The sequence below is a fragment of the Mytilus californianus genome, unplaced genomic scaffold (genome assembly GCF_021869535.1).
Source record: "Mytilus californianus isolate M0D057914Y unplaced genomic scaffold, xbMytCali1.0.p SCAF_6, whole genome shotgun sequence".
Taxonomy (NCBI): domain Eukaryota; kingdom Metazoa; phylum Mollusca; class Bivalvia; order Mytilida; family Mytilidae; genus Mytilus; species Mytilus californianus.
The window spans coordinates 90542644-90686822 of NW_026262712.1; the positions used below are offsets into that span (position 1 = coordinate 90542644).

The following is a 144179-nucleotide window of genomic DNA, read 5'->3' on the forward strand; positions in this document are numbered from 1 at the left end:
ATTATATAGTGTTGCCATCTTTTAACTTATGAAATCTTATGATAGAACGTATATTTTCTTCTGAAGAAAGGGAGACGTGAGGTAACCTTCAGAAGAATAAGCACCAAAAGCAATATATTCTCCAGAGAGTAAACATAAAATATCCCAAGGAATAGATTACCTTACCCTGGTATCTATGATGAGTTTATATATATATAAGAAGATGTGGAATGAGTGTCAATGAGACAACTCTCCATCCACGTCACTATGTATAAAAAGTAAACAATTATAGGTGAAAGTACGGCCTTCAACACGGAGCCTTGGCTCACACCGAACAGCAAGCTATATAGGGCCCCAAAATGACTAGTGTAAAACAATTCAAACAGGAAAACCAACGGTCTAATCTATATAAAAATCGAGAAACGAGAAACACTTATGAACCGCACCAACAAACGACAACCACTGAACAACAGGCTCCTGACTTAGGACAGGTGCATACAAATGCAGCAGGTTTCAACGTGTTAACAGGAGCCAACCTTCACCCTAACCTGAAACAGTAGTGTAACATTACAACATAAAAAGACACACTATAAAATAGCAATTGAAATGGCTTAACTCGATCGATCAAAAAGACATATAAACAAAAACAAGTAAACATACAATGAACGAATAAGTTTGATCTATGACAAAATATAGATACAATATCAATAAAAAAGATGTAGGAACAATGTCAAAAAGACAACTCTAACCTGGGACAATATGGCGATAAATAAAATAACGTGCACAGGTAAATTTAAATATATACTTATTTTTCAACGATATCATATTTATATATACATATTTTTCAACGTTGGAATGCTTCAATCCACATTGAAAGTTTTCCATTTATATATTCTACCACTGTTCCGGGTGACATATGATATGTCCCGCCTTAAATGGGCATTAGCTACGAGATATATAAAAAAAATAAAATATGTTTTGTTTTCGTTCAATCATTAATGAAAGTGAAATAAATAGTGAACTAATTATTCGATTTTAGCAGCCAGCTTGGTTCAATTTAGTCAAAATAAATAAGAAACATCACTGATGAATTATTCTCTTGCAAGTGAATAATTCGGCTTCATTGAATCCGTATTCATATGACCTTCAATTTAACTCATTAGCTGGAGATGGCTTATGCATTTATATATTCAACTATTAAAAGGAAAAGAATGTCAACTTTGAAAGTGAAAAAAGGATGAACCATTTGGTTGACTGATCCGACCCACAAAAAAATCATTCTTTTTCAGGTAAAAAAGATGATAAACATACTTTTGACCTACAATATCAAATTAAACAGACCTAGAAAAATCCAATTGCACGTGGTCGCTATCTATTTATATTTATGTTTATATTAGGTTATATGACCGTCGGCAGTCTTCGGACGTTACCTCGTTGGTCAATTAGATGACATCTAGACAAAAATACACACGAAATTCGGATTCATATTATCGAATCCATGCATTGTTGATTGTTTATTTTAGACTTTTTGTAATTTGGAAACACGTTTTAGTATGTTATAAATCAAATATGAGAATTTGAGTCAAATCGGTTAATATAAATTTGAAAGCTAATGCCCCTTTAAGACAACTGTTTTTTGTTTTTTTTTAATTTGACGAGAGCTTCAAATATATACAAAAGATTTCTCAACTTCTGTGAGACGTCGTCAGAGTGCATGGACGTACTTCTCCCTATAGCAAAACCAGAGAGTTGCATGCAATTTGATGTTATGATTGAAATTTGTGAACCAGTGAAGGACTGAGAGAAACAAATTTAACAAACCACAAGTTTTCATAATATAATAAAAAAAATGTTAAATATATCAACTTTACCGAACGAAAGAAAGAACTTAAAGTCATATGAAACGATTAATGTTACTGAAATTATTGAACCAATGCGTGCATATATACTAAACTAAGACCTTTATGTACGTTTTTTATATTTATTACGAATCTATAACGTATTATCGACAATGATATTTCGTTAGTGATTGTGATCGCAAGCTTATTAACTTTCGAGTTTGTTGCCGAAGTTTACCGGATCATGCCATTGAGAAACAATCAACACCGAGCACGTAGAGCCCCTGACAAATAAGTGAATGATAGAGCCGTGATATTTATTTTTAAATTTTCCATGCGTTCCCATTTTGGTAACTAAACTTTTCCTTAACAGTTGTTAAATGGTTTGTTTTATTAAATTTGTTCTTTAAGAATCAGTTACTACTATTTTCCTTCCAGGGCACGTTTGTTTACATTCTTTCATCACGGTTTTCCCCTGGCACTTGCGCTGTGTGGTGGCCGAAGTTCTAACGAGAGGTCTCGTAGTTAAGGTCACTGCATACAGGAAAATATCGGTGAATTAGTGTACGGGGAGACAATAATTCAATAGCAGTACATTTATGAAGATTTTAATAATATGAAGAATTTTCTTTTTCAAGAAAGTTCACCTACACTTGTTTTATACTAAAACGTAGCCATTCAAGTATATAAAACATATTCAACTTTTTTTTTAAATTTGAAGTTTCATATGACTTTAATGGTAAACATTTTAATTGAAATGCATTTCTAAAAATAAACTTATGGTCTATCTTCGTTTTATTATTTAGTTCTTTGGTGCTTTACTGATTAAGCATCTGTCACGAATGTAAATATATGAATATAGCATAAACTTTGAAACTATGACATATGTCCTTATTGCATAAATTCATAAGCCTTTTTTTTTTTTTTATCTTGGACAGAATTATGCATATGTAACACATACATAATGGTATGAATGTGGTTAACAGAATAGAGAATAATGGTCAATATAAATAATGAATAGAGAAAATGAGCAAAAGATTTGTATCTAGTGCACCGAAGCAATAGGAAAATGATTAAAAAGATGTTGGCGAACAATTAAATTCATACATGAAAGAGAACTAACGCACATTGATATAAGGATGTGTGCCAATTTGTTTTTATTAGAATATGAATTTTTAGAAGAAGATTATCAAGCAGAACAACACTTCATACTTCTTGCTATTAATTTTATCCATTTTCTATAGGAGGTATACATCTGAACTACTATTAAATATGTCTAAATTTAAACAAACGTTTATTATAAAGCTATGAGTGCGTTGGATAAAAACTGCATTTGTATACATGTATATGGAAAAATAATTAATAAATTGATCACGTTAAAAAAAGTGGCATATAGGTTACCTTTGTCAGCCTGTCTCTACGTCCCGTTTTGTATAAATTTTTAAAATCAGGTTTTCATATACTATACTTGGTATGTCTGTTATTTATTTTCACATCTTGCTAAGTCGGTTTATTTTTCGCCTCGCAACCATTTATTTTCGACATCTTTTTCTAAATACTGCATTGCCCTGTAATATGGAGAACAGATTATTTTTTTCTTTTGAAGTGGGTCCAGTTATTTAAATTCATCTTTTGCCAGGACCAGTTAATTAATTTTCAAAATCCCCCACCTCCCCCGCAGAATACCCTAAACATGCTGACCACTTTTACCGTCTGTAGATTTTTGATAAGCCTGACAGTTTTTGAGATTTCCCAAAAACACTTGATTGACCCCTCTGTTCTATTTTTAGTGAAAACGGCCAGGTTTGTGGTCAGATCAAAATTCGACACTACAGTTCTCTGCAAGGAACAATCACACAAAGTTTGGTTTCAATCTGCAATATAGTTTCAGACGGGAAGATTATTGAAAATATTTGCATGAAAACTTAAATAGCAAAAAACACGACTAAAGGACAATAACTCCAACATCGATTTACGAATCGTCATGAAAATTTGTCCATGGATAGATCTCATCATGCTAAACAGTGTTTTATCAGGTCTCGACTAATACTGTTCCTAAGCAAATTTATTGGAAGATATCTAAGTCGCATAAATATTCGGTTTCAATTTCCAGACTTATTGAAGACTGATTTGATAACATTTCTGATAGTAGTATTCATGTACTACATGACTTCACGTGTTGACGCTTTAACGTTGTGGGTAAAGCTGTTTTGTCTATGTTACCCATCTCAGAGTAACTATGGACAAGTGTGATATAAGAAGGAGGTTTGACTCGTTATAAAACCGGGATTTACCCGCCATTTCTAATTCAAAATGCCTGTACCCAGTCAGGAGTATGATGATTGTCCCCGATTGTAAATTGTTTTATATTCATGAGTTAACGTACTCTTATAGATCTATCTCCTTTTTTGTGCCATTTCCCTCTTTTGTCGTTTTGGTAGCACACTTATTATCCAATTTAGGCCGCTTCCGAATAGTTGTGCTCTGTATCGAAGTGTCTAATTTTACAAGTTTGGATTTCCAATATTTTCGGACTTCAAGCACTACCAAAGAGAATCTATAATTCGAAATATGCATATACATGATATGTAACACATCAAAATGGGTATATGTAACACAATTGTGTTCCATACGATAATCATCAGGAAGTAACTACATACAGCAAAACCGAGACGATTACATGTAACCTTTAGACACTTAATAACAATCTGTACGAATATTATTGACATATACCCTGCAGCCACTAAATGACCATGTCTACTGTGAAATAACATGTATCCGTCAGGGGTTAATTGCATAGTTTGACAATTAACCACAGACTAGTATTACTCCACAACCAGACTACTACGTAACCGGCCTACAGCTATGGACCGTTTGTATGGACCACTAGACTATATAAGATCTCTCATTTTGGACTTCAGGACACCATTCGATCACACCAGAATTCGTCAGATCTCGGCCAGTGTCTCAGTGAAAAACATTTATTTGAACTTTTAATCGCTCTTTGAATACTTGTAAATTAAGCAATAAATTCTAATTGACAAGTATTAGTTAACTTAATTGACTTCGCAACATAAGTCAAATTGGTGCCGTTCAGACCAAGGATCAACCAGGACTTCTAACCACTATACGATAGAAAGGAACCACGTAAGTTGCAATTACCATAGCTTTCATTCTTTTTTAATGGATAACCAAGATACTTCTATGTCAGCACAAAAAGTAGAATTAGCTTTCAATGGTGTCGCGAACGAACTTCATGGGTTAAGGGAAGTAGTTACTATTCAAGGCGATGTAGCCGCCGAACTAAAAGGGTTAAAATCAGCCATTTGTTCTCAAAACGTAGTTCAAGGAATAAAGCCTTTTGAAGGTAATACGAAAGATTTTAAAGCCTGGATTAAGTCAATTGAAAAATATGCTTTACTTTTTAATGATAGGGATCGAATTAAGGAAATAGCTTTTCAAACATGTAAAGGGGCTTGTTCAGATTACATACAAAGGTATTTAAGAGACCATCGGGATACCACTTGGGAACAATTAAAAAAAGAATTAACTTCAAGGTTTGGAGAAATTACGGACCCTCAACATGCGTCAACTCTTTTGAGACAATTAAAACAAAAAGGGGACGAGTCTGTTCAAATTTATGCAGAAAATTTATTGAATTTGGCAAATGAGGCATATTCAGATTTAGATGGAAATAATGAAGCTATAGAAAGGGAACTCGTAGGCATTTTTATAGATGGTTTGGCTCATTCTTATTTAAAAATGAAATTAATGAGAGAAAACCCAGCTACTTTTTCTTTGGCAGTTAAAAGTGCAATGACTGAACAAAATTTGAGAAAAAGATTTACTTTAAGAACGGAAAGGGCAGACGAACCAAGGTATAAAACAATAAGACCAATGACATTAACTAGACCACGACGGACTGAACCTTTGAACTCTCATGAACCAATGGAAATTGATCATTATCGTGATGCAAAACGTTGTTATTCTTGTGGTAAAGTAGGTCATGTATCACGTGATTGTCGTTCTGGGGGAAATTTGAGACCAATTAATGCCGTAGAAATGCAAACATATCACGGAAATTCGGGTAGAAACAGGGAAATTAATTGTTATTCGTGTGGTAAGGTAGGGCATATAGCACGAGATTGTCGTTCTAGGGGAACATATAGACAAGTAAATGCAGTTGAAACGCAACAATATCAAGGGAATTCGGGAAGAAATAATGAGATAATTTGTTATCAGTGTAATCAACGGGGACATATTAGGCCAAATTGCCCAAATAGAAAACCTAGGACTGTTAACATGGTAGAAAACTGGGGTGTATATCAGGAAAACTAAAGCGCTCTTGTCACGTTGAAGCCGGTGATAAGAGTAAAATTGAAAAGAAATTACCTACTTATTCTATAAATGTTGCAGGAGCTCCAAATTCAACTTTAATCAAAATTCAAAATCAAAGATATAGAGCTCTCGTAGATTCAGGCGCTAGTGTTTCTTTGATACACAAAAGAATTTTTGAAACTTTGAGGGATAAACCAAAATTACTAAAGAAAACGGCTAACTTACAGTCCGTAAATGGGGGGTCTTTACATGTAGAAGGTTGTGCAAACCTTACATTTAAAATAGGTAGTACAAAAGTTACTCAATTATTTTATGTTGTTAGAGACATGAACAGAAATGTTATTTTAGGAAAAGATTGGTTAGTACAAAATGGAGTTAGGTTATATTTTGATTTAGGATGTTTAAGAATTCAAAAAAATTATGTTCCATTAGAAGAAGATATTAATGTGGCTTCAATTGTAAGATTAACCGTAAATGCCGTATTAAAACCACAAACAATTAATGTTTGTCCCGTAGGCCTTAAGAACAATCCAAGTTTTGGAAGTACTAAATTGTTAGAAATCTCACCTGTAGCTTCAGGGTATGTTAGTACAGAACCAGGCTTAATGATAAGTAATACGGTGGTTAATTTTAATAAAAATAGGAAGTTTCCTTTGATGATTGTAAATAACACAAACAAATCAATTAGGTTAAGAAGAGGTTGTGTAGTAGGTAAGGCTTCTCATTTAGAAGAAATAAATTTAGTCAATGTTAATCAATCACAAGGAACTTCGGAACTCAAAAAGTTAGATGAGTCTGAAATAAGTGTACCACAAGAATTTAAAAAGGATATACTTAGAATGATAAGGGATAATGAAGATATTTTTGCAACTTCAGACAAAGATTTGGGGTGCACTGATACAGTGCAAATGACTATTGATACCGGGGATCATCCACCTATCAGATTAAAACCCTATAGGGCCCCTCTCAATCAGAGAAAAATAATAGATAAGGCTATTGAGGAATTATTAGAGGCTAATATTATTAGGAAATCTAGGTCGGCTTGGGCTGCGCCTATTATTATCGTTTCTAAAAAGGATAAAACATCAAGGATGTGCGTGGACTATCGCAGCCTGAACGCAGCCAGTAAAATTTATTCCTTTCCGTTGCCCCTGATTGATGACTTGCTTGCTTCAGTAGGTAAAGCCAAAGTAATGACATCACTTGATTTAAAGTCAGGATATTATCAGGTAAAGGTCAAAGAGTCGGATAAGGAAAAGACTGCTTTTGTATGTCACAAGGGATTATTTGAGTTCAATGTATTGCCATTTGGTCTCGCCTCAGGGCCCAGTTTATTTAGTGAATTAGTTACAGAGGTACTACAAGGGTTAGAACATTTTTCAACTGCTTACATAGATGACATTTTGATATTTTCCGAAACAGTGGAAGAACATTTAGGCCACATACAACAAGTTTTTGATAGATTAAGACAACACAAACTAAAATTAAAATTGAAAAAATGTAATTTTTTGCAAGATGAAACTAATTACTTAGGCTTTATAATAAGTAAAGATGGACTAAAACCAGATCCTGAAAAGGTTAAGGCCATTCAAGGCATGAAAGCTCCCTCGAATGTCAGGGAAGTTAGAGGATTAATAGGTTGTTTGAGTTATTATCGCAGATTTGTACCTTCATTTTCAAAAATTGCGGAGCCTATAGTTGCCTTAACTAGGAAAAACAAGGTTTTTGATTGGACCAACACTTGTCAAGTTGCTTTTGAAAAATTAAGGGGTGAATTAGTGAAAGTTCCCTTATTGGCATATCCAGATTTGAATAAACCATATGTGCTTTACACGGACGCTAGTGATAATTGTGTAGGTGCTTGTTTAACGCAATTACAAGCCAGCCCAATAGAGGATGAAAATGAAGTTGAAAGACCAATTTACTTCCTATCTCATAAATTGAGTGATACGCAAACACGTTGGTCAACCATTGAAAAAGAAGCCTTTGCGATTCATTATGCCTTACAAAAATTGAATCATTATTTGTATAATGCTGAATTTGTGATAAAAACAGATCACAAACCTTTGAAATACATTCTGGAATCACCAATGCAAAATAAGAAAATTCAACTGTGGGCATTGAACATAACGGGTTATAACTGTACTATTCAGTATATTCCAGGGCCCCAAAACGTGTGTGCCGATTTTATGTCTAGATTACCTTCAGATGAAAAACGAAACGAAAATCCAGATCCGTATCCGGATATTATTGACAATACTTACGAAATTAATGTGATTAATTCAAATAGATTTCATTTTTCTGATTATGCAAATAATGATAAATTAGTTGAAGATATTCCAGAAAAAGAAAATTTTCAGTTTGAAGAATTTGATATGTCAATCGAACAAATGAAAGACAAAACATTACGTGAGTTAAAGGAACAACTTGTAAGCGATAAGGTACCCGAGGCAGTGCAAAACAAGTACATCATAATAGATGACATACTTTATTACATTTCAAATGTAGATAATGATCCTATTATAAGGTTGTACATACCTTCTCATATAAAACAAGCAGTTGTAGAACAATATCATGATAAGAATGGGCACATGGGCATTGACAAAACATTTGATTCCATTCGTCAAAAATATTTTTGGCCAAACATGTTTAAGGAATTGTATAATTATGTCACTACTTGTGTACCTTGTCAATCACGCAATTTACAAAAGGTTAGAGCGCCAATTCAGGAAACAAAAATTCCGCCTTATCCTTTTTGTCATGTAGGGGTAGATTTGAGTGGACCGTATCCAACTACCATGTCAGGTAACAGGTACATTATAGGATTTATCGATTTATACTCAGGGTGGCCAGAAGCTTTTAGTGTCGCAACAAAAAGCACTGACAATGTTGCACATCTTTTGATTGAAGAAATTACTTCAAGGCATTCTGGGATTCAAATTCTAACAAGTGATAACGGAGGGGAAAACTGTTCTAAGGCTATGGAGGAAGTTTGTAAGGAACTTAATATAAAGCATATTAAAACTTCATTCTATCACCCTCAGGGTAATGCTAAAATAGAAAGATTTCATAGAACATTACATGATGTTTTGTCAAAATTAATAGAAGATCATTCCACAACTTGGGATTTATACTTGAACCAAGCTTTAGCAGCAATTAGATTCAATATCAATGAGTCCACCCAACTTTCACCTTTTTATGCATTATATAACAGGGATCCAGTTTTACCTTTAGATAACATTTTACAGCCTAGGAGAAAATACAATGGGGAAGAATATCATAAAATTGCCTTGCAACAACAACATAAATCATTTATGTTGGTTCATAAAACCATGAAAAAATCTAAGCAGAAACAAGCTAAGTACGCAAACAAACATAGCAAAGATATAAGGTTTGAGGTAGGAAACCCAGTTTTTTATAAAAATCATAGAAGGGCAAGCAAACTTTCAAAAAAATGGACTCCGTACTATAGGATTATAGAACAAACTTCACCTGTTAGTTTTATTTTAAAAAATCAGTTAGATGGGACAACCACAAAGGCTCATGCTGAACAAATTCGTTTGGCTAAGTTAGATTGGGAAATTCCTAACAACAATCAAGGTAGGACATTACGTAAAGCTGCATATGTAGTTCCCATTGAGTCACAATCAGAAGACTCCTCTGATGATGAAAGCATAGATTCAGACACTCCGTTAAATCAAATTGCAAAAAGATATAAAAAAGAAAGGGAAAATTCTGATGAAGAAGATGATATACCATTAATGGAGTTATCTAAAAAATTAAGGGGGAAGAAAATTTTCTCAGAACAAAATAATGTCAATAATAGTGAAATAGAAAGTGATGATCAAATCATAAAAGAAGAAGTAGAAAATTCGTCTACTAATTCTGAAGTTTCTGACATTGATGATAAAATGTCCAGCAGTCACTCTTCGCCTGTTGAATCTGAAATTTCCGACATGGAAGATGACATGTCTGTAAACCGGGTTAAAATAAAAAATAATCGGAAACCAACTGATAATGGGGCTAACGAAACAAAATTGGTAACCAAGGAACATGTACAAAATTTAGTAAGGGCTTTAATAGGTATTATGTAGGTATCAATTGGCTTTATAGGTCGTAAAAAGGATGCAAATCATTTAAAAATTTCTAAAACTTATAAACTATGTAATAAAACTAGTATTTATTCTCATTTTACAGAATGGCAGACAATGAAGAAAGCTTTGCCCAGCTAGAATCCCTCTATTTGTGGAAACTATTACCTGATAATTTATGGTGGGACATATATGTACAATTTAAGATCAATTATTTCCGGGAAATACTAGATAGAAAGAGAAGGGAACCTCTATTTAAGGAATTCCACGCTATACAGAAGCTTATTAACCTGTCGGATCCAATTATAATTGACAATTATTGTGGTTTACCCACAAAATTCGCAGAAATAATTGGACGCCGGAAACAATTTGCCGAAATACATAACTTATCCTATCAGGAGCATCTTAGGAAGTGGACGGTGGAGAACTTCAAAGCCATTGGATGGTTAAAACGATCCAATCGCTTTGGGGTTTACCACCAAGAAGTGATTCTAAACAAGGCAAGGAAAATGCACCGGATACGCATTTTCGATCTGATAATTAAATTTGAGACTGTGAAGGAAAACAACCAAACATTTTATTCAGGACTATCATATGAATTCCAAAATTGATAAAGGCCAGATAAATAAAATATATTATGATAATTTATATATGTATCATTATTTTTAGGGAGAACCAGTGATGAAGTGGTGGTGGTTCTCACTTGTTCTTTTTGGCTTAACCAGCCAATTCATTGTCAAGGAAAATGTCATGTTTCAAAAAATTAAGGAAATATCAACCACAAGGTCAAATTGGCTCATTACTTTTGTCGTAGACTTGGATCCTTTTGAATTATTTCTTAATAAAATAGAACAAGACTTGGGCAAGGCTTTTCTCGCTACACAAAAAGTTCACACAATTTCTATGTTTTACACCCCAGAAAAAAAACACATTTTGGCTACTATCTTAAGTCTACAAAGGGAGGTTGAAGGATTAAATCGGACTAAAGATTATTTACAATCACAATTCAATGATTACCAATCTTTATATTACGACGAAACGGCAAAGTTTAAAACTAAACGTAGCTTATTTCCTATTATAGGCAAGGCATTAAGTTTTTTATTTGGTACTGTATCAGACAGCGACCTGTCAAAAATTCGAAGAAATATCAAAACTTTGGCACAAAATCAAGATGCAATTCGTCATATTGTTCAAGATGGGTTAACTATCTTAAACACTACACAAACACATGTTTCTGAAAATAGACACAAGGTTAATGAGTTGATTGAAAGTGTTCAAGATCTTGGAAATAGACTTCAAACTTTTGCTACGGATTTAGAAAAACAAATTGAAGTTATGGGAAGTTATTTACAAGCTTATTTGCATATGGACATGATAATAGGTGAAATAAAGGACCTTATGAATATAGCCGGGGATTATTTAAACCATTTGCAATTACAACTAAACATGTTGTCCTTAGGACACATGTCACCCAGTCTTATATCACCCGGTAATTTACGAGTATTATTGACTGACATAAAACGACGACTACCGGCGACATTAAAGATACCTGGTGACGAAGTTAAAGATATTTGGAATTTTTATAAATTTTTGACCTGTAGTACAGTTTTGGACGAAAACAAAATAATCATTATCATTACGTTACCATTACTAGATATAAGAGACACTTATGAAATTTATAAGATTCACAACTTGCCTGTTCCTACTACGATAACTGATAAACAATCTGACTCGAGCAATATGGTTGCTCAGTATGAATTAGAAGCAGAAGTTATTGCTGCAAACCAAGAAAAAACTAAATATATGCTGCTAAATACCAATGAAATTGACAAGTGTTCCAATCCTTTAGTTAATTTTTGTGAAATTAAAAGTCCAGTTTATCCAGTTAATTTAAGTAAATTATGTATCATAGCCTTATTTGCCAATAAAGAAAATTGGAAAACAAGATGTACAGTGAAAGTACGACCAAACACAATTTTGCCTATGGCAACTTATTTGACCGATAGTATGTGGGCAGTTACAACCATTAATGAATTTAGAATCACTATTAGATGTGATGACAATACAAACATGTTGACGGATCAGATAATTAATCCTCCTACCACTATAATTAATTTAAAGCGAACTTGTACCGCTACGAGTGATCATTTGACCTTATTACCTACTTATCAAATGGAAAGTACATTTTTAACAGAAAAAACGTTCGAAAGATTCTTAAATACCTTTCAAGTACTGAATACAAGTTTATGGGAACCCTTTCATGCTGCTTTGCCAAATTTTACAAAGCTTGAACTACCAAGAGAACTAAAGGCGATTAAACAAATTCCTATGAACGCTTTGATTGAAAAACTTAGAAATTTAAGGGGAATTGAAAACGATTTTGAATTTCCAAATTGGGGATTAGGTTTATCCCTGGGTTTGGGTGCGATATTCATTGGAATAGCTATATTTTTGTACTGTAAGTTTTTTAGAAACAAATCTTGGTTAGCCAAAAAGAAAGGTGTGAGTTCGGGTTCTAATGCCACGAACGATGGGTACCAAATGGTGACAACGCAAATGGTTGGGACAGAAGTACCTGATTCCAGAGAGAAGATTCCCTCTGCACCATTACTCAAAGACGATGCAAGACCGAAGACCGATGCTACCAGTCTCTTGAGAAAGATGTACCCAGAGCTAGATACGTCGACTACTTCGTAAAAGGACTGGATTGTAAACCATACAACGTAGACGACCGAATCCACTAGCAGAAGACGAACCGTGTAAATAATTTTAAAAGTGACCCTATGAACTGTGTAAATAGAATTGTATAAACATTTGCGTTCCTACCCAGTATTGAGGAACAACTTACTATGATGGTGATGGAAATAAAACATGAACTATGTATACCGAAATATGGAACTTATGATTCGAATGAACTATGTGTAAATATATCCAGCTATTAGACTTGATGAATGTGATGAACTTATTATATCATGATATTGGACTCGTAGAACTTTATAAACTTTAGATATGTGGTGATGGTTACCGGAAACCTTACAATAAACTATTAGAATAACCTACAGGAAGAAAAATACCGTATTTTATTGAACTTTCGTTCTATTTTGGAGGGAAGGCATTATGTAACACAATTGTGTTCCATACGATAATCATCAGGAAGTAACTACATACAGCAAAACCGAGACGATTACATGTAACCTTTAGACACTTAATAACAATCTGTACGAATATTATTGACATATACCCTGCAGCCACTAAATGACCATGTCTACTGTGAAATAACATGTATCCGTCAGGGGTTAATTGCATAGTTTGACAATTAACCACAGACTAGTATTACTCCACAACCAGACTACTACGTAACCGGCCTACAGCTATGGACCGTTTGTATGGACCACTAGACTATATAAGATCTCTCATTTTGGACTTCAGGACACAATTCGATCACACCAGAATTCGTCAGATCTCGGCCAGTGTCTCAGTGAAAAAACATTTATTTGAACTTTTAATCGCTCTTTGAATACTTGTAAATTAAGCAATAAATTCTAATTGACAAGTATTAGTTAACTTAATTGACTTCGCAACATATACCTTGTTTCATATAACTACTATTATGTCGATTTAACTGGCACATCGTTGGACTTTTATTCCCCGAGGAAACCACTAGCACGGTAGCTTGTACAAAACTGTACATGATAGACATTAATAAAAAATTTACGTAAATCGACAGATTAAAATTCCAAATTTGATCTGTGGACCTTAACCCAAAACTAAATAAAAGTCAGTCATGTTTATATCACCAAATAGCATCCCTCTATGAAGTGGCTGCATGATAAATAGACCTTAACCGAAAACTTAACCATTATGAAACACTACATCCCTCACCAATTTAATTGGTCTCGGGGATAACTAAGGAGCATCTCCCTCAAAGTGACCTAGCTAATTTGTACGGATGTTAGTTACTACCCCCGATGTATCCACTAACCAAATATCATCCCTCTATGACTTGTAGTTGCTGAGATATGGACCTTTTCCGAAAACTTAACAATTGTCATTCATGCGGAAAATATAGGTCACAGTTACATAATTTTGGTATGGATGTTGGTTACTACATACGATGTATCCACTGAACAAGTCCATCTCTATGCCTTGTAGTTGCTGAGTTATGAACCTTAACCGAAAACTACACCATGACGTACGTACGTACGAACGAACGGACGAAACACTATATGCCCTGCTCGGCTGCGTTGGGCTCGGGAATAACTAAGGTGCATCTCCCTTTTGCAAAATTTTGTCTTCAACTGAATTTGACTTTTCAGTTAATTATACCACTTTATAATAACTGTGAAGCTAGTCCTCGACATCATCCTGCAGTGAAGCTATTCTGCAATAATTCTCTCCTTCAATAATAAAAGTGCGTTTAAAAAGCCCTAAAGTATTATATATAATTGTGAACCTCTTATACCAATAAGCTTTCGAATGGCGTATAAGGTATCTCTGTAATTAGTGGATGAAGGGTCGCAGCAGTCCATTCCATTATACAAAATAGACTATATTCTTAATTTTCACGCGTATTTTGGTATTAAGGTCCTCCGTAACTCCTCTAGGATCGGTATTGTGGCACATATTATCTATATACCTTTTGTTCCCCTATACTATGATCAATAAGCTTTCGAATGGCGTATCAGGTATCTCGGTAAATTATTGAATGAAGGGTCGCAGTTGAGTCCATCCCATTTTTCAAAATAGGCTATTTCTTAATTTTTACGCATATTTTGGCTTTTAGGTCCTCCGTAATCGACAGTGTGGCACATATTGACAAGTTATATCTGTTATCAGCGGATGAAGGGTCCTTCAAAAATAAAAAAAATCCAATGTATAGTTTTTTTTCAATTTTCATACATGTTTTGGTATTCAGGTCCTCCATAACATAAACATTATTTTTTTAAGACTCTGAAACTTGTATTAATGGTCATAATTATATGCTACAATAATCGAGAAAACATAAATTGCCATCACTTGCCGGACAACAGTTTATGGTTCCCGTCTATGTGCCATAATGAATTTGGAGCTCAGTGGAACCAGAGATATATGATATTATATGTCTCTGGTGGAACCCTTTGTGTTCGCCGTTTAATGTTTCGTCTGCCTTTTGATCTCATTCCACAACCAAATGGGTCAACTGCGTTACATGCTTGTCGGACTCTTCTCCTTTGAACGGATATCTCTTGATCTAGCTTTGAGTCTCCATAAACTGAGTTTGATCCTATGTTTCTGTTGGCGTCTCAGTATATTATCTTTACTTTATCATTCAGGTCCTCATCTTATATACTGGTGTACTTCCCCTCACGTAATTTGATGTTAGAAGATCTACAAAACCACAGTTATCGACAAATACTATAGACATGATAATAACAAAAGTTAATGTCAGGAGTCAAGTTTAAATCAACAGTCTTTAGCCACAGGCACTTGTCTCAGAAAAAAATGTCCTATATACATTAATATAACATTAAGGTATATAGGGGAAAAAAATTCCGAGACAAGTGCCTGTGTCTTTAGCAACCAATATTTATAAGTGGAAAAGTGATAAGCCCAGTGGCGGATCCAGAACTTTTTGTAAGGGGGGCCCGCTGACTGACCTAAGGGGGGGCCGCTCCAGTCACGCTTCAGTGATTCCCTATATAATCAACCAAATTTTTCCCACGAAAGTGGGGGCCCGGGCCCCCATGCCCATCCCCCCCACCCCTGGATCCACCTATGTAAGCAACCCTGGTTTTATCAATATCATTTTTGGCCTCATCCCTTATTGATTATACTAACCCTCTATGGATCCATAGAGGGTCAGGTGTAAACCATATAATTTATATTATGCCGCTTGGGTCCGCTTGTATGAAACATATGCCGGTTTCTTTTATCTGGAACATAATGATATTGTTACTATAATAGTCCCAGCTTTTATATTGTATTGTATCGCTGTTTGAAAGCTCTACAGAGCTGATGATATCTGTCTCCATTTGTACCGACTTTAAATAAAATTTCCGTATGCATATACGAAGGGGTGGAGTCGACAGGACCCTGATTCCACCTACTCTCCCTATCAAAGATTTTGAACTTTGGCGCTAATAACTTTTGAAGAGTTGTCTTTCCCATTTGTTTACAGATGGCGTAGTGTTCGGTTTTGTACGTCAATGGCTGTTTATCATAGAAGCGATGTCTTCGAAGAATCATGTGTCGAAAAAAACTATGCAAACACGAAACATATGTATTCTTATATGAAAAAAGGTAAGCACATAATTTAAATGATAGTTTTTTTCATTTGTGCATGTATTTGAATGTTGCAAAAATCACTCAAATGACATTTATTTAATATTGATTGCTGAAGTCAAGATATCGATCGCCAGAAAATTTATGTTTTGCTGAATATTTCACTATTTGCATCAGTCTTTTTGGGCTGAAATGGAAAGTTAGATTATTTTTTATGAAGCAGGGAGATTTTTAATCGTTCCTTCAAGGTTAGTATGTTTCATTCATTATTGAAAATGTGGATAAGATAAGCCGGTGTTGGATAATTTTACAGTGTACATTAATAATTATTTCTTCGGCTTTAAAATTGAATACTATCGCACTTGTATTCAGGTCGAAAAGGAAGCATACTATATATATATATATTTACTATATAAAAAAAGTTGTGATATAAGCATGTTCCAAAACAGAACGGTGCAAGTTAAACTAATGAAATCTTGAACAGTCTTACTCTTTGCCTTTGGACATCTGGGACTACTTCATGTATATAATATACATGTAGTCCCAGTGGACATGGTGTAAGGTTGATCCATGTAATGTCTCTGGTGAACTGTTCTGATCCCGAGACTGTCTTGCATCCCCTTAGGACAATATGTTTCAGAGTCGAATTGCTGTTGGAAAGAATGTGTGTATATATGTTGAATATACATGTACAGGTATTTAGAAGTCAAATATACTTTCGGTTTTCTCAGTGTTTTTCCTTTTAAAAGGTAAACAATTGAAATTAGAATTTGCTTATTTACTGTGCCAATGACAGCTATCAAAACATTACATTTGATTGAAAAGTACCAATTCGAGGATTGTTTGTCAATTGTATCCCAGAAAGTTGAAGCCAGTCAAGCTTGACATACTATTCTATAGATATAAGAAGATGTGGTTTGAGTGCTAATGAGACAACTCTCCATCCAAGTCAAAATTTATAAACATGATAAAAGTAAACCAATATAGGTCAAAGTACGGTCTTCAACACAGAGCCTTGGCTCACACCAAACAGCAAGCTATAATTCTATGTCCTGATGAAAAGATTTGCTGTTTGCAAATATCCTCAATCCTGTAAAAATTATTTTAAAACAATTTGAACCTTTTAATACATTTCTGTTGGAGAGAATAATTTTGTTATCACTTAAATGTAAAAGCTTTTAATCAAATCAATATATATGCTCTAGATATTACACTGAATTAATTGGAAAGAAACACTATATTCTTTCTATTTCATAATCTTCCTCCTGTGAATAGGAGCACCTGAGCACATTAGCTATAATTGATTTCTAATTACATGTATGCTGGGGTTATGACATTCATTAATAAAAAGAAGTAAACTAGTGTGAATAAAACAATAAAATGGCATTGCTTTAGAAAGATATTTATTTAATTAATGATAAATATTTATATACTTAGGCCAAAAAAAAATATATGTCTGTTTAAGGTTACATGCTTAAAAAAAATAGGCTAGGTAGGTCGGTATTTCCATTTTATTTTATTTTTTGTGACATAATTTTGTGTCATGCCGTTTCGTCTTGTTGTGGTCCGAGTTGTTCATGGGCAGAGTTTACCTGAATTTTTAATGATTGGATTATTTCCCTTTCTTATTGGTTGGAAAAAAATGGCGGCAAAGTAGTTATTTCATCACACGAGTCGTGAATTTCATTAAAACAGCTATCGTATTCACGATTGTGAACATTGGGATGTATCAGACAATTAATTTATATTATCGGCAACACTTACTTCACTTTTGACGCGAGTTCAGTTTATTTTTCACTTTACGACGGAAATAAAATGACTTAGGATCGGCGCTCAAAAATAGGGATGGTCGGGTAACCGTAAACAGACATATATTTTTTTTGGCCTTAACAAATACAAAAGTGATTATTTTTAGGAAACTGGGTGGTATATGTATACATGTATGTTATAGTATATAAAAAAAATCCCAACACTAAAATTGGACCAAAAAAGTTCATACGCGTTATGACCTGACATTTTTTTCTTCAATGCAGGTCATGACATTGCATTTTCAGTTTCAGAGGTTGACAGGTATGAAACCAATCTCGAGTACATAAAATTACATACATGTAAAATCAGTATGCTATTGCAACAATAATGACTTACCACATATTAATACTGCAGACACTTTGATAAAATTAACACATTGATTTACATGTTATTGAGCACACTAATAAATGTATTGGAATATCAATTTAGTGTTGTTTATAATAAATATTATATATATAATACATGTACATGTTCATGTTAAAATCAAATGTTCATTTTTTTTTTTTTTTACATGTTATATAAATAGCATAACCTTGATAACTTGGAATATTAATTCATGTAATTATTTATATTAAAAAAAAAGATTTTGCCCCCTCTGACCACAGGTTTCATGTTTGCATGTACATTATGACCTGTAAATAAGTTAAACTCATCATACATTGTAGATACCTATTTCGTCTACAAAAGACTTATCAGTGACACTCGATACAAACAAATTAAAAGGTTAAAAAAAAGTATTAAGTTGGAAAGCATTGAGGACTCAAAATTCAGAAAGTAACTGACACTACATGTACATTGAATATTTCATATGAATTATTAATTGATATTCTGATTTGATTGCAGCCGTAATGTATACATGTACATGTATATGTAACACTATTCAATATTTTCAGATGAACACTTTATTCACTGAGAAGGTATACGTAAAGTTGACAGTTTTGAAAGAGATGATATTAGGTAAAGGGTAATAACAATCAAGGCCAGTTTGACGTCACCATGTCAGATACAGCTTCTACACCACAAAGACTATTTTGTCCCCGTCTAATAGATTACATTACTATTGTAAGCAGCCATCATCCAAATCAAAACAACAATGTGGCTCAAACACCAGAGTTACTAAGGAGATATCCTCTAGAAGATCACAAAGATTTTGCCTTGCCATCTGATATTATTTTCTTTTGCCAGCCAGAAGGATGCATAAGTGTTGGTCCAAAACGAATGAGTCTACGGGAGACCACATCTTTTGTTTTTACATTAACAGAAAAAGATTCTGGAATAATCAGATATGGTATTTGTGTGAACTTTTTCCGACCTTTTGAAAAGAAGTGTCATGAAAAATGGAAAAGTGACAATAGGACTAGTACAGATGGCAATGGCAATTCATTGACTATTGACCATGAAAAAAGTAAACAAAAGTCTCCGAAAAGTAGTCGTAAAATGAAAACTGCATCAATGGTGCGGAACAATGTTTTAACTTCACTATGCATAGTTAGTCATCATCCATTTTTTTCTACGTTTCGTGAATGTCTTTTCATATTACGTCGACTCGTTGATGCATGCCATGAAAGAACATGTTCCAAAAGAATTGGTGTTTCATCTGCTAGAGATAAATCAAGGTAAGTCAGGGTTTTGCACATTGTTATAATGGTACATTGACACTACAGTGACCTGTATTTACTCACATCTTTGTACTTTGGTGTACAGATAGTTGTTTCTTTGGATCACACTACATTGTACCAGGGCTTCCAAAATATATTTGAGCCAGCCAGACATTTTATGTCTTATCCCGATTTTAATCCCTTAAGACTTAGTAACAAAAGGCAATTATGGTAATCAGTTGGCCATCATGTAACCACTGATTGACATTAAAACGATATTAAACTTTACTTTAATATAAATTCGATGTTCTGACTTAAACTGTTAAATTGACAGTGCATTATTTGAAGTGTGAAACATCAGTGACTAAAATCTGCCTTAGACTCTTCATTTGTGCAAAATAATGTTGTCAAAAACTTTACTTTCGTTTTTAAAAAGCACATTTTCCTAATACCGGATGTTGACTAGACAATGGTAAAACATGGAACAGAGACGGACACGTAAAATTCGTGTATGTTTACAAAGCACGATTGAGTTTAAGTAGCTCTTTCCACGTTATTTCTTCAATACTCGAAATGAACGTTAGATAAAGGTTTCAATGATAATTTTAGCATTTTTGAAGAATTAGGATGCATAATTAAATTTCCCATCTGCACAGGCGCACACGTGTACTAGTTCAACGTGTTCTGGCTTGCCAACGTTTTTTAATATTTAAGATTTAACTGTCATGACTGTTGAACATGGAGAAATATCATATTGCACTAGTTTGGTGGTGGAATCTGTTTCTCTAATGATTTTAGACTATATACATGTATAGACAAAAATTTTTTTTTACAATGATCTTCAAAAAGATGTGTTCTTTATAAAATTATATTTGACAGCATCAGACATTAGACATGGTCACTTTTGTTATGACCTCACAATATGAAATTCACAGAAAGTAAGAAAATTTGACATCATAATTGAATTTTGACCAATGAAGAACTAAGATCAAACGAACCACATATAAAAATAATCGACTGAACGGTTAAGAATAAGAGAAAAAAAATAATCATCTGGTCATGGAAAGTATATGAATCAGCTATTAAGAAATAGAGAAATGTTAGTCATGTTTATATCAAAAATTGATAATTTATGTTTGAATAATTTTTTTTTAAAGAATTCCCCAAAAAGTTGTAACAAAATTTGTGAGAAAGAGTAGTTATTAATTGGACTGGAGACTCATGCATGTAAACAATAAACTCAATTGAGATTATTTGTTGAGGCAAAATTTACTAAGTTCATGAAGGACTTGTTTCATAAAAGTTTTGAGTACGTTGTATACATTATAAGCATAAGCTTCCGATGTAATCAAGAATATACATTCGTATACCACTAAATTGATTGAATTTTGTTCTTTCTAACAAGATTAGAATTGACATTTCATGTCATCTAACATGTCTACTATTGATTAGAAATGCTGTCTAAATTGAGTGTCTTTGCAGTGAGTCCTAAATTAAAAATCCTTACTGAATTTTCAAATACATTTGTTAGTTTTTTATTTTTGAATAATTTACACTATTTCATTATGGTACAAAGTATTTCATCATGCAGTATACTGTCATGACTGTTGAACATGAACAAAATAGTCCTTTAATAAATCTTGGTGTAACACCATTTTTGTATCAGTTGCATTGAAACTTTCATGTACCAAAAATTTAATTATTTGACTTGCAAAGAAATCATATGCATGGTTAAACAATAATTTGAATTAATGTTTGTTTTGGAGAGAAAGAAAAGCAGTATTCTGATAATTCAGTCAAGTGATTGGTATTCCTTTGAGGGTTAACAGTGCCACTCATCATTTTGCTTATCACAGATTTATTCATTTACTGTACACAGTTTATACAATGTCAATATGAATGAACCTTAACTTCTTACATTCTTAATTATATAAAGACCCAACAAAAATCACTTGATAGATTTTTATCTTGCGACTCCTGCAACAAAATTCTCAAAGGTGAGACATAATGCTCGTTTTAAAGTCCTAGTCATGCTCATGTGGGGGTAAAGTTTACTAAGGATCAATGACTTTGTACATGTACACTGTAGCTTCTAAAATTAACTTTTTCCCCTTATTTTCTTTATTTTACCGATAAATGGCCTTAGTTCACATCTAAATACATTGTACAATCTAGGGTTAAAGTTTTAACAATATCAATAACATTTTTCAATCCATCATGGAATTTCAGGAAACTTTTACACAATGTTCGTAACCATAAAGAGTAAATACAACACCTAGAACATCATGTACATTGTACATTTATGCCACGTCTGCTGTTAACTTGAAAGAAAACTATACTCCTCAGTTCTCAAGTTGAACATTGTCATAGTAAATAAACTCATTGTAGATACCAGGATCAAAATTTTGTATGCCAGATGCGTGTTTTGTCTAGATAAAGGACCCATCAGTGATGCTGAAATCAAAAAAGTTCAAAAGCCTTAAAGGCCAAATAAAGTACGAAATTGAAGATCATTGAGGACCCAAAATTCCAAAAGGTTATAAGTATTATGCAGCATATTCATGAAAATAGGTACAATATTGTATTGCACTTTACAATTGGCCCTCCCATTTTTTTAGTGAAAAAACATATTATACATGTACCTATATATATATATATGTACATGCATGCAACATGTGCAATGAACAAATGTACAAACAAGAAGTACATTGTGTGTGTACAAATGTATAATGCAGCTTGACATAGACATGCATGTTGTGGATAATAATCCTGCCCTATGTGTTGTTTTATGGGTATTTTAACTTCTCTGGTTAAATCCAAGTCATGTTGTGACGAGTGTTACATTTTGGGCTCGCCAAAATTGTTATGGTCAATATCTCCTGAATAGTGAATGCACATTAGTTGTACTCATAGTATTGTTGGAATCTTGACCAAATTTTAAAGCAGGGTTTTTAGACTCAAAAATAAAAACCCTACATGTGGGCCTATCAGAATAATCATTGCATAACACTTTTTTGCATAGAACTATGAAATCTGTACTAATAGCGTTTTATTTTTGTATAATATGTACCATCATCATTGATCATGATAGAAAATATTATATTACATGTTGTGTAGGTTGAACTTTTGACATTATATGGTAATGACAGTGTTATTGTCTTTGAAAAGCTCCAAAAGGAATTCTGATTGCTTTTTTTTGACAATCTGACAATTTTGATTTAATTTCATTCTGAAATGTGTCTGAAGTATGAAAAGGATGGTAAGACTAGAAAAAATGACATTTGTTATTGGATTAGGTTAGAAATTTGTAGCCTGTAGACATTGTAAATTGCTATAGAAGGAAAGTGGGATCTGCTTGTTTGCACTTGGAGTCTGAAATTGATTCAGTAACAGTCAATATTATTTATCATGTTTATGGCAACTCCAAATTAATTTGTGTGCACAACTATCAACAGGAGTTTTTAATACTCCAGTGTAAATGGTGTATACACAGAGAATCATTTAAAAACATCATAAAAACTACATTTTATTATCATGCTTATGTACATATATGCAAGGTTGGCAAAAAAGCGGTCAATACTAGTATTGACCATGCCGGCGGTAAATACCGGTAAATACCGGGAAATACTGGCAAATACTGGTCAATACTGGCAAATACTGGTCAATTTAAATTTTGATAGGACTTTACTATAAAACTAGCCCCTACCTCAGGTCAATTACTTGGTAAATGGATAGATATAGTCACAAGGCAGAAAGTCACTTATTTACTACATTGTAATAAGACAAAAAATCACAATTAATTAGTTCATGAACATGGTTTAATGAAGATTTATCAAATATTAATTTAATCATACAACAGATATAGTCATTAACACCATGAAGTCAGTCACTTAAGAGAGACTATATAACATCTGATTTTCTTAACAGTTATTTTGAAAGATATATATGCAATTAAAAAATTTTAAAAAATTGTTTTATATATATATTTGTTATATATTTATTAAAAAAAACATTTCCTGCATTTAGAACATTTTTTATCATGCTGTTGAATAGTCAGGAATTAATTCATTGTTTAAAACAATCTTTAGAAATCACTTTTATGACTTTTTTCCTGTTATGTCAACATTTATTAGGAGACAGTTGTTAAAGTAATTAAACTTTTGACACCTGTTAGCCATATAATAGGTAATGTTCTGATAATCTATATTGCTAGTCACTTGTAATTCTATTTACCTGTAAAATTCAAACCTTTTCAAGAAAAAAATATCTTGATTTTTACATGTTGAATAACTGATATACGGTAGCTGCTCAATTTTATATGTATACCAAAAGTATGCAATATCATTACCCCTAAGAACTAAATTAGTCATTTTTAATGTTTTAATAATTAATAACATACCAATATCATTCATTTTTATAAATTGAATCATGCCAAAGGAATAAAGTTTTCCCTCATCAACCATTTTTTTACTAGAATTGATAGATAAGTCAGTCAAAAGAAGCATGAAAATTTCAATTGACCAGTATTTGCCAGTATTGACCACTTGGGGAGTATTGTCCGGGGCGGTAAATACCGGTAAATACCACTGGTAAATACCGGGGGTGGTAAATACCGCCCAACCTTGCATATATGTATGTTTTTGTATACTATATCAATGCTTGGAGTCTATTACATGTAGAGACTAAGATGGATATGCATGTGAATGTACATGTACATTATTTAGGTTACTGTTGTCAAATTTGTACATGTACATCTTAAGCTTCCATTGTTAATAGGAAACACTGTTACTCAATATTCTTTTGAAGATTTCTTTCAAATTTTCAGTCAAATATGTTAAAAAACAGTTTATTTCCTAGAATTCCTAGATTTTTGGTGATTTTTATACGACCGCAAAAAAATTTTTGTGGTCGTATATTGGTATGGCGTCGTCGTCGTCCGGCGTCGTCGTCCGAAGACACATTAGTTTTCGCACTCTAACTTTAGTTTAAGTGAATGGATCTCAACGAAATTTTACCATAAGGTTCAATACCACAAAAGAAAGGTGGGGATTGATTTTGAGGGTTATGGTACCAACAGTTAAGGAATTAATGGGCAAAAAGGGGCCAAAAATAAGCATTTTTGTAACTTCCAGACATAACTTGTGTGTAAGTGTATGGATCTCTCTGACATTGTACCGCAAGGTTCTATATCACAAAGGGAATGCTGGGATTGATTTTGGGGGTAATTGCCTCCAAATTTTAGGAATTAGGGGCCAAAAAGGGGCAAAAAACAAGCATTTTTCTAGTTTCATGACAATAACTTGTGTGTAAGTGTATGGATCTCTCTAACATTGTATTCCAAGGTTCCATATCACAAAGGGAATGCTGGGATTGATTTTGGGGGTAATTGCCTCAAAATTTTAGGAATTAGGGGCCATAAAGGGGTAAAAAACAAGCATTTTTCTAGTTTCATGACAATAACTTGTGTGTAAGTGTACGGATCTTTATGAAATTGTACTACAAGGTTCCATATCACAAAGGGAAAGCTGGAATTGAGTTTGGGGGTAATTGCCCTAAACGTTTAGGAATTTGGGGCCAAAAAGGGGCAAAAAATAAGCATTTTTCTCGTTTCCAGACAATAACTTGTGTTCATGTGTGTGGATCTCTCTGAAATTGTACTGCAAGGTACCATACCACAAAGGAAAGGCTGGGATTGATTTTTGAGGTAATTCCCTCAAAATTTTAGTAATTAGGGGCCATAAAAGGGCAAAAAAACAAGCATTTTTCTATTTTCAGGACAATAACTTGTGTGTAAGTGTATGGATCTTTATGAAATTGTACTGTAAGGTTCCATATCACAAAGGGAAAGCTGGGTTTAAGTTTGGGGGTAATTGCCCTAAACGTTTAGGAATTTGGGGCTAAAAAGGGGCCAAAAAACAAGCATTTTTCTAGTTTCCAGACAATAACTTGTGTTCAAGTGAATGGATCTCTCTGAAATTGTACTGCAAGGTACCATACCACAAAGGGAAAGCTGGGATTGAGTTTGGGGGTGATGAATCATAAGGGGGTTAAACAAATTTGGGGGGGGGGGGGAGGGCTTTTTTTTCTTTAAAATTTTCCATTTTAAATTGGTTATTTCTGATTTATATATAAAAGCAAATAATAATGATATGGTTTGAATAGGTAAATTAAATTTTTTTAAGTTCTTAGACCACATTCATTCTGTGTCAGAAACCTATGCTGTGTCAAATATTTAATTACAATCCAAATTCAGTGCTGTATCAAGCTTGAATGTTGTGTCCATACTTGCCCCACCTGTTCAGGGTTCGACCTCTGTGGTCGTATCAAGCTGCGCCCCAGCGGAGCATTTTATTTTTTCTGCTGTCATCATTGGCAAAAGAGCTGGTTCTGAACTCATTCTCTTACAGTTCTTACTTGACATTTACAAGTTTTTATTTTTTTATCCTGGTGTACTTGAATCTCCCCCCTCCCTTGTTGAACAGCTATATTTACTGGTTGACTCTAGATCTCTGGACTATTGAATACATTTGTTTAACAGACATGTACTTTTGTACATACATGTAGATCTACAAATTGTGAGCCTTGCTGAGAGAACTGTAAACATGGATATTTATGCAATTTCCTTGCACAGATGTTTCACATGGATGTATACATGGATAAATTCAAGCTTAAACAATAATGTCTCCCTGTTCATCAATATCATTGCTTTCTAACATAAAAACCATTCATGCCTGGGGAAATTTTTGCACATTTTACATGGTTGGGAAAATAACAGTACCCCAGCACAAAATTTCCACATTTACAGTACTTCAAGGGCATATACATTGCAGGTAATTAAGATTAATGTCATTTTTATACGTCTGCAAAATTTTTGCAGCCATATAATGGTATGGCGATGTCATCGTCAGCATCATTGTGTCTGAAGAATATTTGGTTTCCAGACAATAACTTGAGTATACTCTAAGTGTATGGATCTCTATGAAATTGTACCACAAGGTTCCATACCACAAATAGAAGGTTGGAATTGATTTTGGGGGTTATTTTCTAACTGTTTAGGAATTAAAGGCAAAAAAACAAAAATTTTCCTTGTTTCAGGACAGTAACTTGTGTATAAGTGTATGGATCTCTATGAAACTGTACCACAAGATTCCATACCAAAAAAGGAAGGTTTGGGTTAATTTTTGGGGTTATGGTCCTAACAGTTTAGGAATTAGGGGCCAAAAATAATACTTTTCTAATACTTTGTATAAATTGCTTATTTCTTGACAAATTTCAATGGGGTTTTTAATTCAAAGTCTTGAATTCTTAGGGTTCTTTAATATGCTTAATCTAACCGTGTATTAGATTTTGGATTTTGGGCCTCATATTTTAATTGGTCCACATTTACATGTAGGTCCAAAGGGTCCACAAAATTAAACTTTGGTTGATTTCGTCAAAAATTGAATTATTGGGGTTCTTTGATATGCTAAATCTAACCATATATGTAGATTATTAATCTTGGGCCCCGTTTCAAATTTTTCCACATTAAGGTCCAAAGGGTCCAAAATTAAAACTTTGTTTGATTACAACAAAAATTGAATTCTTAGGGTTCTTTGACATGTTTGATTAGGTTGATATGCTGAATCTAACTGTGCATTCAGATTTTGTATTTGGGGCCGGTTATCAAATTGGTCCACATTTGGGTCCAAAGGGTCCAAAATTAAACTTTTTTTGTTTGATTTCATCAAAAATTTTATTCTTGGGGTTGGTTGATATGCTGAATCATGTATTTCAATTTTGGATATTGGATCATAATAGGTAAATGTCCTATTTCAAATTTTTAAGACCACATTCATTCTGTGTCAGAAACTTATGCTGTGTCAAATATTTAATCACAATCCAAATTCAAAGCTGTATCAAGCTTGAATGTTGTGTCCATACATGGACTTACCCCAACTGTTCAGGGTTCGACCTCTGCTGATGTATCAAGCTGCACACTGCAGAGCATTTTATTTTATACTATATTTTCAATATATAGACACATTAATATAGTAATATATGTACATGTATAAGGCATTTTACAGCATGCACACTATTTTTGACATTTCAGGGACACAGTATGGGGAGTTTTAACAGGACAGGGAAGTGATAATCTGACGGGTTTGGTGATGCATGAAGTAAAGGAGATTGAGACATGGATCTTGCGATTGTTAAGTGCACCTGTACCAGTGCCTGGCAAGACGAGAGTAGAGGTTATTATTGTATTGCATTATTATGATTGTATCATTTCAACCACAGATTAGATTGTTTATTAAATTTTTTTAGCATCACAAAAAAAAAACCCATTAAATAAATATAATGAAGGTATGAATTTTGCTTGAACATGTACTTTGTAAACTTTACTTGAAGTACATACATGAACATATTTGTGATTGTCTCAAGTTATTACCAAATATCTTTTGTAATACTGGTGCTGGAAAAATGATTCAATGCACTGAACTTGACAATTTTGCTAACTAGGCAGAATTAACAGCTAAATGCCTTCAAATTGAAGGTGATTTAGAAATTGGTTACATTAAAATTGTTGCTAAGATGTAACTTTCTGTAAATGAAAATTGTCAAAATGACATCTAATGAGCTACAAAGAAGCTAATAACATTGAAACGAGAACAGAATCAAATTGATTTTGACTAAATCTTTCACTTCAAGTTCTCTTCTAAAGAAAGTGGGATGGACTTTTACTAAAAAAAATTTCACAGTAAATTGCCCTTGTTAAGTGTTATCTTCTTAGAAATGGTTCAGACTCGTTACAGTAATTGACATTTTGTAAAAGATTTTTCCTTCATTTTGAAAATCAATCGCTTGCTTGGGTAACTAGTTTACTTTACAATCTAAATCAGTAAAACATAGTATTGATATATGATTATGTCATTGTAAGCTGAAATCAATGATTATAAGGAAGAACTAGAGATTTTGTTAAGGTGTGTTTTTTTCAAGTCATAGTTGCAATTTTTTTAGCATTTAATCATTGCTAATACTAATAGTACAAAATTAAATACATTCATGTATCAAGAAAGTAACATGTTTGAATGTTTTTGTTTCTGATTGATCCTTTGTTGTGTTGTTGTTCGTTATGTTTTCCTACTTTCTATCATCAGTCATATTCTAATCATTTATTTAAGGCCTGTCCATGATTAAATACAAAATGTGCAATGCCATAAATTTTTAGTTGATTAATTTTTGTTTTCGTTTCAAAAATTTACGTTGTAAAATTTAGGATAGGTAGGGAGGCAAGAAACAGATTTATATTTTGTTTGGTCTAAAGATTACTGAAACCTATAGATAAAAGTCATTTTGTGGTAATGAACTCCATTGTTATTTGTTATTTGTTAACAGTAATAGATTCATTGCTCATGTTGTTACAAGCCCCCTACAGTCACTTTCAAATACTTAAAAAACTCAGCGATTTATTTTTACACTCAACAGCTAGATAAGCACTTTGCTTTTGCCTTTGGGGAAAAGCATCCATAAAAAGTGAGAATTCATACTTTTTTTGGCTTAAATGTGTTAAAATGTAACAAAAGAAACCCATAGGATGTAAAATCTGTTATTATCACAGCTGTTATAAAGGTAGTTTTATAGTGCCTCTGGTTTAAACATTTACATGTTTAACACATTGTGCATTTTAAACAAAATTTATCAAGTCATAAAATTCGTCCTTGACATACGACTTTTCATGCTTTTGCAACATAATGATTAAAAAGATATTTTCATACAATGTATTTGTAAATTAAATCTTTTATACCCAGATTTGTATTTTGAATGATGTCACTGTTTTGTAACCATAAAACTTATAAATGAATCGAAAGTAAAGACAAGTTGTGATATATGCTTGGAGCTATAAATACAAATTGAGGACCATTTTCAGATAATTATAACTCCTTTTTATACCGGAATATACTTTTTTCAATTCTTATATCACTTTGCTTCATTATAAAAGCATCACTCCCACATTCTGAACATGCCATTTGATTTCTATTAAAATGTAAAACCTAGATAAAAAAAAGAAAAATTATTGGCTCCTATAAAGTTTTGTACAAATTGGCTGTAATAAAAATAAATCAAGTTGTATAATTATAAAAAAGACTTTTCCGTTGAGAGTAATTCAAATGAAAATAGCTGTGTGACTTTATTATCCACCTACAATGTACATAAATATCTATATAGCTAGTAAATTAAAGATGTTTGACATTTTTTATAGGGTATATTTATATAGATTGACCTATTTCAAGATGTCAAGATATTAATTTTTTGTTGAGTGCATATGATTCAACACAACTGAATTTTAAAATATATATAATCAAATACAACTACATGTATTTCTTACTATCAGATTGAATAAAGAGTAAATCAAGTTATGAACCAGTTCAACCTTGTACAACATTTACTTTAATTGGTTAATGATATGTACAAAAAAGTAAAGGTACATTTTTGTACATGAATATTATAATGGATGAACAAAATTATTTGATTCTTCATGCAAAGGAACGTTTAATTTTTGTATTAAAGGGGCACTAGCTACAAGATATATAAAAAATCTAAAATATGATTTATTTTGTTCAATCATTAATGAAAGTGAAATAATTATTCGCTTTTAGAAGCCAGTATGGTTCAATTTTGTCAAAATAAGCTAAGAAACATTGATGATGAATTATTCACTTGCAAGTGAATAATTCAACCTCATTGAATCCGTATTCATGTGAACTTCAATTTAACCCCTTAGCTAAAGATGGATAACGCATGAATTGTGCGTGTGAAGTTATTTAAAGGAAAAGAATGTCAACATTGAAAGTGAAACAAAGGTTAAACATTTGATTGACTGATTCGATCCACAAAAAAATCATTCTTATACAGGTAAAAAAGATGATAAACATATATTTTTAATCTATAATATGAAATTAAACAGACCTAGAAAATTCCAATTGCACGAGTTCGCTTAATCTATTTATATCTTTATTTATGTTTACATCGCTAATATGGTGATCGGAGGTCTTCGGTGGTCAACTCGATAGTTAATTAGATGGCGTCTAGACTTAGATACACATGAAGCGAAGATACACATTATCGAGCCCATGCCCTGTAAATTGTTTATTTTAGACTTTTGATAGTTTGGATAAATGTTTTACATTGTTATAAATCAAATATGAGAATTTGAGTCAAATCGGTGAACACGAATTTGACAGCTAGTGCCCCTTTAAGGTTTAGATGTACATGATGTACCAATCATTTTTTTCAGTTTTCGGACAAGAACTCAAAAAAGCTTTGAGCTGTTTTCATGAAACTTTGGTGAATTGTTTATATCTATTGAGCTCCTTTTTGATTTTTATAAATTTTAGATTTTTATGTTTCTGAGTTATGGGGTTTTATTTATTAAAAAAGGGGGATTTTCCAGTTTTCGGACAATAACTCAAAAGTTCTTTGAGCAGTTTTCGTGAAACTTTGGTAACTGGTTTATATCTAATAAGAAAACATCCCTCTAGTTTTTTTATAAATTTCTGATATGACATTGAAGAGCTATGGAACTTTATTCTTGTTACAGCGACGGGCGCATCATGCGCTCATGGCGCAGCTCTTGGTTATTTATTATTTTTTAAATCATATCATATTATTGTACATTATACACTGCAGTGCTGTCTCTATTTGTTTTGTTCTGGAAATTCATCTATCCTCTTATTGTGTAAAATGAAATATATTTTCAGATATATGGTAAATGAAAATTTGAAGAAGAAAAAAAACCCATATCTGGGTGTGCTTTATCATGTTTATAAACCAACTCAATACACATACAATAAAAAATAAATCTGAAATCGGAAATATTTGTTGGATTACTTTAAAGAAAAAGTCCAATAATTCATGTATTTATGTTGTTTTTTTTTCAGGTTCAGGTTTTACCCAAAGACTTACAGCCCCCTTTATTGTTTGCCTTGCCAGATCATACCCGGTTTTCACTTATAGACTTCCCCTTACATTTACCATTAGAGCTGTTAGGTGTTGATACATGCCTGAAAGTCCTCACCGCTATCATGTTAGAATATAAGGTAATCACATGTAAAATTATTATTTATGTAGAGAATTAAGAATCACAAGTGTGGTGAACATTTAATTTGTTACTATAAATACTATAGTGAGCTGTATAAAGTGATAATTTTTTGTAATAAGTGCATTTGATATTTGTTGTTCATTATATCATTATATATATATATATATATAGAAGAATTATACTAAAATATAAACCAACTGTAAATACACAATGTTGGTTGTGGATCAGACATATCTTGAAAAAATTATTCACTGTACAAGGGTGTTTTATTCTTTTTGTGACGCGTAAGTCTTCATTATTTGTAGGTTGTGATGCAATCTCGTGATTACAATGCCCTGACAATGAGTGTGATGGCATTTGTCTATATGCTTTATCCATTAGAATATATGTTTCCTGTAATACCATTGTTGCCAACCTGCATGTCGTCAGGAGAACAGGTAAATATTTCTTTTAAGTCTTAATATAGAATATATATACTGTCCTTGTCTTTATTACTTTATTACTTGAATATTTTATGTTATATATGCACACATGCTGAACTTGAATAGTGAAAAAACCTCCAGAAATAGGCCCGTCTTTACAAACAGGACCTACTCTACAGTGTGCAAGAGGTAGTTCGATTAATAACCCATTAGAGTTGAGTTCAGTATTTCAGTCATCTTCACTAGCCAAGGATTACAATCCAGCCCCCTCCTCTTCACCCTCAGCAGGTTAAGACAGAATTTTTGAATACAGCGGTACACCATCTAGTGACATATAGATTTCATGCCTACTCCAACTACATCATTCTATGAGAGCATTTTTACTATTTTTATTTCGGATGTGTAAAATATGACTGCAATCCAGTGTTTACTGCAAATATATGTTAACATTCCAACATTTGCATGAGAATCATACCTAAGAACTTCAATTAGTTGATTGAGAACTTTAGAAGTATCACTAAAAATCCTATTTTTTTGGGTAAAGACTCCTGGCGGAATCTGCACATGGCAATTGTTGATTTACATTTACACATGATCATCTTAAAGGCACTTTTTGAGTTATGCAGCCCGCTACAAATGCAACCAATGGAAATCATTACCTTGTGGATATTTAATTCTGCCTTAATCTAACAACGGTGAAGAAAAGGTGGCCAGTGAATAACCCTTAGCTAGCATGGCTAGCAAAGATGTAAATCAGTGATTTCAAAGAGAAATTTACATTTTCTTCAATGTTCGAATTATTTTTCAGAACTTCATCAAACAAAAATGTATGCTATACATTTAGTTTTTGGTTATAATCTATTTTTGTTTCTGTCTCATTAACATAGTGCATGTACCCTGGATTATTTTTGTCTCGCCTTGATAGAGTCAAAAAGCGAGACATAGGTATGTATGCTGTTTCTGGTGGCGGCAACTGCGGCGGTGGCGTCAACAATGTATTAGTTTGTGATAAGGTCTAATTTATGGTGAACCACAAGTGGTAAGTCAATGATATATGGCAGTTGTATTAGCATTAACACATCTCATTTCCGTAGAGATTATTTGGCCCTGCCCCCTCACTAGTGGTCTATTTACTTTGAAACTTTTGCATAGTTTACATGTATTAGTTTGTGATTAGGTCAGTTTATGGGGAACCACTAGTCGTAGGTCAATGATATTTGGTATGCAGTTGTATAAGCATTGGCATATATCATTTCCATGAAGATTTTTTGGCTCCGCCCCCTTAGTCATAGTCTGTTGACTTTGAAAATTTTGCTAAGTTTACATGTATTAGTTTGTGATTAGTCAGTTCAAGGGGAACCATTAGTGGTAGGCCAATGTTAATTGGTATACAGTTGTACATTGTATAAGCATTAGCACATCTCATTTCTATGGAGAATATTTGACACCGCCCCCTCAGTCATGGTCTATTGACTTTGAAACTTTTGCTTAGTTTACTTAAGGAATGACTGTTATATTTTTTCTGTCTATGAAGAAATAACATCAAAAATGTGGTGCACACTGAATAACCCGCGTAGCGGGTTATTATAAAGTGTGCACCACATTTTTTGTGTTATTTCGAATAGACAGAAAAAATATTACAGTCATTTCTTGTAATTTAATTCTAAATTCCATTTTAAACCGGAGTAAACCATTAAAAAAACGTTGATGACGTCACGGTCACATGACAAAATTATGTCTATGAGCTGATAAAAAAAACAACGTCAGCCAATCAGAAGACGCGTTACGTCCAAAATTAAATTATAAGTATTAGTTTGTGATTAGATCAGTTTAAGATGAACTGCTAATGTTAAGTCAATGATATTTGGTATGCAAATTTATTGTCATTTGCAAGTATCGTTTCCGTGAAGATTATATAGCCCCACCCCCTCATCATGATTCATTGACTTTGAAACTTTTACATAGTTTACAAGTTAATGTTTGTGTTTAGGTTTGTTTAAAGGAAACAACTTATAATGAAACTTTTACATATTTTGCAAGTTAATGTTTGTGTTTAGGTTTGTTTAAAGGGAACAACTTATAAAAAGTTAATGGTATTTGGTATGCAGTTGTATTAGCATTGGCATATCTCATTTCCATGGAGATTGTTTAGCCATGTACCTTCAGTCATGGTTCATTGACTTTGAATATTTGCATAACTTACATGTTAAAGTATTGCTATTTTAATTTCAACATTTGCATTATCAAAATTTCAAAAAGGCGAGACATATCTCTGTGATAACAGTTTATATTGTCATGGTACAAATTTTTGTAAATTGAGGAAAAGCATATTTTATCATGTTCATGGATACTTGATTTTGTGGCTTTCACAAATTTAAATAAAAAACTACAAGAAATGATGTTTTTTCGGTGAACACTGGATCACCTATACCCACAAATCAACAAAAATAAACCTTGTGAATAATAATGAATCCATAATTTCATACCCCACATTTCCTCTATATCTATTGACATTTTGTATATTCTAGCTCTTATATTTACTCATCTTTTATATTTGATTTTAAAAAATATCAATAAAACTATATTTATTATCTATATCCAAAGTCAAATGAGAACATTAAAAAATGTTGACCACTTTACATTTATACATTTATTGTTTTGCAGTGAAAATTTGTTTACATAGATTTATAATGATTTCCCCTTTTTGTACTAGATATTGATGAATTAGCAAAATAATTGATGATATCTTGTGACACATTTGTTGCTGTATTATCATTTTATTTATTTCCAGATGTTCAACAAACTAAATATACATAAATCGTTCAAAAAAGAGGGCATTTTCCTCCTGAACTGCACTTTAAAAGTGAACTTATAAGAACAACTGGCATCTAACAACACAAGAAATCTGTTGGCTTATCAGTGAATATAACTTGAATAAATATTGCATAAAACTCATTACCTCAATGCAAAATGTACCATGAATACACTCTATGTGCCATATAGTTCATTAATCATTTATTTTGGAACACAAATTCCAAAACTCTGCACAAATAATGAATGGGAGCATGTCAATGCAAGGTCAGAACTCTAGAGATAGAAAGGTCAAAATCCTTAATGTTTTTAAACCTGGATTGGCTCCAAATACATGAAATACACCATATCCTTACCTGCAAAAGTAAACCAACCAAAAACCTAATATTTCAATGATCTTTTCCATTGGAATGGGATCCTTTTTCTAGAACAGCTCATGCCATGCAGACATAGCATGTTAATCATAAAAAGATCAATTTAGGTTTTTTTTTGCCAGCTAGATGGTCCTTCAAATTAAAAATGGTTTCTATTATTTTGCTTATCAAGTATGAATCATGTAACATGTTGATAGCAAATTTTCTTTCTAATTAGCTACTGTTATATATATATGCTATCCACTGTAGTTTATATTTGAAGAAATTTGATTACAAATATTGTTGTATTTACAGCTGCTGAGTGCCCCTACACCTTTTATTATTGGAGTTCCTGCCAGTTTTATACCATACAAGAAAGAATTTAAAATCCCAGATGATGTCTGGCTTGTAGATCTGGATTCTAACAAGGTACTGTATACTTGACCTTTTATGTTATCTGCATGTGTACTTATTGTTAACAGGATCTAGTGTATACACCACGTTTAAAAGTAGCATTGAAAGTCGATGATCTGATAAAAGCTCAGGAGTATTAGATTGTGCTATTTACTAAAGTAAGATTGATACTTCTGTGGATTCATAATTACTTGTCGGGTAATAATGTTCATGGAATTTGTAGGAATACGATTACTTTTCAATGCTTGAAAATTTTTACCCATGAAAATAAATGAATCCACAGTAGATTATGTTGTCTGTAATTGATTAAAAAGTGTTTCAATGATGAGTGTTTTAACATTAAGACAAGGAAATGCAAAGTCGAGAAGGGTTCCGAGCATGAAGAAATGCAATAAGTATTTATCCTAATTTTTCATAGAATGAGAGCCATGAAATTGCTACTTTCGGTTTGAGGGCCATGTTTGAATAGTAAAAAATAAAATAAAATCGAATATTGGCCATTTTTTACCAAAATGGCATTCCAAAGACTACTGTCATGATTGTAGCAAGGAATGTTTTCTTTCAATGGTAGCAAATAGAGGATAAAGTTACTCCTGAAGGAGCACCTTTCTGGGAGGGACAAATAACTGTATCTTTCATCATCCCATTGGCCATAGGGTCAATAAAAAGGTCACGAAGTCAGCAAAAACAAATGGTTTTCCATTGGGTATCTTTCTTTCTGGGACATGATCCTGCCCTGTGATCACCTACTTTGAAATTATTATTACCATTATGCTTCAGAAGCTCATTTGCATACTTTTGCAAATAAACGAAAACTTTTATTTATGAAAAACAATGCAGCATGGAAAAGGTTAATAATTCATTTTCATAAGAATGACACAATTCACAAATTTATGATCAATTTCATGGCTTATTATAAACTTATCACTAAAGAAATGAACAGAATGCATATTAGAATACAACAGAAAAATATGTTATGATCCAGCTCATCAGCAAAGTTGTTGCCTTGATAAAACTGCAATATTTAGTGCTTGGATTTCAACTGTTTTCTGACAATCCTAATCAATAAAACCATCACACTTGACATTTATTTTCTCTCCTTCCTCCAATCCCTATCATTAGGAGAGATGATTGCTTTATCAATCACAGCAGGGTGCTCTTGTTCCATTCAGTAATTTGTTACGTCAAAGTGTTTCATTAAGTCGTAATCCAGAAAATTCCATTCTTAGCTTTCCAACTAATGAGTGTTTTTTTCCTGTTATTCTGAGATTTGAAGAAATAATTGCATTGTGTTGTTTTATATGTAGTCTGTTTACTATGAATATTTAATGATGTACCGGTTAAATAATTTTTATAACTTTTCTTGAAAAGTACAATTGATAAGTAAAAGCTGATAGATTTTTGGCTGCAATCGGAAAGCATGAATATTTATACTTATAATTTTGGGCAGTACAAGAGTTCTAAATATGAGGTTTGAGGGTATTTCAATATCAAATTTTACAGAATTTAAGCAATAAAACAAATTGCTTCTATCATTTTAGTCCATTGTTTTGTCGTCTGTTCTTTGGTGTTAGGTCATGTAAGTGCTATATGTAAAGGTAATAGAACGTGATGTTACTGCTATATGTTAACTTTAGGATAGTCTTTTAATTATTTATTTTCTTGGTTTAGCATGTCATTTTATTGGAATGTTTGAATATTATTTGTAACAATCTGTGACATCACAACATTCATGCACTCACCATGTTATTGACGTCAGGCATAAAATCAGTAACCTAATCAATAATGTTAGAAAGTATGGAAATTGACAATATATCCTCAGCTGTGAAGTCAAAAGAAAGCGATTCAGTATAAACTCTAATAGATAATTGTTATTTCTAGTCGAAATCAATACCAGGAATCAGAGCTCCAACCATTGCAAGAGGGATTAATTATTAATTGTAAAAGATTCCTCAGCAAGACAAATGTGAAGTATATGTCTGAAGATGCTTTATCATCATGATTATATTGATGTTTTCTTGTTTGCTTTTGTTTGAAAGTATTTGCAGGCTCAGAATTATCATAAATCATCAATAATTTACCCACAACCCAAACCAGGCTAATATGATTAACATCAGGGTATGAATAATAGGCATCACTCTGTCTGCTTGTCTGTCCAAGTCTTGTCTAGACAAGAATTTTAAAATTACATGAAGGTGATTTAGATACTATAGGTTTATTGCATGCATATTGGTGAATATTGTCTTAAGTAGATTGTTATATTGCATGAAATTGTGAGTGCAATATTTATTGTATGAGGGATAATGTTCTCTAATATTCATGCAATAACCATACTACTGTAAAGCAAACACTGTTAAAATCATATTTTGTCACTGATAATGTCGCTAATTCAAAGCTATATTTGCACTAGTGCAATATGATAGAATATTACAGGCTATCTTTTTTGTTACATTCTGTGGGAAACATTATGTTCCTATTCAATAATAAGTATTGTTTTTGTCTATCACCAGACTAATATGTTGTCTGTAAGTTGGAATGTTTTGTCTGCAAGGACATACAATGGTATTTTGAAGTTTTAATGTGTAGAAGGTGAAACCGTTCCTGCTCCAGTGGGGTCCATAGGTGGCAAGTTGCAAGGCTAAATTTCTGTCCCAGTGGCAGTCAAAATTTTCACCTTACATCTTGGCCAACACTTATTACAAGACCTACCTTTTGTATGTATTGTTTATTTTTTCCTGTCCTGAACATACATGAAAATGAAATATTTGCAACTGGTCATTAAGCAAACAACAATCAATCAATCCTACTCCAGTCGTTGTATTGCTCATTAAAAATGAATACTTGGTGATAAAGTGAAATTGAGTGACCCGTTATGAATGAAATAGGAAAACAGGATTGAATGTTTCTATGACAAAGTAAACATATCCCTGGTCAACATATAGTAGATTCAACAAGTCAGGTCTCCACACCATATGTTGAGGTCTAAAACCTCCCCAAGTTGAAGCAAGATGTGAATAAACTAATAAATTTAACTACCAAAGATCTACCAGATTTAGTTAAATATGCAGTAAATGCAGTAACTATGATTAATTAAAAAATCAGGATTAAGTACTGACCATGATGACATTATTAGAAATTAAAGGGAAAAGATTATTAGCTATTTGGTATTAAAATAATTTCTGTAAGATGCAAAACATTTCTTTTTTTCAAAAAAGAAACAATACTTTTATTAGTGGAAAAATGGTTACCAGTCAAGTCATTCAGAATAAAACAAATTCAATTTCTTATCAACATGATCAAGAATAATATGATATAATTCTATAACAGGCTGGCCAGTTCTTTTACATAGAGCATAAATGACACATTCTCATGATAATGATAAGAAAGTTCCTAATGTTATGTCGACAGTGAATTGAGATAAAGTTTAAGTGTAGGTTTTTAATCTTGTCAAGTGGAACATAGTCGTATACATCATGTATACAGTAAATTCAGACATTTTTGCAAACATTTATTGTTGCGATTGTTGATTGTTAAATAATCAACAACAAATGATATTAGTTATTGCGATTTCAGGAAATACTAAATACAATAATTTTATAAAAAATGTTAAAATGCAAGGTTTTGTTTGCGAAAAATATCCTGTGGGAAAGTTTCGTAATAATAAAAAAATTGCAAAAGTTTTTGAATTTACAGTTATAGTTGTACATGAATTAGTTAATTTGAATTGGCCTTTTCTGGTAATTCTTGTATAAAATGTATATTGATTAATACTGTGCAAAAGTGAGCAATCAATTCTGTGGGAATAGTCCCAATTAGTATTCAGGCGCCATGAACGCGGTAATTACTGCACTGAATGATTTATCTTCCTGTATAATATGAATGATTTCTACCAAACCTTCTATCCTCCCAGGCCTTCAGTCTATTGATTGATGAGTTTTAATTAGGCCAAGACGTGCTATAATCTATAAGCTTTCTTAATGTGGATTGAGGCTGTCGATATTCAAGTCTTTTATTGTAAAAAACAGATATTTGATGGTTCTCAGTTAAAGAAAAATCTATTTTATATAATTATAGACTCTTTTTAGACAATTCATTCTAAGAAATCTGAGCAGACTTCAGAAGTTGCCATTGGATATCAACTAAGTGCAATTGCAGCTATCAGGCATTGATAAAGTAGATGTGACTAAAGTACAAATACATTTGTAACAAATTACTTATTAAAGTCTTGCACAAGTACAAATATTTTAAGAATTCCTATTTCATAGAAAGAAAGAAATATTAGTCCTTTTATGTATATGGTTATAAAATTTCTCTTGCATCTCAATCCAGAGTAATATTTTTTTTTTATCAAAATGCAATTTTTATACGACCGCAAAATATTGGTATGACGTTGGCGTCGTCGTCTGGCGTCGTCCAAAGACACATTGGTTTTCGCACTCTAACTTTAGTTTAAGTGAATGGATCTCTATGAAATTTTACCATAAGGTTCAAAACCACAAAAGGAAGGTTGGGATTGATTTTGGGGGTTATGGTACCAACAGTTAAGGAATGAGGGGCCAAAAAGGGGCCAAAAATAAGCATTTTAGTAACTTCCAGACATAACTTGTGTGTTAGTGTATGGATCTCTCTGACATTGTACCACAAGGTTCCATATCACACAGGAAATGCTGGGATTGATTTTGGGGGTAATTGCCTCAAAATATTAGGAATTATGGGCCAAAAAAGGGGCAAAAAAACAAGCATTTTTCTAGTTTCATGACAATTACTTGTGTGTAAGTGTATGGATCTTTCTGAAATTGTACTACAAGGTTCCATATCACAAAGGGAAAGCTGGAATTGAGTTTGGGGGTAATTGCCCAAAACGTTTAGGAATAAGGGGCCAAAAAGGGGCCAAAAATAAGCATTTTTCTAGTTTCCAGACAATAACTTGTGTTCAAGTGTATGGATCTCTCTGAAATTGTACTGCAAGGCACCATACCACAAAGGGAAGGCTGGGATTGAGTTTGGGGGTGATGAATCATAAGGGGGTTCAAAAAATTTGGGGGGGGGATTTTTTTTTTTTTCCTTTTTTTTCTTTTTTTCCTTTTTTTTTTCTTTTAAAATTTTCCATTTTAAGTTGGTTATTTCTGTTTTATATTTAAAAACAAATAATAATGATATGATAGGAGATACACACCAAACAGGATGTGTAAATTATTATATAATAAGTATTGTGCAATAGCACAGTATTGCACAATAGCAAGAAATCTTCAATTGCACAGTATTGCGCAATAGCAAGAAATCTTCAATTGCACAGTATTGTGCAATAGCAAGAAATATCCAATAGCACAATATTGCGCAATAGCAAGAAATTGTCAATTGTACAGTATTGCGCAATAGCAAGAAATATTCAATTGCACAGTATTGTGCAAAAGAAGATACTTCGTATAAATTGCTTATTTCTTGACCAATTTCAATGGGGTTTTATTCTTGAATTCTTGGAGTTCTTTAATATGCTGATTCTAACCATGTATTAAGTTTTTGGATTTTGGGCCCCGTTTATAAATTGGTCCACATTGAGGTCCAAAGGGTCCAAAACTAAACTTTGTTTGATTTCATCAAAAATTGAATTATTGGGGTTCTGTGATATGCCGAATCTAACCGTGTATTTAGATTCTTAATTTTTGGTTCCGTTTTCAAATTGGTCTACATTAAGGTCCAAAGGGTCCAAAATTAAACTTAGTTTGATTTTAACAAAAATTGAATTCTTAGGGTTCTTTGATATGCTGAATCTAAACAAGTATTTAGATTTTTGATTATGGGCCCAGTTTTCAAGTTGGTCCAAATCGGGGTCCAAAATTAAACTTTGTTTGATTTCAACAAAAATTGAATATATGGGGTTCTTTGATATGCTGAATCTAACCATGTATTTAGATTTTTGATTTTTGGGCCCCATTATCAACTTTGTCCACATTGAGGTCAAAAGGGTCCAAAATTAAACTTTGTTTGATTTCATCAAAAATTGAATTCTTGGGGTTCTTTGATATGCTGAATCTAACCATGTATTTAGATTTTGGATATTGGACCATAATAGGTGAATGTCCAATTTAAAAATTTTAAGTTCTTAGACCACATTCATTCTGTGTCAGAAACCTATGCTGTGTCAAATATTTAATCACAATCCAAATTCAGAGCTGTATCAAGCTTGAATGTTGTGTCCATACTTGCCCCAACTGTTCAGGGTTTGACCTCTGCGGTCGTATCAAGCTGCGCCCTGCGGAGCATTTTATTATAATTGTACAAAATATATTATTAATTGTTGATCAGGTCAATACAAAAATAATTTGGTCTTCTTGACAAAAAAAATGTTATCTCAAAGTTTTAATTTGATTGAATTTTTTCTTTATATGCCATGTGAGCAACTTCTGATTGATGTAGAATATAAACATTCTAATACCAGTTTAAAGTATTGGTCCAATAAAAAGATGACACTCTCTTAGCACATACATTAATTTACTTTTCTAATGGTGGTGGGACACAGAAGCATTGATATAGGGTATCCATTTATACAGATAGGGAGATGAATTAAAAGTTTAAAGTAGTTTAATCCCTATAAATAAACCTTGGAATGAAGTAATTGAATAAACAACTCCTACATTGAAAAAGAAAATTGTATAGAATTAGTTTATTATTCTAATCTTGAAGATGTACTTATTTTGGTAATCCTCACATAATCAATATAAAATTATGTCACATAAATACCAGCATTATTCAAATTTAAATAACATTGTGTCTGATATATGTTCACTGTTACTAAATAAAGATCAGGATTTTTTACCCATTAAAACCCTGATAAACTAAAATTGACTTATGTAGTACTAGAACTATGATTGTGTCAAATTAGTAATATTTGTTTATTCAAGAAGCACTTAAAAAGGATATATTTTTTTTTTCTCTATTAAATGGTTTTTTTCAGTTGAAATAATTTTGATGGTTATATATTTTGGAAAGACAGCAATTTTTTTATTCTATTTTTACCTCAAGATTTATTACCAAGAATTCAACAAAATTTCATTATGTGGCTGGCGACATGTATGAATGAAAGTAAATGTAAGTGAACCATCAATAAGATAGCAGCCCAAATATGTAATAAAACTAGAAAAAGACATACTAGATTTACCACTAGAAGGGCCAAAGATGCTATGTTAACAAAAAGTTTTTTGTATAATGTGTATTACTATACTGATGAGAATTAACTCTTCTATGGCGTGTCAGTGTTAAATATCATATTATGCCTCCACAGTGTGACATTCTCTAGGATTTGCCTCCACACTGTGGCATCTAGTAGGATCTACCTCCACATTGTGGTATTTAGTAGGCTTCAAACTGCAGCCAGCATTTTTTGTCTCGCCTTGACGTAGTCAAAAAGCGAGACATACATGTAGGTATGCTGTTTCTGGTGTCAGCGGCAGCGTCAACAATATATTAATTTGTGATTAGGTCTGTTTTGTGGGGTACCACTAGTGGTTAGTCAATGATATTTGGTAGACAGTTGTATTAGCATAGGCACATCTCATTTCCATGGAGATTATTTGACCCGACCCCTCCGTCATGGTTTACTGACTTTGAAACTTTGCTTGGTTTTCATGTATTAGTTTGTGATTAGTTCAGTTTATGGGGAACCACTAGTGGTAGGTCAAAGATATTTGGTATGCAGTTGTTTTAGTATTGGCACATCTCATTTCAATGAGATTATTTGGCCCTGTACCTTCAGTGATGGTTCATTGACTTTGAATATTTTGCATAACTTACATGTTAAAGTATTGCTGTTTTAATTGCAACATTTGCATTTACTATCGAAATAATTAAAAGGCGTGACATATCTCTGTGTTAACAGTTTATCTAGAATATGCCTTCAAACTGTGGCATCCTGTAGGAATTATGGTTTAATGTTGTATTGTATTGGTTATGGATATGAGAACATGTTTCAGAGATCAGAGAACACCATGTACAAAAGAAGCCAATGTTCATGTTATAGAAGACACCATATTTTATCAATACACAAATAGAGATAAATTTATCATATACTTAGCATTAATATGATAGTTTTTATACGACCGCAAAAAAATTTTTGTGGTCGTATATTGGTATGACGTTGGCGTCGTCGTCGTCGTCGTCGTCGTCGTCCAGCGTCGTCGTCCGAATACACATTAGTTTTCGCACTCTAACTTTAGTTTAAGTGAATGAATCTCAATGAAATTTTACCATAAGGTTCAATACCACAAAAGGAAGGTGGGGATTGATTTTGGGGGTTATGGTACCCACAGTTAAGGAATTAGGGGCCAAAAAGGGGCCAAAAATAAGCATTTTTGTAACTTCCAGACATAACTTGTGTGTAAATGTATGGATCTCTCTGACATTGTACCACAAGGTTCCATATTACAAAGGGAATGCTGGGATTGATTTTGGGGGTAATTGCCTCCAAATTTTAGGAATAAGGGGCCAAAAAGGGGCAAAAAACAAGCATTTTTCTAGTTTCATGACAATAACTTGTGTGTAAGTGTATGGATCTCTCTGACATTGTATCACAAGGTTCCATATCACAAAGGGAATGCTGGGATTGATTTTGGGGGTAATTGCCTCCATATTTTAGGAATTAGGGGCCAAAAAGGGGCGAAAAACAAGCATTTTTCTAGTTTCATGACAATAACTTGTGTGTAAGTGTATGGATCTTTATGAAATTGTACTGCAAGGTTCCATATCACAAAGGGAAAGCTGGAATTGAGTTTGGGGGTAATTGCCCAAAAAGTTTAGGAATAAGGGGCCAAAAAGGGGCCAAAAATAAGCATTTTTCTAGTTTCCAGACAATAACTTGTGTTCAAATGTATGGATCTCTCTGAAATTGTACTGCAAGGTACCATACCTCAAAGGGAAGGCTGGGATTGATTTTGGGGGTAATTGCCTCAAAATTTTAGTAATTAGGGGCCATAAAAGGGCAAAAAACAAGCATTTTTCTAGTTTCAGGACAATAACTTGTGTGTAAGTGTATGGATCTTTATGAAATTGTACTGCAAGGTTCCATCAGAGACATATATACACATGTGTATATATGTCTCTGGTTCCATATCACAAAGGGAAAGCTGGGTTTGAGTTTGGGGGTAATTGCCCTAAACGTTTAGGAATTTGGGGCCAAAAAGGGGCCAAAAAACAAGCATTTTTCTAGTTTCAAGACAATAACTTGTGTTCAAGTGTATGGATCTCTCTGAAATTGTACTGCAAGGTACCATACCACATAGGGAAAGCTGGGATTGAGTTTGGGCCAATGGGGTGATGAATCATAAGGGGGTTCAAAAAAATTTGGGGGATTTTTTTTTCTTTTTTTCATACATGTAAACCTCCCGACGGGAGTACAATAATCCCGTTTTCAGGGGTCTCCTCCCGACCTCGCGTTGAAGAGAAAAAAATCCTGTGTATGAAATCTGCCCAACATATCATCTCAGACATCTGGTGTAACTGACATCACCTGAAGTTATATTTTACCTGTAAATCAATTAACATGCATAATTATATGGCTTCACTTGTCAGCTTGGGTGTCAAACATACTGGTAATCAACGATTTTTACCTCAGGCTAACTGCCGTTGTGTAATAAAAACTTTGTGTATTTATTGGGTTACTTCCCCTGATTTATCCTGTTTTAAGTTACTTTCCTTTAAATAATGTAAATTTTTAAAAGAATATAAATAAAATATAAATTGAACAAATAATCATAAAAGGATGGTAATTAAATGATTTTAAATGTCTTAGGACAAATCAAAAAATAATAATTTGAAAATTATTTGAGGGTTCTATACTTTCTTTCAAGGCTTAAATTGAATTCATATAATAACTATGACCCATGTTCAAAATTTAAATGAGTTTCTGATTATTCAAATAAAATCTAACTGCAAAAGCAGATAGGTAAACAAATGATCTGATTGCAATGTTTGTCCTATAGAATAATGATATAAAAGATATGAATTGAATAATTTAAAGAACATATTAAAAAAAAAGAATCTTAGATTGAACATGTAGAATATTAAGATAAAGAAACTTTATAAGTACAAGGGTACTATAAACATAATACATAATACATTCGGATTGAAAGTTGAAGAAAACACACTATAAAAGACAATTTTTACAGCACACGGTTACATTTACGACAAACTTTATGTCGATTAAAAACCTCCTGATCTGAGTCCTAATCTCCTGACCAAAATTTTCCAATCTCCTGATCTGAGTTTCACAGTCCATCACATGTATGTTTTTTTCTTTAAAATTTTCCATTTTAAATTGGTTATTTCTGATGTATATATAAAAGCAAATAATAACGATATGGTTTGAATAGGTAAATTAAAAAATTTTAAGTTCTTAGACCACTTTCATTCTGTGTGAGAAACCTATGCTGTGTCAAATATTTAATTACAATCCAAATTCAGTGCTGTATCAAGCTTGAATGTTGTGTCCATACTTGCCCCAACTGTTCAGGGTTCGACCTCTGCGGTCGTATCAAGCTGCGCCCCAGCGGAGCATTTTATTGCATATGTGTATGAGCGGAAGTAAACTATCAATAAATTCACACCGGGGCTGATAACCCCAATTTTTATGTCGTCCACTTCAAATTAAGAAAAAAAGACGTCTTATGCTGATATAGGGGTCTCCGGATGATACCTAAGCTGATATAGAAAAGGCCATGTATTAATCTCTATAATTACCCCCTGTAACTCCACCAAACTTCTACTTTTCAAGGAATCTTACTTTCCTGATCTGATGCATATAGCAGTACTTATAAAGGGGACATTACATATACTTACTTTACCATATTACACTTATGTATAATCATAATTGAAAGAAACTTTAAATGTACAATTTATACATACAATCAAACAAATCTTTAAAATATGAAATGATAGAAATCTTCATTTAAATACAGTGAATAAGTGTTATTATTGCTTTAATATTTAATGAAATAGATATCTAAACTACTAAAAACTTTTTATATAATTTAAACCCTACACTTTTGAATTTGTGTATTTGGTTAACTGTTCTCATCTACAAATTGGTTTAAAGAAACTGATGTGAAATAAAAGAAAAAAAATTTGAAAAGATTCGCAAGAAAACATCAAATAATTCAAACATATAAGAAATTAGACCAGCAGAAGAAATATTGCTTGCTATTTTGGAAGTCTCCCACTGTGACAAAAAAAGCAACACATAACAAGTTGAAAAAAGTCTGTGCAATGAGATCATAACGTTCCTTAATTGTTACCCATGAATACTAATTCTGTATTCTATTGATACTAGTCCTAAATAAGATTGCAAAATAGGACTTCAAAAATTGAATGAAATGTGAAATTCCAAATGTTGCATGGTTGATAATTGATTAGTTGGACTTCCAGAGTACTGTAGTTATATTTATGCAGTACCATCTAGTAACCTTATTGAGTTGAGTTGATTACTGCATATTAATTTAGATCTACAATGCTATCAAATAGTTGCCAATGACATGAATGATATGGAAATGAAACATCATTGATCATGTCCAGTTATCTGTTATTTACATGGTAATTTAATCATGTTAATGAGATTTTTACTGTTTGTCAATTGAATTACAGATGCATATTTAGATTAATTCAAGGAAAAATAGATTGTTTGATAAAATCCATTAGTCCTCTGGGATATGATTTACCATGTTAATACAGATCTATAAATAATGTTTTGTTACTAATTGCATTATGAAAAATTCAATTACTGGATTTGTATTTTTTATGAACATGAGCTTTCATGAAAGTATAAATCTATTGATTTGGTCTTTAATTTCTCCTGGACAACTATTCTCAAAGGGTATTTATACTCCATCAATTCCCAAAGAGTATTTACACTTCATACATTCCTAAAGGGTATTTACACTTCATACATTCCCAAAGGATATTTACACTTCATACATTCCCAAAGGGTATTTACACTTCATACATTCCCAAAGGGTATTTACACTTCATCCAGTCCCAAAGGGTATTTACACTTCATCCAGTCCCAAAGGGTATTTACACTTCATCCAGTCCCAAAGGGTATTTACCCTTCATACATTCCCAAAGGGTAGTTACACTTCATACATTTCCAAAGGGTATTTATACTTCATCCACTCCCAAAGGGTATTTACACTTCATCCACTCCCAAAGGGTATTTACACTTCATGCATTCCCAAAGGGTATTTACACTTCATACATTCCCAAAGGGTATTTACACTTCATACATTCCCAAAGGATATTTACACTTCATACATTCCCAAAGGATAGTTACACTTCATACATTCCCAAAGGGTAGTTACACTTTATACATTCCTGAAAGGATTTTACACTTCATACATTCCCAAAGGGTATTTACACCTCCTACATAAATAGATCATATTTTCATATGCCACTAACTGGCTGGTGCATGTTGTGTTATCTATGTCTGTCATTCTGATATCAAACAGTTGTCAGAACTTTTCCTGTTTGGCCTGCAATGATTTGATTTATGATTTTCGTTACATTAGGGTATAATGCTTAAAAAGGCATAACAGGAATTGCCTAAAATACTGTATAGTACAACAGACTACATCAACCAACAACACCCAAATCCTCCAAAAATACACAAACAATAACAATGAACAATGAACAAAACATGGTCAAGATAGCCTGATTATGTACAGGAATAAACAGGTGTACATGTGTAGAGGTTAAACCAGGTTGTGTGCCCACAAACTTGGCTTATAATGATGTACCTTCTGTGGTAATAAGTTTTCATTAAATATTTAATATTAACTTAAATCAGGCTTTTAATTGGTGGCCTTCGGCTGTTTTCTGCTCTTTGGTTGGGTTGTTGTCTCTTTGACACATTCTCCATTTCCATTCTCAATTTTATTAATACTGCACAACGTGATACGATAAAACATTTAGATGTTTTTTGGTCGTTTTTTCGTTTGGTATTTATAGTTAAATTGTTCCTGTCCTGAACATGCATGAAATATTTGCAACTGGACGTTAAGCAACCAACAATCAATTTCTATGAAAAGAGTAATTACTGTGTATGTTTCCCTGAAATTATTTAAATGACTGTCAATTTGTGAGCTTTTTCCTATCAGACTGTAGGTTATTCAATGTTTAATACAAAACCAGGTACTGTACAAAAACGTTCAAGGTTGACTTTTTTTTTATCCAACACATGCATGTCAAATGATGATATCTCTACGTGTTCGTCAAACAGGGAAAGGAGAAAGTGCAGTTTTAGATAATCTCCTGATAAAATAGAATGCTATAATGTATTAATGTTTATATCACATACTCATAAAACATTCTTGTGCAATGATCTTTGATGAATAGTTTTTATACGACCGCAAAAAAATTTTGCGGTCGTATATTGGTATGACGTTGTCGTCATTGTCCGAAGACATATTGGTTTTCGCACTCTAACTTTAGTTTAAGTGAATGGATCTCTATGAAATTTTACCATAAGGTTTAATACCACAAAAGGAAGTTTGGGATTGATTTTGGGGGTTATGGTACCAACAGTTAAGGAATTAGGGGCCAAAAAGGGGCCAAAAATAAGCATTTTAGTAACTTCCAGACATAACTTGTGTGTTAGTGTATGGATCTCTCTGACATTGTACCACAAGGTTCCATATCACAAAGGGAATGCTGGGAATGATTTTGGGGGTAATTGCCTCAAAATTTTAGGAATTAGGGGCCAAAAAAGGGGCAAAAAACAAGCATTTTTCTAGTTTCATGACAATAACTTGTGTGTAAGTGTATGGATCTTTTTAAAATTGTACTACAAGGTTCCATATCACAAAGGGAAAGCTGGAATTGAGTTTGGGGGTAATTGACCAAAACGTTTAGGAATAAGGGGCCAAAAGGGGCCAAAAATAAGCATTTTTCTAGTTTCCAGACAATAACTTGTGTTTGAGTGTATGGATCTCTCTGAAATTGTACTGCAAGGTACCATACCACAAAGGGAAGGCTGGGATTGATTTTGGGGGTAATTGCCTCAAAATTTTAGGAATTAGGGGCAAAAAAGGGGCAAAAAAACAAGCATTTTTCTAGTTTCAGGACAATAACTTGTGTGTAAGTGTATGGACCTTTATGAAATTGTACAACAAGGTTCCCTATCACAAAGGGAAAGCTGGGTTTGAGTTTGGGGGTAATTGCCCTAAACCTTTAGGAATTTGGGACCAAAAAGGGGCAAAAAAACAAGCATTTTTCTAGTTTCCAGACAATAACTTGTGTTCAAGTGTATGGATCTCTCTGAAATTGTACTGCAAGGTACCATACCACAAAGGGAAGGCTGGGATTGAGTTTGGGGGTGATGAATCATAAGGGGGTTCACAAAATTTTCTTTTTCTTCAAAATTTTTCATTTTAAATTGTTTATTTCTGATTTATATATAAAAGCAAATAATAATGATATGGTTTGAATAGGTAAATTAAAATTTTTTAAGTTCTTAGACCACATTCATTCTGTGTCAGAAACCTATGCTGTGTCAAATATTTAATCACAATCCAAATTCAGTGCTGTATCAAGCTTGAATGTTGTGTCCATACTTGCCCCAACTGTTCAGGGTTCGACCTCTGCGGTCGTATCAAGCTGCGCCAAGCGGAGCATTTTATTTCATTGGCAATTATGCCATGTACATCTATTATTGATATTGTCAACATGATACAGTCATATGGCATCTTGTAAATCTGTTTTACCTTATTTGGAAATGAAATAAAGGGGATAGATAAAATGTGTTTGTTTTTCCTCTGATAAATACCTATAATTGGGCCATTAAGAAGATGTAGTACTGATTTTACGACCATGTTATTTTATAGTTGATATCAATATGAGTGAACAAAGTTTTTGTTTTGTCTTTTTAAATACAGCAAATATTGATGCACAATAAACTAGATTTTCTATGCATAATGCGATCAATTCAGGAAAAATAGCGACAGAAGTCATTTTACACAGATTGACGTCATTTGCACCTCTTTAACATTATTCACATACATGATGGGATTACATATTTTACTTGCATCATGATATCAGAAGACATATGGGATAAGTCAGATAATTGTAAATACCAATGTACATATACAACTAAAAGTTTGCATATTGTAAATTTTTATGATGTTTTTATTACATGTATTGCGAAAATTGTGATATGTAAAACCCTGCATTTTTTAAGATTCTAATAGCTTTATTTGTATGCAGAGTTACGGAAATGGCAATAAATAATCTCATATTTTTGTCCATTCTTGAAAAATCGCAATAATAAGTAAACAAAAATTTTTGAGAATTTTTTTTTCACAATACTGAATTTAAATGCAGTATCTGACAACTAAAAGGATACAAATATGTGTGTTATTTATTTGATAGGCCATTATGTGGATTTTTCTATACATAAGATGAGCATCTGTTGTTAAATCAATATTATCACTATTAAAGTGTTACAACACTCTTCACCAGATGTGGTTATTATTCTTAGTAATATTTTTATAAGTCATAATTCTTGGTCCTTATGTAGTTAGAATAAAAGGAATTTATGCTTGATGTTAACATGATAAATACTAAATTAGGCTATACTATTCTTTGTTGTTTTTTTCTGTTGTGATTTAGTAATTGCTTTGATGTTAAGCACATCACTAATTATTTGCTGTATTTGAGCAGAAATGATGTTTCAAAAAGTACTTGTATGAATGATTGCAGTGATCGGGAAGGACGTGCGCCTTGCGCCAATTGCGCCTATCGACCAGAAATGGCGCATAGAGTGACAAATGTAAGCTCCCGCGTGGCGCATGATATTTTTCACTTCGTTTTGAAACGTTGAGATATCGTCAAATGGATTTCCGATCGTATTTCGTGCCGCCATGTGTGAGTACACAATGATATGAGCACCTATATATTTTTGGGACGTCTCGGGTGTTTTCCTATGGTAATAATAGCAACATGCGGTATGACTGATTACCCAAAAAACGTAATTAACCATCATTCATGATATAATTTTTTATAAACAACTTTAAATTTGTGAAAATTGGCTAGTACAGTCGATAATTCTTCTCTAATTATAATCTTTTAAGTAAGCTTGCTATTATTTCGATTGAAAAATCCAAAAGCTTTTTTATGAATAGCATAGAATTTGTCTCCATAAAAGGGGCTTAACCGTCCTTGTCAGTTTTTTTGGTCTTTGGCTCGTTTTGACATTAAACATGCCTTCAGCGAATTGTTGTTGTGTCTTATCAATTAACGTTGCTCTCTACTGTTATTCTTGTCATCGTGATGAAGTAATAATAATACAAGTGCAGAGGAAATGCCAGAAACGTCCTCTAATACGGAACGTCTGGAATAAGTATGGTATCGACGAAGACCCAAATTTAATGTAAAAAAAACATGAACATGAACAAGGGAACAGTATCAGTTTTAACATTGTAAATAAAGGTTATCGTAAATATTGCCCGGTTTGGAAGAAGTGATTGTATATTCATTGAAATTGATATAACAAAATCACAGGTACAATTTCCATGATATTAATTAGAATCATACTTGTAAGTACAGTGAAATATACACTTTTTTTATTTTTTTTATTGTTAATGAATGGCCCACTCATTTGACAACATGGCCCATTAATTCTAAAAATGGCCCATGGAATTTATTTTTGGGGGGCCCTGGGCCCATAGAGAAAAAATCCTTCAGGATCACTGTGATTGTATGAAAAATAAATTCCGTTCCTTTTGGCAATAATCACTAAACATGTAATCCATGAGCTTTAGTATTATTATATGCAATGAAAGTTAATGCTTGAAAGAATACCTTTATAAGCTACATTAGCAATTGCTAAACATAGTCTTAAATGTAACATTTTTAATTTCATCTGAGTTATTCTCTTGTTCACTAGTTGTATTGAATTATGTCACATATTTTCTTGATGACATGAAGTGGAATATGGTATAATTACTGATGTGTTTCCAATTTTTATTGACACATTAATATTTTGTTTCCTAGAAAATTATAAATTTTTGAGAAAAAAAGTAATCCTGTACCTCCATTATGGAGAACTTTTACTTTTTCTCTATGTAGGCAATCTTATTATAGGTACCAGTCTTGTATTACAACTCTAGTTTCCGGTGCATGTCAAAACATGGAGGTAAATAAAATAGTCCATTTTTTCTGAATTTTTTTCTGGACTCAATTTTTTCTGTTTGATTAAAAAGTTTATGCTGAATTGAAACATATATATAGATTTAAAAAAATCTTGCATCTTTTTGAGGATATCAATCCAAGAAAGTGGAAGGATATCATGTTTACTGGAAGTGGTGCGGCCTAGTAAAAACAACAAACAGAAAGTAGAAAAAAATTGTTTTGACTTCAGGGTTACGTAACTTTTTATTCTTCGTGGCATGACCCACTTTTTTTTCGATTAAATCACAATTTCACATTAGTACATACATGATATGAACATGAAATTTTTTTTCTATGTAGCATTTTTTATTTTTTTATTTTCAAAGATCAGCTGTTTTGCATGTAAGCCTATGGAGCAGTCAATTACAAGACTGCAACCTGCATAGGGTAATTTTTTCCTATCTTCACTGCAAGGAAGTAGTTCATGTGGACTTTTGTGTGCCCAGAATGACAAAACATCATGATTTTAGGACTTTTTAAGAAAAAAAAATCATGGGGTATCAAGTTACAATGAAAAAACTGAAATTATGTAATAATTATGATTTTTTATACAAGACACCATTCAAAAGTATAAATAGATATAAAGCACATCAGTTTGAGGTAAACTGAGATTCTGGTAGTGTTACATACATAATTTTTAATTAAAAAGAACATAGAAAGTTTTTTTCCTCTATAAAGTCTTCTTCTTGTGATGAAAATTCTAGTTGCGCAGTTTCATTGAAAATCAGTGTAAAGTTGAAGGGACAGCTACATACAAAAGTAATTTTTTTCTTTAGGGTTATTATTTTTATGGCTTAATTGTTGACATATAGGTAGAATATGTATAAAATGAACTTTTGGTGAAAAGATTTTCAGAAAATGTTCACTTTACAAGAGTCTATGGCTTCTTTTCCTGTCTGCGGAACTGTATGGTTATTGAAAATTCCATATTTGGGTTAAAAATTTGTTTAAAAAGTAGAATTTTTCTAAAACTATCCATCATGACAAGGATTTTTGTGATTAGGTGTGACAAGTAATCAATATTCTTACCAAAAACACCAACTTGAGTATTCATTTTGTTTTTTCTTGAATTTTATTGCAAACTTTATATGCATTGGGGTGTCAAGTACAGTCTAAATACCATCATATACAGTCAGAGCTCTGACATAAACAAGTCAGAATAAAATGACTTCCATAGGTCAGATATAATTTGATGTAAGTGTTGTCTCCCTTCTTGCACTCAACAGAATATGACTTGTACAGGTCAGTTTATGTCAGACTTTAATTTATCATAAAATGACTTCCACAGGTCAGCTTTTGCACAAAATATTGTGACTTAATATCTTCATATTCTAATAAGATTTATGCCCCTTTTTAATGCATTTTGACTTCGAGAGGTCATTTTTGTTCTGATTTGAAGCAGTCATTACTACCACTTTGTTATCAATCTCCATAAAAATATGGTGATTACTAGTTTCGAATTAAAGAGTTTTAAAAAGTGGGGCTCATCTGACATCATACCTTCTCCTTTCCAGAATCTAAACATAATATATTTATCTCATTACTTTCAATTATTTCAAAATACAAAGAAAACCAGGTGAGAAAAAATGGATCATTAACAATTTTCAGAATATCAAAAGATTTACAAAATACAATATTGGATACATTTACTAGTACCATAACAATACTTCAAATCTTCCAAGGAAAAACAAGACACTTATTCATGATAAGACTATGTTAATAAAAGATATATTCTCATCCACTTTAAGCTAAATGTATTAAGAGCAAAACATTTATTATTTTAATATTTCATTGAGGTAAATACTGTTGTGCAAACTGACTCAAACAAGTCACATTATGTTCTGACTTACTAAACGTATTGCAACTTTTAAGTCTAGTATTGTCATATTGATTAAAAAATGTATAGGTAAGCCAGATAAAAGACTGAGGAAATAAGGTCCCCATAAGCCACAATAATGAGGACTATAAAAAAGTTTATTTGGTATATTCAATATTAAATGTATTTTGTTTTAAACAGGTCAAATCATGTTCTGACTTAAAAGAGTCAGTCCAAAACTAAAATAAATTTATTGAAATATTTAAGCCGGGCATTGCCTTATGATATTAAATGAATGTATGGGAACGTCAGATAAAAGACACAGGAAATATATGTTAAGATCCCCTAAAATAAATAACCATTTGACTTAATTGTTTCTAAAAACTTATCAAATAATAAACTCGAAAATGGCAGATTCAGAAGCAGGGCTTAAAGGAAGTACACCTAGCTTTGATTGGAAATTTTGTTCTGTAAACTGACTTTAACAGGTCAAATCATGTTCTGACCTCAAAGAGTCAGTCAAAACTAAACTTATTACAACTTTTAAGTCTAGTATTGTCATATTGATTTAAAAATGTATGGGAGAGCCAGATAAAAAAACAGAGGAAATAAGGTCCCCTAAAGTCACTATAATGAGGATTATATAAAAAAGTTTATTTGGTATATTCAATATTTAAATGTATTTTGTTTTAAACAGGTCAAATAATGTTCTGACTTCAAAGAGTCAGTCAAAAACTATACTTTAACTAATTATTGCAACTTCTAAGTCTGGCATTGTCAAATGCATTTAAGAATGTATGGGAAAAACAGATAAAAGACACCCAATAATAAAGTCACAATAATGAGGACTATAAAAAAAGTTTGTTTGGTATATGTAATATTCAAATGTATTTTGTTTACAAGTTTCATCAAATTATCTTAAAATTTTATTCTATTTCTGTATTTTCATGACTTTTTCTTTTCTGTTAAGTTAACACATGGAACTTTTGGTTGTAAAAAATATTATTTTAAAGACCATTTGACTGAATTGTTTCTAAAAAAACTTATCAATTAACATGATTAATTAACTCAACAGTAGCAGATTCAGATAAAGGGAAAAGGGGGGGGGGGGGGGGGGGGGGGGCTTAGAGGAAGAAGACCTAGTTTTGATTGGAAATTTTGTTCTGTAACCTGACTTTAACAGGTCAAATCATTTTCTGACTTCAAAGAGTCAAACAAAACTAATCTTATTTCAACTTTTAAGTCTAGGATTTTCATATTGATTTTAAAATGTATGGGAAAGCCAGATAAAAGCCAGATGAAATAAGGTCCCCTTACGTCACAATAATGAGGACTATAAAAAAGTTTATTTGGTATATTCAATATCAAATGCATTTTGTTTTTAAAGATTTTCATCAAATTATCTTAAAATTTTATTTTATTTCTGTATTTTCATGACTTTTCTTTTCTGTTAAGTTTACACATAGAACTTGTGGTTGCCAAAAAAAATAATATTTTAATAACCATTTGGCTGAATTGTTTCTAAAAAAACTTATCAATTAATTAACTCAACAGTAGCAGATTCATATTAAGGAGGGGGGGGGGGGCTTAGAGGAAGAACACCTAGCTTTGATTGGAAATTTTGTTCTGTAAACTGACTTTAACAGGTCAAATCATGTTCTTCTTTCAAAGAGTCAGTCAAAACTAAACTTATTAATACAACTTTTAAGTCTAGTATTGTCGTATTGATTTAAAAATGTATGGGAAAGCCAGATAAAAGACAGAGGATATAAGGTCCCCTAAAGTCAAAATAATGAGGACTATAAAAAAGTTTATTTGGTATATTCAATATTAAATGTATTTTGTTTTAAACAGGTCAAATCATGTTCTGACTTAAACGAGTCAGTCCAAAACTAAGTTTATTGAAATTTTAAGTTGGACACTTCCATATGATATTAATGAATGTATGAGAACGTCAGATAAAAGACATAGGAAATATATGTAAGATCCCCTCAAATAAATAACCAATTTGACTTAATTGTTTCTAAAAATTTATCAAATAATAAACTCAAAAATGGCAGATTCAGAAGCAGGGCTTAAAGGAAGTACACCTAGCTTTAATTGGAAATTTTTTTCTGCAAACTGACTTGAACAGGTCAAATTATGTTCACTTAAACAGGTCAAATCATGTTCTGACTTTAAAAAATCAGTCAAAAACTAAATTTATTGAAATTTTTAAGTCAGGCATTGCCATATGATATTAATGATATGTATGGAAAAGTCAGATAAAATACACACGAAATACATGCAAGATCGTCTAAGATAAATAACCATTTGACTTAATTGTTTCTTAAAACTTATCAATTAATAAACTCAACAGTGGCAGATTCAGAAGGGGACTAAGAGGAAGAACACATAGCTTTGATTGGAAATTGTGTTCTGTAAACTGACTCAAGCAGGTCAAATCATGTTCTGACTTATAAGAGTCTGTCAAACACTAAATGGATTGCAACTGTAACAGTCGGGCATTGTCATGATTGTGATGTGATTGTTAGAATGTATGGATACAAGTAGGAAAAAAGATCACAAATATTAAGTCACAATTTTTAGAACTATATAAAAGTTTATTTGGTATATATTTGATATCTTAATATTTCATTGAGGTAAATACTGTTGTGCAAACTGACTTTAACAAGTCACATTATGTTCTGACTTAAAAGAGTCAGTCAAAAACTATACTTTTACTAATTATTGCAACTTTTAAGTCTGGAATTGTCGTATGCATTTAAGAATGTATGGGAAAATCAGATAAAAGACACCCAATAATAAAGTCACAATAATGAGGACTATAAAAAAGTTTATTTGGTATATTTAATATTCAAATGTATTTTGTTTACAAATTTCATCAAATTATCTTAAAATTTTATTCTATTTCTGCATTTTCATGACTTTTTTTTCTGTTAAGTTAACATATGGAACTTTTAGTTATAAAAAATATTATTTTAAAAACCATTTGACTGATTTGTTTCTAAACAAACTTATCAATTAATTAACTCAACAGTAGCAGATTCAGATTAGGGGGGGGGGGGGGGGGGGCTTAGAGGAAAAGACCAGTTTTGATTGGAAATTTTGTTCTGTAAGCTGACATTAACAGGTCAAATCATGTTCTGACTTCAAAGAGTCAAACAAAACTTAACTTATTACAACTTTTAAGTCTAGTATTGTCATATTGATTTAAAAATATATAGGTGAGCCAGATAAAAGACAGAGGAAATAAGGTCGTGTCATGGTGTGTTATTTGGCTTATATTTGTGTTAGTGTTATTTTGGATAAAAAATATGTTTTATTTTTTAGAAAGAAAATTTTAAGTTTGTATTTTGTAACATTTTTGATTAATTTTGGTTTAATTGATTTTTACCTATGCTGTGGCATTAATACTTGAAGTGTCACAGTTTGCTCAAAGCACTTTGTTTTGAAATATTAATTGTAATTAGCATATGTCATTTTGAAAGTTTAAGATTTTATCAAAACATTATAGGATTAGGCTTTGTTAATTAAAGTCTATTTTTGCTAATGAGAGTAATATTTACATGTCGAGTATTATTGATCTATTTTTGGATTTAGTATAAATAGCGTTCTGAAATTTAGGAAAATCAGTCACCTTTCGGAAACCTTAACTTGCACTGCTAAAGTCTATTATACTGGATCTGTAAGACTGTTGATCAGTCTACCAGTTGACTTTGTAGTGTTTAGACAAAAATGTATTTTTGACTCACCTTTTATTTTTGAGAAAACTTTAGAAAACAGTCAGTGTTTCGGAAGCGTAACCTCTCACTACTCATGTCATGATACTGGACCTATAAGACTGTCTACCAGTCTACCAGTTGACTGTGTAGTGTTGAGACAAAATTTATCTCTGACTCATAATTTAACTTTGGAAAATACTTTTGGGAATCTTTTATTTTTGAGACTTTTACATTTTGATTTTGAGATTAAGTTCATTTTATGATTTAGTAGTTTTGGCATTTATTTTAAATTTTACATTGAAAGGAGAAATAGTTTTACTTTGGAGTTGATATTTTGATTTTTACTTTGTACTTTAATTATTATTATTATTTGGCATTGTTTACTAATTGATTGTTATCATCATTCATCTAAATTGTTATCGTTAATTAAATTATGAAAACCTTCCTTGCGTTTTAGCTATGCCTATCAGAACATTAAGTCTAGCGATAGACTGACCCCCTGTCCCTTGGTTCCAGCACATACGAGTTAGCTCCCCCTTATCTAACAGTGCTCTGTGGGACCTTGGTGACAGTCGCCATAAGTCACAATAATGAGGACTATAAAAAAGTTTATTTGGTATATTCAATATTAAATGTATTTTGTTTTAAACAGGTCAAATCATGTTCTGACTTAAAAGAGTCAGTCCAAAACTAAAATAAATTTATTGAAATATTTAAGCCGGGCATTGCAGGGCTTAAAGGAAGTACACCTAGCTTTGATTGGAAATTTTGTTCTGCAAATTGACTTAAACAGGTCAAGTCATTTGACTTTAAAAAATCAGTCAAAAACTAAATTTATTGAAATTATTAAGTCAGGCATTGCCATTTGATATTAATGATAATGTATGGAAAAATCAATTAATAAACTCAACAGTGGCAGATTCAGAAGGGGGCTAAGAGGAAGAACACATAGCTTTGATTGGAAATTTTGTTCTGCAAATTGACTCAAACAGGTCAAGTCATGTTCTGACTTAAAAGAGTCCGTCAAAAACTAAATGGATATGCATAAAATCTGGTTCATAATTTTTGAAAAGATGGAGAGATTAATGAGTCTATATTTTGTTATTCCGACTCACAAATGTCACTATGTGACAAATTTCGGGAATTTTTCTCTCCTTTTGACTGATTCCTATATGTTGTATGGGTGCCATAACTATCACTACAACATGTACAAAGTCAGCACATTCTAAGGGATGCCATCAAAAGACCAATGTAGGATAAAAAAACTTAAATCAAATAGTTAGGGGTGGGGTTAAAGTTGCTGCAAGTTATGTTTATCCATAAATCCATATTGGTCAATCAATCTTTCCCAAATTAAGTTAAGAGGGGGGAGGGTGGGTCAGTGAAAAAACTATGTGATGTGAATTAAGTTTTTTATCCTACATTGAACTTTTGATGTCGTCCCTAATGACTTGACCTTTTACAGTATTTCTGTCTGAATTTTGTATGAATATTCTGTATTTACTAATTTAACTACATGTATGTGATTGCAAGTGTATTAATTAGCTTTGTTTATTACTTATATTAAACTAAACCTCTATTAATCAATTATCTTTACTCTGGTTATTGATTATATAAGAAAAACTCTGCCTATTACTATATGACTGTAATCTAAACTCTGATTGTTAACATCCGGGATTGCATATCTGCATGACCATTAAAATCATGGTATGCCCATTTTATTTGAGGATATAAAAGTATTGTTTTTTCAATATAACATTTTCAGACACATTGAATCTGTGAAGACAACTTTCAATTTGACTTTAGAAATTAAAGAGTTTGTAAGCAAAATGTTGGGGGAATTTAATTATAATTAAGAATGTTTAAAATTAGTTTAGAAAAAAGCCGACATTATTAATGTTAAAAAAATTTTGAGGAGAAAAAACATACAAATTCAGACCAAATATGGTGACTTTGTTGTCCTTCAAGAAGCCGTACATATAATCCATAATATTTTCACTGTTTTTTAAATACATGTAAAAGTTGAAAGATAACTATCTATTGATTTTTTTTTAAATAGCTTTTTTCACAACACTTATAACTTTGTAATTTATGTTCCATTGTACACTTGTTATTCTTAATATCTTTAAAAATTGTTGTTTGGGAACAAAATCTTGTCGGGGTTTCTTATGGTACTAGCATGACAAGTGCATTCATATTCTAAAATACTCTAAACATTAAAAAAAGTCAGTATTTTCAGATCATTCTGAGTCTTTCTGACCTTATTAAGTCAGAACATTCAGACTTTTATAAGTCAGAACATTCTGACTTCCAATGTTCTTCTCACTTCTGTAGAAACAAAGACTATCTATGTCTCAAATAAGAGGTAAATGCTTCATGTGGCTAAGCATCTGGGGTAAGAATTATGATGTGTAATTTCAGAGGAAAACAAATATGCCAAAATTTTTTTTTTTATATAGATTAGACCGTTGGTTTTTCCGTTTGAATGGTTTTACACTAGTAATTTTTTGAGGCCCTTTATAGCTTGCTGTTCGGTGTGAGCCAATGCTCTGTGTTGAAGGCCGTACCTTGACCTATAATGGTTTACTTTTATAAATTGTAACTTGGATGGAGAGATGTCTCATTGGCACTCATACCACATCTTCCTATATCCATGTAATTAATAAGATGTGATGCATGTGAAAGGAAAATAATACTGAATAGACAATTCTGTTTGCACAAACACTGATAAATATAATATGTATTAAGGTGGTCTCTCAGCAGATTAAAATAAACAAGAAATAATTGTAACAGGATGCTGTTACGAAGTCTCCCAAACAAAGCTCCCATAATTCGTCAATCCCATCATGCCCATGGTTGCCTGACATTGGGAAAGTTCCAGTACAAATTGGTTTTGTCTAGTGTTATGCATAAGTGACGCCTAGGGTTTGACCCTGCATGTCATTCAAATCTTCTTGAAATGACGAACAGGAATATCATATGGTTTACCTTTAGGGGTGGTGATCCAGAACATTTCAAAAACGGGGATGGGGATGACCCCAATGGACTTCCCCTATATTTCATTTGATTTGTTTTATTGTCCTGTGCAAGAATGTATATGGTTTAGCGGTGGGGATCTCGATGGTTTACAAGTTTTCAAACATGAGGGGGTGGGGTGACCCTCAGGGACTTCACCTTTATTTCATTTGATTTGTCTTATTGACCCTTACAAGAATATATATGGTTAAGGGGTGGGGATCCCGACCGTTTACAAGTTTTCACACAGGAGGGGATGGGGGTGACCCCAAGGGACTTCCCCTATATTTCATTTGATTTGTTTTATTGTCCTATTCAAGAAAATATATGGTTTAGGGGTGGGGATCTCGACCGTTTACAAGTTTTCAAACAGGAGGGGTAGGGGTGACCCCCAGGGACCTACCCAACATATCAATTGATTTGTTAAATTGTCCCATACAAGAATATATATGGTTTAGGGGTGGGGATCTCTACCGTTTACAAAATATAAGAACATTTGCAAATGGCAGGGGGTGGGGGTAAACCTGGAGACTAGCCCGGTATATTTCATTCAAATCAATTTGACATTATAAAGAGGAATAGAGAAATGACAGGGATAGGGGTGATCCCTGGAGACTTGCCCTACATTTCATTTGATTTGTTTTATCATGTCCCATGATCATAAATGAAGACCAGGTGTGTGCATCACTTATTGTTCTCAAGTTATAACTTTAAAAATAAAAAAAAAAACCTTGGGTTCTTTAGTCAAACCCCTCCCTTCCTTTTTCTTTTATTAAAATTTTTCCCATTTTCGTTTCATTATCATCATATCAATATTCACAATGATCGTTTTTCTCATAGGGAGAAACGAATCAGAAAGGTTAAAAAATCAATTCGTGATTGAGTTTAAAAATAGAAAAATCACGTGACGATGTTCAGCTCGAAGCAATAATTTTACTTTTTAAATTGCACTGACTGGTTAATAATGTTAATATTGTTTAAGACAACACGAGTTATCTCCCGAAAATAACAATTCATTATCATAACAACATTTTCTGACCTGAACAAGTCAGAATTGTCAAACACCAGGTCATCTCAAAGACCACGCGTCCGTATTTACAGGTCGCGCGCCTTCATGAAACAGCAAAAAAATCACTTGCAAGGAACTTCTTTATAGGCAAAAAATATAAAAATGCCCATGAAAATACGGAGGTAATATGAATTACCTTTCTAAAAATGCCCACAATGACCTAGATTTTCACTAAAAATCGTAAATAATCAATATAATATTCAATGACTTCTCGTTCGAGACACTTCCAAAACAACGACTCTCAAACACGTGATCTCTTGCAAAAAACCACGTGATCGTATGTGTCGTAGATCGGCGGCAAATTCAAAATAACTTCTGGTTTGACGGACTCGAGTGAAAACTACGCAAAACAAAAATTGACGCGTACAGGTCAGAATTTCAAAACACTTTCTGACTTGAAGAAGTCATTTTATTCTGACTTGTTTATGTCAGAGCTCTGACTGATATAGTAGGCATGTATAAAGACATGCATAGTCAAAAAAGAGAAAGGTATGGTCATTCTTGTCTTTAAATAGTTGAATTGCAACAAATTCTTCAATATGAAAAAGTTTTGGGTAGTTTTTTCAATTTGACTTAAACAAGAGGCCCACTTGGGTAGATTTCATGGAAAAAAGGGGGAGGGGTAAACTATTGAATGTGGTTCAATTAAATAGAAGGAAAAAAATAAAAATAATAGATAAGAATTCCCTCCTAGCTTCACAGTATCCAAATAATAAGAAAACATTCATAAAGATAGACTAGAATGAGATTTACAGATCATTTGATAGGCATGACTTATTTCCAAATTTTGCCTTTTTTCAGAAAGAGGTACTCCTTTAATAGTGGGATTATATTTATTAATACAACAAAACAATTCTTTTAATGGCATTTTTTATGTTCAAATATGGCTACTTAATGAAACTAAGTAAATGATTAATTTTTTTAAGACATGCCATTATAGTTATAGGTACCAGTCTTGTATTACAACTCTAGTTTCCGGTGCATGTCAAAACATGGAGGTAAATAAAATAGTCCATTTTTTCTGAATTTTTTTCTGGACTCAATTTTTTCTGTTTGATTAAAAAGTTTATGCTGAATTGAAACATATATATAGATTTAAAAAAATCTTGCATCTTTTTGAGGATATCAATCCAAGAAAGTGGAAGGATATCATGTTTACTGGAAGTGGTGCGGCCTAGTAAAAACAACAAACAGAAAGTAGAAAAAAATTGTTTTGACTTCAGGGTTACGTAACTTTTTATTCTTCGTGGCATGACCCACTTTTTTTTCGATTAAATCACAATTTCACATTAGTACATACATGATATGAACATGAAATTTTTTTTCTATGTAGCATTTTTTATTTTTTTATTTTCAAAGATCAGCTGTTTTGCATGTAAGCCTATGGAGCAGTCAATTACAAGACTGCAACCTGCATTATCTCTATATAACTTGATGAAGGTACAAAACTCCTTGTCCTTGACAATTTTGAGGTCTTTTGTCTCAGTCAACAAACACAGCATCCCTGTGTTTGTATTAAGGTTTGAATAGATTGAAGGTGGCCATTCTGTATAAAACCAGTGATATTTCTAAATCCATTTGAAATGTTTTTCTTTGTTATCATTAATCTGGAACCTTGAGAAAGAACAAAAATTGTCAGTGACAAAAAGAACTGCTAAAATTATGTAAAATACCCCGGTAAACTTTCCGTGACACAGCTTGAACCTTGATTTAAATCAGAAATGAATCTATAGTATGATCTACGATAGCATTGCTTTTGTACACACTAGGTTTGTGTTTTGTTGAAAAGTCAATGACATGGTTTTTTTTATCTTAAATATGTTGTTTAAACTTCTCTTATGAATAAATCAATTGAGAATTTGTAATTCATTGGCATTTAGATACAAGTTTTAATCAAAGAGGAAATCCATAAAATTGGTTTTCAAGAAAAAATGGAGCTAAACACTAAATTGAATGAGTATAAATAAAGGGTGTTGATTGTAATGCATTCAAACTGTAGAATGGCAAAAAATGAAGAAGAGCAAGTGTAAGGTAAAAAAATTGAAATGATATATATGTCTTAGTGTCTTGCCTGTGAGGAATGTCACAGAATGCCACACATAAGGATGCTAAATCCTGTAGCAATAGGCAGCTTAAACTACTTTTACAAAGCTTTATATATCATAGGGGAGGAGATAAGGATACTTCATATACTATACTAAACATACAGATGCCCTGTATTCTGAAATTAGTCTGGCATATTTCTGTTGTCCTTGACCTCATTTTCATGGTTCAGCAACTGCCTTTAAAAAACTATATATTTTTAACTGTATAGTTTTTTTTATCATTTGATTTTCACTCTTAAAATGAGTAATAGAATAATTGTATTTGGTTTATAAATTAAAAATCATAACAATATAAAAAAATAGGTCAACTAAATTTGGTGTAAGGGTACTTAACTGTCTTGTAGAGTTTATCTGTCCTTGACCTCATTTTCATGGATCATTGATCATGTTAGATTTATTAGTCCCCTACAGGCGAAGTTGAAGGGGTCTGTAGGTTTGCACTCCGTCTGTCTGGTCTGGCAAATCAGTTTTCCACACTTTTTTATGCCCCCGCCGTAGCGGAGGGGGCATTAAGTTTTACCCTTGTCCGTCTGTATGTTCGTACGTCCCAAAGTTGGTTTCTGTTCTCTAACTTTAGTTTGCCTCAACCAAATGTTATGAAACTTATACACAATGCTTATTACCACTAAATACAGATCAAGTTTGAATTTTGGTGGCGTCACTTTTTCCATTCTAGAGTTATGCCCCTTTACAAATGGAAAAATTGCTAAATTTTTCGTTTCCGTTCTCTAAATTAAGTTTGCCTCAACCAAATGTTATGAATCTTATACACAATGCTTATTACCACAATATACAGATCAAGTTTGAATTTTTTCTTCATGCTTGCAGATATTGATTTGATATTTGGTGTATTGTTTTATTATGACAAGTTACAGATCAAGTTTGAATTTTGTTCCTTTCTGATGATTTTGTGCAGAATTATGGTCCTTGAACATAGAAAATTCACTCAAATAATCATTTTTTTACACTTTTTTTCGTCATGCTTGAAGATATTGATTTTATAATTGGTATATAGATCTATCATGACAAGTTACAGATCAAATTCGAATTTTGTTCCAGTCTGATGATTTTGTGCAGAGTTATGGTCCTTGGACTTAGAAAATTCACTCTAATAATCAGTTTTCCGCACTTTTTTTTTTCATCATGCTTGAAGATATTGATTTGATAATTGGATATAGTTTTATCGTGACAAGTTACAGATCAAGTTCTAATTTTGTTCCGGTGTGATGATTTTGTGCAGAGTTATGGTCCTTGGACTTAGAAAATTCACTTAAATAATCAGTTTTCAACACTTTTTTTTCTCATGCTTGAAGATATTGACTTGATATTTGTTATACAGTTTAGTTATAGATCAAGTTAGCATTTTGTTTCAACACAATGAATTTTTAACCAGTAGGAGACTCTGTATGCCATGCAATACTCTCAGAATGCTTGTTTGATGTATGTTGTAAAACCTGTATTTTAAAAACTTTCAATATATAATCCAATCGTGATCAGTAAAGCAGGCAAGACATGCACTCTTGTGTATTTTATTTGTTACAAAACAGTTCTGAATGTTTCATTTATTTTCTTTTTCAGATGACAATTGGAAAAAATGAAGACCTACCTCCCTTACCTGAACCAGAAGGAACACAACTAAAAAATCATCTTAAACAGGTAACATCTCCCATAATACATTTAAAATACTCAATTAATGTCATTATTCTGAATATGGAAAAGTAAAATGAAAACATGGCGAGGTCTTATAGTTCATGGACAGCAGAAAAATTAGATTTTGATTTAATTTCAGATCATTTTATTGGAATTCTCATGAACAAAGCAAAAATGTATCTAAATACATGTAATGATAAGATTTATTTCAAACATCATGTCTCAAATTCAATCTCTCAAATAGCGACTAATTCCTCAGTCAAACTTCTGTGATACTGGTGTCAGACTACTTGGAAATAAATATTGCTTGTTTCTGACTGTCAAATCATTTGTGTCCTTCTACAATAATTCAATATCTTGGCAAGTTCAATGCCTCATTGTTAAAGGAGGACAATCACCTTTAATTCAGACATTGTTAGAAATAATGATTTTTTATAGTAGTAAACTTACAAAAAGTTGACCATACAATTTTGATTTCCTAAGGGCTATTCACATGATATTGCCATTTTTTTACAATGATGCATCGTTAGGATACCATTAATCAGTCATTCATTTCCTCTTGTGCACCATTTACTTGCTGCAAAAACTTACTTTTTCCTTAGATTGATTCATAACTATCCATATTTCTGTTGGTGATACTATTGTAAAGGCAGATAGTCAAAAACTCCAATCCTTTTAATGTTAAATTTTGAGAGGGTAACTTCTTGAAATAAATATGCATGTATTTATTTTAACAGTTAAAATATAGTGTAAGTATTATAGACATTTATAAACAGATTCATCCATCTGCATTAAATATATTCTATCTAATCCTGCCATTGGCTTTCTTTAGATGGCTATATACACTTAGAACATAACCTGTGCACATGCGGTACTATTATTGGTCTACTGACAACATTAAATATTTCTCATTTACACATCAGTACAAATGTACATATAACTCATTTACATAAATTATAGAAAAACTAACTTTTATTAATGTTTGACTCTAACATGTCTAATGCAGAACATTAACATGATTTACATTCTTCTTATACATAGTATCCAGTGTGTTTACATTTCTATAATAGAATTTTTATTCAATTTTTGTTTGTTTATTCCTACCATAAAATAGTGAGTTTAAGTATGGTTAAAATTTTTAATATAGTTTGTTTTGTTGTAAATAACATACAAGAACCATTTACATTTAAATTAGTTTCTTTTACAACTTGTGAGACAGACTTGTTCAAGTATTGAATAATTTTTGTGTCAAACAAACCTGTACAAGTGTTTACTTATTTCCATGCAACTTGTTAGTCAAACTTGTACAAATGTTAAACGTATTTCCTTACAACTTGTCAGATAAACTTAAAGTGTTAACTAATTTTCTTGCCACCTATCAATTTTATCATGTTTATATAAATTTACCTAGATCCATTCAAATATTTGTTAGGTATTGCAATTAACATTGCACTGACAGTTGAAACAGCTTGCTTCAGGTACCTTTACTTTCCCTATATAAATGAAATATAATTAACCTCTTCCAAGAAAATTGATTGTATGATTTTGGTTGTAAAATAAAATTTTGAAAGTAATGCATGGACAAGAGGAAGTAGAATGGAGCAAAGTGGACATGGGCAAAAGAAATATGAAGGAAAAAAGAAACGTACATATAGGAAAAGAAAAACTCATGACCATTTGTCTATTTATTTACCAGCATGTTCATAGGAAATAGAGCCAGAATACAAAAAAATGTAGTTTAGATATCATTAGTTTATCATGCAGCAGTACTGCTTATTTATCTGTTAGTCATGAAAAAAATCTCCGTTTGTTATTAATCCTAAACATGTACTGATTTCATGCTTTCACTATAGGCTTTGGCCAGTATGAGTATGACACCTCAACCAATCAAAAATCTTGATACAGTTGCACATAATCCTGAAACATGGAAAAGACGAGAGAGTTTTTCTTCACAGACCGGCTTCAATCCACTTATCTATGGTAATGATGTAGATTCAGTTGATGTGGCCACAAGGGTAGCCATGGTAAGTTAGTTTTGAATGCATGTTACATGAAAAGCATTAAATATGGTTTGGGGGTATCTCCTTTATTCATATTTATATTCAGAAAATATAATTTGAAAAGATGAGATAATTATCATGAGTATGGTTATTTAAGTCAAAAACAGAATGTACTGTATGAAAATAACAAATGATTGGATAAAAGATGCACCCCAGTATTTGTATAATTAAAAAAAAATATTATTGTTTTCAATCTATTGAGATGTTTTAAGTACATCTTTCCATAAAGCTCTTGTAGGACGATCATACTCACCTTAAAAAACATGTATAATGGACATAAACAAAATCAGAATCTTTTTGAAATAAAGCATTTACTTTTACAATCAGTTATGTCTTATATATTTCATCCATTCCAGATAAGATTCTTCAACTCAGCAAATGTTTTGGGTAATTTTTCTGAACATACAAGAACATTACGACTTTATCCTCGGCCAGTGGTAGCATTCCAGATGTACAGCTTTCTTAAATCTCGTCCAGCAAGAAGCCATTTTATTGCCAGAATGGCAAGAACACAGGTATGATTAACTCTCAATAGTGTTGATGGTCTGATGTTTCATTGCCAATGTTATATTAATATTTATATTTAAAGGGATAAAGAGTTGATTAGATGCTGTAAACCAACTTTATTTAAGCACATTCCGGTTATTTTCCTACTAATAGACTCGAAAAGAGATGAAAACAAATCAGGAGGTTTACAGTATGTCTTTATTAAGTCTCCCAAACGAAGTTTGGGAAGACTTATTGTTTTTGCTCAGTTCTTATTATTATTATTATTCTTCTTCTTCTTCTTCTTCCGCCGCTTTTAAATTTGAACTTGTCCGCACCCGTTCTCCAAAACCGCTTGTCGGATTAACTTAGGGTTTCACAATATGTTAGACTAACATGTCTAGTGGTGCAATCAGGGTTTTGTTTTTGCAATGGGGTTTATAAAGGGGTACTTTGAGGGGCAAAAAGAAAAGAGGGTTTTACTATAGAACCCTATGGGATTTTATTTTTTAAAATTTTCAAATGATTATAAATTGAAAACCGTTCGTGATAGACACAAACTTTTTAATTGAAAATGTTCTAAATGATAAAGCCCATCAAATGAAATACAGGGTTAGTCCCCAGGGGTCACCCCCACCCCCTGCCATTTAAGAAAGTTCTAATACCTTGTAAGTGGTCAAGATCCCCACCCCTAAACCATATATATTCTGGTTTGTCATGCTAAGATGGTTTGAATGATATACAGGGTTAGTCCCCAGGGGTCATCCCCACCCCCTGTCATTTGAGAAAGTTCTAATATCTTGTAAATGGTCGAGATCCCCACCCCTAAACCATATATATTCTGGTTTGTCATGATAAAGCACATCAAATGTAATACAGGGTTAGTCCCCAGGGGTCACCCCCACCCCCTGCCATTTAAGAAAGTTCTAATATCTTCTAAGTTGTCAAGATCCCCACCCCTAAACCATATATATTCTGGTTTGTCATGCTAAGATTGTTTGAATGATATACAGGGTTAGTCCCCAGGGGTCATCCCGACCCCCTGCCATTTGAGAAAGTTCTTATATCTTGTAAATTGTCGAGATCCCCACCCCTAAACCATATATATTCTGGTTTGTCATGATACAGCACATCAAATGAAATACAGGGTTAGTCCCCAGGGGTTACCCCCACCCCCTGCCATTTAAGAAAGTTCTAATATCTTGTAAATGGTCAAGATCCCCACCCCTAAACCATATATATTCTGGTTTGTCATGATAAAGCACATCAAATGTTATACAGGGTTAGTCCCCAGCGGTCACCCCCACCCCTTGCCATTTGAGAAAGTTCTAATATCTTGTAAATGGTCGAGATCCCCACCCCTAAACCATATATATTCTGGTTTGTCATGATAAAGCACATCAAATGAAATACAGGGTTAGTCTCCAGGGGTCACCCCCACCCCCTGCCATTTAAGAAAGTTCTAATATCTTCTAAGTGGTCAAGATCCCCACCCCTAAACCATATATATTCTGGTTTGTCATGCTGAGATGGTTTGAATGATATACAGGGTAAGTCCCCAGGGGTCATCCCGACCCCCTGCCATTTGAGAAAGTTCTTATATCTTGTAAATGGTCGAGATCCCCACCCCTAAACCATATATATTCTGGTTTGTCATGATAAAGCACATCAAATGTTATACAGGGTTAGTCCCCAGCGGTCACCCCCACCCCTTGCCATTTGAGAAAGTTCTAATATCTTGTAAATGGTCGAGATCCCCACCCCTAAACCATATATATTCTGGTTTGTCATGATAAAGCACATCAAATGAAATACAGGGTTAGTCTCCAGGGGTAACCCCCACCTCCTGCCATTTAAGAAAGTTCTAATATCTTCTAAGTGGTCAAGATCCCCACCCCTAAACCATATATATTCTGGTTTGTCATGCGAAGATGGTTTGAATGATAGACAGGGTTAGTCCCCAGGGGTCATCCCGACCCCCTGCCATTTGAGAAAGTTCTAATATCTTGTAAATGGTTGAGATCCCCACCCCTAAACCATATATATTCCTATTTGTCATGTCTCGAACATTTGAATGACGTATACGGTCAGTCCCCAGGGGTTCCCCCCACCCCCAATGTTCTAATATCTTGTAAATGGTTGAGATCCCCACCCCTAAACCATATATATTCCTGTTCATCATGTAATGAACATTTGAATGACGTATAGGGCCAGTCCCCAGGGGTTCCTCCCCACCCCCAATATTCTAGTATCTTGTAAATGGTTGAGATCCCCACCCCTAAACCATATATATTCTGGTTTGTCATGCCAAGATGATTTGAATGATATACAAGGTTAGTCCCCAGGCATCACTAATGCATATAACTTTACTGGACCAAACCAATTTTTACTGGACGTTGCCCAATGTCAGGCGACCCTGGGAATTACGAATTATGGGAGCTTCGTTTGGGAGACTTCGTAACAGCATCCTGTTACAATCATTTCTTGTTCATAAAAATATTTTCTGTCGATTTCCATTCTTAAGTACCCGGTAGATGTATGGAATGTCTTGATTATTTATTTAAAGACTTCATCATTTAAGCCATCTGCTATTGTACCACCAATCATTGGAAACATTGACCAATTGGTTGCTAGAGGATTGATTTGCAACTCTGGAGATTAATTCTGTGTTTTTGTGCTTTTAAAAATAAATGAATTTATTTTTTACTTGTTTGTTGCTATTTTGTGGCCTTCAAATGGCATGTGCAATTTTCAAAAGGGAATTTTTACCTGGTCAGTTACCAAGATTCTATATTTGATAAAAATATTGACATTCTAATATTAATTATCTAAAAGGGACCTCAGGTGTATCTTTATTAATTTAAGTATATTTGCCAATATGTGGAATGATTAAATCCTACTTATGTAATTTTCAATTTAAACCTCTTATTGATATCATATTAATGGCCAGCAGTTGCTGATGATTGAATACCTTCTAGATGTTACATACAGATATAAAATATTGCATCAAACAAAATATACCCATGCGTATTGGGTTTGTAGGATTTAATTACAATCACTCCTATTGTATTAGTAATTTGTCTCCATGTGTTGGTCTCTAGAGAATATTTGAAAATTACTTTTCACCTTGTAGTAATTTGCTTGCTAAAGTTTGAAGTCAAGTTACGTTCAATTCTTTGATTGGTAGAAACTCAAATACTTAGGTCATATGTACTGCTATTGTTTTTATAAATAACTTGTTTTGAGAAATGCTGCCTACCCTTGTAGCTGTTCACTTAATCTTGTCATAGTTCCCAAATATGTTATATGGGCTGTTCCATTTAAACATGCATGGCACTGAGAGAGGTCACTTTCAAAGTGGAGTAACTACCTATGGAGGTAAATTTAGAATTTTCGCTTACATTTTCACTGTACTTGACAGTGTTCCAGCTTGATAGTTTTCACAGAGTGGTCCGCCCTCCCTTTCCCAACTAATGTCCTGTGCCCTTTTAAAGACACTCTTCCCGTTCTTGATAAATTTAGAATATACAGTCATTATAATCATTCCAAGTTGACTTGAATTTAAATATGGTGAACCAACACCTGAAGTAGTAATCCTGCGGTTGGGTAATACCACATTAAATTTTTCACCATGTGGTAATTGATGGGTGTTGTTGTCTTTATTGTCGTTCATTCCAAGTTTATAAAATGAATTCCAAATATCGATTTAAATGTTTTTACAGGGATAATGATTATGCAGTGAAATTGTCGTTACAATTTCATTTATGCTGTGATTCCTGGCTTTAAAAAAGAGGAACCCAACTTTTGTTGAACAGGAATGTCCCCTGAAAATAACTGAAGTGAATTTGTGAACTAGATTTCCTGATCCTTGTTCTAATCTTTATATTTAAGCATCACATCAGTCAAATCATGCAATAACTGCCTACATTTGTAGCATGCCTTCACAGATCCTGGTTCTTGAAGGACTTACGCATATGTATAGCTAGTAATATACGTCCTTGGTCCCTTACTGGCACCCAAAATAAGGTTGATTTTCATCTCACGCAAAAGTGACTAAAGCCCTCAAAATCCTAGCTGAAACCCTGCTGTTTACATAATAAAAGACAATGTTTGACATGCCCTTTTTGAATTATCAATCAGCGTGCCAAAGTGCCCTTTTCATGATTGGCTCCCTGTCCTTTTGAAATCCTAGCTGGAACACTGCTTGACACCCACCCATAGTTTAGATTTCATAGTGCCTTCCCTGTGTCCCATGTATGTTTTACTGGAACAGCGTTTAATCTGAATTGTAAAGTAAAATAAGGAATACAGACAAAAAACACATTGAATTAAATTAAATTTAATATATATATGCATACCAGTAATGTAATTGTAAAAATCATTATTTATTGAGACTTCTATATAACTAATGCAATGTGGGTCTTCAAATGAGAAGTTATTTTGAGAACTTCAAACTAAAATATATATTTTCACTCTTTTACAGGCTACAGAGTATTTTGCTGAATGGTCACTATGTCCAAAGAATGTAGTATTCCTACGTGTACAGACATCAGTGTTCGACCCACTGTTGATTGGCGACAAACCTAAGTGGTATGCCCATCAGTTGCAGGCTATTGAGTTTAAGGTGTATGATGAATCGTCAACTCTAGGGTCTGCTCTGTCAACAACAACTGGGGAAACATTGAGTGATGAATATCCAACAGGTATTGTTAATACATTTTCATCTGTGTGAGAAGAATTATACATTTTTTTTCTTTCTGGCATATAAAGATTTGAAGGCTTTTCTATGTAAAATGTTCATGAGGAGTTGTAGCTATATTTGATAAATAGGATATCACCTTTTTATACGCCCGTTTACGGGACGTATTATGGTATACCTCTGTCCGTCTGTCCGTCCGTCCGTCCGTCTGTCCGTCCGTCCGTCCGTCCGTCTGTCCGTCCGTCCGTCTGTCCGTCTGTCCGTCCGTCGTCAACATGTCGGACATTAACTCAAAAACGCTTTTACTAATTTGCATAAAACTTTGGTGAATTGTTTATAAATATTGACGTGAACTCCCTTTCGTTTTTTATAAATTTTAGATTTTATGTTTCCGAGTTATGGGGTTTTATTCATTAAAAAAAGGGGGATTTTCCAGTTTTTGGACAATAACTCAAGAATGCTTCCACCAACTTGCAAGAAATTGTGGTGAATTGTTTATATCTATTGACATGTGCTCCCTTTTGATTTTTATAAATTTTAGATTTTACGTTTCTGAGTTACAGGGTTTTATTAAAAAAAAAAGGGGGGATTTTCCAGTTTTCGGACAAAAACTCAAAAATGCTTTCAGCAGTTCTGATGAAACTTTGGTGAATTGTTTATATCTATTGATGTAAGCTCCCTTTAGAATTTTATTAATTTTACATTTTACATTTCTGAGTTGTGGGGTTTTATTCATTAAAAAAGTGGGGATTTTCCAGTTTTGGGACAATAACTCAAAAATGCTGTCAGCAATTCTCATGAAACTTTGGTGAATTGTTTATATCTATTCATGTAAGCTCCCTTTTGATTTTCATAAATTTCTAATATGATATTGAGAACTAATTGAACTTTATTTGTTTATAGTCTGACAACAGATTTACTAAGTTTTGCGCAACAGCACAGTGTATTGCACAACAGCAAGAAATCTTTAATTGAATATAAATTCAATTCATATAACCAATTTCAAGTTCTTTGACTACATTTATTCAGAAACCTGTAATATGTCAAATATTTAATCACAATCCAAATTCAGACCTGTATCAAGCTTGAATATTGTGTCCATTTTTGCCCCAACTGTTCAGGGTTGGACCTCTGCGGGCGTATCCAGCTGCGCTCAGCGAAGCAGTTTATTATAAAATGCTGTAAAGTATATACTAGTGAATCATCATTGGGAACCCACTTATATCAGATTTTAAAAAATAGTTCTAACTGCATATACATATATATTATTTTTCGGAAATAAACTTCCTCATAAATCAAATAAAAAGATTTGTGTTTATGATTATTTCTTTTATCTTGTATCATATCATTTAGGATGATTTAAGAGGTACCTAAACAAAGTAATCATTAAATAGATTTCAAATTATTTGCTAACCTTTGTATAGATATCGAGAATTCAAAGCAAACTACACTATTAAAAAACTTGGAAGCATCTGATAAACAATTTTTTTGTGGATACCAGTTTATTTAGATTGAGGAAAAACTGTAGTTTTGTGGATATTTGATTTCATGATTTTGCCAAAGTTTTATACAATCCTATAGAAAATTTCTACTTCATTGAACATTTAAATTCACGGTTTATCTGTTCCATTGAACATTTAAATTCACGGTTTATCTGTACCATTAAACGTTTAAATTCACGGTTTATCTGTACCATGGAACATTTAAATTCACGGTTTATCTGTACCATTAAACGTTTAAATTCACGGTTTATCTGTACCATGGAACATTTAAATTCACGGTTTATCTGTACCATTAAACGTTTAAATTCACGGTTTATCTGTACCATTAAACATTTAAATACACGGTTTATCTGTACCATTGAAATCCATGAAAATTGGTATCCGACTAATAATAAAGAATCCACAAGTAAGTCTATGAGAATGATGAAATCATTGAATATTTTACAGATGAAAGTGGTAGTGACAGTGATGGAGCAGATAGTACCAGCTCATCCTATTCTTCTCTCAGCGATTTTGTTACAGATATGGTCAACAGTGAGATTGATGGTGATACACCAGGTGAATAGAAAACAAATAATTTGATACACTTTTCTGCTTGGTTCCTATCAGAACCTACCTTACCTGGGTATTTTGCTTATTCCATCTACCATTGGGGTTCAAATTAAAGTCCTCACCAAATGAAACAGGTTGAAATGTTGGAGAATATGAAATAAGTAGATGTGGTATGATTGCCAAGGAGAAAACTCAGAGTCCAAATGACGTGGAATTAAGCACCTGTAGGTCACTGTTCTCTGACGAATTGATTGATATTCATATTATGTACCATAATAAGAAATGTATATTTAATAGAGCTGAGTAAATTATTGCACAATAGTACCGAATACAAAGATATACATGTACATCCAAGAGACAAATTCTCTGATCTTTTTGTTTTTTCTAAAAAAAAAAAAAAAGTTAATTTAGTTTGTTCAAGAGGCTTTTTGCAAAATTTTGACATTTCAGCTTTAGTTCTAGAAAAGCAAGTTCTGTCAGTGGATGAATCCAAGATCTACACACCACCAAACAAACTTCAGCTTCCAGAAACACCTATAACTACCAGTGATTCAGCTAATTCTCTACCAGAAAGTGATGTCAGTAGTTCTGAATCAGAATCTAGGTCAGGGAGTCCAACATTTGCTCAGGATATTCCTGATCAAAGCTCAGCGAAAAGTACACCTAATAAGGTAGACAAGGTATGTATGTTTATCAATTTTGAAGAACCATTTTATATTCTCACCTGCGAAGAATGTTGCAGAAAGTAAGACAAATGCTAATCAGGCTAATACTAAGTAACTTTTTTTTTGTGAAGCTGTAGAAGACCTTGATAATTCATATTTGGTATATCATAAACTGTATACAGTCAAACCTGCCTACGCGGTCGCCTCCTTTCAGTTGACACCTGCCTATAACGGTCACTTCAGGACCCTCCCAAAAGTTTTCCCTATATTAACTCTTTTCAGCAGTCAGCTGTCTTACATGGTTACTTTTTAGCTCACCTGGCCCGAAGGGCCAAGTGAGCTTTTCTCATCACTTGGCGTCCGTCGTCGTCGTCGTCGTCGTTAGCTTTTAACAAAAATCTTCTCCTCTGAAACCACAGGGCCAAATTTAACCAAACTTGGCCACAATCATCATTCGGGTATCTAGTTTAAAAAATGTGTCCGATGACCCCACCAACCAACCAAGATGGCCGCCATGGCTAAAAATAGAAAATAAGGGGAAAATGTAGATTTTGGCTTATATCTCTGAAACCAAAGCATTTAGAGTAAATCTGACATAGTGTAAAACTGATTATCAGGTCAAGATCTATCTGCTCTAAAAATTTTCAGACAAATCTGACAACCTTTTGTTGGGTTGCTGCCCCTGAATTGGTAATTTTAAGGAAATTTTGCAGTTTTTGGTTATTATCTTGAATATTATTATAGATAGAGATAAACTGTAAACAGCAATAATGTTCAGCAAAGTAAGATCTACAAATAAGTTGTCATGACCAAAATTGTCAGTTGACCCCTTTAGAAGTTATTGCCCTTAATAGCCAATTTTTAACAATTTTTTGTAAATTTTTGTAATCTTTTACACAAATCTTCTTCTCTGAAACTACTGAGACAAATTTAACCATACTTGGCCATAATCATTATTAGGGTATCTAGTTTAAAAAATTTGTCCGATGACCCCGCCTTTGAACCATCATGGCCGACGGTTAAAAATAGAACATAGGGGTAAAATGCAGTTTTTGGATTATATCTCTGAAACTAAAGCATTTAGAGCAAATCTGACAGGTGGCAAAAATGTTCATCAGATTTAGATTTATCTGCCCTGAAATTTTCAGACGAATCCGACAACTCGTTGTTGGGTTGCTGCCCCTGAGTTAGTAATTTTTTACAAAAATTTTGCAGTTTTTTGTTATTATCTTAGATATCATTTTAATATCTAATATCTAATACTATTAATTATGATTTTAACCTTATTTTACATGATTTCCAAAGCATCAGTAAATACAGGTGAGCGACACAGGCTCTTGAGAGCCTCTAGTTATACTTCCCATGAGTGACTGCTTAATACAGGTTTGACAGTAGTTTTTTTATCACATAAGTTTTTTCAGTTATTATGAGTTAAAGGACAGCTCTTATATAAAGGTATAAAGAATCATTGCAAGGTATACAAGTCCGTCAGACAATGTTCACCTGACCTTGACATAATTCTTTGGTTTGGTTATTAACTAATCATTTACTAATGCACTGTGTATATATACATTTTAGGTATCAGCCATCCTTATAATTAAAAATATAAACCTTGGAAAATGTTGACTCTCATTATGTTATCAAATTTAAGTTTTTGTGTTAAGTCCTATTCCCAGATACTGAACCTGATTAATGTTTACACTAAGAGTTAATTTGTTTTTATAGAACTTGATTTGAATTTCATTTTTGTTTCAGAAATCAGAATTCATATTTGATTCAGGAAATGTCTCAGCGACTAGCAGATCTTTAAACAGGTAATGTATATGTAAATATAGATTCTACCACTGTGATACAATAATTTTTCCCTTGAGACATATTTTAAATTGCATAGCTTTTTCAATGATCTGTTCAAAGATTATGTTCTTTCTTGAGACATCATATAGCATGTATGCCTATTTAATGCCCCCTCCGCCAGTCGAAGGGAGCATTAAGGGTTACCCTTGTCCCTTTGTACGTCCAGAAATTGGTTTCTGTTCTCTAACTTTAGTTTGCATCAATCAGATGTTTTGAAACTTATACACAATGCTTATTACCACCAGACTCAGATCAAGTTCGAATTTGGGTGGTTTCAATACCGTTCTGGAGTTATGTCCCTTTATAAATGGAAACATTGCTGAATTTACAGTTTCAGCTCTCTAACTTTACTTTGCCACAACCATTCTTAGGAAACTTATAAACAATGCTTATTACCACCAAACACAGATCAAGTTCAGATTTAGGAGGTGTCACTTTTATCGTTCTCCAGTTAATATGTTGCTTTATAAATGGAAAAATTGTTTTGTGCAATCTATCACTTTGACTGTTTTTGAGTTTTGCCTCTTTTTAACTGGAAAATTTTCTTTTGTCCACACTATACTGACCAAACCTTTCATTTCCACACTCAAAAGAATTAGTACATTGACTCTTTGCATATTTACAAGTATGGGCATCTGTGTTCCATAGACACATTCATCTTTTATAAGTAAGTCAAATAGGGAAATCAGGATAGCAAAAAAATTTGACACCATCATTTAATTTTGACCAAATGAAGAACTGCTGAAATCAAGTGAACCACACATAGATTGAAAAAAAAAAATCTACTTTTTAAGTAAAGTATAAATCAGTTCAGAATTCGAGAAATATATAAACATGTATTAGCAATGTGTTTTCAACTGACCGGGCGGAGCTTACGTTTAAATTTGCATAAGGGCAGTCTATTCGAAGATGTGTGTGATAAGGATGATTGCCATTATAATTATTATTACTGATTTCTATCAGTGTCACCAAACATATATACAAAAGAACTGAGTGTACAATATGGGAGGAATAAAATAGTTTAAGATTTATAGCATTTATATGTGCTAAAGGAGAGTATTTTAAAGTACCAGTTATTGCATTATTCTATTTGAAACCTTTCTGATTGTGAGATTTACTTTAAATGTGATTTATAAAAATTATTTATAAAAAGTAAAATATTTTAACCCTATTTTCCCTTCCTTAAATATGATCATTTATTTTTGCAACTTATCCCTGTTGTTGTAAAATTGATGCGAGTCTTTTCATTTATGGGGAATTTGCACAATATTAATCACTTAAACTAGTTTGATCGGGTTCTCTTTAACTGACATGATAAACGAAATAAAGTGGAACTTAGGTGTATTCTTGAAACTTACTTTAAAGGGATATTTATCACTCAATTTACATAGTTTCATGTTCGTGTTGAAAATTCCGCCAATCTACATCTTGAACTCTTGCGCTAGAGTTATAGTTCTTTGGAAACATTAATCTCTTGACTTTTTATTATTAGAATGTATGTGCTCATTGTAAAGTAGTATATAATTATTTCTGAATTGCATGATAAGGTAATATTCTATGATGAAACTTAAAGACCTTATTATTGTTTTACTTTGTTTTCACGGCTATTAATTCCGCGAAACAATTTGCATAGCGGGAAACGGGGCGTGATTTACGTTGTCAATCAACAGAGGAAAAACAAAACGGTAAGCAAAGTTTAGATTGCCCAGAGCTCGGACGTGAAACTTTGAGCTCCTCACCTTTTTAGAATTTGGGTTAAATATATATTGGATAAAGAATTAATATAAGGTTAATATTTTTAGTAAATAATTATTGCCTATATTCTTATATATTTTTAAGTCATAAAGCGATGAAGTTCGCGACTTGGAAATAATGGAATCTAGGTGTTTTACATTGAAAATTATTTTAGAGTCTGGGGATTTGTCCTAAGCTAAAATTGTTGTTTCTGTTATTTATATGTAATTAATATTTAATACCGGGTTGGGCAAAATTCACTGACACACAGGTTAATTGTTTTATTTTGTGAGCTGTACTGATTTATTTCTTAAATATTCGTATTATATCCATGTGAATAAATTATATTGATTTTGTACTTTGATTTCGTGAATAAATTGCCATCAGATTCTTTTCTTAAAGTATTCAAACCGCTCGGAGGCAAAATTTCACGACACCCGTGTACCATCCCCCCCAAAAAATGCATTTAGAATATAAGGAAGAAAAAAATATTTCAAAACGTAATAGAATAACGACATATGCATATTTTGCAACTCCTGTCGTCATAGTTTTACTTTCATATCCACAAATTCCAAAATGTTACAATTTTTACATGTTTTTAAACTCCGCTTTACAAGAAAATCAACGGCTGTGTCTCATTATTTATGTTGTGAATACACATATAGTGTTTACATATTTTAACCGGATCAATGACCATAACTGGACACTTCATTGATGAGTTTATCCCAAAACACCTGAGCGAACGGGTTAAACTCTGCCCAGTCAAGTGAAATAAATCAAGTAATAATAATGTATTAGTTTGATATTTAAATTATTTTAGTGCTTTAACCCTTCTGAAGACATTTTTGCAAGATCATAACAATTTGAAGTTGTTTCTGGTTCTATGGATTCTGATATGCTGTGCATTGTACATAACATTTGATGAATAAGAATATTCCTTTATGTTTGTTGCATATTCAAATCTGATTTGACCATCATTATTTGCTTCAGTGCTATTTAACACTTCTCCAACCGTCCATACAGATTACAAGATTATAGTAATATTTGATTATTTGCATGTGATTTCATTATGCACATAAGGAAGAAAATTATCAATCAAAAATTTTAAAATATCAAATAAGATAAGGTCTTTCATCGTCAAAAGACCAGAAGACAATTTTTTAAAAATCAACTTTTCACGTTGTGAACAGCTTTATTTTATTTGTTTTTGCTTTTAAAAATAGTAAACTTTAAATCTCACCTGTATTTATTTTATTTCAGTTCAAATTTGACACACTCTGATAGTATTGGATCAAACAACAGTACTCCAGAGTTACCAAAACGTCCTCCACCTTTAGCGCCATTAACCAGGAGCATTAACTCAGCATTTGAAGCTTATGAAAAACCATTATCACCAACAATAAGAAAGGGAAGAAATTCACCAGGTTTGATGAGTCCACAGTCTCCAAGGATAAGGAGTAATAGTAACACGGACCCAAGGATTCGTAAAAACAGTGGTGGATCAAGGGTAATTGAATAACAGATAGATGTTTTTTATGCCCCGTCGAGGGGCATTATGTTTTTCGGTCTGTGCGTCTGTTCGTTCGTCTATCCGTTCGTTCGTCTGTCTGTCCCTCTTCATGTTAAAGTTTTTGGTCAAGGTAGTTTTTGATGAAGTTGAAGTCTAATCAACTTGAAACTTAGTACACATGTTCCCTATGATATGATCCTTCTAGTTTTAATGCCAAATTAGAGTTTTGACCCCAATTTCACGGTCCAGAAAATGATAGTGCGAATGGGCAGGTTAAAGTTTTTGGTCAAGGTAGTTTTTGATGAAGTTGAAGTCCTATCAAATTGAAACTTAGTACACATGTTCCCTTTAGTATGCTCTTTCTAATTTTAATGTCAAATTAGAGTTTTGACCTCAATTTCATGGTCCATTGAACATAGAAAATGATAGTGTGAGTGGGGCATCCATGTACTATGGACACATTCTTGTTTAGCACTAAATTTTTTCTACCAGCTTAGCTGTATTCAGTATAAAAGTTGATAAAAAACAAATTATTGCAAAACTGGGGTGTTTATTTTGGGTTGGAATATTCATTATACAATGAATTTAAAAGTCACCATCTCCATTCTTATTCTTTCCGCTGGAAGCGTCCTTTTGATATCAATGAATATGATGACAAACAATGAAAAATACATGCAGCATGACAAAAATAAATTTAATATGCATTTCATAGAAAATCTAAACAACAAAAATAGACAAGCATATGCCAAAAAAATATTTGGAAATGAATATATATTGCATTTGTTCTAATGTATTATTTAGAAGGATGATTTATTCCACTGAACAAATTCTTACATATAGGAAATAGTTTAGAAGGTATTCTAGCCAAACGGAATTGTAAAATATATGTTTAATTCTATTTTCAGTCAGTTCCCGGAGACAGAGAAGTACCAGAACGAGGCTCAACACCTTCATCATTGATATCAACAATCAGTAATGAACTCACAGACATGGCTCAATCAGCAAGCAGTACAATGTCAGAGTTATTTGGTAAGATTCACTCATTACCAACAATTCACTCATTCTTAATTTACACAATAGAAATTTATCATATTTCCTTTCGTACTATTGACATTTAGTGACTTTTTGTTATAACTTTAGAAAATTACCTCCACAACAAAACATTGTAGTAGAATTAAAATATTTTCTGAATATTGATTTACATAATTTTAACAAAATTTTAATCTTTTCTAGTCTCTTTAAATCAACCTGAAGTAATTACATTCATTCATATGATGTTAAAAAGTGTGTTCCGTCCAAATTTTCTCATTTGCTTATACTTTAAACCAACTAATTTTGGCGAGCCATTTATTTTTTACGAACAGAAAATTTAGCAAATATAAATCATAGGGAATATATCAAACTTAGACATATTTCTTGTAGAAATATACCAACAAAGTTAAAAACAAAATCACTATGCAAAAAAGGATAGTATTCAGAATTTAGATTATATTAAAAGTTCACATGGTAATTAGCAAAATTTCTTATTGTAATTATTGATTTGAAACTATTTTTTGACAGACAAATTTTCATTCTCACCAAAATGTGAGACTATTGAAGAGATAACTGAACCAGGTATTATCAATTTAAAAGAAAGACGTAGTGACTGACACATTTTAACGCAAACAGCTTTGTTTGTGTGATTAGAAATAAACTGTGTGATCTATTAACTAATCAGTAGTCCACTAACACATTGCAGTAGTCCACTTACACATTGCTGTGAGAGTTAACAGCACCTTATCTTACTGATCTTATGTGGTCTGTAAGATTCACAGCCTCTAGTAAATATAATAAAACATTTTCCAAGGGGGAATTTTGAAAAAGGGGGATCCAGTAAACTTTAGGAGTGATACATGGGTTGAATCATAGTAAACAGTGTACAGTAATTTACTGGATCTGAGGCCAAAAGTAGTAATTTTAACATGTAGGAATCCAGTGAATAATCTCTTTGTTAACAATCTCGCCTTAACCATCTCTCTTCCTAATAACTAAAATGACCAATAATTAAGTATATTTGGATTGAGTGATTATGAGACAGAACTGTCTCTGATCAGAATTTAAACTGAATCTTCAGATTTAACAGACATTTCTTGGTAACTGATGTACAGTTCAATAGTTAAAAATTATAAATATTCCTATCCGAGTTTTGTATTTTCAAGAAATATATAAAGAAAATAAAATGTACAGGTGTACAAATTCAGTGTTAAAAAGCTCATCATAATAAATGTGTAAAGCCCTAGAGCAGGAACTGATTATTGATTGATGCTCTTTTTCAATTATTTCATTGATGACCAGGCTGTACAGTTGCCTATAATTGTGTTTACATCAACTTCATTTGAACTTTGGTGGATAGTTGTCTCATTGGCAATCATACCACATCTCCTCATTTTTGTCGAGCCTTCGACTTTTGTAGAAAAAGCGAGACATAGCCATCCTACATTCCGTCGTCATCGGCGGCGGCGGCGTCGTCCACAAATATTCACTCTGTGGTTAAAGTTTTTGAAATTTTAATAACTTTCTAAAACTATCCTGTATTTCTACCAAGCTTGGACAGAAGCTTGTTTATGATCATAAGAATTTTGTAAAAAAAAAATTCCTGTTTTTCCGTATTTTACTTATAAATGGACTTAGTTTTTCTGCCAGGAAACATTACATTCACTCTGTGGTTAAAGTTTTTAAAATTTTAATAACTTTCTCAAACTATCCTGGATTTGTTCCAAACATGGCCAGATGCTTGTTTATGATCATAAGATAGTATCCAGAAGTTAATTTTGTAAAAAAAAAAATCCTGTTTTTCCGTATTTTACTTATAAATGGACTTAGTTTTTCTGCCAGGAAACATTACATTCACTCTGTGGTTAAAGTTTTTAAAATTTTAATAACTTTCTCAAACTATCCTGGATTTCTACCAAACTTGGCCAGATGCTTGATTATGATCATAAGATAGTATCCAGAAGTAAATTTTAAAAAAAAAATCCTGTTTTCCCGTATTTTACTTATAAATGGACTTAGTTTTTCTGCCAGGAAACATTACATTCACTCTGTGGTTAAAGTTTTTAAAATTTTAATAACTTTCTGAAACTATCCTGGATTTGTACCAAACATGGCCAGATGCTTGTTTATGATCAAAAGCTAGTATCTAGAAGGAAATTTTTATTAAAATTTTGTACTTGTTTATCCATATTTTACTTATAAATGGACTTAGTTTTTCTTCCAGTTAACATTACATTCAGTCTGCAGTTAAATTTTTAAAAATATTTATTAAGATTCATAAACTATCCTGGATTTTTACCAAACTTGGACAGAAGCTGCTTACAATAAAAAAATTGTATTGAGAGGAATATTTTTATTAAATTTTTTCCTCATCTCATTTTTGTTGAGCCTGCGATTAACAGCAAAAGTAGGCGAGACACTGGGTTCCGTGGAACCCTTACAAATTTTTTATAAGAGAAATATTAGTGTTAAGATATCAAACTTGCACCTTTGTATATGAAATATGTGTTGATCTAAATCTAAATTTTGAACAATCTTATTCAAAATAAATTCTTGTATAGTTCTTCAGAATATAGTTATTTTGTTTATATAGAAACAATAGAATCGGATGATGAGATCCTTGAACAGAGATCAGACCCTGGTAAATTAACACTTGTGGTTTTCAACCATTTTGGGAGAAATTTATACTTGCATGTTTGAAATATATATTTAAGCAGCTTTTTACTGGTGAATCCTTAGTTTTGTTTTCAAGGCATTCATGATGTCAGATGGTACTGTTTGTGATTTTGCTTGGAAATATAGGGAATCGTCAATATCATACAATTTATATATTAAAACTAAAGCATCAAATTTCCTTTTCCAACAACTTTTTATTTCAGTTCCATCCTAAATTTTTGTTCATTGTAAAATGTTCAAACATTTTTTATGGTCTTGGGATTTTTTTCTTTGTTCTCATTACTTTCTTTTTGTATATATCTCATGTAAAAACATGGTAAAATCAAATCGAAAAACTAATACATCTTTTGTAAAAAATTGACTAGATATTTAAGAATTGTTACCCTTTACTGGTAAATGTTTTATATTGAAAGAAAAATCATTTTATGTATTTGTTCAAACTTAACAATTGTTTGTTCTCATGATTTTCATAAACTTATGTCTTATTAAGCAATAATGTTTTTAATCTGTTTGATTAACTGATTTAGAAAGCATATCAAATCAATTTCAAGAATGATTAAATTTGATGTATGTTGTACAATTTATCTTGTAGGGTCAACAAGAAGTCCACAACATCATCATGCCAAACCAGTTAAGCCTTTTGCACCTTTAGGTAATACAAATAATCAAATAGTGATAGTTTTGCTTAAAATTAATCTAATTTGAATAAATCATTGAAAGGTAAACATAGGGACCATTGAAATTTATCACCTGCCTGAATTATTCTATATCTTGGTACACTGGATATTACTATTCTGGCACTAACTAAACATTCTGTTTAACAGTAGATTAATAAAGATTGCATTAGGCAGAAGTAGTAATTTACCTTACAACACAGAAATATATGGTACAGTAAAATGAATTCCTGTTGAGTGATTTTCCTGTTGCGATGAATAATGGACTTCAAGGCAATATCCAGTGTATAGGAATACATGACGTTTATTCTTCTGTCCAAACAAAATTAAAGGCATTTGTCAATCTGTTTTGCATTCATGTTTGTAACAAATTAAATGTGCAAGATTTCCATTAACTCCTTATCTTCAACAAATTTTCCATTGAAGAGAGGTGAAAGTTAAAGGTCATCTGTTTTATGATTTTGTAGGGATGTTCTTTGTATTGCAAAATGATAACATGTACAAAACACAATCTGTTTCTAGAATTAATTCCCAACTTGTATTGCCTAGCAAAAACATTTCAAGTTGAAATTTAATTAATTATAAAATTTATGAAGTCTAATATTGATGCATATATAATTAAAATGATATAAACGAATATTTGAATGTTTCAGGAAACAGAAAAGCTTTGGTAGAGAAATCAGGCTTAGTTAAACATGCAACTAATCCAAGAAAACCAAAAGAATCTCAGAAAGCGAGTGGAAGTGATGGTAGATCTGCTACAAATAGGTACTGTTCATGACAATGATGATTTATATAAAGTCTGCAAATAAATATAGAAAAGCTTATCAATAAATAGATATTAAATTAGATAATTAAAAGCGAAATTTCAAAGAATTCTCTTAGGGCTTTTCCAGAACTAATTGAATAGGAGGGGTCGGAAGGCACTTTTATTAAAATTTGATGGGTGGTGGTTATTTTAGATGGATAGCCTTAACAATTAATTATATGAAATATTCGATTAAAATTCTCTGCATGGCAGGGTTGAATGAACAGTGCCTTCCATATCCCTCCATACATTTATTTCTGGAAAAGCTCTTGCATGTATATAGATAAGACAATCTGTCTTCTTAATTTGTTGGATCAACTGCATTGTGTATTATTCATTATATAAATATGCATGCATAAACAATGATTCTGAAATATTAAGGATTATATCACTATGTAATATTTACAAATATGCTGTATCTAAAAAGTCTTTTTATCGATAGTGCACATGCATGTGTTTCAAAGTAGATGAAAAGTTTTGTATATATTATACAACATGACATAAAAAAATTATTTCTTTTGCAGTGAAAATCAGCAGTTTTTGAAAGAGATTGTCACAAATGTAATGGAAGGACAAGGTGTCAGCTGGTTAAAACTAGGTCGTGTCCGAAGATTGATGGAGGATGAGAACTATCGTAATTTTGTTGTTAGCAGAATAAACAAAAACTTGGATAAGAAATTAAATGATGAAACTCAACACATAGAAGATGTGGTATTGAAACTTATTATGAAATTATCTATTTAAGTTATTAGGAATATATTTGTACAAGAGAAAAGTAACAGAAATCTGTAAATACATCAACTCAATTCGATTCAAATCTTTATTGTCAACTTGTGATTAATATATAACACAATAAAACAAGATAATTATGTTTTGGGAAATATTTGTAATCAGTTGTCATGACATATACAATTTTATACTGTAAGTTCAGAAATTATTGCGAGGTTTTTATTATTGCAAATAGTGCGACTTAATGAGTATCGCAATAATAAGAACTCGCATTTTATATCTGATACATATAACTATATAACTGTATGCAGAATTTCCTGAAATCGCAATAATTAATCTTGCATTTTAGTCCTTTCTACAAAATAATAAATGGACGCAATAATTTCTGAATTTACAGTTACCAAAATTCATTGAAGAAAAAGAAGAAAAAAAGTGATGGGGAAAAGGAAGTCAGAAGCTATCTTTCTTTGTATGGCCTTTGAAAATAAGGTATCAGTAGACAATTCAGTCTATCTGTATTTTAATTAGTTGAAAGATAATAATGCAGTTGTTCTAGTTCAATCTCATGCTTATTCTGTGTATGTATGTATGTATATTTGACTGTGAATCTATTGTGTTATTTTTTTTTTGCAGAGTTTGTCAAAGACAGTATTTAAAGGAATGCTAACCCTGATAAAAGCTTTAATTCACGGTCTAGAGCACACTTACCAGAATCATGGGCTAGGAGGAATGGCCAGTGCTTTCATGTTATTAGAGATCAACCACACCCACTTCTGGATAAAGGACGCTACAGGAAAATTGCCTTCCAGTAGTCGCAGTGATACTAGTGTTACACCAGATGTAGGTTACTTGTAATCATTGATAATTACAACAAGCAAAAAAATATCCACTATTATTAATTACTACAGCTTATGTGGATGTGTCATTTTCATCTGTCCACAGTGGGAGTAAACACAGATTGGGCAAACTTCTAGAAAGTTCCATGTGCCCATCATTTAGATTGGATTAGCCATTCCTTTTATCTTAAGAATTGTACCTTCTTTACATAGGAACAATTATTAACCTTTTTTAATTCAATATTTATGACTAAATCTATGGTTTAATGTCAGTTGGCAGAATTGAACTGCCCATGGATTGATGGCAAATGGAAAAATCCACAAGAGTTGTAGTGTATCCTATCCTTGTGTTACTAGAAGATATATGAGGTTTACTTAAAAGTGGCAAAATTTCAAATATGTGCAGTGAGAACTAATCCTGTAAGCTTAATGCAAAATAGAAAACTTGAGAAAAAAAATGTATTGTTCAAAAGTGTCAATGTTTCATTCAATTCATTGCTAATAATATGTATATATATTTACTGTAAAGATATTTGAAGTTGAAGAAACTCAAAGTTGTTGCATAATGTTGAGGATAAGTGGATCAAGGTCAATTGGAAAAGGTATAAACCAAAAACATTGAAATTTAACACAATTTTATTGTTCACAATGTTTTGGTGAAAGGGTCTTCACTTTGTTAATGAACCTAATTATGGAATTGATTTTTACAACTGAATATATTAATACTAATAGACGTTTTAAGCATAGAGGGAAAATGTTGCCATTTGCATGTTAATTTCTATTGAGTTGATTTGTTGACTAGATACAGGTACTGTAATAAAAATAATCCATGAGACAAAATTCTTTCTTTCACTCTGCAGATACGAAGAAGCATACAAATTGTATTGAAATGAATATTGTTGCTCTTGTCATTAAAATCTTAGCATGTACAGTATTAATGTTCTTTTTAACACACGAGAATCTCACTGTTATTTAAAATACCTTTAAATCTGTATATAATCATAGCATGCATTCTTACCAAACAAAACAAGAATTGAATGGTGTAAATTTGTTATTGAATTTGAATGAACTAACCATAACCTACATGTTCTAGATGAATTCTCCATTTGGAAGTCATGAAAGTTTAGCTTCCAGGAATGACGACTCTCCACAAAAACAGGAAACTTCTAGTTTGCATGATGAACATTCCATTGCATCAGTCGGTATGAAACCTTTTTACTAATATTCATATGCTTGCACTTACTGTCCATTATTGTGGTGGGTTAGCATGTAGAGGGTTCATTTATTAAGGTGTGTTTTTAAAACAACAAATAACTGAATATTATATTTATCAAGTGTCGTTTGTAATAGCAGCTTATTCACAATTGTATTTTTAATGTTCCGAATAAATGTTGGCATGTCTTGTGATATCTGACCTTTCAAACTTTGAACTTGAAGACAGTTAAATTTTGATTTGAAAGGTACATAAATAGAGATTTCCAGAGAAACAACACACATAAGGTATACTAAATGTAGGTCTACAACAAATCACCAATGTAAGCTCTCTGGATAAAAGCCCCTTGGACATAGGCCCTCCTGACAAAAGCCCCATGATTATAGTTTAAAATAAGGGTAATATTAACTATCTTTTATAAAAAATATAAAATTGACCTGATGTCAACAAATGTATTAATTAAGCACTATATATTTCGAAACATTAAAAGAAATTAGACACACAAAAAAACAAACTTTAAAACTTTATAATTATTCAATGTTATTACTAGCTATATATATATAGATACAAGCTCCTCCAGTGTACACTTAAACAAATCTTTCAAATGGTAAATTAACTTTAATCTAAAAAATAAGGAGATGGTATATAATTGCCAACAAGACAACTATCAATTTTAAGACCAACAGACAAAGATTTGAACAATTACAGGGCACGGTAAAGCCTTGTCCTTTATGTTTCTTGTAAGTGATAAATTTGTATCTTGAGTTTTGTTTAATTTTACAGGAACATTAATGTTCTTGAATTTATGTATTTAACCCGGAAAATAATTTCTTCACTGTCTAGTGAAACTGACTGAGAATTAATGAGTCCTTATTATTTTGCTTATGTACTGTGATGTAACATGTTGTCATTTGTTTTGTTAACCTGGAAAAAAGCTTGATCCTTTTCTTACAAATTTTAACCATTATTGCTTTGAATATAGTTTTTTTCATATTAAACATATTTAATGAACCTTATTCCATCCAGAATCTGTCCCTTATATCAGTAAATCTCCCTCACAACCAACAATATTTCCCACTGATATTGGAAGTGTTTACCTAATTTCCTTGATTAGAAACTACAATCTAAATTTTGTTGATTGCATGTTTACCAGAGAAGATTTATTCAAGAGATATTAAATGTTCCATAACATAATGCACAGCCAGGAAGTGTATATAAATAGAAATTTTGACAAGCAATTAGAATACTTTTCATTGGTTGACAGGGCGAGGTGAAGCTTATCTTGGTAGTAACAAGGGTTGGTGGTTGGACCACCACCCAACGTCCTCCCAACATTCTGATTTGTCGATCACTTCGTGTAATAGCACTGATTCAGGCAAGTATTTGATGTGGTGGGTGTATGCACTGTGTCATCAACACTACGGTAGATCCAGGAGTGTTTCATATCAAATCACTTAAAACTCTTCTATTTTATCTTTTGATCCTCTTGATAGATTTAGTTTAGGAAAGAATATTACATTTCCTGCATTTGGTATATTGTTTGTCGATGAAGATTTATACATTTTTGTAAGGTTCAGATTTTAATCAAATTAATATCATCCAGAAATGATTTATAAGCAGTGAAAACATTATTGATAGTAATAAAAGTCTGCAAAAGCCCTTTCTAGTCAACTTCGGCAAAACTATTATTGCAACAGAGAACCTTAGTCATAATTTCCTACATTCTGTGCATAAACAATTCTAATTTTGTCTTCTCCTTTCTGTTATAGCAGAAGGGGTCTAATAGTGTTTTATTAAAAATAGTAAAATTCATGGTTTGTTTCGAAAACAAATGGTCTTGCACCATGTCAGTTACCTGTGCAACTATTGCATAATTAATGCTAACACAACATTCTATAAATAACCATTTGAGACGTCTTTTTAAATTCATGTGAATATGAAATTTTTTTCGATAAAAATGTGAAGCATACCTCTTTATATGAACGAGTCTATATTTTATATCATAACAATATGATGAGATCATCCTGGATTTGCCATCTAGATATACATAGGATGGCAGTGTTATATTCCAGACACACACGAAATAGTGCATCTTATATACTCCTTATGTTAGGTAGTTAGGAGTTTTATATCTGTTGTTTACTCGTGCATGATATCCAGTAATCTGACCATAGCTGAATTTCACAAACCTGAGATATAGTCATTTCACAAACCTGGGATATAGTTATTTCACAAACCTGAGATATTGTTATTTCACAAACCTGAGATATAGTTATTTCCCAAAGGCTTGATCAGTTTGCCATGAGTACTTAGCTTTAACATAGATAAATGATTATACATGCTTTATTTAACATCTGTATTAGTATGAGCAGTGTTAGAACTGCTTTGATCTAGCTTCTCCAAATACATATGATCTCTCTCAATTTAAACGAAATACAGATCCTCCACGTTTCGTTTACAAGGACCCGAGACAACGCCCTGTTCTACTTTCTGTTTTAAAGACTTTTCGAGATCTTAAGGTTTTGTCAGGATGATACACACCTTTAAAGATTGGAAGGCAAAAATTTCATTAGCTGATGAAATGATTACCAGAAAAGAAAATAGAACAGAGTGTTGTCAGATCCTGGTAAACAAAGCTTGGACACAGGATCTGAGTTTTATTCAGATTGATCTTATACACTCTAGATCTACAACTTGTACTATCTTTCTGACTTTAGTTCTGCAGTTTTTCTTTGATTTTCTGTCATATTTAGGCATACTAAAACTTATTTGAAACAACTTGACTTGTGCATGCATGAAATATATTGATTTGACGAATGCATGCAAGATTGAGTAAACCAGGCATCCTAAGTTATTTAAATGTAGCCCTATTTGATTTTAATCAAGTGCATGAAGAGAAAAAGTAATATCGAAATGAAATTGTTAGAATTAACTACTGTAAATGCAGAAATTATTGCGAAGTTTTCATTAATGCTTATAATGCTACAAGGTGACTATCGCAATAATAAGAACTCGCATTATGATATCTGATACTTCTATCTGTATGCAGATTTTCCTGAAATTGCAATACATGATGATCTCACATTTGTATCCATTCTTCAAAAATTGCAATAATAAATACAAACAATGATTTCTGAATTAACAGTATTTAGTTATTATACAAGTATGAACAGTTAATTAAAAAATATTATTTAAGTATTACATAAGCCATGTGAATGTGATTTTATATGATTTTAGTTTGTGAATTTTTATGTTGAAAAGGTTATTTCTCACAAAATTTCCAGCATCATAACTTCCATAAAAAGCTTTTGTGAGATGACGTTAGATGGGAATAATTGTACTATTATTAGTTTTAATGTTTTGCAATTTATCCTGCCATATGCTAGCATGATAATACTTTTTCTCTAATTCTTCGTCAATTTATCCCTTTCTGTACCCATTGTATAAAAAAATTTAATCAACGTGTGGTTCGTTTGATCTCAGTTCTTCATTGGTTAAAATCCGATTATGACGTCGAATTTTCTTGCTTTCCTCTGAATTTCCTATTGTGACGGCATGAAAAAAGGCGACCATGCCTGATGACGTCACATAGAAAGAACACATCTTTTTGCAGATCATTCGAAAAGAAGGAATAAATTTGCCTGTGTATTGTTTGAAAATCATTAGAGAAACAGATTCCACCACCAAATCTCGTGTAATACGATATTTATCCACTCTCGACAGTTAAATTTTAAATATTTAAAACGCTCGGCGAGCCTCGCATTTTAAATTTGAAAATTTAACTGTCTCGAGTGGATAAATATCGTATCACACTCGATGCAGTGGTAGAATCTATATGTAATGTGAAATTCAGAGATTTTATTAAAAAAAAAACAGTACCTCAGATTTTTTTTTTTTTTAGTAGTCATACAGTTTAGAAATCCATTTACTTAAGAAAAATGTAGCTTCTTGCAATAAACTTTACTGAAGGAAAAACTCATGAAAATCAAGATTTAATGTTTAGTTTAAAATATCCTTTTTGCTCCCGAGATTTAACCTATGACCTGGTAAGTGAGAAAATGGTAATTGGCTGATAGCATGTTAATAATACATGTACATTTTGAGCTACTATCACTGACTGTTGAATGATATATTTAGTCAAAATAAAAAAAATTATATAAATTTATTTCATGTCGTTTACAGGGTCACCAGTTATTGTTAATGGTGAAGAATTTGAAAATATCGAAATACGAAAAATTGATGAAGGTAGTTCATTGGACTCAAACAAACAGTTTGTTGATCAAAACCGAAATACACCAAAATCATTATCTGTAAGACAACAGTGTGATATTATTGTGACTAAAACTGACACATCGGACTTAAAATCTCCTACTGATGTACTACATCATATCGTCAGAAATAAAGAAATTATAAACTCTTCGCAAGGGTTGGACAAGAGGTGTAGTATTGATTCTGAAGTGTCCGAAGCCAATACGTTGATTAGTTCCAGTTCTGAAACCGACGGGACTGACAGTGGACGAAGAACAAAAAAGAGGATCAACCACCATTCTATCAGAGGGGCTATGTCTGACAGTGAAATGGAAATGTCTGGGGTTTGTATCCTATCCATTCTCGTACCTCTAGATAAAATCAGAGAAAGTGCTGATAAATAGGTTTCTGTATATCTTTAAATATTGATAGGAATATTTGTAATTAAACAATATCTTAGCTTTCTGTTTGGTGTTTAGAAATGAAAACTTTCTTGGTTTAAATTTGTGACAATATCAGATTTCTTTAGAATTAAAATTAAAAAAATGACTGCTAACATTTTCAACTTTTCCATATTGTAAGTAACTGCTCTGGCCTTAGAAGTAAATGCATTAAACAAATTTGCCCCCAAAAAACCAACCTGGTATTTAATACTTTTAAAGGATACAAAAATACATACCCATCAGACAAAATATTTTTAAATTCTTGTCATCTCTGCTACATTTTTCAGTTTTATTAGTAAATGTGTATGGCACATAAAAATGTTTCATAGTAAGAGATGATAAATATAAAATTAATTGAATTCCACAATTTATATATTGCTTAAATGGAAAACAGTGCTTATATATATTTGTTATTTTTTGCAGATTGTTACTTATAATAAGAGAAGTAGATCACCCAGTGTGTGGAGTAATAAAAGCTCCCTTAGTGCAGGGTTCAGATATCACGAGGGTAAAGTCATCAGTACCTCACCTGTACCTTATAGTCCTGATACTGGTAGGATGTTCCTCTTTGAGGGTTTACTAGGTAAGGAAGTATATAATGTAAGTCAAGAATTTTGAAGTTATAGATATATATGTAAAATAAATCCGAATACAAAAATTAGGTTATTTCTTTAACAAGACATGCATTGATGTGGGAGGGATGAATATGCTTGAATTAAGTTGATGATAACTAATAATGATACTTGATATTTTTTACCAGAATTGAGGACATAAGAATTTTTGGGTATTACCTTGCAGGTAAAGACAGGTCAAGATTATGGGATCAGATGCAGTTTTGGGAAGATGCCTATTTAGATGCTGTAGCACAGGAGAGGGATATTATAGGCATGGACCAGGGACCAGGAGAAATGATGGAAAGGTGAGTAGAATATTCATAGGTCTAATTAATAATGTCATTTCTTTATATACCTTGCATTCTGAGGTGGGTGGTATATATAGTGATTGGGGAGTCTGTCCTTTTACCTGTTCATCCTTATGTTCTTTCATCCTTCAATCCAACTTTTGTTTCTGCAACTGCTTCTGAACCATTCAACAGAGTTTTGTGAAACCTTCATCAAATTTTGCTGACCTGATGTACTTTTACACCTCATATTTCATTTCCTCATCTAAATGATTTTTGGAGTTTACTTTGGCATGACTTTAACTTGGTCATATCGGCACACATCAGTACATGATTGTATCCGCTTCTCTTAAATCCCTTATTAGAATTTATCTAAACTCTCTCCGAATCTTGGTTCTCTCCAGGCACTCTATTTTACTCCTGAAACCTCCACTATAAAAACTTACCCCAACAATATTGCCAGTAGTGCTGAAAGTGGCATTAAACACCAAAAATCAATCAATTAATCATACAACGTAATTATATTTTACTAGTGTTTACAGTTCTTCCCCTAATTGGTTAGTATGTCTAGTCATATGGCCTTATAACATGTTTACCTTTCCTAAGGAATTCTTATAATATACAGTGCTTTAACAATATTCTCAAGAACAAAATAAATCAATAAACTGTGAGTAGTAATGTTTCAAATGTAATTTTCATCCATTAGAAATAGAAATTATGAAATTTAATATTTCTATCAGCTTGTGAAGTGATTGATTGATTGTTGATTACCGTAATCGGGCTTGTATTATTCGCACTGGTACATAGTCCGCACCCCCTTCTCCCCACGAAATTTCAGGTAAAAAAACTTTTTGTAACTGTTAGAAAAGGTCTAATGAAACTCCGGTAATTTTAAATTGTGTGTGGTCGTTTGCGGTATTTTCTTGGAAAAACCTATTTTCCATCACCAAACAGAAGCTGAAACTGCTTGTAAATGGTTCTAAAACACTTCACGCTGGTTAAAATAAGTCTAAATCACACAAAAAACAATTTAGAAACTTGTGTATGTTTAAACCGGAAGTTTGAAAAGCACGTGTAAAAGATGAAAAAACCTGGTGAGAGTCGAAATCCGTACATAATAGATATCACTATAATACGACTTTGAAAGTAAAACAGTTCCCTCCTTATGTAAAACAGTGTTTAATATATCTATCACATTAATGTTTGAAGGGTCTTAAGCTAATACAAAACATATTTGTCAATAGGAAACACCAAAACGGAACGAATAATAACCGATTATGTTTTGTAGTTTACACATCGTAAGCTGGTTTAGGGTTGTCTTTTTTTACTTTTTTTGTACGATTTCATTCAAGCAGATACCAGTTTATATTTAGCAATGCATTGAAAAGAAACGAGAATTTTGTAATGAAGCATTTAATTTTTAAATTTTTCAGTATTAATTTGATATTGAATAAAAATAACTTATTAATATGGATTGGGTAAAATTATTGGTTTGAAAAATGGTAAAAGCGCCCTCTACAATGTCAATAACAAACATGGCGGAACGTAAACAAACCACATCGCGAAATTGAAATTTTCTCTCTTATTTCTTGCTTATTGTACTCTATAGTCCGCACCCCTGCTGTCAGGGTCAATTTTGGAGAATAAAACCGCGGACTATACAAGCCTTTTAACGATACTTAATGTTTAGTTCTAAATATTGCTTGTCAAATGATATTTCTCATATATATTTAATGAAAAGTATATTATAAATTTTTGTATTTATTTAAATAATGTATAATTTGATATGTATTTATAGGTATACTTCCCTGGGTCAATCGGAAAGGAAACGTTTGGAGCAAGATGAAGATAGATTAATGTCTGTGATACTTTATAACATTGTTGCATTTATGGTAATGATGCGGGTTCATAAACAAGAAATACGCAAGAAAGTACGAAGGTTACTCGGCAAGTCTCATATTGGATTGTCATATAGTTCAGAAATCAACTTCTTGTTAGATAATATACCAAATCTGGTAAGTAGTTTCAAAATATATTTAATGATGTATATATATAAAAGTTGCCCATGAAAAGGTTTAATTTGAATTTGTTTAATGAATTAAGCTGGTACTAAAAATGTGAATGTGTAGTTTACATTCCATGAACACTGAGACAGTTGAAGAATCACTTGTGTTACAGATATACAGTATATTGCATTTTTCTTAGGAGTTCTTATGTAATGTTAGGGGGAAAATATAAGAAAAAGATAAATATAAAAAATAGTGATAAAAAAAACCTTGATAAAGAGATATTACTGTAATACATAATATACACTTAATGATGAATCTTTAAAGATTCCACGACTGAGATGTTTTTTAATCAAAATATAGAGAACAGTTTAAAGTACATTTAGATGGGGAGAGTGGAGAAATATCATTTCACGCAAGATGCAAATGCACAATCAGATCTCTAATCAATTTTTGGTGATATGTATTCCTTAATATTGAATTTCTTTTCAGCTGGTGGTAAAAAATATTGTTCTTTCTGTTTAATTTAATAATGTGACTATACATTACAGCATGGTAATGATATAGATCTTAAACCAGTTGGTAGTAGATTTATGCAGAAACAATCATTTACTGTACACTGGGGTACAGATAACACAGGAGATATGTTATTTATGGAGGTTTGTTTACAAGTCATAAACAGCAGGGTTTTTGGTTCTTCTGAAATAGATTTTAATCCATAATATATATATGTACAAATGACGTACACTATCACAAAATTGATTGGGCAGTGTAAAATGATATAAGATAACAAAATTTTCTGGAGTAAATGTAATCTAAATCCATCAATTGGGATAGACAATTTTCTTCTGAAATAAAAAGTCCAGTATATTCTATTCTCTGTAAGGAATGCACCAGTGCTTTATAGCAAGTCTATTAGGCCATATGATTTGATTTCTCCATTACAACACAAAATGTATATGTTGAATATACATTTTCCCAGCAAAATAAGTAAACTCTCACTTAATTAACTACATTTTCCATATATAAGTTTGTGCTTTATTTTAGGTTTGTGATGATTGTATTATTTTACGAAGTGTGACAAGTGCAATATGTGATAGATGGTGGTATGAGAAGCTGGTTAATATGACTTATTGTCCTAAAACTAAGGTGCTGTGTCTGTGGAGAAAACATGGCGAAAAAGTGCAACTCAATCAGTTTTATACTAAAAAGGTAAGATTATACAATTACAAACATGTTTAACACTGCCATATTCTTCATGTACCTGGCCCAAGTCAGGAGCCTGTAGTTCAATGGCAGTCATTGGTTGCTGTCTGTCATATCTGTTTTCTGTTAGTCTGTCCTAAATCAGGCAGTTGGTTTTCTCATTTGAATTGTTTCAAAGTTTGTCATGTTTGAGCCCTTTACAGCTGACTATACAGTATTGGTTTTCCTCATAGTTGAGGGTCATATGGTGACCTATAGTTGCTTACATCTACATCTTGGATTTAAATATATAGTTGTCTCTTTGTCAATCATACCACAACTTATTTTTATACAGTATGTCATAGAAGAAATGAAATAATGGAATGTTTGGCACAAATATGATATAATTAGATGCCAAACATTACTCATTGTCACCAGCCCCTGTTCAATTTATTCACTTTTTATGATCATTGTATAGACCCTTGTCTATTGTTAAAGACCTTATATTCAACTTTAGATATATGTTGGTTTTTTGTGTTGTTAGGTTGCTTGTCTAACTTATATATACCCACGGGGGGGTCTCTTCCTATATGAAGGTATTTACATATGTGCCGCTGGAATGGGTCCCTTTTTTGATACGTCAAATATATCAATGGGGTGCAATTTTACCGAGGAAATATATCAATAGGTAGTAATTGACCAATTGTGATATTATAACCAGATGTGAAGTCCTATGTTTTTGTGGTATTGCACCTTCAAAACAATGTTTTTACTTGTTATTGTTTGAAAAGTTAATATTTCATATAAATTGAAATATATTATATAATTGAAAAGTGTTTTTAATATATGATAAGATTGTATATGCATATAGGTACTATTTGTTATGATAAATATATGAATGGGTTATGATTTTGCTGTGAAATATATGTATAGGTAGGGATTTCACAATTATTCAATATATGAATGGGGGGTGTTTTTTAAATCCCAGCTGCACAACTGTACCCAAAATCCCATGTTGAGACCCCCCCCTCCCCTCGTGTATATACCTCACATATCCTTTTATTCATATCGTAAATGACTTTGATAACTAAGGTGAGAAAATAAGATCAATTTTCCTAAGCTTTACTAGTGTATATGGTGATTGAAATGTCGCCAAATAGTTCTTTTTTCAAATGGATTAATTGAAAAATGACTGACATACAGTTTGTGTAGCAAATTTTCATTAAATTTTACCATGAAAAAGTAATGACTGAAAAAAAATGATACCACTGTGCACATTCAAGTTGAAACAAATATTAAACAATTAGATAAGTACTTACTTTCACAGTAATTAACATCTTTTGAGAAGCTTTCAGCATGGTACATAAGTCTATTTATATTAGCAATTTTGAGTTTATTAATTGTGAAAAATTAAAAATATAAATTAACTTTCAATAAGTTAAATAATTCAAACTTGATCTTGCTTAAAATTTCATCGTGTATAAACTACATCATTTTTGAAACAAAGAGATGCCAGTTAACATTCCACTTCTAAATTCACAAACTGAAGAAAGCTTACATTTACCTGATATCAACTCATTTTGTTCCAGTGTCGAGAACTATATTTCTGTGTTAAAGAAGCTATGGAAAAAGCTGCAGCTAGGAATAATGGCAAAGTTCCAGGTAAGATTATAAACTAATAGTGAAGCAATCGTTACCTCTCTGTCTGAAGTTAGTCTGCCACAAAATATATATGTAACTATAAAAGTCAGATGACGTGATTACATGAGACAACAATCCTTTCAAACATCTATGGAATAGTTTTGCTTCAAAATTATAATAGTCCAACTTGTAGTTAAGAAGGAGAGTAAAGAAACTGAAGAAGACCAGTGGCTGAAACGTCTTAAAAAATGGTTTAATTACTACAATGATATAAGGAATAGTTATTGAATGTTTGTACTATGTTATCTAATGTATTTTCAAATGAAAAGAAATCTGACTACTTGACCACTATGACAGACTTTCTGTATTTTTTCAAATTAAGGTTTAAACATCAGACACTAAAAATTAGTCTTTTAAAAATAACTGAAACAACAATGTAGTTAAGCATCTGTTCTTTAATTGTGAAACAACTTTTCAGCAACTGAACTTGGTGGAGAATTCCCTGTGCAAGATTTGAAGTCTGGACAAGGTGGACTCCTCCAAGTCTGTATGGAAGGGATTGGATTATTACTGGCCAATAGCAAGGTAGGAATCACAATTATGGACTCTTCCCATAAAGTCACCAAAATACCTCATAGAGTTATCTCCCTTACATCATTTTTCAGAATTTTCTCTTCAGTATGTTTGCTTTGAAAAAAATAATTTCACTATTTCAAAGAAATATTTAGGGAAATGAAGGGAGATAACCCTCTTTGTGTGAATTGTCTATTTGTAGACTAGAGCCTTTTGTGTGTTGATCTAGTGTGCACTGAGTGATGATATAACATATATATTTTGCAGTGCAACTCACATATCACCTCGGATAATTATAATTTGCAAGACAGGCCTTCAATAAAGCATGCAATCTTTCTCGTTTGTACAATTAATCATTTCCATTATGGTAGTGATCATTAATTTAATGTTGACAAATGGTTAAAGATTTGTCCACAAATAATTGCATTTCCTGGATTTGATAGTTAAAAGATGAAAGGAAATTTGGTTGAAAAAAATTGTAAAAAAAGATTTTTGAAAATTTATCTCTAATGTGTTGAAATCAAAATTGTCTTTAATTTTAGGACAGTTAACACTCATAGGATAAATTAAAGAGGGTTTAAATTTTGAACTCTAGATTTAGATAACTTCTGACTATGAATGCGAAAGCTTATAAAAGCATTTTTCAATTATTATGTTGATTAATAACTGATGGGTCAAATTCATACATCTATCAGTTGCATTTAAGGAGATGAAATGCTGATATTTATATTTCAGCCAAAAATCTAGTACCACTTTAATACTGTCAATGGAGGACAGCAATATGATCCCCATTTCTTTTAAATTTTGGTTATTTCATTTATTTTAAAAGATATTTGCCTTATATACACCCACCTTGTATCCAGTCACTTTTTGCTAAGTATGGAATTTCAGTTTCCAAAATAGTATTCTTTTAACAGAGTCCATCTGACATTGTTGAAAAAAAATCAGTTTTTGACTCTTTATTTAATTCCCAAGATTCAAAGAAAAAAAAATAAGTAAAAATATCAACTTCATTTGTAATTTTATTTTTATTTTACCAAAAATAGTTTAGAAGCATGCAAATAATGAAAAATGCAAGTTGAGTAATAATTGCATAATGAGATATACCAATATGTTAGATTGAATGCTTTAGAAAGTAGGAATATGTACATAATAACATGGATAGGCTTTATTGGCCACATGAAAATATATTTGTTTGTGCAATGTCATTTTATAAACAGTTTCTTGTATATTTTGAAATTCTACCTTGAATGAAAAATTACATTATTAAAACGACTGCTAGTTTGGTGTAGGTTACTTTGAATCCATTCCAAAAGATCATTTAGAATATGGTAAAAAGTGAGAATAAGAAAATGTTGTAAAAAAATTTTCATAATAAGGGTTATTACAGGAACAAACTTAGTTAAGTTTTCTGTTAAAATAAAACCTGTAAACCATTTGATTAAAAATGTAAAGTAGTTTAAGATATTCTTGTTGATTTGGTGAAAAAAAATATACATTGGGTTCAAAACTGACAACCCCATCAATTTAATTTTGATTTTGACATGAACCAAAAAAATATATAGTGGCCTACGGTTATCTGAGGTATACACTGGTATCTTGTGTGCATTGCTTGAATTATATATTAAGAGTGCAGTTTCTACACTAATATTACACCAGGTTTGGATACTGCTGGTTTGAAGCACACACTTGCATGAATTAGAAAATAAAGCCTTGATACTTAGTTAATAATTTTGGTTTTCATCTGTCAAGTTAATGTATTTTCTATGGCAATGCCATTTGTTAAGAAATCATTTTAAAGCACAGTTTATTGAAAAAATGATCTGCACTGAATTGGCATACATTTGAATGTACATTATTTATATACTTCAGTAGGTGTTTCTATATGTTTAAATCGTTTATACTAAAATTGAGAAAGATGGTTATTATAAAGAAATGTGTAAGCACATGATAAAAATGGACTTCTGAATCATGTTTGCTCATGTAAACAACATTTATCAGGCAACACAAAAATCTTTACAGAAATTTAGAAACCTGCTACATGGCCCACTTTCTTCTAATTTTGAAAAAAAAAATGGAAGTTTAAGAAAATGACAAAATGAACGACTAGTAAGGATTTTAGTTTTATTATTTATCTTTCTTATTTTTTCCCCCAAGTGTACTTTTACATGCATGTTGAGTGCTTTTGATAAATATGAGAATTACATTACTATGCCGCATGTACTTTTACCTATTTAGTTTATCATTATATTATTTGCATTGCGTTATTTATTTGTACAAATTGTTTCAAATAGAAAGTAAAAAAACATCATTATTAGTAACTGATTATATTATTCATGATTTCTTCTTAAATTCTCTTCAAAATTCCCACAGACAAAATTTAATGCAATTTTAAAGAAAACAGACCAAGGGGTAACATTAGATTTAAATGTTGTAATTTATTGGGATTGGCTTTTGAGTGTTGAATGTTGCATGATTGCTTTATGTCTTAGTGTGTATCTTGCTGTATTTCCTCATCCCATATATAACACCACAGAAGCAAAATTAAATTATATTACAAATTTTGGAATGTTAAATATATATTCTTATGTATATTTCGCTAATTTTTAGGGACTGTGAAACTCTTGATTAAATCCAGTATAATCAAAACTGAAAGAAAGCAGAGCATGAACTTTGGAGAAACATGACTTTCAGTTCTTTATGAATTAAAGATAAGACTAGCACTGTGAATAACATTTTCGTTATAATTAATTTTTTTTTAAAACACATATTTCCATATGTTTTAATGCAACATAAGTGAAATATGTTCACTCTTTGAAGTATTAAAGCTATAGCAATTCAGCAGTTTGTCTTTTCTTAAAATTTTATTTACATTGGGTAAAAAAAACAAAAACGCTGTACTTTTCATAATATCAAGGCAAAAGTATTAGTCATGGAAAATATCTGAAACAGAGCTATATTACAAGAAGCAAAATCCTTGCATACAACACCCTTCCGATGTTTCTAACCCTGTCCTGTATTAGTATTTCTATCATTACATTAAGATTAAGGACATGTACTTTCATGCCAACTTAAAGCATTACAGAAGTCATTTCTAATGTTTGATCATACATATCAGCGGCAAATTCAGAAAGGGTTGGGGTGTAGAGGGCATACGGAACAGCCCTCTTTTGATTGAAAAATATATCATTTTTTAGCATAAAATCGTCTCCAAAAAATATATCCCTTTTTCTGGAATTACGTCCAATTCACCTGCATATAGGTAACATGAATACTTGTCAACTGATAGATTGTCCTGCATGAAAATTGAATGAATTTTACTCAATATTCATGTGATTAACCTACTTAATCACTAAAACGGTATAAACGTTCTATCTTGTTTCCTTCATTTCCCCCTGCATATAACCTGTATAATTTTCTCCTGTAGAAAGTAAATTATGTCGTTTTTTTTATGTTCTTAATACTTTTAGTTTAATTCCATTTTCTCTAGCCAGGATGAAATTAGATTTTTATATGAGTAAGCAGGAAAGTTCAGTGAATTTTTAAAATACATTCCAAACAGTTTCACTTGTGTGAGACCCGACATTATACTTTATATCAATGAATTGAATTATAATTATTTCAAAAGGCCCTTGAAGCAGTTAAGAAAGTTTGTATATAAACGGTAAGCTGTTGTCATTACAGAATTGACTGATTAACAATATTTTAGAGTATTTTCTATTTTGCTGCCTGGTGTTGCTGTATTTGTTGTGGTGATGGTGTTAACATTTAACTTCTCTTTCCTTTTGCTAACTCCTTTGGGAATTCAGGATTTTGAGGTAATTGTAGTGTGTAAATGTGTAAATATATAGATATAAAGTTTGTAGATCTCATTATTGCACAATTAACGTTTTCTTTAAAGTTTACTCAATTATTACTTTTTATTGATCAAGAGATGTATAGTCAAGATTTGATAAACATCTTGGTTTTTGTCATTAATTAAATGAAAGAAAACATTTCACAATTTGTATGAATTTCATTAATGAAGTAATAAGAGATCTGCATACTTGTGCAAATGTTGTGTCTTTTTGTCTTTTATTTGCTGTTTAGTGTTGTTATGTTGCAATGTGCTAGCCTTCCCTATTTTTCTCATGTAGCACGTTTTTATTTCTGTTTCATTTTTATGTATAGCCAATTTCTGACTCATGACTTTATTTTTCCTTACCAATTCCATACTATGAAATCAGCAGTGTTTCCAAATTCAAACTAAACTTAGTGACGAGTGTAAAACACATTTTTAGATTCTCAATTTTAAAAAACAGTAGACTGAGGAAGTATCATATATCATAACGGAATGAGAATCTAAAAATTGTGTTTTTTCGTGGATTACTGTCAATTCCACCAACACGAGCTTAATGTGTCAATAACCAAACTCCATAGCTAAGTTGCTTTCAATATTTTTATTTCAGTTGTTTATTGAGCTAGGTCGTATCAAGAAATGTTTCACACAGAAAGGAGGCATATTTGTTCTTGAGGAATTTGGTAAGGTTTTTGGCTCAATTTATTTTTTACTTTTTCTCTTCTTTTGTCGCTAATTGATGTTGTCATTAACTTTGCACTCAAAACTGCGATCGATATTTCAGTTGTACTCCAGATGCCGAGTATAACAATTTGTTGATCTCAGATTTATGGCTGAAAACGATTTAAAAAAAATGGCAATTGTGGCTTTTATCATATTTTCTTACTATTTTGTAGGTGAGCAGAAATACTGTAACAGTGTTGTTGCATTTAATGTTGTACTTAGAAAATATAGTTGTTGTAAATATAGCTTTTGAATGTAGTATATATATAATATTATAAATGTTTCAAAACTTATTGATATTTACTTGTCGTATTTGGGGGCAAAAAGAGTGGAAAATTGCATTTTGCTTGAATGTCAAATGTCTGGTGTTGTGCTATTGTTTTAAGTTCTGTATCAGAAAATTGTGTTTGAAATATTTTTGAATTGATTTCTAATAAAAACAAAAGAAATAAGGAGTTTTTGAAACCTCTTCAATTATTAGTAATTTTTGCCATAGGAAGCAATTATATATTTCATATTACTTCCTTAATATTTCATGTGTAAATGAATGTATTATTGCAGAAATCTAGCAATAACTTTTAAGAACAAGTTAAAAAAAAATTTACTGATTTAATTTTTTCTACTGTAGCTGATTGTGACATTTTCTATGCAAGATATTAAAATATCTAGAGCCATGTTATGATAATTACACTATTAGTGATTTTGGCAGAGGGAAAGCGAATTTTGTCAGGATTTTCATTCCTTTGAAAATAACAGGCAATTGAACTCGATCAACTTTTGTTCAATTTTGAATATATATGCGCTTTCTTTGTCTTCGCTTAATTTCTGCAATTTTTGTCTTGCGTCTATGAAGTTGAAGAGGTGAGATATAGGTGTGTTGTTTCCAGTAGAGGCTTCTTCAACAATATGTAAAAGTTTGTGATTAGGGCAGTTTAAGGGGAACCACTAAAGGTAAATTAATGATATTTGGTACTCCGTTGTATTAGCATAAGCACATCTCATATGGATATTATAAGACCCTGCCCCATCATTAATGACTATTGACTTTAAAATTTTAGCATAGTTCAAATGTTGAAGTTTAACTGTGATTAATTTTTATGCAGTTGTATTAGCATTAGCAGATCTCATATACAGTGCATTACATTTGTGCAAGAAATATCATTACCTTTGAGCGAGAAATATCATTACCTTTGTGCTGATTTAAAAATAGTGATTTACGGGTAAATATGCCTTTACAAAATGTTTCGTCCCTGCCAAGAGTACTCGTCAAATGTCTTTATTTAGCATAAGTCCCAGACATAACGGTTGTATAATGTTCATCAGTTCTAAGTTTCGCCTTACAATATGTCTTCCCTTTATTTTTTAGTGATAGTTCTAGTTCTGGTTCAATCATAAATGTACTAATGTCCAAATGACACTTACATATTGAATGGATATTTGCTCAGTATAAAATATACAATACGACTTAACAGTGAGTTGCATTTTCAAACATGGTAAATATACAGGTAGATCTATTGGTTAAAGTCACACAAATGTAATATCTTTTTAACGAGCAAATGTAAGTCAATGTTTCTTAATCCCCAAATCTGTTCAAATGTTACACACCCTCATATATGGATTTTATATGGCCCTTTCCCTCAGTTATGGTTCATTGATTAGGTCAGTTTAAGGGCAACCACTGATGACAAGTCAATGAATAAAATTTTATATATGCTGTTGTATAGGCCATATCCCATTTCCATGAAAAGATTTTGCCCTGCAACTAAGGTTATGGTTTTTTGACTTTGAAAGTTTTGCATAATTCACATGTTAATTAATGAACTGAATTTCAACAAGTACACATCTCTTGAATAGTCTAAAACAGAACAATCATTTTAGCACTTTGTATTGGATATTAAATGGATGATGTATTTACACAAAAGTAAAAAAAAAATAGAGTCAAATGTTGCTTTTGAACTATGAATGAATATATTGAAATTAGGATGACTAAAGTCTAGAAATTAGATATGCATCAAATGATTGAATGAACATTATTATTGGTTTAGCATTAAAAGAGAGTTTTGATAGAATTTGATTTACGTCTGAAATAGTTTTGTTCTTATAGCATCTTGTATGTAATATTTTACACTTATTCCTTTAATTTGCAATATTAACTTTTTGCTTCTATTTTCAGATCCCAAAAATCGGCAAGTAACCATGCACAAATTCAAGTCAAGAATGGTAAATATCTGCTTATTTCTTTTTTCATTCATTTGATTTTTTTAAGTTTTTTTTTTTTCCATTTTCCTTTTTACTTCAGTTTTTATTTCTTTTTTTGATGTCATTAGTCAGAAGTTGCTTTTGTAATTTTCTCTGTCTTTTTAGATAAAAAAAATTCCATTTGATCTTAATGTAATATATAAATTGCAGAGTTTGCAAAGGACATGAGACTGACAGTCAAAACCAGTACAACTTGCTGGCCTGATAAAAATTGTATTTGTATGAGACCAAATTATATATGTTAATGATAGGTGAATTTCTAATTTGGCTTGTAAGTAATAATTGTTCACAGTACCAAATGTCCTGTGAACTGTCCAGCACCTTTGCAAACTCTGTGAATAAAACCAAAAAATTGTTAACCTCAGAGCTTGGTAAATAGAAAAACCTTGCCTTTTCAATGGGGGAGGTTAAAAATAATTACCGGTAATATTCTTGTTGTAAGAACCTCTATATCTAAATACCACTGTTCGCAAATAGTGCATGCAATAAAATTATGAATTAAACCAATCATGTCAGATAGTCAGAATTTCTGTACCCTACCTCATTATCATACTGTTATGATTATGTTCAAGTGTTTTTCAGTAACCTTGCATTCATCTCAGTGGTTTTTTGGTTGCATGCTTACCTAGACTGTTGGAGATCATGGTTTTGATCCCCATCCTGGGTCAAACCAAAGACTTTAAAACTGGCATTTGCTGCTGCTTCTCAACTTACAAGATTAGTGCATTTAGGAATAAGAGCAAATACTGGTCCGAGTAGATATGTCCTCCTACAGACTGTAACTAACTGAACTAGGACTTTTTAAAACCTAATTCAGTGTGTCCATCTAGTACAATGCAGGGAATATCTATATTCATGTCTCATTAAAATGTTATTTTACAATTTTACAGCAGACAGCCCAGGGCATTCTATTTTTCCCAAGTAAATTAAAAGAAAATGTTATATCTTGTTAATGCTTCTGCTTGCACACCTGTTAATATTACTAAGTGGTTTTAGGTTAAATCGGGGAAAATCTAAACTTTTACAATAGAAATCTGAATTAGGTGTTAATTGTCCCGACAGTTTATTGCTGTTTGTTTTAAGATTTTACATTAAAAATGCAGCTTATTTTCTCTAGTTGCTATTGAATTGACAAAAACTTGCAGAGATATTAACATTTCAATAACTCTTAAGGAAGATGAGCAAAAAATTAACTTGAAGCTTTTACCTTAAAATGTTACAATTTACTAATATTTTGGTCTTTGCTTTGCACGAATTGTTGTATTTAATATTAGAATACCAGTCAAGAACTAGATTTTGTTTTATATTTTTTATCAGGCTCAGGGAATAGCTCTGATGTTACACAGAGTAATAGCGGTTCAGATTGCTAGACTGGAGTTGTTGTCAAATTAGTGTATGCTGTTTTAGTTCCTTTACATTTGCTATTCTCACCAGTTTTTACACGTAGAACTAACATATGTATTAGTTAATCATACAATATCCTGTTTCTATAGTTTGTAAAGGTGGTAGTATAATCAGAATAATATGTACACGTAGTTATATGTAATTCTTTTCTAATAGTTTTGGTTTTATTTGGTATTCTTGGCTTTTGTATGTAAATACTTCTGTTCATAAATTTCTCAAGTTTAGGACTGTAAAGAGGATATCTTCAGGATTTCAATGCATAAATTCTTCGCCTTTGGGTTGAATTCATGCATCAAACCATAAGATCGCTCTTTACTTCAATATTGCTGCTCTCTAAAAATAATTGCCCCATGGAAAGTTATCACAAAATAAATAAGAATAACCCAGCGTAAAAATTTCCATGCTTACAGTTTATCAAACAACTAAAATACTGTCCATTGAAGTTCTCATAATCAAATTCCTGGCTGGTGCAGTTTTTATGCGATGCCCCTCAGATATTTTACTGTAAATTTTCCAGAGTACCATAGTGTGAATAAATTGGTTAGTAGTATGTGCTGAATAATTGATTGATTGGGTAGAAGTTTTGACTTCCACAAATGAAATGTCATAGCTCTATGTAAAAGTCTCCAATTTGAAAGATACTGGGTCAGTTGAAATGATCTGTTTTGTTATGGGATGAAATCTTTGATTGTTATGCAATGATAATTTAGAACTCTGCAGATAATATACAAAAATGTTCTAATTTCTTTCGAATTAAATTAAACATACACTACCTTTACAGACTACATATAAACAGTATTATACCTTATGATATTTCTGCTTAAAAAATGTTAACCTTTAACCTTTGTTTGTTTTTTTTCTTATTTTACTAACAGCTTGTTAAATCTGTTGCACTAACATTTTGTTCTACTTTCATTTTGTTTTTTGCTTTATTAGTCTAGATTTTCCATACCTTTAAACAAATATTTTTAAAAAATTTAGCATTTTCTATATTATATATAATTTCTGACTGATATTCATTAATATTCTTAACAAAAAGGTTGATTTTGAACATTCTTTATTAACAGTTATCATAAGTATTATTGCTAACAAGAAATAACAATGAAATTTTAAAATGAAAAATGATGTGAAAGAAACTCATTACTAGAAATGTCAAATATAATCAAGCCTTGTGTGTAGTGTGAAGAAATTTATGAGGTTTTATTGTGTTGTTATTTTTTTGTTCATATGTTTAGGCCAAAAAATTATAACTTTTTTACGGCTCATAATAAGTGTCAGGGGTCTGTTTGTTTTTTAATTCCTATACATTTCTATTCACATTTTTACTTTAAATTAAGGAAAGGTAGCAGAAACACCAAGTATTTTTAGGCTTCACCAAAATGAAATTTACAATTGAAAGAGGAAAGATGACACTAGAAATTTAAATGGATCCATTCAATACATACAATCAGTATTCAAATTTTTGTTGTATTTTCTGTGGTTGAAAATGATATAAAATGAAGTGCTTTATGTTGGCTTAATGCATGTATTAAATCCTTGTTTGAAGATATATTTTTTTTCTTTGTAGGCAGACCAGATCTGTTATGCAGTGTTATGTGTATTTTCCTATGTAGCTGCAGGCATGGAAAAGGAACAACAAGATAAACAACATTTACTGTTAGATAAACAGCAAAACTTAGCTCAGCATCAAAGAAGACAAACATAGCAAATATTCTACTTTCACTTTCATTTTGCTCAGATTTTTTTAACCAACGATACTTATTTACTTGTCAGCATCAAATGTGATCTTGTTGAAATAGATTTTATTGTTTAAAAAAAAGCTTATTTTCTTATCCCTTTAAGATGTTTTCTTTGAACATTAAAATAAAAAAAAAAAAAATATATATATAATTGGTTGTATAATTGTTCAGAGTTTGATAATGTTAATTATAAAAATAACTATCCTGCCAGTTTGTGAAAATGTTCTATGTTCAGTGTTTTTGTCTTTATATTGTAAAATTGTGAAATTTTGAATCGCTTCAGCTCTATTTAAAATTTCAGTAATTTCCCCCTTTTTAAATATCTGGTAGGCCAGAGCAAATGTCATTCAAAAACAATTATAACCAAAAAGTTCAGAAAATTTTGCAGTATTTTAATCAATCTGCCAAAATCAAAAGTGTCAAAAAGATTAAAAGTACCAAAGAACTGCTGCAAGTAAAAAATAAATCAGTGTTTACATTATAAAGCATTTAATAATTATTATAGAAATTTCTATTTTTAAATTGAAAATGTATTTTTATAACTGTGTTTGTCTTCTTTGTTGCAACTATAGATAGCCATATGCTATAATCATTGTAAAAGTTATATGTGTAGATCTAATAGTTTATTTACCTTAAATTTGGTTGTATTTTGGGTTCTGTCACATGTTAGTGAAAGCATAGTTCTTGTTGCAATTAGAAAAAAATAATATATTTACACAAATTATAAAAAAAGATATGATTTGCATTTGTCTAACATTTGTCAATGTTATTATATGAGTTACTTGTGGATTATGTATGGAAATTTATTGACTGTATTGATCAGAATTTATGCTAGTCTTGAGAAACTTTCTAGTCTGCCAAATCTATGGTAACCTAAACCAGATATGAGTCCTTAAAACTTTCTGGTCAAAGTGATCTTATTGCTGTTTGGTCATGGTTTTACTACAATTTTTCTTAGTTTTGTAAAGGATCAGTTGTTATAGGCTCTTATTCAGTGCTCTAAAGCAAAAGGGGATTTTGTTTCAGAAATTGTTAGGAAATTTTCTAAACAATTTTAACATTATTTGATCTTAATATAGCATTTGGAGGTTTGAATATCTGTATTGCATTGTATTCCTGGGATAGGTAAAGCTTATTCATTGAAGAAAGTGATAAATATCCAGATTATTTATAGAATTTATTATGAATCAATCGCCCAGTGTTCCTTTTTAATTAACTAATCATAAATGTATGTTAGTTAACTTTGTTCCAATGACTTTTATCTTGACTTTCTTGTGATACTCAAATAATCCATAACCTGTTGGATGTTAGGTGTAGGTCAAGATCTATTTTAAGATTATATTTGCTTTACAAGACAATGTGTACAAAAATGCAAATTATGTCCTTTGTATAGTCCATATAGGTAAATCATATATATAAGATTGTAATTAGATAATTTATTGACTGTTAATATGCGAAAAATGTTTTTGTGATAAATTTGTTGTTTGTAGAAAAACAATTTTATAATTCTTGTTGTGTTTTAATAAATTCTAATTGTTATTTTCTGTGATGTAGATATACCTGTTTTTTATTTGATGCTTTTGTAAAATAAATGTGAGTACCTTTCATAGAAGTAGCACTTTTTTTGTCTACCTCTATTTCGTTTAGATTCTTACATAAGTTCATCTGAATACCAGGCATTATAGTTTTTATTATAGCCCAAACTACAAAGTAACTGGGGTATATAAGTTTTTTTTTACCTGTCCTTCATTTAGTCAGCCTGTCAGTCATTTTGGATTCCGAATTCTAAATCAAATATTTTACATGGTATTGCAACCTTACTTTAATATATGGTCACTTGATTCCTATTGATTTTTAAGTCACTAGGTCTAAGGTCAAGGTCAAAGTTACTAAAGACATAGATTTGTGTAGGATAATATTGCTGTTTGAAATCCTAACAGACAAGAATCATACTATTAAGAACTTTGCCATCAGGTTACTATTTTATAAGGGGGGAAAGGGGGTGAGGTATACAAGTTTACTCACTTAAGGTTCTTTAATTTCGAATATTAATAAGAACTATTGTATTTAATTTCAAATATTATTAAGAACCATTGTATTTATTTTGAAATATGGAACAGATTTTCACCAACTTTCCAATGATGTTGAATTAGTTGCCAGAAGAGAAAATGTAAATTTTTTCATGAATTTTATATTACAAACTATTATAAAAGTACATATTTTTGAAAGGACAAGGTTCACTTTTGGCAAAATATCGCTTTTAATTGATATATCAAAGAGGCCCCAATTTTGTTCAAAAATGAATCTATTTCAAAAGCCTGATTCGTGAAAAGTAAATGAATCCCTACATGATATTAAATTATAGGCTCTAAAGTCAGCCTATTTTGGAGATCTTGTCAAAAAATGATTTTACGCATTTTTCGGACCTAAAAGCTTTAGGAAAACCTTGGCTGCAATCTACAATGCAAAATGTTCTGTAACCAAAAGATGAGTTCATTAACAGACATTTTGCACTGATTGAGAAAACAAAAATATAAGGTCCAATTGTATTCCCTCGTGAACCTTTTCCTTTGAGGGCTATTAAATTTATGCACAGGGATTAAATTCTCACATCAAACAATTTTTTTTGCCCTTCACACCAATACAATGTATAGTTGATTTTCAACTATCTATTCACATTTTCTTTCATCACAAAAGGAAAACAAAATTGTAGGAAAAAAAAGCTCTTTTACAGTGTTTATGTTATCAAGAATAGTTGGGCATTATTTCAGTATTATCAGTTACAAGGAAACTTATGGCATTATTTAAAATATTATTCCAAAAACAAGTTATATGCTGTTGATCCATAAGAAAATTACATTTAAAAAAAGTATCTGGAGATAAAGTCTGTTTTTTTTTTGGTTAGAAGAAGAAAAGTTTCCGTTCTCTATTTAATATTGTTCTGTCTAGATTTTTTACAAACAAATAGTGTTTTAATGCATTGATAATATTGAATTATACTGAAAGCTCTTTGTAAAGCCATGATTCTTCTTTATTGAAAGTCTTGGATAAAGGAAAGTTCAATTTCTCTCTCTCATTATATATATGAATATATTGTGAATGAGAGAAAGGCACAAAGACAGAGGTACTACTATTGTTAGGTTCATTTCTTTAGCTGACTAAGTCAAATGATGAAATGTAAGACCCCTAAATTTGTGTGTTATATAACTTGCATGTGCTTTATGAAAGAACTAGTAAGCTTAACATTTAGTTGTGATGTATAATGGAAGGTCAGGTTCTGATTGATTTGAATTCCATGACAATTTTAATTGAATGCACTAATTTTATAATAGTTTAAATTTATTGTTTATAATAGTACTTGTGTATCATTTTCCTTTTTTCAATAAGCACATGAGATAAAGACTTTTTTATTTTAAACTGATTTCTATAGTATTACTGGACAAGTGCTTCAGAACAGTAAAAAATTTTTTTTTTTAATATATGAATTCATAGTTTATTACCAGTTGAATTTGGTTGTTCTTATTCATTGCAATTTGAAAAGAAGTAAATAGAACAGTCAAAATGTAAGAATACTTGATGCCTGCAATTATGACAATGATGGAAATAATTGTTTTTTGAACAGCATAGTTTAGTTTTTGAATATGTTTATGAAAATTAGAAAGATTAGAATCTTTCTTTACTACAAGTCTTGATAAGAAATGCATTTCAGAATATTTAAAGCATACCATTTTTTTTATGCAACCACTCATTCTATGGAAATCCATTTGAAACTCTTTTTTGTTTTGTTTTTAACTTTGTTGATATTATAGAAATCCTTATTTTACAAATGTTTATGTTTTTGTGTACTATATATATATACCTGACAGTGTATTAATTTGCTCTTTGTGATATAGATAGTTGTATATAGAAAGTAATGATGCACGTGCAATAATTAAATTGTTAATATTGAATATGTTATATATACAAACTTGTAATAAAGCCTGTTAGACATATGTTTTCATTGTTATTTGTTTTTCTTTATTTTGTAATAGTTGAAAAAGACTGCCTTAAATTCCAAATATTGACTTTACTGAACATTTTCTGCTTCAAATTCATACTTTATTTGGCCTTTTTTACTTTTTTGATTCCAGCATCACTGATGAGTCTTTTGTAGACAAAACACTGGTCTGACATATAAAATTACAAGCTTGGTATCTTTGTAGACGAAACACTCGCCTGACATATATAATTATAAGCCTGGTGTCTTTTGTAGACAAAACACTGGTCTGACATATAAAATTACAAGCTTGGTATCTTTGTAGACGAAACACTCGCCTGACATATATAATTATAAGCCTGGTGTCTTTTGTAGACAAAACACTGGTCTGACATATAAAATTATAAGCCTGGTATCTTTGTAGACAAAACACTCGCCTGACATATATAATTATAAGCTTGGTATCTGTAGACAAAACACTCGCCTGACATATGTAATTATAAGCCTGGTACCTTTGTAGACAAAACACTGGTCTGACATATTAAATTATAAGCCTGGTATGTTTGTAGACAAAACACTCTCCTGACATATATAATTATAGGCCTGGTATCTTTGTAGACAAAACACTCACCTGACATATAAAATTATAAGCCTGGTATCTTTGTAGACAAAACACTCGCCTGACATATATAATATTAAGCCTGGTATCTTTGTAGACAAAACACTCACCTGACATATAAAATTACTAGCCTGGTATCTTTGTAGACAAAACACTGGTCTGACAAATAAAATTATAAGCTTGGTATCTTTGTAGACAAAACACTGGTCTGACATAAAATTATAAGCCTAGTATCTTTGTAGACAAAACACTCACCTGACATATTTAATTATAAGCCTGGTATCTTTGTAGACAAACACTCTCCTTACATATATAATTATAAGCCTGGTATCTTTGTAGACTAAACACTGGTCTGACATATAAAATTATAAGCCTGGTATGTTTGTAGACAAAACACTCGCCTTACATATATAATTATAAGCTTGGTATCTGTAGACAAAACACTCGCCTGACATATATAATTATAAGCCTGGTATCTTTGTAGACAAAACACTCACCTGACATATAAAATTATAAGCCTGGTATCTTTGTAGACAAAACACTGGTCTGACATATAAAATTATAAGCCTGGTATGTTTGTAGACAAAACACTCGCCTGACATATATAATTATAAGCTTGGTATCTTTGTAGACAAAACACTTATCTGACATATAAAATTATAAGTCTGGTATCTTTGTAGACAAAACACTAGTCTGACATATAATATTAAGCCTGGTATCTTTGTAGACAAAACACTCACCTGACATATATAATTGTAAGCCTGGTATCTTTGTAGACAAAAGACTGGTCTGACATAAAATTACTAGCCTGGTATCTTTGTAGACGAAACACTCGCCTGACATATATAATTATAAGCCTGGTATCTTTGTAGACAAAACACTCTCCTGACATATATAATTGTAAGCCTGGTATCTTTGTAGACAAAACACTGGTCTGACATATATAATTATAAGCCTGGTATCTTTGTAGACAAAACACTGGTCTGACATATAAAATTATAAGCCTAGTATCTTTGTAGACAAAACACTCACCTGACATATTTAATTATAAGCCTGGTATCTTTGTAGACAAACACTCTCCTGACATATATAATTATAAGCCTGGTATCTTTGTAGACAAAACACTGGTCTGACATATAAAATTATAAGCCTGGTATCTTTGTAGACTAAACACTGGTCTGACATATAAAATTATAAGCCTGGTATCTTTGTAGACAAAACACTCGCCTGACATATATAATTATAAGCCTGGTATCTTTGTAGACAAAACACTGGTCTGACATATAAAATTATAAGCCTAGTATCTTTGTAGACAAAATACTCGCCTGACATTTATGATTATAAGCCTGGTATCTTTGATGAGTTTTTATACGACCGCAAATAATTTTTGCGGTCGTATATTGGAATATCGTTGGCGTCGTCGTCCGAAGACACATTGGTTTTCGCACAATAACTTTAGTTTAAGTAAATGGATCTCTATGAAATTTTACCATAAGAGAATATGTCCTGCTTAGTTTTCAGTTATCTTATAGAACACTGACTGCTGATATTTAAATAAGCAATTACATTTAATAACGAGTTTTGTTCCGGTTGAACCATTCAAAATTTCATTTCAGAGGTTTATTACTCTGGCATCTGGTCTGGTGTACAAAATTTCAATCGTGGTATCTATGATGAGTTTATCCATAATACCGTATATCACAGATTGGAGTGTTTTTCCTGTACTCATTTCTATAGTCTTTTTCTTTTAAGTCAGTCCACTGATCGAGATTATAAAAGGAAGGGTGGAAAGAACTAATTAACCCGGCCTATCGTTCACGCGCGTGTTCGAATCCAGGAACTACGTCAGAGGTTGACTTATGTATTGGTTATTTGTTGAATTCGGTCGTGATGACAGGTATTTGAAAGATAGCTCTGTTACGTATTCACAACTTTTGAGACAGCAATTTGAACCATGACATATTCTTTATATATCTGTTGGTTTTAAAATTTTTTTAAATCCAATTAAAACGGCTTAATACTATAAATAAAGATGTACCTAAGCACTGTTTATATGGCCCGGGGAAACTGAATTTTATTCTAACTCATTAACAATGCTCTTCATGGGTAAGGCCTTAAACATTGAACATAAACGAAAGTTCAAGAAGGTCTCTTGCACCGGTTTGAGCGGAGCTCTCTGCTAGATCATTGATCACGCTGTAATAGTGCATTGTACCATTGCAGCTACAGGGTAATATTAACAATATATCAATTATATCGGCAAATAGCCAGGCAAACTAACTGTAAAATTCAGAAACAAAACACATATTTAGACTGTGATTGGATTGCTTCCCTTGCATTATAGATACTACTTATTAGCTAGGCAAGTACTTTTACTCGGTTGGTTGGAGTACTGACTTGTAATATAGAGGTCCCTGGTTCGAGTCCCGGTGGAGACAATGTGATTTTTTTAATCAGAAGCATGGTCACCGTTTATAAAACGATCACAAATGTTAGTATAATTGATCTTATTTACGAGTTTTTTCTGAATAAAGTTCCAAATGTAGTTTGCGTTTTATTTTGAATAATAAACTCATCATGGATACCAGGATTGAAGTTTTGTACGTCAGATGTAACTCAAATGATTTCAATTAACATATTGCATTTATGTTAAACTTTTCATTTTCTGCAATATAATTGGTAGACTATCTCCCTTGACCTGATTTGAAAATGGAACTGCCTCAAAACATTTTAAATAGAATTTTAAAAACGGTTTTACTTCAGTTGAATCTTATTTGATTGACATTGATATTTTCTTATTTGAGGCATTTTAATGGGATTGGTATATCAGAGTGTGGATGGGTGTTTACAGAATAGAGAATACAGGACAAACATTAAAAGAATAGACAAAAATGGACAAAAAAAATAAAGAATAGAGAATAATGAGGTGCTAAAATATAAAGAATAGAAAATAATGGGCAAAAACTATAAAGCATTTGTAAAGAATAGAGAAAATTGACCTAAAAATTTTAAAATACAGAAATGAAGGAACCCCCATCCAGACCCTCATATATCCAAGACCATCCGAGTTTGACTGAGATCCCAGTCCAATTATGTTTCTGAAAGAATTCTTTAAACTTTTATAACCTGCCAAAAGCGCCATTGATAATTTTGAAAGCTCCTCTCAGAGTAAGCATATGGAATTTACACAACTTTTCACGACTGACAATTGATAAAACATTCACACTCTTTATAATCTAAATTATTTTCAGGTATTCTGAATAAGGTGGAAAGGATACCCTATATTAAATTAACACTGTATAAACGTGTCAACACTATCTAAGGTTTAAACTTTCAATATAAGACAGAAATATGACAGAATAACGCTAGGCAATTCAAATAGAAACGAGCTTCCAGTTCCACAACACTTGTAATTCGGTTACTCGCCTCCTCAAATATATCAACTCTATTATACCTATATGTAGCGAATAAGTATCATAATTAGTGTTAAATGTTCATTGATTTTTTATCGGCCAAATGTTATGTGACAACTTTTTTTGAATTGGTTTTGTAGCTCTAAAAAGAGCAAGTAGTATTATATATTTAGGAAGAAAGAAAAAAGATAGCATTATTTTTAACTACACGATCCGATGTATAGATGATGTCCTCTCACTAAATCATTCAAAGTTTGGTGACTATGTTGAACGCAGCTATCCGATCAAACTTGAAATAAAGGATACCACAGGTAAAGTTAAGCCTGCCTCATAATAGTATCTAGAAATTGACAACTAAGGGTCTGTTGAGACCAACACTTTACGAGAAAAGAAATGATTCCACATTCCCAATTGTGAACTTTCCATTTCTATGAAGCAACATTCAAACAGCGCCTGCATATCAAATATATATCTCCAAGTTGATGCTGTATTCCAGAGTTTGCGTTTTCTATTATGATTTCTCGATAAAGGGTTGCTGTTAACAAGGAGGCTATTGAACTAAGAAATTCCAGTTGTAAAGATGAAGTCATCTCTTGAAAGTTTTACGGACGCTATCACGAGTTGGTTGATCGTTATGGAATATCTGTGTGACAGATGACCACGGATATGTTGCAATTGTCGTAATTACAATCCCGTCTTCTTTTCCTCAATTCTGACATTTATCACCCAATTTGTACTCGTATTAGCAGGATTTGCTTACCCTTCCGGAGTACCTGAGATCACCTCAGTTTTTTGTGGGGTTCGTGCTGCTCAGACTTTAGTTTTCTTTGTTGTGTTTTGTGTACTGTTGTTTGTCTGTTTCTTTTTTAGCCATGGCGTTGTAATTTTTTTTTCTACTTATGAGTTTGAATGTCCCTTTGGTATCTTTCGCCTCTCTTCTAATGGGTTGGATCAAGTACCCAATACACCGTCTGATTTTAACTTCATTTATCCTAAACATACTAAAATGTTTGATTTATTAAAACATTTGAACACTGAAATAGGGGAAGGGTAGGTTTATTTGTTAAACACCATTTTTCCTATTATTGTCATAAAAGCTAAATTTTTAAAGTTGTCAACTCTTACACTTAAAACAACAATTTAAAGTCCTAATGACGATAGTAGAAAATTGTTATCTTTTTAAAGTTACCTGATATATTTGGTTTTCAAAGAGAGATTTCATTTTTTGAGAGATGACAAATATAGTTGATGGTCGTTGATCTAAAGTTAATGTTTTCAGGCTTTCATGCTTTACAAGTCTACTTTTGTCCTGATCAAAGATCAAAGATTGATTTTGAGTGATATTCGAGTAAAAAAAATACTTGGATTTTGGTGTCTCCAATGAGCAACGACGTTCACTCAAGTAAGCTCAAAAACCCTTTAGATAATTTATAAATATCATCATTTGTCTCCGAAAACAATGAACTTTGGAAAAGATAGGTAAATAACCTTTGGAATATAAAATTGAAGGAAAAACAAGCCCAAGGTTTAAGTTGAATAGTTTGACCATGTTTTTGTACGTGATCTGGGATTGTTTTATAATACATAACCACAAAAGAAAAAAACTCAATCATACCAGGCTTATAATTTGTAAGGTCAGACGCGCTTAAAAACTGCAAAACTACATACAATCTGAAGGTTGCATAAACAAAAAAAAACTAGGAAAAAAAGATTCATAACCATTGAAATATCTACTTGAAGAACAAAAATGCCAAGGTTGATTTGAATATTTTGAACACGTTTCCGTTTGTGGTGTGGGATTGTTTCAATATATCTAAACACAAAAGAAAAGCGGCAAAAGAAATAACTATTGTTTCGAAACCTGAGAAATGATAGGTTAATAGCCACTGAAATGTTAACATGAAGAATTAGAATGCCAAGGTTGAAGATGAGTATTTAGAACATGTTTGCGTTCGTGATATTGGATTGTTTTAATATAGCAATACATATTTTTTTAAAGTCAATACAATGCACGATCATGCACAAAGAAAGAAATTAACAATTGAATATCTAAAATAATCATATGGCCATTGAATTTCTTCTTGCTGTATTTATTAAGCCAAAAAAGTGCTAATGAACGCTAAATTGTATATGTCTACAGTAAGATAGCACATTGTAAAACATATATTTTGTGATCTTCTACAATATAAACACATTAAAAGAAGGTTTATGAAAACAGAAGATGTGAGATATACTTCATTTTGACACAACGTAAAAATGACAAGAAGAGGCTCAAAGGCAGTATTTCCCACCTGTTAATTTTGCATTAAAGTGATAAAATGCAATACGAAAATTTGAAATGAATTCCAGAAAAAATCGACAAAGAAATTTAATATTCCCTCAAAGCAAATTGTTCATATAAGGAGTTTACTGACGATTTAAGGCATGTTTACGACTGATTTTTTTTGTACGCGTCCAGTTGATAATTTTAGCATTTTACAATTTCTCTCCATCTTATAGTTTCGCAAAAAAACCACACAAAGTTGCTAAAACTATTATTCAAGGACAATAACTCCTATGCGGAAGTCCACTGACAATTCGGCGATGTTAAGTTAATAGGAAATTGTGTCTTGTTGGTCAATTTTGCTACATATAGTTTCTTTGCATCTTTTTATGTTTCTGAAAAAAACACTACAAAAATGGGCAAAATTGTTTTCAAGGGCAATTACTCAGTCAGCAAAAGAATGTGGCCATGTTGACTGATTTGCAGATCTTGTCCTGCTGATCAATTTTGCTTCTAACAGTTTCGCTCGAATACATCACGCAAAAATAATAGAAAACGGTAAAATGTTTCGAGACATATCATTAATGCCTACACGAACCATATTTATTTAACGGTACCCATTTTACTGCACATGATGCGCATGACGACAAAAATGTCTATTCAGTGAAGCTCAAGGCCACGATTTTGGAAGATCCAAAATTTATTAAAACAATGAAGAGCTTAAAAATGACGCGATGTTTCGCTCTTGGTCAATCTTAGCGACACGGAAAAATGGTTGAACAGGATCCCTGGCTACAAAATCGTGATGATTTGTGTCCTGAGATAAATACCTAAACAAAGTAATAAGTATGTCAGTCATTCGCCAATGGTTCTATCCAATGTTTTCTTAATGTTTTCAGAGAATATGGATATTTGTTTTGAATTCTTTTGAAATGGTACATGTGCATTTGTTTATTTTTAGATACCTCTGGGTTAGTCTATATAATTTCATATTATATATAACGTTCTATTCCCAAGAGATGAGCATTCACCCCATATCTGATCAAACTTGATGCTAACATTTATACCCTGTTTTAAGTAAATGCGTTAAATGGAAGTTATGTATACAGTACAAACTAGATCTATATGAAGTGTTTATTTACACGATTTTCGCTTGACTATAATTGTGATAGAAATGTAAGTGCAACATGAATAATAACAATAGTGAAAATCAACCATATTTCAGAAAAAAATTCTCTAGGTTGGGTCTCAGTATATGAAACGAACGGATACACCTTTGGCTTATGCAAGAAATCACTAAGTTAAAATGGTGTTTATCTTCTTATCTTTCTATAAGTCACGTGTTCTTCCACACTGTAACAAGTATTAGTGTAATCGTTTTATAACATTCTCTTATAAATACAAGACATGAGAATGCAATATAACATTTGGTCGAATTCCAGAGATAGCAAAATTTCTAAAATTAATTCTCAGCAATGAAAACGGTTGTATATCTTTGTTTAGTAGGAATTTCTCATGGCTTTCTTTTTAATCTGAATACGCATGGTGGATCAAAGACAATTAATGCCAAAACAGGTAAATGATGAGATTTAACGTTAGCAAGTGCAAATATATTATTTATTATTAAGGAAAGAAAACGTAGTGACTGCCCCTGATATAAAATGTCCAGAAATCCTATGAAATGGAAAAAAATTATTATAACAGCGCACTTATTGCTGAACGGATCTGGAACGTAAAGATTCAAACTACTAAACCAAATGACATCTCTATAGTTGTTATCGAAAATTGGGCCTAAAATGCTTTTTGGTGGTTTGTAAATTATAACGGTCTGTTGTTTTGACGCCTTACAGCTGACTCTGTAGATATAGCAGAAATGCCCGCTCTAATTAAGACAATCTTGGTTCATATTTCGAGAGGAAAGTCATAATAGAAAATTCAAAATTCAATACATCTAAAGCGCATATCTGAATATAAAACTCTGGTAAACAAACTGGACAAAGGCGCATAGACATTGGATGGAAACCAACAAATTACTTGTTATTGGCTTTGAGCTAGCTTTCAGTAACTGCGAGTACTCTCAGATCTGTAGTTTGTATCTTTTGTGTTTTAGTAAATTGATTTTGCTTTGTATCGATCTAATGAGTCTTTTTCAACTGATTTTTATAATTTGTTCTTATGTTGTGCTGTTACACTACTGTCCCATGTTAGGAGGAGGTTTGGGGGCTTGCACATTTTTAACCTGGCCACATTCTATATGTGCCTGTTCAAAGTCAGGAACCTATAATTTAGTGGTTGCCGTCTGTTTTAATCATATTTGTTTTTTTCGTTTATTGTTTTGTACATAAATCAGGCAGTTAGTTTTCTCGTTTGAATTGTTTTACATTTGTCATTTGCATAGCTTGCTATGCAGTATGGGATTTGCTCATTGTTGAAGACCGTACATTCACCTATAGCTGCGAACTTTTACGTAATTTGTTCTCTTGTTGAGAGATGTTTCATTGGAAATCATACTACATCGTCTTATTTTTATATTTAGATGACAAAGGTCGAATTTGTTAATCAGTGAGCGAGTTTGAATAACAATTATCAACTATGTTATTTCAATTCTCTTAAGTTTACAAGCTCTCACTACTGGTCTGGATCAAATAACCACCAGCAATGGTATCTACCTAATGGAAATACCCCAAATTTAAAACATACTGATTTGTTGCATAAGAAACGCCTTTTTTTATAACCTACAACTGGAACAATCAGAGTTAAACGTATGCTTTGCCAATATGTATTAATTCATTTGGAAGTGTGTAGATTTTTTTCTATCTTTTTTAACAACAAACAGGGTTTTGGAAAAGCATAAGACACACTGAAAAATTATTCCCTTTATATTTATTACAAAATTCTGACATACATTATAGATTAAATAAATGATTTTCAAATAGACAGGGAAGAAAATACCTTTTTTTCTTTCATTGATAGACATGTTACTTTGCAAAAATGTTAAAACCTTGTCCATGTTAACAAACGTTTTCGTACCTTACTGCTTTGATTTTGACAAACATGAATAGGTTCTTTTAAGACAAGGATAACCACTGCCTGAGGCAATGTGTCTCATATAGTTGCACATGCTGTACCCCTCCTATTGAACCAATCATAACATAAAATCTTCTTGGTTACTTTTGATTTAGCTATAACGATCACATTACAACGAAAGAAAAAGCACACCCTGCTGATCAAATGGTGACTATAACTAAAGATCACACTATTGTAGAGGTCACATTGTTACAATGAACTAAAGGCATCTAAATGTACCGATCACATGGTCTCTATAGATAACACCCATCTTGTGTTAGTGGTCATAAGGTTTCTATAGATAAAACTTATCTTGTTTTAGCGATCCAATGGTAACAATGGACTAAGTTCGTCCTAATGTAGTGATTACACAGTTTCTATAGACAATAATATCCTGTTGTTATAACCAAATTGTCATCATAGATAAATCTCATTACAATGGACGAAGCTAATACTGTTGTAACGCTATCATAGGTAATAAAACATTGACGATTATTTTGTAACGATAACATGGTTACTTTTATGTAGCAACATTCCAGCAGCGCCTGCATACGGGTTATATATCTCCCAGTTGATACGATATTCCAGGGCTTGTATTTCCTTCCATGATTTCCGTGATAGAGGGTTGCTGCTCACAAGGAAACTATTAAACCAAGACTTCCAAGTGGTGAAGTTGAAATCATCCCTTCGTAAGTTTTACGGACGCCATCACGAGTTGGTTGACGATTATGGAATATCCGTTTCACAGATGATAGCGGATATGTTTCTAATGTCGTCACCACAATCCCGTCCCCCTTTTCCCGAATGTGACCTACCGAATTAGACTTATTACCGGGTTTGTACTAATTTGAGCAACACGACGGGTGCCACATGTGGAGCAGGATCTGCTTACCCTTCCGGAGCACCTGAGATCACACCCAGTTTTGGTGGGGTTCGTGTTGCTCAGTCTTTAGTTTTTTATGTTGTGTTTTGTATACTGTTGTTTTTTTGGTCTTTTTTCTTTTTTGCCATGGCGTTGTCAGTTTGTTTACGACTTATGAGTTTGAATGTTCCTTTGGTATCTTTCGTCTCTCTTCCTAAATCAAGCGTATATTCTTTTTTGAATAAAAGAGATGCATGAGCTGGTTCAAATTTTTAAAGGATTTAATGGTGTAGTCTGCGATGGTTTAACAGGTTGGTTGATAGGCTACCTAACCTGTTGTTGTCTTTATATTTAGCATTCTGTTTGAATTATGATACTTGTTTAAATGTTATGTCTTCCTCATTTGTTTTACTTATATTTATGTTTCCATAGATGTTCGCCCTGAGTGTATTGACTGGGCACATAATGGTACATGTGATTTTTATGATTGTTTCGAACAAAGATTTCCATGTGGAAGTTCTGGTTATGCATTAGGATATGGTGGTAAATACTGCAGAAAATTTCAACAGCCTCAGTTCAGAAGCTTGTTTAACACGGCAGTAAGTAATTAAAAAATCATATATTGACCTGACTATAACATACCTGTAGAAGTCAAAGGTGACTGTCAAGTTTTTTAGTTGATTGTTGTCTATTTGTATATATAGCAAGGGAAATGTTTCCCTCCAGTGATTTTGTCCCTTGTTAGGTTATCAACAGTGTACATACTTGGAAAATATATGAACTTTTTCATCGATATTTTTAAATTGTGAAAAAAAAACCAGCCACACTTTTCTCCTATTTTGTATGAGCAACATCCATTTTATATTTTTCTACAATGAAAGTATATAATTGTTGTCATGCGATTAAACATTGACGCTAGAATGTGTTTTAATTTCAATTCAAAACAGTTATCCTTGATTCTTATCATTCTTATATATTCTTTTGCTTAAACGCGGACCGCAAAAAGGACATGTGAACAAATGGTAACGTAAACAGTAATTCTAATATTACCGTACGCGTACTATGTCAATAATTACGATAAAATACGATAATTGGTAAGATAAAAATCAACCTTTATTCACATTAGGACAATAAGAAACCTGACTTATAGGGGTATAGTGTTTCCACTAAAGTGCTATGACCAGAAATTCGGTGTTTAATATTTTATAGTTGTGTTAATGCACCGAATAATTCAATGAAAAGACACCTACTACATGACGAAAAATGCAGACATAAATTTTAGCATGGTTAAAAAAAAAGGAATAGCAAAATATATGTCGAACATCAGATTATATAGCCATATACAAACTTATATTGAGTTTTACTATTAAATTTAAAATCGGAAATCGTAAAGATTGTTTAATTGAATAAGAAGATGGAGAATTTGATACACAATTTAAGGGGTTTATAAAAAACATAGACTTATGCAAATAAGGTATGTATATTCAACAAACTGGTTATAAAAAATTATTCTTTTATTATTTCAAAAATCAATAATTGATTTTCATGTATAACGAATATTTTGTTTGTTACAGGGTCAAATTTTTCTCGACAAAATGTCAAAATGTGAAATGGACGCAGTTTTACCATTCTACGAACAGCAATCCATTACATGCTCTACAGAATACGACCTGGTTTTTAAACATCAGGTAAGTGATAAGTCATAAATAATGGAAAGTTTCAAACGATATGTAACATATTTGCATGTAGTGCTTTTATCTTTTTATGAACGCTCATTATGAATGCTCAGTCCTGATAATATGGAGCACTGGTCGTATCCAAGGGTACGAAATGCGCATGGTGTGGTTTCAATCCTGTGGTACTTATTTAAAGTGATAAATATAAAATGCGCTATTTTACAACTCTTTTTTCACTAAGCTTCATCGGGAACATTCTAATAGCTGTTTCTCAACCACATCTCTTGCGTAAGCTACATCAGACATTTTCTGATAGTTTATTCCAAACCATTGTTTTTTATTAAGCTTCATGAGAAAGGTTCTTATAGCTTATGTCCAACCACATCTTTTGACTAATTTTCATCCGGAATGTTCTGATATTTGCTTTATTACCACGTGTCTTGTTTAAGCTTCACAAAGAAATTTTCAATAGCTGCTTTCCAACTACTCCTCTTGATTAATCTTCATCAGAAATGTTCTAAAAGCTGCTTTTCAACCACTTCTTTTGATTAAGCTAAATCAGAAAGGTTCTAATAGCTGCTTTCCAACCACTGCTCTTTACGAAAGTTCATTAGCAATGTTCTGAAAGCTGCTTTCCAACCACTTCTTTTGATTAAGCTAAATCAGAAAGGTTCTAATAGCTGCTTTCCAACCACCGCTCTTTACGAAAATTCATTAGCAATGTTCTGAAAGCTGCTTTCCAACCACTTCTTTTGATTAAGCTAAATCAGAAAGGTTCTAATAGCTGCTTTCCAACCACTGCTCTTTACGAAAACTCATTATCAATGTTCTGAAAGCTGCTTTTCAACCACTTCTTTTGATTAAGCTAAATCAGAAAGGTTCTAATAGCTGCTTTCCAACCACTGCTCTTTACGAAAATTCATTAGCAATGTTCTGAAAGCTGCTTTTCAACCACTTCTTTTGATTAAGCTAAATCAGAAAGGTTCTAATAGCTGCTTTCCAACCACTGCTCTTTACGAAAATTCATTATCAATGTTCTGAAAGCTGCTTTCCAACCACTTCTTTTGATTAAGCTAAATCAGAAAGGTTCTAATAGCTGCTTTCCAACCACTGCTCTTTACGAAAATTCATTAGCAATGTTCTGAAAGCTGCTTTCCAACCACTTCTTTTGATTTAGCTAAATCAGAAAGGTTCTAATAGCTGCTTTCCAACCACTGTTCTTTACGAAGATTCATTAGCAATGTTCTGAAAGCTGCTTTCTAACCACTGTTCTTTACGAAGATTCATTAGCAATGTTCTGAAAGCTGCTTTCCAACCACTTCTTTTGATTAAGCTAAATCAGAAAGGTTCTAATAGCTGCTTTCTAACCACTGCTCTTTACGAAGATTCATTAGCAATGTTCTGAAAGCTGCTTTCCAACCACTTCTTTTGATTTAGCATCATCGGGAACTTTCTTATACAAGAGTTTGGAAGACAAAGATGTATTAATACCAATTTAGACTTTGCCAGGCTGACATTTGTTTTAAGTTTTGTAAACATTATGAGAGAGGACTCTAATTGTATCAAACTTGAAAATAGATCAAAACAAACACATACATATAAGGTAATAAGGAGATATCGAATGATTTCTAATGAGACAACTATCCACCACACATCTATAATTAGCACATTAAAAATATGAAAATACGTAAAAAAATGAAATAAACATAGATAATTAATATTTTTTTTTCAGGAGGACTGTTACATTCAGAGTGGTTACTGTGATGTAGTTTTAGATAACTTTGATGGTTTTTTGAAAACCTTCGATAGAGCAGACTTTTTGAATTTTAAGTAAGTTGAATAATTTTTGATAGATAAATGACCATATAACGAACGTATTTTACTTATAGATGGGATATGGAACATATATTATAACATTTGGCATGAGTTTTACTTCTTTGTTGAGATATGAATCCTCTATTAATGTCGATCGAAGGACCCACAAGAGATACATATTAAAAAAAACATACAACAAAAATCAGTAAAAGACTAGCATTTAGAGTTATAAGAGTATAAATGATAACAAAAAAAAAAAACAAAAGTAAAAAAAAAAAAAAAAAAAATAAATGAACAGTTTTAAATAATTCTCTTAGTAATTGAGGACAATCCCAATGTTTTAACCTGCTCATATTAAATCATGCCGTCATACACCGAAATATCTATAATTGTTATTCAAAGAAGATTTAATAAAGCAACGTATAGCAGCATTCACATGGATTTTATTCTTGCAAATCTGAAATAATAAATTAATGTACTTTATTTCCATTGCAGATTAATCAATCAGGTTTTGAATGCTGCAAAACGTTGCCATGTAGATATATCACAGGCAATAATTTCTAAATATCTCGGAAGATAGCTGTTTTGAAGGAGTAGTGAACAAAGACTAGATAATATTGAATTAAATTGATATGAACATACTTGAGCTTGAATGTTTGGCCGTGTTATATTATATTTGTAATTATATATAGGTCACTGCTGGCAAATTTTATTTTTCAGTCGTTGATCATATCATAAGCAGAATACGACGCAGCTACTATATGTTATTCAGGTCTCAGACAGAGTATATGATGTGACATTCCCAGTTAGGGTCTACATTCACATATGTTTTAAATTACTGATTACACCCAATCTTAACCATGTTAACGTATTTTCCAGTACAGGGTTTTTGTTGAATATTCACCATGCAATATATATATTCAATACATGTATCTGTAACTTATATTTGTGCACGCAACTAAAATGCACTTTTTCATCTTGACAAATAGATGTTTTTTAACAATAAAGTATTTAGCTTTCCTATGCACTGTTTGTATGATAGTACCTTTTTATGTATTTTGACGACCAAAGATATTGATAAACACTGATATTTTTTTGCATACGTAAAATATTTTGTTATTTGCATTGAAAATAATTTTCTCGTGTATGCAATACTTTTAAATAATACTTTTAGACATTAATTTATTATTTGATGTCTAATTAGCGTCATTTTAATTTAAAAAAGTACTAGATGTAGATTAAGACTACGTCACATTGAAACGTTCGTTACGACTGAGGTTACTTAGGTCCTAATTGGGGTAAAAAGGCCTTATATACAACGGCTGTTCCTGGAATATATACTGACATCACTGTACGTGTGATGGTACTCAATCGCAAAACGCGACACATTTTTAATCCGTTATATATTTTATTATCATAATCAAAAGCAATGCAAACTAATATCAGATCTATAAGATAAATTCCTGATGAGCAAGTATTGTGTACACTGTACTCATTTAATATATTAAGATGTGGGCAAAATCAAAAACTAACTCTAAACAAACAAAACAAATTGAAACGGAACATTCAAAAATAAACAAATAATAAACATAGATGAGAGAAAACAATTTGCTGCTTATCTATCCACCCGATTCTTAAGGTTCTACGGACCGAATTCGGACGAAAATGAACGATATTTGATAGACTGTTGTTTATTGTCGATATCAAGACACACACATCAGGTAAATTTTATATTTGTAGTGAATGCCGTTCCAGTCCGATATTCGACAAAAGCACTAAATTATGCGCGTAAATAATAATTGACAACTTCAGAGAAATTGTGCAGCGCTTGTTATCAATACAACATCATTATACTATTCTATGTTTTTGCGGAATTGCAATAGATGGAAATCCGAGTTTATTCCCATTATATGCGAAAAAAGTTTCATTTTCTTGACCTTGATGGTATATAGTATGACGTTAGCTTTCAAATAAAGCAGGTTGAAGGATCCAAATGTTTTAAAAAAGTCAAACAGATACCTGGGTTAAAGGGGAAAACTCTCGAAACAGTGTACATGTATATTTTTTGTAATGAGATTAAAAACTAGGTTTCAGCTACTGTAGGTCTTTTAAGAGTACGAGAATTTACCCTAAAATGATTTTTTTTCAAAAGACAAAATAAGAATCTTTGAGATTTATATAGTTAGGACTAGCTGAAATTGGTATGTATCATACCTTAATGGGTATACGAATGACCTGTTTTGTGAAAGAGAAAAATGCTATCATTTTCTGGACGAACGGTTTCATTACTTCAAAATACTCTTCATTTTCGTTTTATTCTAACATAAATCAGGCTGTTGGTTTTCCTATTGGCAAACTAGTATTTTCACATTTTGTCATGCCTTAAAGTAAAATAACAAAAATACCGAACTCCAAGGAAACTTCGAAACGGAAAGTTCCTTAACAAATGGCAAAATTAAAAGATTAAACGAATGGAAAACAACTGTCATATTCCTGACTTGGTACAGGCATTTCCTTATGTAGAAAATGGTGGATTAAACCTGGATTTATAGCTAGCCAAACCTCTGACTTGTATGACAGACGCATAAATTTCTATTATATTAAAAACAATGTGTGAGCAAAACAAACAGACATAATAGGTAAAAATGTAAAACATTGGGATACAGCAGTCAAAATTGTGTTATAATCTTAATCACTATAAAAACAACTATGTCAACAAAGAAAACCAAAAATGACATGTAGACACACTATAGGCAAAACACATAAGCAAAAATGAAAGACAAGAATACAAAAAATGACCATAGCACTATAACACAATGGCTGGATGAATAAATACCGAGCCACGCCAAAGGATATTACCAAAAAATGGACTAAACAGTAAAGGTTAAAAATATACACAGACAAATAAAAAGACCACTATAACACGTAATTAAGATGATAAACAACTATAAATTATAGCTTACTATTCAGTATAAGTTTTACTCATTGTTTAAGGTCGTACTGTGACCTACAATAGTTATTTTCATCTTGTCTCATTGGCAATCATCTCACATATTCTATCTTTATATTGAAAAAACTTCTAATTTAATTGATATCTAATTTCATGATGAGTCTTATTTAGAAACAACGGATGCAACGAGATGTGTATTTTGCATACCAAATTATAAGCCTCTTATTTTTGGTCAGTCTGTACAACAACTGTGGAGATGCCACTGCTGGTTAGCGTTTCGTTTTCGAGGGTATGACCAACATCGTAGTCTGCACTTTTGTGTTGACGTAAAATATCATTGACATGTTCATATATTGTAAATTTATTGTTCAAAAATATTGAATTATTCAAAACACGTATGGTTCTTATTACCACAGACATTGATTGCCCTAGCTGTATTTGGCACAACTTTTCCGAATTGTCCGTGTTGAATGCTTTTTAACTTCGTATTTGATTTGGTTGTCAAACTGTTTTGATGCAAGCACCACTGATGAGTCTAATGAAGACATAACACGCGTCTGCCATAACTAATTAGAAGCCAGGTATCTTCGATAAGTTATTTAGGCAACTATTTTTACAAACAAAAGTATTAAGGAGTCGTACATAAAAACTGTCTATTGCACCGAAAGTGAACAAAAGCTTATAACCCACCACCTTGTAACAGTCAATGAAAGTCACTGTTACGTTGAACCAATTGTATAAAGCTATTGATAAAATCAAGAGAGAGAGAGAGAGAGAGAGAGAGAGAGAGAGAGAGAGAGAGAGAGAGAGAGAGAGGGTATCCGTTGTTGTTATTCAGGCCTAAGACCATAGTTAATTCACTTTGGTGTGTGTGCTTATATGACTCCATGCCCCGCCCTCACTATCACATTACTATGCTCGGTGATCTCTAAAATTTTGATAAAAACACCAATTTGGATTATATCTTTGAAATTAAATTTAACATCATTATTAACTTTGTACTTAGTTTCTAGACGATTTGACATACATTTTAGCATGGTAAACAACTTTAAACCCAACGTAAACGGCCCTTTAAAAAATTATTTAATCTGATACGGGAAGGTCGAACAAACGACCGAACTGAGGCACAGAACGGAAAACATAATGTCCATGTATAGTAGAAAAAGTATATATAAAAATTGTATGTAGAATGTGAAAGTACAAAGGTTCAATTTTGACAAAGTGAAAATTTGGTATTTTGACTCAATAATTGGCACTGAGATATGTACAAACAACTCTCTCTTCAACTTCGTACTTTTTTTTTACCTGTTTAACGTTTTTGATTCGAGCGTCACTGATGAGTCTTTTGCAGACGAAACGCGCGTGTGGCGTACAAAATTTCCTGGTATCTATTATGAGTTTATTTGCATGTTTCTAAAGAGAGAAAGCAGGTGTACTTTACCGAGGGTTGCATATTTCTGTAAGCAGGTGAATTGATTACATCTTTGTACAAGTGCATTAATTTTGATTAAACATAAAGAATTCCTTTAGAAGTACTTAATGTCAGCGACCTATTAGGTGAAGAAAGTGTTCTAAGCACAAATATTGTGAACTAAAGATTTTCAAGTTACTTTCTTAATGACACACACAGTAAGGAAAAAAGACACTGCGACGATATCAAGATACTTTTTAAAACCTGAATTACCAATATCACATTTTTTCCTCAACATTAAAGTATGAAATTGAACTGTATTCAACACCATCTGCAGTATGCAGTCTATACTGAGTCGTCATGGCTTTAAAAAATCATATTTTGATACATTTTGCCATTTGATGATGCTGTGATTCATCATATGTGAACAATCAATGTGTATGGCGGAATTTATCTTATTTAGGTGCTGGAAGCCCGGTTACCACCTCTTCAATGCTGGTTGCCCTTTACTGACTCATTGAAAAACATAATTATTTTTTAATCAACAGAATATTGATTGTTTTATTCATACATAAATTTGCTTTAGAAATAATCAAGTGAACACAAGCTGTATCTAATTGAAATGACTCACTGATTAGTGATAATTATGTACTCACGTTTGGGTCTGGTTTTGACAAAATTTATTTATATTGCAATGGTGCTAAATCTAGGTCTGCAAATACCATAATACAGACTTATATCTAAAACACAGTAATTGTGGATCCATAAACACTGAAGAGATGATTCATTATTATTTTTTCAATTTTTCTGGTAAGCTATGTGTATTTTCTTAACCAAAACTACATTTGGTATTAACTATTATAAATGTAATACATTTTGTCCTATATTTGTTAGTATTAAGTTGAGCGTCATATGACGTAACGATTTTGGGTAAAAACAGTGAAAATGATATCTAGTTTCATCTTTTTGTTCTTCGTAATAATTATATTTACTTCGTAAACAATCTAAACTATATTTAGTTTATTATTCTGAATTTTAAATATTTTGCCCAAAATAGTAATATAATATCTATTTTATACATATAAGATAATTCTTTTTAAAATAACCAACTATAGACTTACCCTAATAAAAAAAAATTAAAGTAAGTTAGCTAAATGTACACTAAACAGAACTGATCAATTTCCTTTTTGTCTTTTGTTTAAATACATGTATAACCTTTTTCTTTATCATATTTTCACAGATACCATTATTAAGTTGATACCAAATTGTAAGTATAGAACGGGGAATTTTATTCCAGGTTTATTTTCTATTTATGCAAATATCTTATTTTTGTTGGTTTCTTTTTTGTTTTTTGTTTTTTTGCTTTTTATTGCTTTAGTTTTGCTTGCTCTCTATGCTTTTTTGCCTGATTGTCTGCGATATATTGGCATACACATATAAATGTAAATGCTAATTCTGCTTTATATATATATATATATATATATATATTAATTTTCCAATCTGGTGTGTTGAAATTTTTGCTTTTATAATTTATTTATATGTTTATTTTCTGCTGCTTATATACTTATTTATAATTTTGCTCTTGCTAGTTATTTAGTATTATTCTGAACTGCTGTGCTTAATGCTATTGCTATATGTTTTCCTTGAACTCATAAGATACAGACTGACACAAATGAGTTTAAGTTAGAATATGTAAAGTATATATATAGACCACTTTTAAAGTGATGTTTATTCCAAATTTCAGAATGAGATGCTTGTTTGAAATTATCTTTTCATGTTGTGTTTATGGTACATGTATATTAAAATGAAGTGACCATACTATAGTAATAAGTTTTGCACAATTTCTGCTGAAACTAACTCATTAATACGATATGCATACACACACTCATGATGTGCAGTCTGTGTTTGATTGGTAGATAGTTTTGTTAGTTTTTATGATATATTGATCATGCATTAATTTGATTTACATTGTGATGCAAAAGTATTGCTTTTTATCAAGAGTGATACTACATTTGAAGTCGGTCAGTGTTCTTAATTTTTTTAAATTGCATGTCTCTCAAGTACGCATTGTCCTTTTGAACGAGAAATATTAACGTTTAGATAAATCTTATATATTTACAGCTACATCTCATAAAGAATATTGATCTTTGATCGTATCAGAGATATAATGAGTATAAAACATCTCTGCCTTCTTAAATAGACAAAGGATCATATAAATTTGTAAATTTGACATGGGAGTTTATAATTCATATATACAAAGGATAAACATACAAATTCCAATATCTACATGTAGTAAAATGAACTACTCTGACAGTCTTGAAATATTGTACATAAAAGGCTTATTTATATTATATATAGTTCATTTAACTAAAAAAAAATTTCAAAAAGAATGAACGTGTTAGACAGACAACATCTTATTATAAAAATATTGACAAATCTGACTGGATCAGATTTGAAGGCAAAACAATGGACATTTGTATATTTGTGCTTCATGTGTGATCTTTTCTTTTTTGCCATAACCACATAGAATGGAAAAAATGTCTTTGTGTGTTGGAAAGAATGACAGTAAGGAAATTAAATGTATTATGAAATTATAGGAATGAAATAATCTTTCAAAATATGTACATAACATTAACTATACAGATATTCACTGTTGGGTTTGCTCAAATTAAATTTCCATCTGAATCCAATATATTTATTAAAATTTCTTCTGAGTTATCTCCCTTAGACCATTTAGAGTGAATATCCTACACAACAACAGTGAATGTCTCAGAGTGCAGATTTAATATTTGATTTTAATGTTGGACTCTGTCTTGCTATTGTATTTCATGTTTTCATATCATTTATTGTAAATTACAAATATGTCTTAAGGGGTCACAGATCTTGAGAAATTATACAGTTTTAAAGGAAAAAAATTCTAAAAGTCCCTTGATTTCACAAATATCATGGTATATTCATGTATACTCACTCATCATTAGAGTTATAAATATTGATAAAACTAAACACATGCATGAAGGGTGATATTCTTAAAATAATATCTTATAATTGTCAAGGTCTTTATACAAAGGAGAAACGGAGAGATGTTTTGAATTATTTAAAGTCAAAGAATTTTAATATCTACTGTCTTCAGGACACACATTTTACAGAACAAGACGAATTAAACATTAAAAATCAGTGGAAGGGTGAATGCCTTTTCAATTCATTTACATCCAATCAGAGAGGCGTGGCCATCTTTTTTAATGAACACTTTGATCTTCAAATTCACAAAGTTAAAAAAGATGAGGGTGGAAACCTTCTTGGATTGGATATTACAATTGAAGAACAAAGAATTACCTTAGTTAATATTCATGGGCCAAATGTAGACACTCCTTGCTTTTATCAAAAGGTGGCAGACATCATTGAAGAATTTGATAACCAATCTTGTATTCTTTGTGGTGATTTTAACCTAATTCAAAGTTTCAATCTTGACACTCGTAATTATGTAAATATCAACAACCCAAAGTCTAGAGAAAAAGTATTACAGCTAATGGAAGACTTTAATCTAGTTGACCCATTTAGAGAATTATACCCCAATGTGAAAAGATTTACTTGGAGGGAAAAAAATATACTAGAAGCACTAAGCTTTACAGAATTATACATAGAATTTTAGGAACTAATTCACTACTTTACAAGATGAAAATAAATAGTAGCAACATATGTACATTTTGCAAAGAAGGACAAGAGACCATAGAACATGTATTTTGGAGCTGTCCGATGGTCGCCAGTCTCTGGCATGCACTAAACATCTGGATTTTTGAAATGACAAATATTGAACTGCCTTTGAATATAATGATTATTCTATTTGGTATCTACGAAAATGTTAAATTGAATTTTGTTAAAAATAAGATAATTCTGCTTTCAAAATACTATATTTACCGAACAAAATTACAAGAAGTTTTGCCAAATCTAAATGCTTTAAAAAAACTATTTAAAGGAACACTTGAACTTAGAAAAATACATTTCATTTAAAAACCTCTCTGTAGATGAATATAACAAATACTGGAGTCCCTGGGCCCCTATTATAGAATAAATAATAAATGTCAATTTTTGATTGAAACACCACTAATAGATATTGCAAGAACAAATAAGATTCCAATGTTATAAGAAAATTATTTATTTTAAACCTATTGTTGCACCATCATATATTCAATTGTTGTTTAATTATTTAATACTTCCTTTGTGTGAATATGCCATTCTTTATACCTTTGTTCATACATGTTGTGCTAGTCTATTTGTTACAATAAAGAAAATTCATTATAAAAAAAACAAAATAGTAATATGATAAGTTTAAGGCATTTAAATGGCATTGTAAATGATAACCACCGTCTAGTGACATTTTGAGACATTTGTCTTCAGACATGTCTACAGACATGTCTTAAGGATGTTCGCTCCTCTTGTTATTGAATTTTTGCCAGATATTCGGAATCCTCTGGTTTTATCCATGTAGTGCCATTAAAAAAATTTCCCCACTAACCCCTACTTTTCCTTTCATAATTTTATTACATATAGTTTAAAAAGCCATATTTGAAAATGCTATAAAATCCTTGTTATTTTTTCTTAATTTTTGAAAGAAAAAGGGTGGTAATGTTAAATGTTTGAAAAGTCTAGAGAGAATTATTTCCAGCCAAATTTTTAATAGCTTATATTTCGAAAACAAGCACACGAACCCTTAATTTTTTCCTGCTTTTTATTTCCTTCAATTATATACTATCAATTTATAACAGTCTTTTGAAAAGCTTGTTATTTTGAAACAGAGTAGCGAACATCCTTAAATACATTATCTATACATTGAAAACATAACTTAATGTCTCACGGATGTTTCTCTTGTAAACGTGCATCTTGTCAAGCCCAATATCTATAATGAGTTGATATTTATTTTCCCTGACAATTTCATAAAGATATTGAAGATATGTGTGATCAACGTCAACGAGGCATCAGACGAAATCTCAGATCCAGAACAATATATCTAAAAACCAAAGTCTTAAAAATTAATTAAGTGGTCCAAAAGGGGGGAATTGTCTGTCCTTTTAATTTATAAACTCAAACATCTGAATTCACATGATGAAATTTAATCAATATGAATTAAATTTATTTATTGAATTGATAAGTATTGGATTCATTTACCTTTTTTGCAAGCGACATATTGAACCGATTGTATATATTTTTCTGTACAGTAGCGATACGCAATTAGCTCTTGCATTAAACGGCAGGAATTTAAACAATCATAAAAAGTAAAATCACAAAAATACTGAACTCCGAGGAAAATTCAATCGGAAAGTCCCTAATCACATGGCAAAATCAAATGACAAAACACATCAAACGAATGGACAACAACTGTCATATTCCTGACTTGGTACAGGCATTTTCAAATGTAGAAAATGGTGGATTGAACCTGGTTTTATAGCGCTAAACCTCTCACTTGTACGACAGTCTTATCAAATTTCGTTATATTTACAACGATGCGTGAACAAAACAGACATTATAAATAAAATAGTCAAAATATGGGTACAGCAGTCATCACTGTGTTACAATATCAAAACAAACAATTATTTACAAAAAAAACACAAAAGCATCTATCAAATTAAGACCCACATTCATTGCTTCGCGTGTCTGACGTCAGAAAATGTAAACGTCACATAAGAAAAAAGTTTGTCATTCAATGTCTATTCAAAACAATTTTATAATTTCACATGGGGAATGTTGGTATACAGGGTTAAAAAATCAAAAGTTATGTTAGAATTAATTTCAGAAATAGACCGAGATTTATAATTGTCCAGAAGTTCTTCAGAACCCTTAAGAATCCACATATGGTAAATACCACTACGCGAGTAAAATAAATTTGTCGTTTGTCGTTCAAAGTATTTTCAAATTTATAATAGAACAATAACATAATGACATATAATAGAACAATAACATAATGACGGGATCTTTTAAAGTACAGAGTCACGTTATAAGAACCACAGAAACACAAAAAGTCGCATATACAAAACACACCAGTAAAAAAACAGTTGTTTCGTACATGTTGTTTTATTGTTTAACAAACTTTAAATACTGTGATCCATCATATGTGAACAATCAATGTGTATGGCGGAATTTATCTGATTTAGGTGCTAGAAGCCCAGTTACCACCTCTTCAGTGCTGGTTGCCCTTTACTGAATTTATGAAAAACATAATTATATTTTAATTAACAGAATATTGATTGTTTTATTCATACATAAGTTTGCTTTTAAAATAATCAAGTGAACACAAGCTGTATCTAATTGAAATGACTCATTGATTAGTGATAATTTTATACTCACATTTGTGTCTGGTTTTGATAAAACGAATTGAAATTGAAATGGTGCTAAATCTGCGTCTCCAAATAAACTAATACAGACCTATAAAACACAATAAGTGTGGATCCAGTAATACTGAAGAGATGATTTATTATTATTTTTTCATTTTTCTGGTAAGCTATGTGTATTTTCTTAACTAAAACTTCATTTGGTATTAACTATTATAAGTGTAAGATATTTTGTCTTACATTTGTTAGTATTAAGTTGAGCGTCCTATGTCAACGATTGTGGGTAAATGAAAATGATATCTAGTTTCATCTTTCTACTCTTCTTAATAATGACGTTTACGTCGTAAACAGTCTAGACTATAGTTAGTTTATTATTCTAAATGTTAAATATTTTGCTAAAAATGGTAACATAATAAGTTTAATGGCATTTAAATGAAAATGTAAATGATAACCACCGTCTAGTGACATTTTGAGACATTTGTCTTCAGACATTTGTCTTCAGACATGTCTTAAATACATTATCCATACATTGAAGACACAACTACATAACAAAATAACAATCTCAAAATGATCTGACTGATGATCATTTGCTTTCCAAAAAGTCAAATGGTCTCAAACATTGTGAATTTTGAAGTATAAGAAAAGATTAGTTAATTCTGGTCATATGAAACATGCCATAGGACTAGTAAATAGATGGTTAGGATTAAAGTCATATTTCGATTCTGTTATGTTGAGTAAAACTGAATATAGTCCATTTTCTGTTGATAGCAGATACTTTATTTCAACCGCTGTTGATCACACCCTATTTAATTCAGCAAAAATAACGTTTTTGCAGTAAGGATGATGTCTAAAGTTATTGACACTGTCTAGTTCTTGAATAGCCATAACATATGATGATATATTTAAGATTTACTAGAGAGCTTACTGCACTTTATCCCAACAAATGAGACTGTGCATAAAGGAAATAATTAAGAATTTTCTATCATGATAGATTATTTATTCAGATCAAGTCATTTATGAAATGTTAAAATGCATCGATAAAATAAAAAAAAATAAGGCGACTGCAGAATACCGATGTTCAAATCTCGTAAATCTGTTAAGAAGTGACAAATCAAGGCAACAAACAAAAACGAGGGAATCGCAAAACTTCAGAAGGTGTGAAACATAAGGCGTCAAACTGTAATCATTTTGAAAGTGTTTTTTTTTGTACACGTTATTTTAACGACATACAATTACAATTACCGAGAAGATATGCTACCTGCAGTCGTTTAATCTTAGATTTTTCTTTCAGAATCGATTGATGATATATTCCGTCTACGTTTGTTTACCTTATTTTCCATTACGGTTTTTCTTTAGCACTTGCGCTGTGTGATTCCCGAATTTTCTAACGAGATATGTCATGGTTGAGGTCATTGCAATACGGAAAAGCTGTCGGCGAATTAGACATGTTAGAGTATTGGAAGACAATAATTCAATAGCAGTTTATTTTTGAACATTTTGGATAATATAAAGGATTTTCTATTAAAAGAAAGTCATTTTACCCGTATTTCATACTAAAACTTAGCTATTCAAGTATTTAAAACGTATTAAACTTTTTTGTAAAATTTGAAGTATTATGTGACTTGAAGTGCTAAAATGATAATTGTGAATCTAAGATGAAATATTATCAAGACATTCTAACGAAATATATGAACAATTGATGCAAATGTCCTGATTTTCTATAGGACAAGAACGTGTGAGTGTGTTACAAAGTTAACATATCTTATTTTTGTCACCTCGTTTGTTGTTGAAATAAATGTTTTGATTGGTTGATGAATATAGATAAAAGTCGAATGAGGAACACAAATTGATTAACTTGCTTTCGCAGTTCGCAGATAACAAATGATGACTTTCGGCAATCCTAAGAAATATTTTAGAAAAAGGAAGGAAGGAAAGGCGCTTAAACGAAAGCAGTATTCAGAGGATCTGGAAATGTTGTTTACAGCACTTGACAAGGAAAGATATAAACTTGCGAAAATCTTAATTTTAGGAAAACTGTCGGTCAATTGCAAGAACATTGATCATGCAACACCAATAACTGTTCTTTGTAAAAACTATTCCAGTTTCAATGAAGAAGAAAGACTTAAGTTCATAAAATTTCCTCTGAAACGGAGAGCTAAACTTAATATAAAAGATATTCACGGAAGGGATGCTAGTGACTACATACAACAAAACCGTCTTCAAAACGTCATACAACTCGTCGATGAAAATCTGGAGGAACTTATTTCTCTGGTGACATAGTAATATGAGTGAATAAAGACAATTCCAGTTGGGAAGAATTATAACTCTTGCTCGACGTTAAAATCATATGGTTCAAAATTGTTTGTGTGTAACTTTTATCCATTTTTATCAAGTTACTATGATTGTGTTTAAATATGAATAATCAGTCGTAAAAACAGTCGAATAAGCGAAATTTGTATTTGCTTTGGTATTATTCGCCTCAATACTTTCATCCTCTTATATATAATGAGTTTTTTGCAAATTTATGAAGATATGATATATTATATATATGATAAGGGGAATAGTATTTTTATGTACGTTTTACAAACCAAACAATTATCATATATATTTTTAAAAAGTTGGTCAAATCAAAAGAAATGTAACTTAATCTTTAAATTTTCTGAGAGAAGCAATTTTCTCCATAAGAAAAAAGTAAATTATGTTTTGATCTAAAATTAAATAATTTCATACAAATCTTTGAAATTGTTTTGAATGAATATTATAGGATAAGAGATACATGTACTTTGTGTATACGCAATAAAACATAAAGAAATTATATGTCATTATAGTAATCTTCATTTGATACGTAAGTGACTGCTAGTTTTGTATGTAAATTTTATCTATGCAGTTCACTTTCATATATTGGGTATTCTAACAACTCCCAATTCATCATTTGAGATTTCAAAACAATAATGAGGTTCGTGGTTTAGAATAGACATCGAAACATTTGGCCCAGCTGATCTAGTTTCCAGAACTAACAGAATAGTTGTTTGACTTGTAAACTTACTGAGCGTGTTCAATTCCCGATTGTGACATGAATGTGGATTCGCATTGCAGGTAGTGTATGCATGGCAGGAGACACTTACCTTGTCGTGGAACCCGGTCTCGCTACTTTCGGATTCTGTTTCTTTATTTCAATTTTGTATCCTCTTAATGAACATTTGAACATCAGCACACTACTGTTGCCTCTATATTTGAAATTTACGCCTCTCCCCTTATGTTCGATCAGTGGGCATCAAAGGTATAAAAAGGACGTACAATGAAAATGTATACTTGAAAAGAAGTTAATATTGTTACAACGATATCACATATGAAAAAAAACACAAATATAAACAAAACATTAACAAACAATTTAGTAAAAAAGATGCTCGAAATTAATGAAATCAAACACAAAGTTATCAACCTCGTGACATGAAATCATGGGGGTTTCCAATTTAATATTGGTTGCTTTTTTCATACAGAATACGTATATCAAAGTCATAAACAGTACAGGACGACAAGATCTCTATTATATATAGAACAAACGTATACACAATAACTATACAGGAAAGTAAAAAGGTTTGTCGCGTAAAATGCCATATATATGACATACACTTATAAATAAGAAGATGTGGTATGAGTACCAATGAGACAACTTTACTTACAAAACGAATAAAAAGATTACCAAGAACTAGTTACAGTTACAGACAACTTGACAAATAATGTAATTAAGATATCGCATACAAGATTAACATGATAAACTTGAATTAAATACAAAAAATTAGCTGGATTTATCTCTTCCATTTTCTAAAATATAATTGAATGAACATTCATTAAACTGAGCCAGATTGCACAGAATGGACAAAACATAGTGGAAACTTTGTTGAAAGCGTGTTCAAATCATACTTCCGTCACACGTCCCAAACCTTATTAATGTATCACCATAAACTGATATCTTGTTCTGTGATATGAACCCGTAATCTGTTTTTGTTTCTGATCAATGAATACGTAACTTAATTTGTGTTTTAAACAATGAAGTATTAGTTTAGGGCAACATATTATGTAATACCAGTTAAGTATTTACTTGGTACATACTTTCAGTACCAGTACCTATTAGTATTATTTAATATATTTGCCTCTATCTTTTACTGTGTTGTCTGTTATACAAGTTTTGTACAATAAGGGGGTTGTTTTAAACTGATTTCTAATGAACATTTTTTTATTCATCATTAGCTTTTTTACTGATCTGAATTGAAAATGAACATTGAGACCTAAAACAACTATATTGGCCCTGTCGCATTCTTGTGTGCCTGTCCCAAGTCAGGTACTTTGGTTGTTGTGTTCTTTTATCTTAACATTTTTTTTACTTGAGGGAATTGGTTGTTGATGCCAGACCTAATAAAGTCTATGTAAAACTTTTAAACATTTCTACACTCAGACTGATGTTACATACTATAGAGACAATTGCTGAAGACCATATGGGTTTAATTTATTTTCTGTTTGGTTTTCTGTGGGTTTTGTGTTTTTGTCATAACACTGCTATTTATCTGTTAAACGTTAAAACAAAGTTTTTCCTTTTAACATTTGAACGATCTTACGCTTAAGTGGACATTTTGGCTTTGTTCATCAATATTGTCACTTCAAATGATGAATTAACTAAACATTAATTTAATTAAGACATGATTATTCTAACTAGTGAAACCGAAATGTATCTACAAAAGCACCTATTATTTAGCATATCAATGGAATGGTTTAAAAGAACGGGGATATAAAGATGATATGATTGCATTATGTACTAATCTAAGTCTATTTTAACAATATTAAGTAGTATTTAGATGTCTTTGTTGAATCCTTTTTTATAAAAGGCCTAAAATAATATTCTTTGATAGGGCCTTGTCTTGAAATGCACTGTTAATCCAATGTTCGTTTGTTCTGCAAATTTTGCTGCAGACTATAATCTGCAACAAGTGAACATTTATTCAAAGGCAAAATTAAATGAAGAACATTGAAATAAAACTGGCAAAAATAAAATTTCTAATTTACAATTTTACTTCGATTTCGTTTTTCAGATTGTTTCTTTTTTTTTTTTTTGTATTTACTAATGAGATTTCGTTTTTTGCATTTTCAAAATTTTGGCTTTGTCGGTTGCGCTTTTTTAAACAGCCCCATATAAAAAGATGCAAATATTTCCATTATTTCATACTTTTACCTTGACC

General features: G+C 31.8%; 3 protein-coding genes across 9 annotated transcripts; all 3 read left to right on the forward strand.

The window, feature by feature from the left end:
• Nucleotides 1-4750: 4750 nt before the first annotated feature.
• Nucleotides 4751-13802, forward strand: LOC127705417 (uncharacterized). 2 transcript variants are annotated; one of them, XM_052209727.1, is made up of 2 exons: nt 4751-4964; nt 10353-13802. In XM_052209727.1, exon 2 carries the CDS (start codon nt 10928-10930, stop codon nt 12941-12943), a length of 2016 nt encoding a protein of 671 aa, XP_052065687.1. In that variant the 5' UTR covers nt 4751-4964; nt 10353-10927; the 3' UTR covers nt 12944-13802. The 2 variants fall into 2 exon arrangements, with proteins under 2 accessions (XP_052065687.1, XP_052065688.1); XM_052209728.1 differs by having other exon boundaries at nt 10916-13802.
• Nucleotides 13803-16419: 2617 nt separating this feature from the next.
• On the forward strand, nt 16420-114566 carry LOC127705416 (MAP kinase-activating death domain protein-like). 6 transcript variants are annotated; one of them, XM_052209725.1, is made up of 33 exons: nt 16420-16525; nt 19210-19932; nt 28004-28145; nt 31833-31991; nt 32299-32430; nt 35895-36008; nt 66510-66587; nt 68435-68605; nt 68998-69156; nt 73611-73830; nt 75776-75886; nt 76331-76560; nt 78301-78359; nt 81394-81640; nt 82549-82672; nt 83204-83257; nt 85944-86003; nt 86679-86793; nt 87358-87544; nt 88196-88402; nt 89492-89600; nt 93794-94203; nt 94726-94885; nt 95101-95221; nt 97002-97218; nt 97761-97868; nt 98257-98421; nt 99984-100056; nt 100514-100620; nt 105057-105129; nt 107343-107389; nt 108746-108821; nt 110400-110537. In XM_052209725.1, exons 2-32 carry the CDS (start codon nt 19313-19315, stop codon nt 108818-108820), a joined length of 4854 nt encoding a protein of 1617 aa, XP_052065685.1. In that variant the 5' UTR covers nt 16420-16525; nt 19210-19312; the 3' UTR covers nt 108821; nt 110400-110537. The 6 variants fall into 6 exon arrangements, with proteins under 6 accessions (XP_052065685.1, XP_052065686.1, XP_052065681.1 ...); XM_052209726.1 differs by lacking the exon at nt 83204-83257 and adding an exon at nt 85269-85316; XM_052209721.1 differs by lacking the exon at nt 108746-108821 and having other exon boundaries at nt 110400-114566.
• A 7683-nt stretch (nt 114567-122249) lies between these two features.
• Nucleotides 122250-128907, forward strand: LOC127704968 (uncharacterized). The gene is made up of 5 exons (XM_052209208.1): nt 122250-122417; nt 125203-125369; nt 126345-126458; nt 128179-128276; nt 128757-128907. Exons 1-5 carry the CDS (start codon nt 122318-122320, stop codon nt 128839-128841), a joined length of 564 nt encoding a protein of 187 aa, XP_052065168.1. The 5' UTR covers nt 122250-122317; the 3' UTR covers nt 128842-128907.
• Nucleotides 128908-144179: the final 15272 nt, after the last annotated feature.

Excerpts from the sequence above, each read along its gene's own strand:
- LOC127705416 (XM_052209721.1), top strand. The coding sequence starts at position 19,313 with ATGTCAGATACAGCTTCTACACCACAAAGACTATTTTGTCCCCGTCTA. Across the intron at positions 36,009-66,509 it reads TAGATCTGGATTCTAACAAG|ATGACAATTGGAAAAAATGA; the intron begins GTACTGTATACT and ends TTTCTTTTTCAG. Across the intron at positions 82,673-83,203 it reads TACAATGTCAGAGTTATTTG|ACAAATTTTCATTCTCACCA; the intron begins GTAAGATTCACT and ends ATTTTTTGACAG.
- LOC127705417 (XM_052209727.1), top strand. The coding sequence starts at position 10,928 with ATGAAGTGGTGGTGGTTCTCACTTGTTCTTTTTGGCTTAACCAGCCAA.
- LOC127704968 (XM_052209208.1), top strand. The coding sequence starts at position 122,318 with ATGAAAACGGTTGTATATCTTTGTTTAGTAGGAATTTCTCATGGCTTT. Across the intron at positions 122,418-125,202 it reads GACAATTAATGCCAAAACAG|ATGTTCGCCCTGAGTGTATT; the intron begins GTAAATGATGAG and ends ATGTTTCCATAG. Across the intron at positions 128,277-128,756 it reads GCAGACTTTTTGAATTTTAA|ATTAATCAATCAGGTTTTGA; the intron begins GTAAGTTGAATA and ends TTTCCATTGCAG.